This window comes from Lissotriton vulgaris, chromosome 3_1, assembly GCF_964263255.1.
Source record: "Lissotriton vulgaris chromosome 3_1, aLisVul1.2, whole genome shotgun sequence".
Taxonomy (NCBI): domain Eukaryota; kingdom Metazoa; phylum Chordata; class Amphibia; order Caudata; family Salamandridae; genus Lissotriton; species Lissotriton vulgaris.
This window is the reverse complement of record NC_141689.1, coordinates 926,178,854-926,322,868: the sequence shown is the minus strand read 5'-3', so window position 1 is coordinate 926,322,868 and position 144,015 is coordinate 926,178,854. Positions and strand designations below refer to the sequence as shown.

Here is a 144,015-nt window from a genome sequence, read left to right as displayed (position 1 = left end):
GGGTATTGCTTCCCCCACAAGGGATTCTGAACTCAAATTTGGTGAAAGGTCAGCTTGGGCCTTGAGGGAAGTATAAACCCACCTCCTGAGTTGCTGGATCCTTCAGAATCCCTCGGAGGTTGGGATCAGCAGACCTGTCCGCAGTGTTTAGGTGACTGTGAATGCAGTAGAGTGACTCCTTTACTCCAAGGGAGAATGTCTTTGGCTGCCCTTGATGCAACACAGGTCTTACAATCCCATGCTCTCCACACCACTGGAGTCAAGTTATCCGGGCTGAAGCCAGAAACCGATCCTAGGATGCTTGATTCCGGTCCAGTAATGACATGGCTTGGCAGTTTGGGCTGGACTGTTCCCATAAGGCACAGGGTCAAGGCTGATTTGCATATGGCCATGTCTGAACTGGGGTGGTGTAGAGTGCCAAAAAACGATGGATTTAGGCCCAGATCTCTGTACTGGGGTGAATGTATGACAATGTTCTGCATTCTGTCCATCAACTGTTGTTTTTGCAGTACAGCCAGGTAAGCCATTAAGTACCCACAGGAGAGGGTTGGAAAGATTCAGGGCACCCTCCCAGGGGCGGCTCTGAACAGTGGGGACGTTACTCCTATGTCCTTTGTCCAGTTTCACGCCAGAGCAGAAGCCAATGGCTCCCAGGAATGGTTTGAACTGGACTATGCACAAGAACAATAAATGTGCCCCTCTTGCATACTTTCGGTCACTGGAAGGCACACCCACCCAGCCCTAATACACTAAATCCTATCTGGGAGGTGCTCACACCTCCCTGTGACAGGATGCCTATTGTTCTGCCTTCCCCTGCTAGAGCTTGGCTCAGCAGCAGGAGAGTAGAAAGGTGTCTCTGGTCAGCAGCAATCATTTTGTGCTGTCCGGGACTAAAAGGCTGGTACTGGGAACACCAGGGACCCAACGAAGCTCGCTTCTGAGGGGTGGAATCATGCCTCCCACACCGGTTACTGGTGTGGGGCTATGATTTCAACATGTTTGACACCAAACACAATGGTTGTTTCAGCCATTTTAAAATTGGTCATCATGTGGTTGCATAATGCCCCTCCATATATCGTATATGGCTGTGTCACAGACAACCTGGGAGAATGGACTCCGTAGGCTGCAGGGGTGTCCTGCTCATGCAGGCGCACCCTCTCACTTAGAACCAAGCACCCTGCTCTCAGGATCAAAAAAGGCCTGCTTGAGGGGTGACTTATAGATTTTAAGTGCAGTGACCCTTAGATATAGTAAACCTATATCTTAAGTAAGTGGTGCAGTCACCAACTTACACAGATTGCAATAGCAGGCCTTTAGTTCCATATTGCATGACCTCTGATGGGTGGCATAATACATGCGCCAGCCCATGGGAGGCCTCTCGGGTACCTATGCCCTGGGTACATGGGTACCATATACTAGGGACTGACAAGGGTACCCCAGTATCCAATCTAGAATGTACCCAAGTACATTACATAACAGTTTAGGGAGAAAGCAGATAGACTGGGGTCCTGATTAGCAGGATTCTATTCAGTCTAGTCAAAAACAGTATTACTTTTAGCAAAAAGTGGGGGTAACCATAAGAAGCTGATCCTACTTTCCTAAAGCAACGTACTGGAATGGGCAGTATAAAGAACAGGAAACGTAGTATGAGAGAGATGAGACAGGGTATACAAGCTAGTAATTTGCATGGATAGCAAATCTACTATTAAAAAGAGAAAACAAGGAATGTTCAGAAACAGTAAAGTGCTCTAGCTCCATTATAATTCTGAACTCCATACAATTATCTCCACCACTTCAGGATATATGTACCAGGTTCCATTGAAAAGCAGGATTCTACCTCACAGAGTATCTAGCATAGAGGTGAGACAAACTTATAGGACGATTGATGGAACCAATTCAATTAAACAATCCAATATCTGTTATTACATCTTCATTCCACGTCAAACCAGAAAGCTTCTAAGCACGACTAGAGGTATTTGCAAAGTTTGTGGGAGGACCTGGACTCCTGCCTTTCCTCTTGTTGACTGTCCCTCAGAGTGGTGGTCCATGACCTTCCATCTCTTCAAAACCAACTATATCCAGTCCATTTGCAGTGTTTGTTCACCTGTTCCAGCTCACCCCTGTGGAGCCTAGTGCACAGACAGAATCAGTATGTATAGTTCAAGATGTAACTGTGGGGCCTTCCCAAAGGTGCTCAGGACAGCAACTAGATCCTCGAGTTCGCAGAGTTTCTCATTTCTACCATATTGTGGTCCCCGTAAAGAAAAAGAGTTTGGCAGCCATTATGATTTGTTGTCCTAGTTGATATCAGAGAAAGCTAAACAGAATGAGTCTCTGCATATTGTTATTTGTGCGGAGTCCAGTCGACACCTTATGAGATTTCACCCAATAGAGTAGGGCGAAATGTTCACAGAAAACTCATGATATCTGTGCCCTTGGCGTTTTCAGGATTGACGGAAATCTTTACTTTGCCCCTCTTCCACTTTTTTTCTTTTAAGTCCAGAAACTTTTCTGAGGAGTGCCTATCATTCCTGGTCCCAATCTGGTGGCCTATTAAGCCGGTCACATTGCTCTTTCATGGTGGCAGCGGCACTGCGAGCAATGGTCCAAACTGGGGTGGCATAGTGAGCAAAAAAGCGATGGATTAAACCCAGCTCTTTTGACTAGGAGCAAGTGGTTGAAAAGTTACATCACTTTGTCCATCATCTTGTTTGATATGTTTGCCCTTAGTGGCCAAGGGTATGCCCAGACGTGCATCCCTTGCTTGCAGAGCCACTGTATTCAAGTTAGCCGAGCTAATATGGGGTGATACCCCAAACCCGGTGCCAGGATGCTTGTTTCCAGGTCAGGGAGGGTCTGGCCTGGCAGCCTCGGCTCGACTGTTTCCGTGGGAAGCAGGGTCAAGACTGATTTGCATTAGGCTGGGTCAAAACTGGGGTGGCATAGTGAGCAAAAAAATAGATTAAACCCAGACCTTTTGACCAGTAGTGAGTGGTTGAAATGTTTCATCACTCCTATCCCCTTGTTGCGTTTGCCTTAAGTGGCCAATATTCTGCCCAGACATGGGTTCCTTGCTCACTGTGCCACTGGATTCAAGCTAGCTTTGAACATCATAAAAGTGTGCACAATGTTCCATCAATTAATCCATGTGCTTCAGAAATGTCAATTGCTGATTTAAATGTCACCCATTTGATTTCCACCTTAAATGAGGAAGATGAGAATGTAGATATCACTGAAACTGCTAGATCTTTGGAAATAGTCGAGGATGTCTCTCTTGACAGTGGCTTAAGGATACAGTCCAAGTTTTTACCATTAAGACCACAAGACACCTTTATCGATGGGTTTTATAACAAGGTTACTCAAGAAATTCATCAATTAGAGGATAAACATATGTTTCATTCACACTGTAAACATGATAATAATAGAACGAAAAAAGAGAGAGACATACTGAATAGACTACGAGAAGATCCAAAAATAGTTATACGAGAAGCAGACAAGGGGGGAAATATTGTAGTGATGAACAGAGTTGATTATCTAAATGAAATAGACAAACAACTTGGACAAAAAGATTGCTACATCAGATTAAAAGACAACCCTACCAGAAAAATTAAGCAAAACATCAATGCCGCTTTAAGAGACTGGCATGAGTCTTGTCTCTTGTCAGACACTGAATACAAATATCTACAAGCTCACGATTCTCGCTATCCATGCATATATATCCTCCCAAAGATCCATAAAAAACTGGACAGAGTATGTCATCGTTAAAGCATCTTATTATTAATTTGAAACTAAGGCATGGACAGATCTTCAGATGTCTTCCCAAACATCCACCTTGCACCAGAATCACTCCCTTCTTGAGGTGTTAACACTCAAAATTCAGATCCCTTCCCAAACCCACACTTAATTTCCAAAATATCTAGCAGTGGTTCTCTTCACAGTGCAAGTGCTACCAAAACAATTGATGTAAACACTGCAAAGTACAGTTTATTTTTATAAACAGTTAACACGTCATACTGTGTGATGATGAACACTGACATTGCAAACCCTGCACAGTACGAGCTTCACCCAAACATCCCACCAGCTTGCAATCCGCAGAATCAGAATTGGGAGTCAAACTCATGTTCAAAACGTGACTTCCGGTGATTGTCCAAAACAACCTGGGTAAAGTGGACAGAATTAAAGAGCACAAAAACGATATTTCCACATCTGCGCACCAGTGGCCCCGTGCAGGTGTGGCAAGAGTCATGACCCCCCCCCCCCCAAACTCAAGACTAGAAGCTGTAGTACTAAGCATCATTGAAATGGCTTCCTAAGTAAAACTCAATTCAAGTACAATAGCTCTGCAAGATGTCGATAAATACTAACAAACAAAACCCATTAAAAGTACCTTCGTTGGTGCCCTTGCGCAACTGCTTGTAGTTGGCAGCCTGTTGTACCAGGTCCAGAAGCGTCTTGGTGAGCTGGGCATCTCCTAAAGGATAGGCCTTGGGGTTCACTTCAGGTTCAGTCTTAAACAAAAGGAGATAGATACATCAGTAACAGTTACTGGCAATGATAGCACTCTACATTTGGGAATGACCGCACTCTAAATTTGATTAGAGAATGGACTAGGTTTCCTTTGATAGCCTTGGTCTTTAACTTCTGTAGTAAAGCAATACTATTAGCTTGTTTTTATTACTTTAATGTACCAGCGCACGGTACAAAACAACACCAGTGTGACACGCACAATAACTAGCGGGTGAAATGTTAGTAGAATACAGTGATGGGCGATTGTTAAGTAGGAGAATGAGTTTAAGGATTGCTGGGCCCATGTTAGTTAAACTCACAGAATACGCAAGGACGTCTTCGTTTAAGTCATTAGTTAATTAGCCTTTGGTAACAGAACAGCAGCACGGAAACACCTCCTCCCGCAATAGACCCCCTTCGCCTTTCTCCCATTTAACGGCGGTCTTGTGTGAATCCCTTCACCTCCGCACCCCTTTGCCGTGACCGTACATTTGTATTCTCTGCCCGCCTCACCACAAACTATTGTGTTGCGCTCCCATCATCTGCTTGCAGTTTCATCCAGTTACCAACTTGCTCTTTGAGCATTGCCCCGCCATCCCATCTATTGCCACAACAGTCTCTTCCTGCTCCCTGGTGTAAATCCTTCTTCACCTCCAATTTCTGATGCGTGAAGTCCAGTAGCCCATAGCTCCCTGCCTTTCTACCATCACTGCACACTCTTTCGCCCAAGAAACACTCTCCATGTTATCGTAACTTCCTCTTCAGCGATATCCCCGAGCTGAACCCACTACACCTTCACGCCCTCCCACCCAGAACCCTTGTATCCCTACTCACCATGACTGCAGCACGTCCCTCTCGGCCCGACTGGAGCTTCACGGAGGACTATCGTACAGAAGCGTGCTGAACAGTAGGGAAGTGATGTCACGCCCACGCGACTCCTGGCGAGTTACACGTGCGAAGCCGGAAGCGCTGTAAACTAAAGACAAGAATGGGACTCTTTTTATTATTTACTAGTTTTTGGGGAGTGGACTTCCGCGCGAGCCTGTAGGTGCTCGGAGAGACCGCTGCAAAATGGCGGCTGCAAGCTTCCGATTTTTTCGGAATTGGGGGCGTGGTTTTTGTGGTTCTGAGTGACAGACTACATCACTGTCTAAAGAACAGTAAAATTGACACCCCCAAATCCGAAAAAGACGGAGCCTATTCGGAGGGACGGCTCTCTCCTCCAATGGCTGGCCTCCGTTCAGGAAGCCAGCCAATGGGAGAGAGGCAAAAAAGAGGGGGTACAAATAGTCCACACTAAGCAACATTAAATCTCTGACTTCCGGTCTGCCTTCGGCAAACCGGATATTACCTCGACCTAAAAAGGAAAACGTTTTGGAAACTGTGCTTCTTCTGTGTTTCTAACGACTTTGCTCGCCTCAGTCAACCGAGAGATGCATTGGTAAAATATAATATCGCAACAAAAAATCCGAATAATCTTGAAATCGTAGCGTTGCCCGGTTGTTTCACAACACTTTATTTCCAATGTAGTCACCTCGTTTTTATTGTTTTTTAAGCGTTGGTTGATGAAGTCACATTTATCCCGTTCATTGGAGGGTATTACATTTGATATTGATAAATTAATTAAATGTCACAAATTTTCGCTGGAGCATTTTGGGTTTCTGGTTTTTTTGTTTTAGGTCACGCGTTTACCTAATCAGCAAATGCAGGGGGTCAAACACCCAGCGTATCTGAGCGGTTGCTAGAATTACTGATATCTGACGCTGTCGCATTTACATTGTAAGCAGGTTGTAGTATAGCAATGAAAGTCAGGTTTATTTTCATTACTGTGCTGAAGGATGCCGCATCCTTCTACCGCCAGGACGCAATTTTCTGGATAATTGTGCGCTTTGGAAATGCTTCTTCATTTATTATTTATTCATATTGAGAATATCCATAAGTATTTTAAGAATTGCCAGCGATGTGCCTACATTAATACTGTTGAATTACATGGTTTATTTTACAACTGAAAAATAAATGGTACACACATCTTGACACTTTTATAAACCACAACAAACAAGTATTAGTCAATGTGTTATTGTTATTATTATTATTATTTCCAGTAGCAAAGCCATTTTTACATTGAATGTGCGATTAAGGACCAGTTATGCGAATCGATTATTATTATTTTATTGTTATTATGATCATCCCCATCACACAGTTACATCGACGCACGTTCCATGAGGTTAATTGTTTACACCTGTACCGAGCGCTGAGTAGCTCAGTCATTATTCATGTGACATATTGGAGTATCTTATTGTAATTCATTCCCATTTCAGTGCTAATGAAGCCGTGCGGTGTTGCCTTTATTGACGTTTACTCACCTCTTTCGAGTACTGTCGAGTTTTGGGTGCCACGCTGTCTGCAGTCACATGAAAGATGCTAAATGTATCACAGTTTCTAGCCCTGCTTTTAGTGCCCACCACAAGGCGTGACTGCTTGTTTCCGCACAAGGCCACGCACTCTTCTAGATTGTGTAAGATTGCACTGAAGCATGTAGGTCTCAAAAGGAATCCTTACATACTTATACCCTGGCCATACAATAGACATTACAACAATTATAAAGAAGTTATTAAAACGATCCTGTTTCCGAAGCTAGAAAATAGTTGTAAAGTCCGAACATTAAATAAAGCGCTCTTGTTCTATACAGCGCTAATGATTCTCAGTGTCATTCAGTAGCAGACGAGCTTCCACATACCTACCTTGCCACCCCTGCCAGTCCGGCTCTAGCCCAGCGAGAGGAGACAGCAGGGCGGGGAGCGCGCCTGTGACAGCACGAGGCTCTCTGCTCACCACCTTCAGCACAAGAAGCGCGTGGATCTAACAAAAAGCCCCGCTCCCTTGTTGGAATGCATACCACTGGGGAAAGCGCGTGATTATGGTAATCCGCAGGATCGGCTCTCCGGACTCCGGGGCTAATGGTTGGTTTACAGATGCCAAGAAACTGACGGATCACTTAAGGTCCATGTGCGCGCTTTCCTAACACTGGGAGCGTGTGTGCTCGAGCGCTTACACTCATGACAGGTGCGTCGGCAGTTCCACACTGCGCAAGATGCATGAAAAATGGCTAGACACAAGGGGTGTTAGGGGCATCCTCCTGGGGGGCACCCTCCCGTCTGTACTCTCCGGGGGTCTACCTCCTACCTTGTGCACTCCTCTGCGACGTGCCACCAATATCAAAGATGTGCACATTATTCATAAATGCAAGAATGGGGACACAACGTGTTTCATTGAACATGCTAATGAAATCCCCTTTTTATCGATAGCTCCCACGGGGCTCCTATACCATATTTCCATTAAAATATCCCACACAATCTGCTTCTTCAGCATGTTGTGTCTGACGCATTGATTTGATGTTATTACCCCTACACTGTTTCACAAATTCACCTGTGCTTTGCAACGAGCTACACGAATTGTTTGTTTGAAAGTGATGCCGTGCGTGGATAGTTGGTCGGGGCAGCTGCCCCGGAGTGGCTTACCGGCCGTCGAATGGCTCACAGTGTTTACTCTCTCTCCTCAGGCTTAGTTACACCATGGAGGATGTCGGGCCTCAGAGGGGCACGTGGACCGGCGATGCTAAGGCGGTGCAGCAGTGCCTGATATGTTCACCAGAGTCTACACCACATGCGACATCCCCAAGAATGCCATCTTCGCCCTCCCACCCAGAATCCTCGGATCCCTACTCACCATGACTGCAGCACGTCCCTCTCGGCCCGACTGGAAGTTTTTGGGGAGCAGACTTCCGGGCGAGCCTGTAGGTGCTCAGAGAGACAGCTGCAAACTTCAGTTTTTTTCGGAATTGGGGGCGTGATTTTGCTGTTCTGAGTGACGGACGACGTCACTGTCTAAAGAACAGCAAAAATGACACCCCCAAATCCGAAAAAGACGGAGCCTATTCGGAGGGACGGCTCTCTCCTCCAATGGCTGGCCTCCGTTTAGGAAGCCAGCCAATGGAAGAGAGGCAAAAACTGAGGCAGGACAAATAGTCCCACTAAGAAACATTAATTCTCGGAATTCCGGTCTGCCTTCGGCAGACCGGATATTACCTAGACCTAAAAACTTGCCCTCCTACCTTAAGGATAGTGGGGACGTTTTATGCAAACTAGAGGACTTAGTTTGGGATAGTCCTGATCTACTCTGTCACTCTAGATGTAGAGAGTTTATATACGTGCATAAAAAGTGATTGTGGTATAGAAGCTGTCAAACATTTCTGGTATAAACGCAGCGCCACAAATCTTGAACATACTCTCATGTTATTAGAGATGACACGTATGATCCTTGACATGAACGCATTTCTTCATAACGGAGACTGGTTTTTGCAAAAACAGGGTACAGCGATGGGATCCAGGTTTGCTCCGTCGTATGCAGGCCTTTATATGGGCCTGTATGAGACTGAGCATGCCTGGGGCATCGGATCAAAACCATGGAATGATAACATCTTCTATGGTAGATATATCGATGATATTCTGATGTTGTAGAACGGAGAATTAACAGAATTAATGGCTTATTTCAATTATCTAAATGACAATCGGTTCAATGTAAAATTGACTATGAACTATTCCAGAGAATCTATTGATTTTTTGGATTTGAGACTATATGTCAATGGCCACAAAATCGAAAGTGACATTTTTAAGAAACCCACAGCGTGCAAAAGCATTTTACATGCTGATCGTGCACACCCAAGGGGAACAATAAATGCTATACCCTTTGGTGAGATGACAAGAGCCCGACGTAATTGCAGCCAAGAGAAGAATTTCAAAAAACATGTCAAATCAATGAAAAATGCCTTTAAAGAGAGAGGATACACAGATAAATGTCTGGATAAAGCAGAGTCAAGGATCAAAACTGTGAATCGTAGTACCATCCTACAGGGTAGTGCCAACAGAAATAAGAAAAAGGGAAAGATGAAATATTGTTTATAACCAAGTTTGATCTGTACAGCAATCATGTTTATAATATTCTACGTAAAAACTGGCACTTAATTGCATCTGGTAATATGGCACAGTAGCAACAAAACCCAAGGTGGTATACAAGAGGGGAGAAAATCTAAAAAAGATGTTATGCCCTAGCTATGTTAAAGGAGAAAAGGCTATGAGCAATACCGCATGGCTAACTAATAAACCAGCTGGTTTTTATGTCTGCGGCACTTGTACCACCTGTCAATATGGCCTCAATAAAAAGTTGAAATTTCAGTATAACACCAAAAAAGAATATGAAATTAGATCCTTCATCAACTGTAACACCACACATACTGTATATGATTTGGGTTGCGCATGCAACAAAGTATATAGGTAGCAGCATCAGAAGCCTAAAAATAAGAGTCCAAGAACATATCAGAGCAATAAGGAACAATGATGCTAGATACCCTGTGGCAATACATATACAAGAAAACCATCCAACCGAAAGGAATGTCTGGTTCCATGCTTTGGAACAAGTGCAGACCCCACTGAGAGGTGGAAACAGAGAATTATGCGTAAGGAAAGCTGAGGCAGGTTGGATCTGTAGATTGAGGACGACTACCCTGGGACTTAACACCAATACTGAATTGCATCATTTTTTATAATCTAGGACAACTCAGATTTCAATCCAGTATCTGTTCTTTAAAATCATTTAATTAGTGACCCAGCATTTGTCCTTGAGTTCTGTATAATCCATGATATTGATAAAGTACTTAAAAGTGTTTCTCTCTCAATTATGTGGATATCCTTTTGATAAAGAAGCATGTTCAATGTGATAAAAGATTACAAAACACGACACTTACAATAGGGTCTTAAAAAAATATCTCCTTGTTGAAAGCATGAGGATAAAACTGGTATAATTATGATGTTCTACATTGAAAATGTAATACTGCATATTTGTAGTTATATTGCACAGAGGGTGATTGGTTATAGCACAACTTAATTAATTTTGATATAATATCAAGGTACCAAAAATAATTTCATTACATCTTACTCAGAGAACTATTGCTGTGACATGCAACTCCAATATTAGAAACACCGTTATAATAGGGTATCTATAATTTGGATCTAGTCATTTAGAATAGAATTCTTCCAAATAATAAAAATGGAAAAGTAAAATTCACTTTTTCATCTCTTTACGCTATTAGTATTGGGAATAGCGTTTTCTAACCTGCTTCAGAGATACCTTTATCACATAATGTCCAAATCTAAACTTAGTCGCTGGGAATATTATTCCTCAACACGATAAAAATAAGGTCCGTCCAACCTGCATCTAAAAAAGTGTTTATACACTACAAGATGGCGCCCAAAATCCACCGCGAATCGAAATACCGAAACCAATCCAAAATGGCGGGTCCGATTGCCGAATATATTGTCCCATGTGATAGAACGAGTGGACTTTAGGATATATGGTCAGAAAATGCAGGGTTACTTGAAATGAAGATTAAATTGCGCGAAAAATAAAAAGCAGAAGATAGAGCCGCATTAATAATTAAATCTTAAATTAATGAATGCACCATAACATGAAAAATATTTGGAATTCTGTTCTTACTTTTTCTAACCAAACTTTGTAAAACATCAGGGCGTATGAGAAATAAATTTAATATTACACAAAGAGAACAAGGTTGGTGTGAGTTTAGAGTTATGACATGGCGATTTGGAACGATTAAGCTGGCGCCGACTTTACGCAGGGACTGCTCGACCTAAAGCCAAGACACATATATAATCACAGGTGCATGTAATTTAACAATTAACTAACGTATAAAAGCGGCGATGTTTTCTGTTTATACGCTACAACAGAAGACGCCATGCGATGGAGCCGGCCTAAACTAATCTTTCAAGTAAGTGAAATGCTGCTAGAATAATTACGTGATTTAAATGGGATAGACGTTCCTTCGATAGGAACACCTTCTACACTCTAAATTTGACCACAGTTTCTGTAATTTGGGCACTCGGTAAATAGTAACACTGCCAGTTTTTGGGATATTATTTTAGCCCCTGCCCTTAGCTATAAAAAGGGCTTGTGACCTTATAACATGGCTGCCCAATTATTAGAAAGAAATACCACATTGTGCTAGAGATGTTATTTTGCACAACCTGGTTTGTTATAAATAGCTTTAATACCGTGACTCAAACAGCAATTTTGTTGCTCTAAATTTCGATTGTCATACAGCCCTTAACACCTATGGTAGATAAAAATAAAAAATGATTTGACCAGCTTATAGTGATAGTATTCCTTTGCACTTTTCTCATTCAGATTCCTGCTACATTGGGCTATCGGACCCGAGTGATCCTCTTTTGTGAAATTGAAGTGTCTGTCACTTACCAAGAAAAGGTATGCTATTAGCTTGAATGTGACCATAATAACACCACTGTTTATATAATATGTTAAAAATTAATAAGGATTTAACTTTTCATTTTAGAAATTTAATTTAAAAAAACTGCCTCTAGACTGGATGGAAGAATACATGTATATTCAGTCCTAAGAAGAGTTCTTTCTATTTGGCAAGCCAACTTTCAGGCTTCATTTATTAATTGAGAGCTAAACTATACAGGCACAAAATTAACTAGTGCATACTAATATAAAATCTAAAACCCACCATGAAAAGTCGTAGATAACAAGGTTGTTAGGCCCACCTCTGTTAGTTTTCTTAGGCTTAATTATGATTCTCCTGCATAAAGTTACCCTATAGGAAAAGAAAGTAGCAGAGGTCCGTATAGGAAGATGCTATAGGACTCATCCTGACATAGAGGTGTTTTTTGTAAATATGTAAATGTATTGTGGAAATGGCATGCAATCAGATGTGCATAAGTTTCTAGAGACCATTATCTGGACTCTTTGTCGCTTCTTTTAATATGTCGAAATGAAATGTGTTTTAAATTGTAAAATAATGTATATATTGTACATATATTAATTATGTGTATATATATATATATATATATATATATATATATATATATATATATATATATATCAATACCAATTGCCCTGAAGCATTTGAGAGCGCACTCGACACCGCTCTGACCATCCGGCCTTCGTTAGCAACCTGCCATCCCGCTTCACTTTGATTCATGTGCCGACGCGTTTCGAGGTCTCCACCTCCTCCTCGGGCCTGCATGGGAAACTACGTGCCCCACAACACCCCGTGTTACCACCTAAACATGTGACAATGGAGGCGGGGCTGAGGTGAAATAAAAAAGCAATCACTTAATGCAGGCTCAGAGCTCGTTTGTTCACGCCCAGGAAGAAGGGGCCGTGAGCCCCGAAACGCGTCGGCGAAGGTGAATAGATTGCAGGGGAAGCAAGATGTAAGCAGCACAACAAGCCTGGAAGGCGGGAGGTGACGTGTGCCTTCTCAATGCTCAGGGCATTTGGTATCGAGATTAACGCACGGCGGCCCGGCCGTGGAGAAGAGCACCACCGGCAGCTGAAGGAAACGCCCCCCATCTACTGCACGGAGCTGCAGCTTGGAACTTATCCGAACTTTTGACAGCGTCATCCCCCTTGGTGCATAATGGGCTTACAACATACCTCCCCGAAACTCACTCAGAGTTATTAATGGACCTTTTAATTGAACTTGAAAACTCGAACTTAACCCTGCATGGGAAACTACGTGCCCCACAACACCCCGTGTTACCACCTAAACATGTGACAATGGAGGCGGGGCTGAGGTGAAATAAAAAAGCAATCACTTAATGCAGGCTCAGAGCTCGTTTGTTCACGCCCAGGAAGAAGGGGCCGTGAGCCCCGAAACGCGTCGGCGAAGGTGAATAGATTGCAGGGGAAGCAAGATGTAAGCAGCACAACAAGCCTGGAAGGCGGGAGGTGACGTGTGCCTTCTCAATGCTCAGGGCATTTGGTATCGAGATTAACGCACGGCGGCCCGGCCGTGGAGAAGAGCACCACCGGCAGCTGAAGGAAACGCCCCCCCATCTACTGCACGGAGCTGCAGCTTGGAACTTATCCGAACTTTTGACAGCGTCATCCCCCTTGGTGCATAATGGGCTTACAACATACCTCCCCGAAACTCACTCAGAGTTATTAATGGACCTTTTAATTGAACTTGAAAACTCGAACTTAACCCTGCATGGGAAACTACGTGCCCCACAACACCCCGTGTTACCACCTAAACATGTGACAATGGAGGCGGGGCTGAGGTGAAATAAAAAAGCAATCACTTAATGCAGGCTCAGAGCTCGTTTGTTCACGCCCAGGAAGAAGGGGCCGTGAGCCCCGAAACGCGTCGGCGAAGGTGAATAGATTGCAGGGGAAGCAAGATGTAAGCAGCACAACAAGCCTGGAAGGCGGGAGGTGACGTGTGCCTTCTCAATGCTCAGGGCATTTGGTATCGATATATATATATATATATTATTTGTAGCCCTGAAGAAGTCCCTGGAGGACGAAACGCGTTGGCTACATTTGTGAAGAACCAAATAAAGATTGAACTTCTAAAAAACATCCAAAGATTCTGCTAATGAATGATTTTCCATTGTGATTTATGAACTGTGGTTACTATTGTACAGATTTTCAAAATAATAGTTTGTGTGCTGGATCAGTACTGCTAAAAACTGGATTCAAGCTAGCTTAGCTGATGAGGGGGTGATACCATAAAACCAACCACAGGATGCTGGTTTCTGTTCGAGGGACGACACTGCCTGGCAGTTCGGACTGGACTGTTCCCATGAGGAGCAGAATAAAGACCGATTTGCATATGGCATGTACCGGCATGTAACCAGAAGAAGATGCAGGACTGGGTCCGCCTTCACCCCAGCTCTCCTCCCTCCTTCAACACCCCCTTTCCCTCCACCCACCCCTCAGCCTCCTCCCCTTGCTTCCTCCGTCCTACTTTCCTCTCTTCTTCAGCTGTATGCAGAAGATCCCGCTCCGGTTTACTTGTTCTGAAACTCTCCGGGTGCTACAAGGTCTCCAGCTCACCAAGAGAGCTTCAATCCAGGTTCTGTACTTGGCTCATAATGCTTCAAGTCACCTGCCAAGTAGTGAAGTCTTTCACCCCATCTGCTTGGTCACTTCATGGTTTTTGGTATATTTACTATAAACAAAGTAATGCATGTTTTATGTATGTAGGCTGGAGAGAACAAAATGAAGGAGGCGGAAGAGCTTCAAAGATATGCAGATGACATATACAGCAAAAGTCTCTTCGCAGGAAGCGAAGGATTCATATCAATGCATTTTCCCATTGCATCAGCATGATGTTTGCAGGCAAATGCTCACAAAAACTGCAAGACAGCACTGCACAGAGCCACATGCTTCTTTCATTCACATGTTTTGTACAGTCCACTCTCAGATTAAAGTTGTAGCTGCCAAACCCCAAATGAGTTTCAGCTGACAAGGCATTCTCATTAAAATGTGGCTAAGGGAAATACCCTAAATCAAAGGAACGGGTTTGTTTCCATAGAGACCAATATTTAAACATTAGGCAAGTATGTTCCGTTTCCTCCTTGTATAGGTTTAAGTCACAGGGGATCACTGAAGTTAGTCTGTTGGTACTTTTGTACAAACAAATAAACTTCTGTTGACCGATACGGTTGCCTAGCAGTATGCAAACGATGCTATCAAGTGTGAAGCTTTATACATTTATATGTTTCAGCATCTTTCTAATTATGTTATGCACAGTTAGTGCTAAAGAAAATAGAGATGAGAAAGTGCACTTAGGAACAGAATTACAAAGCCGCTTGCACGTTCAACTTACACTTCTAAAGTTTTAACAAGTGCAAAGTCATTTGATTCAGAAAACATGGGTTTCCATAAAAATAAAATAAAATGACTCATACATGCATACTCACTAATTGTCATTTTGTGGTTTTACCAAGAGCATAAAGGGCTTGCAGCCAGCCCCTGCTTACCACTGGGTTTGCTTTACAGTTACTCTCCTTTTCATGGTTCTTATTTAATGGCATAACCTTGTCCACTTTGTGTGTGTGCCTCCCCTGGTGCATTCCTAATTTACTTGCGTCATTCCATTCCTTACTTTTAGAGAAGTGTTTTTTTCTGGTCTTATGCACTCCATGAGAGTGCATATATTTTCAAGCTGGCTCCCTAGCAGGGGCGGCCCGTGCAGTTAGAGCGTTCGGGCGGGGTTGAGGGGAGTTGAGACTATGACGAGGGAAAATAAAAGCAAAAACATAACACTTAATTTGCGCTCTGCGAATCGCCGATGCAGCGAGCACAAGGTAAGTGGTAAAATATTTATTTCCCACGTCGTCCACCGACTCCCCTCCCCCCCCCCCCCCACGCCCCCCCTCCCCCCCTCCGCTTATACCTGCTTGGGCGGCTCTTGCCCCCTAGTGTGCTTCTCTTTAATCCTCGATGGTGCTCCGTCTGGCGCTTTTACCCGCCCCTCCTTCGTGATGCATTTAAAAAAAGAATTTTTTTGCTAATTTAGGAGGCCAGGTTTTTTAATCTGGCAGAATTCACCATCATAATCTTTGCAGTAATTTTGTGTATATATATAGGTCTGCCTTTTTCGTTTTTTTGACGGTCTGGAGGTGACTGTTGATACTGTGAAAGCAGTATCGAGCGAAGTAAGAAAGATATATATATATATATTCACTGGAAAACCATAGGTTTTTGGGGTGTGATAGTAAGCTGGACATTTCACTCATACAAAATCGTTGCAATTCCTCCGCTATAGTTAGTTGTACTAACTCGCGCGCCCCCAATCCACGGCTCATGATGTCACATATTACATCATTTATGACATGGTCAGTGACATCACTGATGACATCTTAAATGACAGAGTTTCCCTACGCAATCGCTATGCGACTGGTACGTGGCTTGTGGCGTATACGTGACATGTATTATTACGCTACAAGACGGTCATACGGTTGCGCGTGACATCATAAGCATGTTGGACGCGGTGTGTGCACTCGACTCCCGCAAACATTTTTGTCTAAAAACATATATATTTATTATGGCCAGAAACTAATCATTAAAATAATATTCTTTTTCTTTTAATAAAGTTGCATTACTTTTAAATGCAATTTCGCGCTGGGTGCGAGCTGGGTTGCGCACACCCCACGGGGACCCCATGTGACCAGAAAAAAGATTTGATTGGTTCATAACACTTCCTTTTCTAACTATTGAAGAACCCTACCGATTTCAATCACTCTTCTTAGACCTTCCTTGAGAGAAGAGCTGTCTTCAGAAGAACTTTACATTTTTTTTTGCATTGGAGACCTCAAATTGTTTTTTGGAAAGAAAAATGGCTCCACCTGTAGTAAAATCTACAGAGACTGAACATTCTGGGGCAGAAGAATTTGTTCCAGAACCTCCCCCTCCAGAGAAATATCCCTCCATTGTTAGGAAATGTTTTACTTTCCCGGTGGGGCAAAAAAAGTGTAAATGCAAAGAAGGTTACATGCGACATCTGCAAGGCGGTGCTCTCCAGAGGAGACCCAAACAAGAAGTAGTCATGTGGGACTGCGAGCATGAGAACACCTGCAGTCACTGCATCCAGTAAACTTTTCACGTGAGGAATGCAGAAGACTGCGTTCAAATGCTCCTGCACCTAGCACCTATGGGGCATCACCATCTACGTCAATACCAGATATACGTCCCCAATTTGGGAAAGTGAAGATTCATTGCATGCAATGCAATTGTTTAATCTGTTACGGGGAGCAGTCAGTGGACCTTGTTTGTCGTGCCATCGATTACCTTCGATGCTAGTTTCTTTTTTTTTTCTCCTCAAAGTTTTTGGTTTGTCCTGCTGACTTTTTCCGGTTAAAAAAAACAAAACAAAAAATCAAAAACAATATAAACCCACATAAAGAAAAAAAAAGTTTGTTTTCAGAACTAACTACTGTGGCTAAAAAAAAAAAAGCTAAATTTGTATGCTAGTGTGTGAAAGTTTACATGAACATATATCCAGTGGATAATTAAAAGAATGCATTTGTGGTGTATGGTGAATGTATAAGTGCAGAACTAAAAGGAAGTGCTGCAGCATGACACTGTAAAGTGTTTAGCTACAGCCTGCTGTGGTACTTCCGAAGCACAAGGATGTAACATATGTACATAAATATGTTGCAAGTTTGTGCTTCCCTCTGCACTGCTACTTAAACTGCAGCCATGAGGGGACACAGGCACCCTTTGACCATGGCGCAAGGATATCGGTCGTATAGAGTTTGTTTTTGCGCAAAAAGACATACCTTTCTGCACAAAAACTATTTGTGAAGGCATTTTTCTCATATGTATACTGTACATTTTAGCATACAATCAAAGAGAAAAAATGAGGAGAAATGAAAATAATTTTCCTTGTTGTGCAGTGCTACACCAATTGCAGGATGCTGCAGCATTCACACATCCAGATTTAGGATTTCAGATAAATCTGGAGATGTGTCTTCTAGGAGTGTTCTGTGCAAACACGCACAGCAACACCCATAGAAAGCCCTTTCAACGAAAGTGGTATGTATAATAAGGGTGCATATACATGGAGAAGAAAAGGTACACAGACTGCCTTTTCCTCTCTTTGTAAATATGAAACAGTGCCTTGCGCTTTAAACATGATGTACATGCATAGTATATAGAGAAATTAATTTGTGATAGGGTTAATGGCTAGGCCAATTCTTATTATAAGAGTAAGAAGTAGAAAAACTTCAGTACTACAAACAGAACAAGATAAATTTATAAGTACTTACGTTTTGGCAAACTTAAAGGACACGTTTATAGATTACTGAAGGGATGGGGCCTGATGTGACATGTGCAAACACACTCATTGATGGGTTTTAAGTTAAGGAATTTCGTCTTTTAGTCCTGAAATTCCCTGGGCCCTACTAGTCCACCATATCGCTCTATTGAATACCATACCATGTGTGTTGCAGACAGGTGCTCTGAAGCGGTGTCCTATTTGATACCCATCTGTAATGGAATTCTGGCACATATCTACTCCATCCATTTCCCCTTTTTTCACCTGTGTGCAAACACACGCCATTGTGCATTTTAAGACTTACTTAAACTTACCTCAACAGGAATACACCTAAAAAACGCTACACATGTTATTTAGTTTTTATAATTTAAATTGTGGTAAATTGTATATTTTAGAATTAGGATCTGTGAAAGAAAAGAATTGTTATAACATGTAATATATTTTTAACAGCACAGCATTATTTAAACATTTTACATACTATTTTCTTTGCCTTTTTTTGCTGTTCTCAGAATATATTGAATTTCACTAGAAACAGTGATTTCAATCGTACTCACTCGCCTAACAGCAGGCAAAAAAAAAAAAATATGGTTTAAGAAAAACCCAGAATCCAGCCTCAATAAAACACCATATAATACAAATCACACATATGAAATGCTTACTGTTAAGAAAATTTTATAACTTAAGTTTATCAACACTGTAAATGCTGTCGCTTAAAACACTACGTCGAGAATGTGCAAGAAAAAGTCAGTAATTCAAACATATACCTTTCCTTGAGGCCAAATGGTATTATTGCAATCCTTTATTTTAAATGGTCCAATAGTAATCCTATTAAATCATAATAATAAATTCCTCAGAGGTTGAATTATCTTCCTAAAACTGGCTTTAAAAATATTAGGTAGGAATTAGGTATTTCACTAGGCACACGTAATTTTCCAAACAAAGTGTCCAGCCTTTTTCACATTTTAGATAGGCAGTGTAATGCCGTGGAAGGACCATCATGGAAAATTATTGCTACTGCTACAAAAGTCCTTCCTGATATTTATAGTGGAGTTGCTACCATTTATTTTATTAAAGTGTCCAATTTTCTCCTATCAGTACTGGACCCTTGGAAGTGAGGCCTGAGGTGCTTGCTTCAGCAAAACCCAGACATTCTCTGTCAAAACAGCACATTGGGGCTGTTGTGTGGACCAGAACTGGCACATCACCCCTGCTGCTTGTTTCAGAACCATCACTTTGCTACGGTTGCATAACCAGAACAGACACATTGCCTCTGCTCAATGGAATAGCCTGACGAACCACTTTTGGAACCACCAGTGCATAAGGTCTCCACATCTCCTTCGATGGTGAATCTCTGCATCGCAGCTCTTCACTAATCGGAGCCAAAGCATTGTCAGACCGGTGCATTACTCCTACTGCATGGATCAACACCAGCGCATCACTTCAGCTGAGGTCCAGATCTTTGATGTCAATGCAGCCATGATCAAGGTACTTTTGGTCAGGTGTCCTCACTGGGTTCCTGTATCTGGCCTAGGTTTCATCACGGTCAGCCTGAACATTTGACTGTCGCTTTCTAGTGCAACCAGATATCCCAGGTAAGCCCTTATTTTAGTTTTTTCTTTAAAAATTAGTATCTCGAGTTCTACTTAAGGGATTTTTGTCTTGTTCTATTCGTTAATAAAGTTCTATTTTTCTAATCTGGTGTGGAATCTGTGTGGTGTTTTCACTGCTGCTTTACTGTTTGAAGTGTTGGAACAAATACTTTACACATTGCCTTTAAGTTAAGCATGACTGATCTGAGCCAAGTTACCACAGGGTGAGCACAGGTTAATTTAGTGTTTGGCCGCTTCTTACTTGGACTAGGATTGTGGATTTTGCTAGACTAGGGCTCATACCCCAGGGAGCCTACAACCCAATTTCTAATAGTCTGGAATGTTCCCTTTCTGGTGCGCGGCCTTGGAGAACAGGGAGTGCTGGGTATGCCTACTTTGGCAGCTCCTAATGATGAAACAATTGTGACAAGGAAGTGATGAAAAGGGCAAGCTTGGACTTCTTACCAGTAATGTCTTTTTTTCAATGTTTTTTTCTTCTCTCAATACTTCTGGTTGTGCATTCTCCAGACTGTGCATGGCTTTCGGACTGCTTTGGTACTTGACTTAGGAACAGTCTTGGAAGGCGTGGTGCTTTATAGTTTAAGCTGAATGAGAGGAGTTTTTTTTTAGGTGGGCAGACGTTGCCTGCTTTCAGGGTTTTTACACACCTCATGAGGGAAAGATTGGGTGGAGACCAAAATATTAGAGTAATGCAAATACCAGTACATCAAGTAATCATTACTCATGCTAAGGGCTTCCACAACACAGTCCTACACGGTTTTCTCTAATCTTTGCCGGTTTGCCCCTGAATGAGATTGTCATAGTTCAGGAGGTGTTCAGGGAAAGGGTGTTTATCAGAAGAAATGGACAGTGAACATAGACTGAGGGAGTCCTTGGTAGGTTTTTTTGTTCGTCGTGATCAGTTGTCATTTTCCATTCAGGAGCGTACCCTTAGAGAAAGGGCTGTATCCATGATGCTCATAGATATGACTACCAATAAGTAATTTATCCACCCCTTCCACTGAAGGGGGAGACCCGGTTTCAACTGAGGACCGATGTGACAGACTATCCATACAATTCCCTCCAGACTTGTACTTGAGCCCTGGGCGTCACTTTCGGCAATTGGTCTAGGGTGGCTCCCCCAGACCGAAGGGCAGTACTGTTGGCACTCTCCCTGAGCTGTCAGCGCCTAAGCACTCCACACGGGTGCTAATGTGTCCCTTCCACCATATCCCATTCCAGCTCACGCCTTTAACCAGCCTTACCTTCTACCATACTCCAGATACAAAAATAATCTTCCAATTACATTTCTGGTCACAAAATTAATTTGTGACCATAGTTTGCTTTGAAATGAACTGGTCTATTGGCCCAGTGGAGCTGGGCTATTGACTCTTGAACCATTCTTGCCACATCGTAGAAACCCCTTCACGCATTTCCAATGGCATATGCTGAATAGTTAAGCTGCAACTTAATTCTGAAGTGAAATCCAGGAATTTATGTACTGGTTTTAAATCTATTTTTTTTATTTTGGATATTGTAATCAGACTCCAAGCAATGCATCAGATACATAGGCATTAATCATTGGTCAAAAGGCCAAAATCTAGTTACTTGGATAGTAAGATGGGAGGGGTTCTGAGGTGTTCAGAAGACAGTGTAAGACAATCAGCAGCCAGAGAAGCAATGCAATTACTGCATCCACTGAAAAAGGGACTAAATGCCACGTTTTTCAACGGGCCTGTTAGAACAAAGTTCCCCAGCTTGTGCCAGTTGGCTCATTCCAACCATTATATATTTCCATTGATCTGAATTGCACCTGAATTCTTTATGGCTCTTTTTGAGGGATCACTAACTTGAGGGACCAGGCTGTATTATGTGGAGTGCTACCAAGGACACACTTGATGTGCCTGCAGAATGGTGTGACATTAAACTAATCTTACCACTGGTACCCCAGCGATGAAATACCACTATTTAACAAGGTTCTGGTTGCTGGCAGCTTTTTCCACCAGGATAGCTTGAATCCTGTGGCAACGCGACCCCAAGTCTGAGCATACCTATCCCACTTGGGTTAACAAATGGACAATGTTGAATAATTTTTAACACTCACCCCAGTCAGATCTGGGAACAAATCAAATTTTTTTGTGCTTACCATGCCATTCTAGTTTGGACCCAGCCGTATGCAAAGCCGTCCTAATCTTAATCCCCATGGAAACATTCCAGCCTGAGCTGCCTTCCCAGATCCTTGCTGGACCAGAATAGGCATCCTGCCATCAGTTACCAGGTTACAGAATGCTGAACAATGTCAGTCACCCCCATGATGAGGGGTGATACCTTGAAACTGGTCCCAGGATGCTTGCTATGGGTCCAGGGAGGACCTGGCATGGCAGTTCTGGCTGGACTGTTCCCATGGGAAGCAGTCAAGACTGATTTGCATATAGCTGGGTCCGAAGTGAGGCTGTGTGGTGAGCAAACATAAGATGGCTTAAACCGAGATCTGTGACTGAGGTTGAATGTTTTATTTGTTCAGCATTCTGTCCATTATCTGCTCTTTTAGCCCTCAGTGGAAGAGTATGTCCAAATATGGGTCCAGTGCTCACCGTGCCACTGGATTCAAACTAGCCTGGCTGATTAAACTGGTCCCAGGAGGCTTGTCCTGGTCCAGGGAAGACCTGGCCTGGAAGTTCCGGCTGGACTGTTCACATGAGGAGCAGGGTTAAGATGGATTTGAATACAGCTGAGTCCGAACTAGCTTGATTTGTTCAGCATTCCGTCCATCAACTGTTCTTTTTGATGTTGCTAGGGTAGTCTACACATGGTGGTCAGTGATAAATTCAAACAAGAAACCTACTCTACCTCTCCCTGCAGCTAAAAGAAACATTGCCATAGATCCATCTACATGTGGCATGCAGCTGAAAGGCGACACTGCCTCCTTCCCTGTGGGGATGGCTTCTAGCAACCGTTTTGGTACCCAGTTCACATGCTCCTTGCCTGGTGCTTACTAATCTCCATCTGGAGTGGCATGGAGCACCCAGTTGTCGGGCCCAAAGGAATTGTCCCCAGGGACAGACTTGGAACCCAAAGCAGCCCTGATAAATGTTGTTGCACCCGCTCTGGTACAGTGCATAGCGATCAAGCCTGACCATTACAATACGTGTTAGAGGAGGACTGAGGGGGGAGGGAGGGGGAAGGGGGTTTGGATCTACCAAAGTACATTTTTGAGGAAATATGGTGCATTCTACAACACATTTTACATTATATGTTTAAATGTATTCACTTTTAAAGCATAGTAAGTGCTGATCTTACAGTGCACCAGCATACAGCAATCCGGGTTGTGACCCTTCAATAATAACCAATATCACCCTCCAACAGGGCATCTCATCTCTCTAGAGTCCCTCACATGTTTTTAATTGGTTTAAAGTGCCTCTCATACCAGTGTAGGGTGTTGGAGCACATTACATCTCACTTACATATAGAGAGACTATGAAAAATGTGTGTAAATTAGCGTATGGAAAATTTTACATAAGATAAAGAGGGCTATATGTTGTAACATCCACAGATCATCCCTACTGGTAGGCTTTTTTTTTTTTTTTTTAGAGTGCTTGGTCTGCACAAGTACAAACTTGGGATTCACAATGCAACACAGTGGTTAGCGTTGGCTTTACTAATCAGAATTTATTTCTACCAAAACTAACCCTTTATAGCAACATTAGGATCATCGAAAACTGATGACAAACATAATTTCTTCACCTGTATCATGCATTTTGCTTGCAGCTCTTGGATGGCAGTACACAGCTTGTTGTGCTAGATTATGACAGACTTAACTGCAAAGTAACAATAGGATCTGTGACAACAGCAGTAAAACACTGAGCTATGCGCATAAAATATGGTTCTATGATTTGCACTGTAAAGGTTCTTGACATGAGGCATACTAACTCTGCACTACCTTAGATGAGCCAAAACTGCCACTATACTAAACTCTGATCTCTCTCCAGTAGGCTAATTAATCTTCAGAGTTACCTTGATACTTTTGATGCCTAAAATCTGATGTATACTAGTAACTCTGCAGCAGTTGCTTTAAAAGAAAAAACTGCTAAACCAGCCCCCAGTAACAAAATCGGCCTTCCCCTCCTTCCAGCTTCCTGAGGAAACACCTGATGTCCCATACAGCCAGTAAAACCTCGAGTGTTACCAACTTGGTGGTCTGAGCCTGCCATGTTGCACACACAGGCCCTGGAATCAGGCGGACCAGAGTGACAGCTGGTTCTGCAACCCGAAGATATTCTGCATGATCCTAGTCTGAATTATATGCCAGAGCTGGCCATCCTCCAATGTACTCTGTGGAGAAGACCATTGCCTGGCACGGTTTAATAACAAAGATTTGTCACTTGTGGACAGAGCCAAGGGCCATTGGTTGGGTGTGCAATAAACTTGAGGTGGGAGGAGTTCCATTGTCAATGTGCTGTCCAAAATTATTCTTAGTCTAAAAGGCAAAGTAGGTATTGAAGTTGAATGCATATTTGTGACAAGGTGAAGATGGCTGTAAAGCTTGAATTAATCTCAGCCACTGGCAAGCGCTCAGGCCACATTCCAGTCCTTAGTTTTTCACCCACCATGCCACCTCAGTTTGGACCCGGCCATATGCAAATCCGTCTGCTCCAATGAGTATTGTCCAGCCTGAACTGCCAGACCAGGTCCTCCCTGAACTAGAACACAGGACCCTAGGACCAGTTTCTCCTTAATTAGGGCTCATCTGCCAGATGGTTTCAGTGGCACAGGACCCACCTCTTGGAATAGTCATCACACTTAGGGTGTCAACTACACCAAAAACTTGATGGGTGGAATGCTTGAATTAATCTCAGCCACTGGCAATCACTCAGGGAATCCCAGTCTATCCTTTTTCCACTTACCTTGCCACCTCAGATTTGACACAGGCATTGCCTGCCACTTCATTTATGTGTGAAATTTTCTTGCTTTATTGAATTCTATAGTTCCTACTTGTTGGTTCAAACGTACTGTATATATCCTTTACCTTTAGTATTTTGATTTGAATAGAATTTTTAATAGTAAATCCTGGAACATGCTCTATGGTTACTAAAATGACAGTATCGAGTTTTGACCTTCACAACACTGCCTTTGAGCTAGGCATGGACTAGTGTACCAAGTTACCCAAGAGGGAGAGAAACTTGGGAGGCTAACTTTCTTTCACAGAAGAATATTTAGAGTCCTGTGTTGTCGAGAACACTCAGATATTTGATATTGCTAATCTGCTTCCTGAGACGGTCATATATTGGTACCATTATATACCTTTCAGACTTTGCCCTTGTAGATTTCAAACGGTCACATATTGTAACTATTGTATGAACAAATTAATCTACAGGTATATTGGAGCTACCTCTGTGGAAATGATACGGTTCCAATAAGAACCACTTCCTATTTGAATCGTTGAGACACCCAGACATTGTGGCTTTGAGCTCATTGCTAGACAATGCAAATACATCATCAAGCTGTCCAAAGTACTGAATGCCTTTGTTGCCGGTAAAAGCCATCTTTTTCATTATTAAAGGTGGAGGGGATTCAACGCCCCTTGTGCCTGCTAGAGTGGTGGCATAACAGGAGTCACTTGAGGATGGAAAGCATCTTTGGAAACTGAGCCGATTTAACTAAAGGCTACTTTTTAAATAGATAAACAATATTTTGGTGCGAGTGAGTTACCACAGATTGAAAGAAATACATGATTCCAAACTAGTTTTGCAGGGGTTTTATTTTTTTAGAAAAAATAGTTAAACAAGCATTATATAAATGAGGTCAATATAAGCACTTATGGTATACATGTTCCTTGGTGGTAAAAAGCGCTGTGAGGTGCTCCTAGCAGTAGCTGCATCATAAATCAAGCACGCGCTGCATCTCGCGCATGCATGCAATATTTCAAGTAAACTAAGCGTTTACATTGCAATTTAATTACAACTTCTAAATAGAATGCATGGCTTAGAACACAGAATCGGAGGCCGTTTTTGGATTACAGGCACGCGGGCCAACTCTGAGCAAAGAGTTAATGGAATAAATGCTGGGTTTTAATAGTTCGCTGAGCACCGCTGAAGCAAGCAGACAGCAAAAATCTTTGGTCAGCTAGAAGTCCACCAGCTGGAAGGAGGCCATCTAATTGTCAAAGCCACACAGAGCCACCAGAATAGTTTCGTAATCTCCTTTGGTTTCATCCTGTGAATGTAAGCATAAAACAAACGATTTAGAGTCTAGAGCCGCTAAACAAGCACAGCAAACAGAATGTGATGGCTAATGATGAGCAGAGACCAAACTTCAGAAATGCTTTTGGTTTGTGCAGTCTGAAAAATGCAATATAAAAGCAAATGAAAGGGAACAGCTTGTTTGACCCACAATATGGATATTAACTATTCTCCAGTTGTTTCCTTGCTTCAGGAATGCTTTTACCAGACTATTTCAATTCAGGATTATTTACCCGTGAAATAATACTATAAAATACATACACACTATATACATACACACTATATACATACATACGAGTCGACCCTCCTGAGTCTATACTAATTTTAGAATTCTAGATTAGAATTCACTTTCTGCTGCAATGTATGTGCTTTTATGTACACAAGCCACCTCCGCAATGGATCCTTATTCCCGAGGGCTTCGTCTCTCTAAGTATATTTTGCCTAAAACAAGTTCAATCCTATAAATCCTAGGGGCATTTCAATTAATCCCTTTATCACAAGCTTGCATGTCCTTATCCAGACATTGTCAAGTTTTGCAGTAAAAGTAAAACAAGTTTAAAATGGAGCAGCTTGTATCCATTGCTTTGAAGCAACTAGTCAATTTGCAGTTCTCTCATAAATTCCAGTTAGGACCCATCAGTAAGGTAAATATTTCCAGAAATTGAACTTTGACTGCAGAGAAAATTAAAGATAATCTGATATAAGCCCCTTTCATTTAAATTTGTGCATTTAATTGAATCACTCCGTATTCAATTGGACTACAGATACATGCATATACCACCATTTGCATAGTACAAAGCATCTTTGTCATGTCTTCAAAAATCTACTACCTTTGAGCCTCAATGGAGCGTGAATGACTTTAAACCCCTTTCATTGTAAACCATGTTCAATTATGCAACCGATTAATAGCCGTTTAGCACCTTAGGGATTTTCCCGGAGCCCCCTACTCCTCTGCATGGTATGCAAGTTTGATTACCAATCAATCCATATAATGCATGTGGCTCAGATAGGACACCCTTTCAGAATTCCTCCTTTTCCTTCAGCATACAAAATACATAAGGGTTAACCTCCGAAAATCAAAAATGCATATGCCCACAAGCTTGCAGTTAGGCAGGTTTGGTATAGTAGCAATGTTCCCGTACATGGATTGCAGGCAATGCAAACAACTCAATGCAACTTAACTGCATTACATTGTCTGTATGCTTCTATTAGGTTTGTCAGTAATGAGGAGCGACAAAATTAATTACCAAGATATTTACAATGGGGCAATATGTCTGTGCTTTGTATGAGCATTATAAAATGACTACCCGTGTCAATTCAATTCGTTATTCGGTTATTAAAACACACAATAACCATAAAAGTTCAGATAAAATCAGTTAATAAACATAACAAATTCATCCAGAGCACCAAAGTCAGTTCATCATAATTCAGGATACAATAGATTTCCATTATTTAAATACATTTTTTTTTTAACGAAGAAATTGATACAATAGTTAAAGTGTTGTCAAGTTTCTGTGCAGCTAAAAAGGCAGGGCGACAGCGATTTATTTCCATGGTCTTCAATAAAGGAACAACCCACCTTCGTCTGGGCATTGTGTAAAATTTACAGAAGAAAATGTATCCGATTGTTCTGACAAATCGTCACATGGACATTTAATCAAAATTTTCGACCAGTCATTCCTAGCGGGGAAACTAAGTGACCTAAATAAGAAATTAAATCTAAGAACAATTGTTACTTACCTGTAAACAGGTGGTTCTCCAGTATTGGTATCTTTCATAGATTCACATGCTTGAATATTTCCCGTCGTCGAAGTGGGAGTCCCACGGTACATAAAGATAGCAATAATGCTAATATATATAATAACATAATAAAAATAGAGAATACACACTGAAAAACCTCTACAATGGTTCCTCCATAGGAATGCATTATAAAGAGAAAAACTCATTTGTAACATAGTGTCATTATGTTAGTCCAAACTGCAGCCAATCAGGCTCAAGCACCCTCTAGAACCTTCTCCTCAGAAGCTCCAGTCCTCAGATTTTCGTAGCACCAAAGTGAAGTAGAGTGCATGAGGAGAAGAGAGCCTCTGAGGGGAGGACGGGTGGGTCGCATGTGAATCTATGAAAGACACCAATACTGGAGAACCACCTGTTTACAGGTAAGTAACAATTGTTCTTCCAGTATTAGGGGTGTCTTTCATAGATTCACATGCTTGCTTAGATAGCAAGAACCTCCTTAGAGCTGGGATTGCGAAATAAATTCTCCAAACTTGAAGACAATAACATACAGCTTAAAAGCATATAGCAATCACAGAAAGAAATGGAGGAGGGAACAGAGGCTCACCTTATTTAAAAAGATGACGAAGCACTGCTTGCCCCACTGCGGTATCCGCTTCGATGATGGCCTCCAAACAGTAATGTCTGGTAAAGGTGTGCCTGCTGGACCATGTCGCTGCTCGGCAAATCTGGTGTAGAGGCACCCCAGCAAACAAATCGGTGGAAGACGCCATCGCTCTCGTCGAATGTGCCTTCACTAAACACTGTAAAGGTTTGCCAGCTTGCTGGTGACAAAAGGATATGGCTGCTGAGAGCCATCTTGCAACTGTTTGTTTTGTCACCGAATATCCCCTCCGCATCCGTCCATATGCTACAAACAGTTGATCGGATTTACGGAAAGGGGTAGTCCTTGAAATGTAAAATTTTAGGCAACGTTTGATGTCTAAAGAATGTAATCGTTGTTCCGCCGGAGATCTTGGATCCGGGAAAAAGTCTTTAAGAAGACAGGTTCGTTCAAATGGAAATCAGTAGGTACTTTCGGCAAAAAAGGATTGGTACGAAGTGACACTCCATCGGGCTTAAATTGCAAATACGGAGGCTTGATCGTGAAAGCGTGAAGATCACTAACACGACGAGAAGATGTTAAGGCCAAAAGTAATGCAACCTTCCAGGTAAGATACTTGATGTCTGCTCTGTGAATTGGCTCAAAAGGAGGCTTCATAAGCTGTAACACCACCACGTTGAGGTGCCATACCGGAGGAGGGCGCCTAACAGGAGGAAACTTCCTGAAGAGACCTTTAAAGAACTGTCGGATTATTCTGGATGAACAGAGAGACGTTGAACCATCGTGTCGAAAGAGTGAAATAGCTGCTAGAAAAACTCTCAAGGTGGCATGAGAGAGACCAGACTGAGCGAGGCTCAGAAGGAAAGGCAAAAGCTGTTAGAGTGGAATTGATTGGATGGATATTGAATGCAGCACATCAATGACAAAAACGCTTCCATTTTAGCTTGTACGTTTTGATGGTTGATGCAGCTCTAGCAGATGCTAGAATTTCTCTGCATTCTTGGGGCATATCTAAATTTGCAAATTCAACGTATTCAGGTTCCATGCCGATAATTGAAGCGTTGATGGGTCTGGATGGCAAATTCGACCTTCGTCCATCGTCAGGAGGTCTGGACGTGAATGCAGATGAAGGGGTGTGCATTGGGATAACTGAAGCAGTTCTGAGAACCATGCCTGTCTGGGCCAACGAGGGGCAATCAGTATTAAGTGGCAGCGTTGCCTGCGCATTTTCCACAACGTCCTCGGCACCAACGGGATCGGTGGAAATGCATAAGCAAACAGCCCGTTCCAATCCATGAGGAGGGCATTTCTGCTGGACTCTGGGTGGGGATGCCAGCTTGCGAAGGATCGGCACTTTCGATTTACTGGGCTTGCAAAGAGGTCTATCATGGGACGACCCCAACGGCGGAACACTAGGTCTAGAGTCGGCTGATGTATCTCCCACTCGTGAGTGGATGACGTGGACCTGCTCAGAGAATCCGCCAGGATGTTGGGTACCCCCGGCAGATGGACCGCCGTCAAAGAAATTTGATGACGAAGAGCCCAATCCCAAATCCTTTGAGCCAGTCGAGACAGTGGCTGAGATCTTGTGCCGCCCTGTTTGTTCATGTAGTGCATGCTGGTGATGTTGTCTATCTGAACCAGCACCGACTCCCCCTGCACTACGGGCAAGAATGATCTGAGGGCTAGGAAGATCGCCATCAACTCCAGCCGGTTGATATGCCAGGTTAGTTTTGTCACCGTCCATTTGCCTTTGATGGAAAAATCCTGGAGATGAGCGCCCCAACCCTCCATGGACGCATCTGTAGTCAACGTCAGATCCGGAGACTGGGCTAGAAACGAAGTTCCTTCGTCCAGATTGGATAGTTGTTCCCACCAAAGCAAACTGTTCATGCGGGACGTTACCCTCACCAGGTCGTTGAAAGACCCCGACACCTGGCTCCATTGCAGGTCTAATTCTTCCTGTATAGGAAGAGTGCGCAACCTGCAATTTGGGATCAGTGCGTTACAGGACGATGCCATCCCCAGAAACGACTTTAACGTCCGCACAGAAACTGACTGCTTTGACCGAATGAGAGAGACCAGACAAACTATCTTTTGAAGACGTTCGAGGGAGATGAAGGCTTTTGACAGGTCCGTGTCTAGAATTGCCCCCAGGAAGTTTCTTCTTTGCAGCGGTGCAAAGAGTGACTTCTCCATATTGATGGTTAACCCCAGTGATTCGAACGTCTGCTGACATAGACGTGTGTCGTGAACCAGCTGTTGAGGAGATTGGGATTTTAGAAGACAATCGTCCAAATAAGGAAAAATCTGATCTCCCTGAAGACGCAGATGAGCCATGACCGGAGCCAAAACTTTCGTGAAGGCACAAGGTGCTGAACGTAGGCCAAAAGGTAGCACCTTGAACTGATAGTGTATTGGACCTAATTTGAATCTCAAGAACTGGCGATGCCGATGGAGTATTGGCACATGAAAATAGGAGTCTTGCAGGTCTATTGTTAGAAAATCTCCGCTGCAGAGAAGTCGCAAGACTTTCGATAACGTCCGCATGCGGAAAGATTGTTGTTTTAGGAAACAAATTGAGAGCTCTCAAATCCAGAATGGGCCGCCACTCTCCCGTCTTTTTGAGAATGAGGAAAAACCGTGAGTAGAAACATTTCCCTCGCTGAGATACAGGAACCACTTCGACTGCACCCTTTTCTATCAGAAGACGAACCTGATGTAGTTCCTCGAGATGGGGAGGTGGCGGGCCTGATGGTGGAGAATTTGGAGGAATCTCTGAACTCCAAGGCATGACCCCTGTGTACAATGTCTAATACCCATTGGTCTGATGTTATCATAGACCACTGGGAATAAAACTGCGAGATTCGCCCTCCAACTATGTGGAACTAGAAAGTCATTGACGTTTGTTGTTGGCACCCCTATAGTTAGATTTTCCTCTATAGGGCTTTGACTGCTGCTGACGATTGGACTGCTGGTTGGAGTAACACTGGTTTCCTTGATTGTACTGGGACTGCCCTCGAAAAGTGCTCGAAGATGTGCCTCATCCACGCGCACCACGAAAAGGCTGCTTTTTGAATTGTAAGGATCCAAGCGACTTTGCCGTATCGTTATCCTTTATCGATTCTAGTGCCTCATTGATGTGAGAGCTGAAGAGACTCACTGTCATACGGCATGTCCAGTATCTTCGACTGGACATCCAGTCGAAACAATGTGGATTTTAGCCAACCCTGACGCCGGAGAGCCGCAGCACTGGCAAGGATACGAAAACCAGTACCCGCAACGTCCACAGCACAGTCAATTATCTCTTCTGATGCCCTCATGCCATCTTGAAAGATCTGGTGCGCTTCCGCTCTGGATGCCTCCGGAATCAATGAGACTAGCGCAGAAATTTCTGACCACATTTGTCAGTCGAAACGACCTAAATGGCCAACGCATTTGCGACACGGACTGATGTAGACGCCATGGTTGAAAACTTCTTGCCAACTGCATCCAAACGTCGACCCTCTCTATCCGGTGGAGTAGTGATAGGAGTTGCAGGGTTACGTGCTCGTCGTTGTGCTGCCTGGGTCACCACTGAATCCGGCTTAGGATGCGAGATCAAGCAAGCGGGCGAACTAGTCGGGCCCTATATTTCTTTTGCTGACCTGCACACTGGTATCGTTTGACCTCCTGCTCTTCAGCTCCTAGCGCTGCACGGTCGCTTTATAGCGCTGCACTGTCGAATTTATTTATTTAATTGCGCTGCACTGTCAAATTCATTTATTTAATTGCGCTGCACTATCGCTTTTTATTTAAATAGTAGCGCGACGTCGCTGAGGCAGTAACTCTGATTTTAGATTGTGTGTGTAAGGCTCTTTTCCCTAAAACACGCTGTGCATTTGCTGCCCGTGGCTGTGCTCGCCTTTGACCCTCCATTTTGTGTTGTTTTCCCCTGGTCCGCCCTCCTCCCGCCACCGCCTCCCAGCTGCTGCCCCTCCCATCCACGATTAGTATCCTTCCTCGCTCCCGAGCTCTCTGTGACCGCCTGGACCCTCCTTCAGTCCGGTTGCTCCCCCACGCTCCAGCTGACCTGCACACTGGTATCGTTTGACCTCCTGCTCTTCAGCTCCTAGCGCTGCATGGACTCATTTATTTATTTAATTGCGCTGCACTGTCAAATTCATTTATTTAATTGCGCTGCACTATCGCTTTTTATTTAAATAGTAGCGCGACGTCGCTGAGGCAGTAACTCTGATTTTAGATACAATATAGCTGGTTGTGCGTGTAAGGCTCTTTTCCCTAAAACACGCTATGCATTTGCTGCCCCTGCTGTGCTCGCCTTTGACCCTCCATTTTGTGTTGTTGTTTTCCCCTGGTCCGCCCCTCCTCCCGCCACCGCCTCCCAGCTGCTGCCCCTCCCACGCTCCGCCCCCCTCCACCATCCATTTATGACCTATGACCTAACGCGCAGCGATTGCGCCCCAGTCGCGCCGAAGGTGCGCCAAAGGTAATCCCGTCTACGCCCGTCCGCGCCTGGACCGCGCCAGAGCCCCTGGTCCTCGTAATGTCCACCCCTCCCGCATTACTTACGATGCCACCACCCTCCTAGCCCTTAACCCCGGCCGTTCTTCCAACTGCGTCCAAGCCGCCCCTGGACACACCCATGGACCCTTTTCCTGCAACTCCTGCAAGTTCGACGGCACCAAGAACAACTCCTCATCTACGAACACACAACAGATATCCGACCCCAACCACCTACAATGCATCCTGCTCAACACCCGCTCGGTCCACAGGCACGCCATTGACCTCTGGAATCTACTAGACACCATCTCTCCGGACGTCACCTTCCTAACAGAAACATGGATGAACGCCACATCAGCCCCAGACATCACCATTGCCATCCCGGAAGGCTATAAGATAATTCGCAAGGACCGTACCGGCCACACAGGAGGAGACATCGCTATCGTCCATAAGAAATCCACCCACATCTCAACCAGCTCAGATGTCAATCTCGCCAACTCTGAACACCTTCATTTCCAGATCCACACCAACCCCAAGACCACACTCAGAGGCACCCTCCTTTACAGGCCACCAGGACCCTGCGCACAATTTAGTGAAGACATCACAGACTTCATCACTCCACACGCGCTCCCCTCCGAGGATTACATCTTTCTGGGAGACCTCAACTTTCACCTTGAAAAGAACAACGACCGCAACACCACCACCCTTTTGGACAACCTCGGACTTAAACAACTTGTCACTACCCCCACCCACATCGCAGGTCACACACTCGACCCTATCTTCACCTCCAGCAAACATGTCTCCTTCAGCCACACCACAGCTCTCCTTTGGACTGACCACAGCTGCGTTCACTTTACCTACAACAAGCCCACATCCAACAACCACCCCCAACCCACTCTGCAAAGAAACTGGAACAAAATCACCATCGACCAGATCTCCTCATCGCTTCTTCAAAACCCCCCAGCCCACTCCTCAAACACAGACCAAGCAGCCACCAACCTCACCCAATGGTTATCCAACAGCGCCGACATCCTAGCACCACTGAAAAAACGACAAATCAAACTAGGCAGCAAGAAGGCCTCCTGGTTCAACGATGATCTTAAGAAATCCAAGAAACTCTGTCGCTCCCTTGAAAAGGCCTGGAAAAAAGACCCAACCACCAGCACCAAGGACGTCTTCAAAAACGCCACCCGCATACACCACCAACTGATCCGGAATGCCAAGAAAGCCGCTTTCAAGGACCGACTAGATAACAACGCCCACAACAGCAAGGAATTATTCAACATCGTCAAGGAATTTACCAACCCCTCAGCCAACTCCAACGACATCACCCCCTCTCAAGCCCTCTGCGACTCCCTAGCCTCATTCTTCCACAACAAAATTACAGACATCCACAACAGCTTCGACAACCGACCCGAAGACCAACCCACCCAACCCCCTGCAGGACCCCCACCCCCCCTGAACATCCTCAATGACTGGAAGCCAATCTCCACTGAGGACACCATCTGTCTGATGAACTCTATCCACTCAGGATCCCCCACAGACCCATGCCCTCACCACATCTTCAACAAAGCAGACTCCATCATAGCACCACACCTTCGAGACGTCATCAACTGCTCCCTCAACTCCGCAACCTTCCCGGAAAGCTGGAAACATGCCGAACTCTGCGCCCTCCTGAAGAAACCCACAGCTGACCCCACCGAACTAAAAAACTACCGCCCTATCTCACTCCTTCCATTCCCGGCCAAAGTCATCGAGAAAGCGGTCAACAACCAGCTCGCCGCATTCCTCGAAACCAACAAATCCCTCGACTCCTCACAATCCGGCTTCCGAGCCAAGCACAGCACTGAAACCGCCCTCATCGCAGCAACAGACGACATTCAAACTCTACTAGACAATGGAGACAGTCGCCCTCAACCTCCTCGACCTCTCCGCAGCCTTCGACACGGTCTGTCATAGCACCCTTTTACAACACCTCAGAAACGTCGGAATCCAAGGAAAAGCACTGGAATGGATCACCTCGTTCCTCACCGGAAGAACCCAGAGAGTCCGCCTTCCACCATTCAAGTCAGAGGCCACTGAAGTCATCTGCGGCGTACCACAAGGATCTTCACTCAGCCCCACCCTTTCAACGTATACATGAGCCCCCTCGCGGTCATCGCACGCCAACACAACCTCAACATCATCTCCGACGACACTCAACTGATCCTATCACCCACCAGAGACCCTAACACTGCCAAAACCAACCTGCATGAAGGAATGAAAGAAGTAGCCGAATGGATGAAGCACAGCCGCCTGAAACTGAACTCAGACAAAACAGAAGTCCTCATCCTAGGCACCTCCCCCTCCGCCTGGGATGACTCTTGGTGGCCAGAGGCCCTAGGAAAAGCACCCATCCCGACGGACCACGCACGGAACCTGGGCGTCATCCTGGATTCCTCACTCTCGATGAACAGACAAGTCAACGCCGTTTCTTCATCTTGCTTCAACATTCTTCGCATGCTCAAAAAAACATTTCGCTGGATCCCCACCGAAACTAGAAAAACAGTCACCCACGCTCTGGTCACGAGCCGACTGGACTACGGAAACACCCTCTACGCCGGTACCACCGCAAAACTCCAGAAAAAACTCCAACGCATCCAGAACGCTTCAGCCAGGCTCATATTAGACATCCCGCGTAAAGAACACATCTCTGGTCACCTGAAAAGCCTCCACTGGCTCCCCGTCAATAAGAGGATTACTTTCCGGCTCCTAACCCACGCACACAAAGCACTCTACGAAATCGGACCCGAATGCCTCAACACACGACTGTCCTTCTACACCCCCTCCCGCCAGCTACGATCCTCCAACCAGGCCCTTGCCACTGTACCTCGCATCAACAAAACCACCATGGGAGGTAGATCCTTCTCCTACCTGGCAGCTAAAACCTGGAACTCACTTCCCACTCACCTTCACCTTACTCAGAACCACCTAGCATTCAGAAAGCAACTTAAAACGTGGATATTTGACAAGTAAGTCCCCACCCTTCTTCAAGCGCCTTGAGACCCTCTGGGTATGTAGCGCGCTATATAAATTTATTGACTTGACTTGCATGATTTTTATTCCCTCCTTCCACACAAATTCGATAATGGGTATGGTGTGGACCGGTTTGTAAGGCTGGTTCTTAAAGTCGTAGAGAAAGCAGTCTTCCTCTCGCTGCGCTCTTGGTAATTTGAAGCGGTCTGCCGCCTTATCCATCAATATATGGAAGCTAGCGATGTCAACTGGAGGTGAATCACCGGAGTCACCCGGCTGAGGAGAGGGCGTTTGCATTAGATAGTCATCGAATTCTGCCATATCCGGGTCTTGGTCATTATCCGTATCCTGGGGAACTTCTCCTTCCTCTTTCCGGCTCTGCCTCATCTACCACCTCTTGTTGAGAATTAGTGGGGATAGCTTGACGGCGCCTTTCTGGAAGAGCAGTCTGCTTTGAAGGCTGCTGCTGATATGGAGTAGGCTCCGTTATCTCAGATGTAGCATGGCTCGGAGTACCCTGAGGTGTTGGAGGAAATCTCCTATTGTAATCATCCAGCTTATGCTGGAGGTTGGAAAACAGATACTGGAAATGTTGCCATTGGAACCTGTACATATTGTTCCTCCTGCTGGTAATCGTCCTCCTCCTAGTAGTCTTCAGAACTTGTGTCCTGACACTTAATAATCAAGTCCGATGGACTGTGGGCATCACCAAAAACATTGTCGTCCGCAATGGACTCTGTTTCCTGGTCATTAGCCAACACCGGTGAGGGAGGCTGGAGAGTAGGAGGTGGCAACTGGAGTGAAGATTCCAGGGAATTGCCCATGGAAGGCTCTGTAATGACTTGAGTACTTGAAGTGTCCAAAGGCACTAGAGGCATAGTGGCGAAAGACATTGATCCTGAAGTGGATGCTGCGTCTTCCTGCTGCCCTCCAGAATGTAAAGGCAAAGCTGCCGACGACGTAGCCGTTGCTGACTTAGTCGACGTTTTACCTGGAGCAGCCGTCGACGATGACGTAGACACAGCTGCCGGAGACGGTGATTTTTTTAGATGTAGTAGTCGACGAGTGTCTTGCCACAGCAGTCAACGGAAGCTTAGTCGACGAATCCTTGGGTGTTATTTTCTTCGTCGACGAAGCAGTCGTCGACGAGCTGGTCGACGGAACTTTCATCGTCGACGGGACCTTCGTCGTTGAACTAGTCTACGGGACATGTAGTGTCGACGATTATTTTTTTCGTCGAAGGAAGCTTCTTCGCCAACGAGATAATAGGGATCGTCGACGAGATTGAGGAAATTGAGGCTCTTGTCAATGTGAAAGCAGTCGACGAGACAATCGTCACAGCAGCCAATTTAGTCGTCGGAATGGTCGTCGACGAGCCCATCGACGACCGCGCTGTCATAAGTGTAACACATAGAGGCTGGAAAAGACGCCTGAGAGCCAGGTCTCGTGGGCGTAGACGCAGAAGTTATAGTAGCAGTAGGTTTTACTTGGGCTACAGTCAAGGCCAGCTTTTTCTTCTTCAGAAAAGGAGATGGTAACTCCTGAGGCTCCTCGCTCCGTCCAACCCTCTTCAACGTCTACATGAGCCCCCTCGCAGCCATCGCACGCCAACACAACCTCAACATCTCCTACTCCGACGACACCCAGCTGATCCTCTCCCTCACCAACGACCCCGCCACCGCCAGAGCCAACCTACACGAAGGGATGACAGACGTAGCCAAGTGGATGGTGAGCAGCCGCCTGAAACTGAACTCGGACAAGACGGAAGTCCTCATCCTGGGATCTTCACCCTCTGCCTGGGACGACTCCTGGTGGCCCCCCGCCCTGTGCAGCGCACCCAAACAGACAGACCACGCACGCAACCTGGGCTTCATCCTGGACTCCTCCCTCTCCATGACCAGACAAGTCACCGCCGTCTCCTCGTCAGGCTTCAACATCCTGCGCATGCTACGTACGATCTTCCGGTGGATCCCCACCGAGACCAGGAAGACGGTCACCCAGTCCCTCGTCACCAGCCGTCTGGACTACGGCAACTCCCTCTACGCCGGAACCACCGCCAAACTCCAGAAGAGACTCCAGCAGATCCAGAACGCCTAAGCACTACTCATCCGGGACATCCCCTGTCGCAGCCACATCTCCGGACACCTGATAGATCTGCACTGGCTCCCGGTCAACAAGAGAATCACCTTCCGTCTCCTCACCCACGCACACAAGGCCCTTCACAACCAAGGCCCAGGATACCTCAACAGCCGCCTCAACTTCTACGCTCCCACACGCCCTTGCCGCCGTCCCCCGCATCCGAAGAGCCACCGCAGGAGGAAGGTCCTTCTCCTACCTGGCCGCCAAGACCTGGAACTCCCTCCCAACCCACCTCCGCCTGACCCAGGACCACCTCGCCTTCAGGAAGCAGCTCAAGACCTGGCTGTTCGAGCAGTAGCGGACCCCCCCCTCCCCCCCCCTAGCTCCTTGAGACCCTCCGGGTGAGTAGTGCGCTATATAATGCTGTGATTGATTGACTGAACACTGCCATGCTTGGAAGCAGCAGTTGAAGGACCTGACTGGAAACTCTCTGCGTCTGACAAAACTGCGTCTTTGTCCTGAAGGCGCTTCAACCACAGAAGAAGACGACCCTCCCGGTCTGAGAGTTTTAGCAGGAAAAGGTCTACAGAACTTGAAGTCAGCCACCTTGTGGTCTGGATATAAACAGTAAATACACTTTTGGTGGGGGTCTCTCAAACAAAGGCAGTTTCCCACAGGAAGAGCAAGGCCTAAACAAAGACTTCTTACTTGACATCTTGAGAAAACAACTGAAATAGAAGAGTTGAATGAAGAAAACTGAGCAGAGCTCAGGGAGACTCCCTTCACACGACGTGCGGTAGAAAATCTGAGGACTGGAGCTTCTGAGGAGAAGGTTCTAGAGGGTGTTTAAGCCTGATTGGCAGCAGTTTGGACTAACATAATGACACCGATATGTTACAAATGAGTTTCTCTTTATAATGAATTCCTATGGAGGAACCATTGTAGAGGTTTTTCAGTGTGCATTATCTCTATTTTTATTATGTATTATGTATGTATATATATATATATATATATATATATATATATATATATATATATATATATATTAGCATTATTGCCATCTTTATGTACCGTGGGACTTAGATTCACATGCTTGAATATTCCCCGTCGTCTATGAAAGACACCCCTAATACTGGAGAAAACTAGTTATTAAAAACCTCTCGTAGTCACCAATTTGTAATTTAACATATGGCTGCATATATATATATATATATATATATATATATTTTTTTTTTTTATTTTTTTTTTAGAGATCACAATTTACTTATGGGCAGCCACCGTTATTTTCATCATTTCTGTGGTGGTTCTGCGCTCATACAGATAGGTCAAGCATTTTTCCTTCAAGCTTTCCTGGAAATATTGCACAGAGAGGATGGCTCATTAAAATAATTTGCCAGACCCAAATCCGTGAAGAACTTCACGTAGCACAGCCATCCAATTTTACCACCCTTTTCTAGCCCAACCAAGTTATTCATGAACGGTTTAACCCACATTCATCCGTCGTCCAAAATTCTGTGCAATAGCAGTACCGGGGCTGTCTTTATAATATGTTCCAGATATGGTTTCCAAAGTTCTGCATGGCAGACGTATGTGGAAACACTTTTTGGAACGGCTAGAAAGTATTTCATGAAAAGGTTTTCCCTGTAGCTTTATACACTATTAACATTTCCCCAATAGGTTGCCTGCCAATTTTTTTTTTTTTAAGACCATTATAGATTTGCAGTACAATAACTTTCTAGTCTTAATTGTGGTGTTCCATAGACCCATATGATCGAACATAACTCTTAAATAAGAAAAAGTTGAAGTAAAATCAACTGGGGAAGAACCAATAAAAACTGCCTCTTTATGTGCACCCAAGCCACAGGTCATGGTGAAAGTCTTTGAACAGTTTATCCTCAAGTCCAAGCCTGTCATAAAATCTGCAAAGGAGGTAACTAAGCTTTGCATGGCCAGCGGAGTTCTGGCCATCAAGACTGCGCCATCGGCATACAACAATGCTGGGACTGATCTTCCCCCTCCATCGGCATATCCCTGCACTCCTTCAGTAATGTAATCTCCACATAATTAATATAGAGTGAAGAGAAACGGAGCCAAGATGCAGCCTTGTCGTACTCCCCTAGCGATACCAAAGGATTCTGTACATTCACCATATCTAACTCTAGCAGCTGCACCTAAATATAGTTCATGAAGGAAATTAATAATTGATATATCTAACCCCAGTTTTTCCATAACCAGCCAAAGTTTACTTTGTGGAATGCAGAAGTTAAGTCTATAAAAGTTAAAAACATTCGACCCTCCTTGGCTTTTGAATATTTTTCTATTAAAATATGCAAGTTCAAACACTGGTCAATTGTACTAAGCCCTTTCCTAAAACCATATTGTAAATCGCTGATTATCGTATTTGCATCAGCCCATGTTTGAAGCCTATTTAAAATTACCCGCCCAAAAACTTTAATGGTGGAGTTCAGAAGCGATATTGGGTGATCGCATGGACAGCTAGCCCCCTTTTTAAATATGGGAACTATCAACGATTCACACCAGGAAGATAAAAGGACATTTCGAAACGTAGCATTGAAAAGTCGGGTGGGAATTGGGGTCCAGAGATGTACGTTATTTTATATAGATCCACCGGGACACCCGTCAGGGCCGGGTGCCTTGCCCCCCAGGCTTGCATTAATACTAGCATTCACCTCTTCTACAGATATCAGGTACCAAATTATTCTTAAGATGGCAGTAAACTCCAATTATGTTTTTCTGTATTGGGCAATCTTCCTCTTGTCTCAGCAGAGTATAGTTCTGAAAAGTGCTTCACCCACTTTCAGTTATGGCTACTTCTATTCTAGCTGAAGCGTTATAATTCAAAAAGGGGCATTGACCGCTTTCCAAAAAGCTGCAGTATCTCTGCTTAATGATGCTTCGCATAAAATATCCCATGCTTCTTTTTAAAAAATATCTTCTCTTTTTTAGAGTCTGCTTATAAACATTTCTGCAGTCCTTGATTAAGATACTGTCTTTAACTGGGGCATTTAAGGCATATTTAAGGTTTGAATAGGCCTTGGTGCAGGCCGTGTCACACCAGCTCTTTTGAGTCTTTAACACCTTTTGATTCAACCCATAGTAGCTTCTTAATTTGTCATTTAATTTATAAGACGTTTTTTATAATATCAGCATCTTCAGTATTCACATCCGTGCAGGCGTAAAACTGGGGCTCAGTACTCCTTACTAATTTTTGAAGAAAATGTTCCGGGACAGTTTTTGTCCACTTTAAAGAGTAGCCATTTTTCCTAACCATAGAGAGGTTATCTACTCGTGTTTTAGGCATATCCTTTCCGCGTAGTGCCCTAGATCTGCCTTGAAAAACTAAACTAAGGGGCAAGTGGTCACTCAATGAATTTGAGGGTGTTAAATGCCTGAATCATACCCCAGTGTCTGGCAGTCATGATTATGTATTCAATCGTTGAATTTGCCCCTCTACCACTAAAGGTGGGGGGAAAATGGCATCTCAGGGCTGGCCAGTTTATTCGCAAAACCCATGTCACACCCGAAGAGGACTTCATTTAGGTGGTCCCCACACTTGGTGTACTCAAAATGGCTCAGACTGGTATCTTTATCCAGCATGACACCACGTGTTCCTCTCCCCTCTTGCACATAAAGAACAATTAAAGTCTCCTACCCATACAACACAGATCTCTCTAGATCTTCCTTCCACCATAGATTTTATATTGCCCCCTAAAGACTTAAAATATAGTCCACGTCCTCTCCCGGGACATTATAAAAATTTACCGAAACCACATGGTCAATAACAATCCTGATAATATGATAACACATGTTAAAACAAATTCTACTTTAGTGCATAATAACATATTGGATACGTAGGTGCACAAGCCACCTTTAGCCCTACCATGGACTGAGCTAATGGCTGGGGAGAAATAAGTTTTAAAATCATTGACATGATCAGGGGTCATAGTCCAGGTTTCTTGGAGACAAACATCGTAATTGTTCACAAAATTAACCCAGTTTTCATTTTCCAGTTTTGACCTTAGACCTGCGTTGTTCCAACTCACGAATGACCAAGTTTCCTTGTTCGTTTGGCTAACCACTGTGTCTGTGGTACACTTAAGCTCCAGATTAACCCCTAAGGATGGGTTTTCCTCTGAGATACTACCAGTGTCAAGCAAAATAGTTTCAGGATAACGTTTGTGTAAATTGATGGATTGACATTTAGGGCCCGATGTAGGCCACCAAATACCAGTCGGTAACTGCCGAATTCGGCCGTTACGACCGGTATTTGGTGATTGAGATGTAGGGGGCTATATTTTACAGAATCGGTAAATTTACCGATTCTGTAAAATACCGAATCAGTAATTTTACCGATTCGGAAAATTCCTGATGTAGGTAGCACTGTATCCAGTGCTACAGGCCTTCAGAATTTGGTATTTTACCACCCAATACAATTGGGTGGTACAATACCGAATTCAGGTGTACATGCACATCTGTGCATGTACCTGTGCCATGTGACACAGACATGCCCTTAGGGCATGTATGTGCCCCATGGCACACAAGCCCGTACTGGGGTGCTAGAGGGTGTCAAAGTGACACCCCCTGCACGATTCGGTATTTACTGATTCTGTAAATACCGAATCGGTATTGCCCATTGATTCCTATGGGCTTCAAGGCACATAGGAATCAATGGGCAATACCGATTCGGTATTTACAGAATCAGTAAATACCGAATCCTACCGATTCGGTCATTCTAAAATTGAGAATTACCTACATCTGCCCCCTTCCGATTTACCGACTCTTAAATACCGAATCGGTATAATTCAGTATTTAAGAGTCGGTAAATCGAATTTACCTACATCGGACCCTTCGTTTTGGTTGATGTGTTCCTAGCTGTAATTTATTTTGCTATGATAGAGGCACCTTAGAGTTTTACCTTTTAAATTCCAACTATTCATGTGATATACTTAAACAAGCTCTGATGTCTGAAAATTAAATTTGTAAAATATCTTTCTAAAGAAAATTCCTTTTATTTCAAGTAACAAAAATTTGCTAAGCTCGAATTTTTGTAAGGTTATGTTCTAGTTTAACTGTCGAAGGAACCCTTCTGTAGCTAACCCCGTACCCATCTTTGCATGCATTTTTCTATTTATGATTTTTTTAGTATATCAAGTCAACAATGCGGTCTTTAGGCCAGCCAAAAAAGCAAATACAATAACAAAAAATAAAAATCATACAAGACAAAGTAAGGTACATATCCTGAAATAACTAGTTAGTGGAAATCTATTTTCAGTTCAGATTTAGCCCATCAACAGCAAGTCTAAAACCAACAAAACCCTGACAACATTTGAAGGATCAGGTAATAAGAAATGGCAATTTTGTCTTCTCATTGATGTCATACAAGACTTGACGTACCATCGTCAGATTATGGATCCTGTATCATTAGGGTAGTTCTGCAGAACACTACCACTGACCGAAGGATAGACTTTAAGTGCTTATAGATCAGTACACTTAACCCATCTGGTTCTTGCCTGAAACACTAAAGTTTAACAATTCTGTCCAATTGGGTTTGGGCTAAACAGCCCCTTAGGATAGGTCTGTGGAGGACAGCAGGGAATGATGAACGAATGATGTGGATTGGCTTTCTGCTCCCCAAGCTTTTGACGCCTCAGTGAAACGAAACAAGGGTTTGATGTAGATGTATCATGGCACAGTCAACTGACCTAAGAACGCCCTGGTGCAGCGGCAATATTACTTGATTTTGTAAGGAAACCAACTCGTCATGTGCATTCTTTTGACAAAACACTTGCCTTGTTAGGGCTTGCACAAAGGTCAGTTCACTTGAGCGCTTATTACCTCAATTTGCAAGCATGGGGTATTGGCACTCTCAAGAAGTGTCATTTCTCCGAGCCCCCTCATACAGGTGTTCTACTGAAAATCCGTCAAAATTGAAGAGATTGTGTGTGCATCTCAAACAGACATTTAGTATGCTGGATTTAGGTAGTATAGCGCAAGTGCACCCAGCCGCCCCTGAATAAATTTTTTAGCTAGCAAATGCCTCCAAATGGTTTTCATGTCATGGATCGGCGAAACACAATTTCAAGTTGAATTCAATTTTGCATTAAAGCCATGCTGTGAGGGAAATAAACAAGAGTAGGACTTGCACATAACTTCGATTCCTAAATTGGCACTCAGACGGATATTAAATCTCATAGCATAACAGCAGATAGTTGGTGTAGTGTTCATCCAGGACGGGAAAGGAGTCTAATTGGTAAAGTATGATGAGAACCTGAAGCGAGCAAGCCGTGTGTATAGGTGTTGTCAGTTCAGGAGGGCATAACTTATTAGAAAATAGAAGTGGGTGTTGAGCAATGATATGGCATTTTGCAGAGACCGAGGTAGGTCGAGACCAGCTTGTAGGAGTAGTGTTAGTAAAAATATTTTACCTGCACTTAGTTCATGGCTATTTTGGGTTATGTTACAAAAGATTTGATTAATGGGAGAAGTGAAATATTGTAGACTAGTAATTACAAATTGTGAGCTATTATGAACAAGAAAATAATTATGGTTAACATACAATTCATGGACCGGATAATAACGCACCAAGAATTTGAGAGAGGCAAGTAAAAAAATAATGCAAAAAAGGAAATCTGTACTGGACATGTACCCTGCTACCTTTCATGTGTTAGGAGAAGTATGAGCATCAGGGACTAAGCTGTAGATCACTTATCGTTTGGGATATTCATAAAAACCGTTTTGCTTGACAGACAGCTCCAATGTAGAGAATAAACACAAAATACTTACCAAAATAGCCTGGCGGAGAAATATGCCATACTTCCGCTTGTAATGCACCTTGATCTCATCCATATCAATTCCAGATCGGGAAACCATGATTCGGATTAATTGCTTGTCACGAGTTCCAGATCCCTGTTTGGAGTGCAGGAATGCTTTGTTAGCTAGACCATATTAATGCATATTCTGGATATTATTCTTGTAGCATTCCCTCTCAAACATTGTGGACGAATCATTTCATTTTCATCTGTACTCAAACCCAATTTAGACCTGATTGGGGGACTCTAATCCAGCTAGGTTAGAACTTCGAAACCAACCTACCAGTCTGCTGCCACATCAGTAGGCAAATTTACCTCTTATTACAGGGGTGGAACTGGCAAAGGAAATACCCATAATTGCACGAGTCATCTATATGCCTCATAAGTATTACTAGAGTCCCCCTTACTCTCTCTCTCTCTCTCTCTCTCTCTCAACTCCAAACCTGCAGCGTGTGCAGCAGTTGGATGAAAACTCGCAGGATCTCCCCATGCCCTGGAAGGGGAAACCAGGCTATCACAACACAAGAGCTGGCAGGTCCTAACACGGCCCCATCCCCTGTTGTACTACAGATCATGAATACAGCAAGCAGCAGACCTTGTTCGCAACCTCCAAAAGAATTTGTCAAGGCCATGACCATCCTGAGCTGCGCAGAGAGAAGTAGGTACTTTTTGGAAGTAAATCATCATCTTCACTCTCGAGGGTGATGAAAAACGAAAAATTCTTAAGTGTGAAAATTTCCTTAAGAATCAGCTGAAATTAGGTTTTCACATACTTTAAAAATGTGTACTAAACATTTAAAAAGCCTCAAATGTTTTTAGCGGGACAATGTTTGTCCGTGTAGTAATCGCATATTAAACAAATATTAGTTCCGATGCTTGATGCGACTGTCCAGGAAATACAAGTAACTTAAGCAGCTTGTCATGTACTGGACAGAGCATGCGGAACACTGCCCCTTTTTGGGGTTGTAACTTAATGTTCCATTAATTATCTGCCACTTGCACGCCCCAGTGTTGAAACTAATGAAATGCAGGTGACCAGAAATGTCGAGAGTTCTTTTCAATACAAATTGAAAACCTCTAACAGGGAGATATAAAGTAGCCCCATGCTTCGAATAAGTTTTATAGAATTTGGGCAAAATAGTCAAGAGTCGGATTAGAACTAGATTTCCTTTGACAGTTAATACAACATCTTTACAGACAATGCAAAACAAGGTACTTTATCTTTCAATAGACACTCGTTATTTCTTTGGCAAGCAGCGGTTGGCGGATTTCTTAAATTTAGACAGAACTCCTCACTTATTTCATGGTTTATCCGGTAGGAACAGTCAAAATGTTAAAACAATAACACGGATAGAGCTGGAAAAAAAAATTCATGATGTATCTATGCCACTACAGCAATTACTTTGAGTTCTACATACAAATTGATTTTAAAAGCAGTGTATATTATACACTTGGTTTCCTGAAGTCATGCCCCAACACACATGATGAAGAAATTGGCTAAAGAAACACCCTTATAGAGCAAAGAGATCCACTTAATCTCCTGCTTACAGTACCAAAGTGAGATTTACTTTAACATGTTAGTATCCATTTCTTCATTCAATAATGAAATTATTCCCCATTGAGTTCTGTACTCACTAATAAACCGAAATATAAATCTCTTAATGATTTGAGATTCGTCATGTTTGTATTGGTTTAGTTTTTAATTCTCTACCTGTGTGGGACTGAAATAAAGATTTCAGTCCAGAAGTCCTCTTTCTGCATCCAGAAACGATTGAACTACATCCTGGGATAGTTACTATGTCCATATGAGCAGAATTATTCATCAAGTAACCTTGCACCTTGCACTTGGAAAGCTGTAGGCTGGATGGCATTCCTGGCATAGAATCTAACATTTTGAAGGTTCATAAAATATTGGCTTTTATTTTTATTTAGAGGGTCGATCATCTACTTTGAGTTATAATCTGCAAGCAGACAGAGGTTATAGGGTTAAGAGTAAAGTATATTACCTTCATAGACAAGTACAGTCGTTCAGCAAAGTAAGATGGCTTGCTTACTGCACATTGTGCTGCAAAATTAAAAAGATTAATACATGATTATACTTGTAAACATTCATAATACTGGTACAGTTCTATAACCTCTAATGACATTAAACACAAAAACTGTATTAAACAAAAAGGAATATTACAATTTTCAAATCAAACAATTATAATACGGATCATTGATAAGAAAATTCCTGCAAATACTTCGGTTGCCAGAAAACACATTTAAGGGGCTGATTTAAGGTTTGACTAATGGTACTCTGCAGAGGTATGGCCCTCTGCCACCCTGGCAGTCTTATTGGGCTACGCTCCATTAAGTTTAAAAGTGACCACATGCCCAGAAGTCATCTCCATATCCTGAAGGAAACTGCTTCCACAGTGGTTCCGTTTAATATTTGATGGATAGAATCTGTAGGTTGACAGCAGTTTTTCTTTTTAATTATTTCACTTTTAGATACCAACTCCTTAATAAATAAGAAAGTAATGACCTCCAAACCTGGATTTTTCACCCAAGGTGGGTAAAATGGTTTCCCCTAGTCCAACACTGCCAGTTTTCATGATGGTGACTGGTAGAAATGAAGATATTACACCTTCAAAGTTAAATAAGGCAAACAGTGTAAAATCCTTCCCATGGCCCCCGTACCCCATCAGAGAAAGCTTTCCATCCAACAAGACCTAACAAAGCACCACTCTTCAATTCTACCAGTTTCCAAGTCTGCAGCCATTTTCCAACAAACCTTCTACACAACATATATAAAAGAAGCAGTCAAGGTCGGTCATTAAAATATGGTAGCTAAGGAGTAATGTCTGATACGCAGTAACATCAGCCTTTCACTGTTTAATTGATTTGATGGATGCTATGTTGCATTCCAGAATAATATTCTTTTACATGGCAATTACCACGGTTTTGTTCTATAGTATAGCTATACCCACTGGGTGAAACTATTTAGCAACTTCATGGTACTCAATATCTAATTTCAGATGGAAAAATGCTGTGTTGGCTAGATCAGGAAAACAAAACTTCTGTTCTGCAAGTCACACGCAGATATTAAGTGCTTAATTTGCGACTTCCTAAATCAATATTGTAAATTTACAGTGCGGACAAAGTATAGGAACAATATTGAATTATGGCAAGTTAAAATGACATTCCAGCAATAAATGGATGAACAATACTTATATTCCATAGATGAGCACTGTATTGACACGATTCCTAGAAATAAAGAGCATTTGCAAAGTACTACTGCTCTTGTCAGAGAAACCTTGAAGCATGCATTAAAGTTGGAATAAAGGTACATACCAATAGCTGAAAGGCATTTTTCAATATCGCCCTTTAGCTCAAGATCCAGGGCCTTGTTCATGTCATGTTTACTGTAGCTGGTATACCTCTGAAAGACTAAGCAAATAGGAGTGGGTTAGTTCAAGAAAAAGGAGAATCCTTGAAGTACACTTGATGCAGGACCATCATTCTTGTAGACAGGAGGTGTTGATTACTTTTGATTCATTTGAAGAATGTATTAGCCGTATGCCTAATGGGTACTGAATTGTCCTTTCAAGATAGATTAGTATGCATTGCCTTAAGTATGACAAAGTGGTTTCACTTAAAAAAAATGAAGTGAAAGGATGAGAAACATCACCTACACATACCCACTGGTGAAAAGAATTAGCTTAGCAATAAGGAAGAATCATATTTCAAATCGAGACAACAGTGCTTTGTAGTTTCCATAGATTTTAGTGGGTTGCACACTTGGAGCTAAAATTCTTAAAGACAGTATCTGACTAGGAAAACAAAAAGATGTCAGGGTAGCTTTCTGTGGCAAAGGGCATATAGGCAAGGTTTGTAAATATTGCCAAAGTACTTGGAAACAGATGCCCGATAACAATGAAATCTCACTAAATTTGACAGGGAGTAGCCAAGTCTAGAAGTCAAAGCTTTCTCTTGAAGCATAGAGGTGGCAGAACATATACTGCAGGAGCACATGTATCACTCAATACATAAAGTGTCAAAGCACAGTTGTTTGCTTAAAAGAAATGCATTACTATTAAAAGGAAACTAATCTTCACTTTAGAACAAAGTGCAGCATCTACTTCTGCCTGTTCTTTTAGCACACACTCCAATACCTCACTTAATTTCTAGTAAAGTTCTATGGGATAGCTTCAAGGAAGCCTTGTGTACAGCAACACTGCTTAGCAGCAGTGATACAGTTAGAGTCAATCATTGGTCGGTTAGCCTATAGGCCTTAGTCATAGCCAACTAGGAAAAATGACCAACAACTACTGCAGTTATACAAGTGTATCCGCTATAACCAGTAATTTATAGGAGTGGGAGAACTGCTCTTTAGCAGCAGATGCAGGGTGTAAGGCACGGGTGCACATGATCAGATGCAAAACAGAAGAACAGCAGCCATGCAGGTTAAAGCATGGGAGCGGACATGATCATACTCACAGAAAAGTGAATACAGCAATGCAGGTGTAGCACATGGTCCCTGGCTGTAAACAACCCCGAGAATGCAGCGTGCAGTACATGAACTCACATTATCAGGCACAGCAGAAAATGCGGATTAAATGCACATTCAATATGCATCACTCAGCAATCAATGCACACCAAGCCTAGGAGAAGCAGCAGTTAATGAAGAAGTTACCACACAGTAAGAGCAGGATGAAGGATGCAAGCTTTTGAGATCACTCATGGGAAGAAGGCAGGTTGGGCATGAAAGTGGGTTCAAGTTCACAGTCTACTTAATAGCTCCAAAGTCCTCACAGAAGATTCTGAATGCTGAGCTGGAGCACAGACTATGAAGGACAGGTGCCCTACAGTACGCCTCCTGGGTTCTTAATCAGCCCTGGCTGTAGAGTCGTTACCCCTACCATGAGTCATAGAAGATTTCGGCTTCTGGTTCTCACCTTCTTCTGCACCAGCATGCATCACTTGTCCTCAAAAGAGGACACTGGAAATGCTGAAGATGTCACTCTTCGACCAGCTCAAGGGCTGAACGTGTCACTCTTCTACCAGCTCAAAGGATGCTGACCCAAGTCAAACCTTTGAATCAAAATAAAATTTTGCCTACAAACTCTAAGTGGAACCCAGTGCAATTAGAATGTATTTTTCTTTGAGTGAGTCAATCTGCATGGCAACTAGTTTCAGGAAAAAATGTTCTTCTCACTTTGTGTATTGCACTGGGGCAATATTTCTCTAGCAACACAGAGCACATTGGTGTGGGGTCAAGCTGCTCATTAAACACCTTCAGAAGCCTTGGTCTTGCTTTTTGGCGATTCCTTCCTTGTGTAGATGTGGCTTTGTCCAAGTCCCAGAATCACCAGAGGGAACGGTTTCGCCCTGGCCTAGTGAAAAGGTCTGCCCTTTTCACTAAAGGACGAGTATTTCAGTTTTTGGATTACAATATCTTAGTAGACAACAAAGTCTCAATCCTTCCCTCAGGCTATCGGGCATGATTACAATGCAAATCTATTCCAGTGTAGGTCAAAGAGGGTAATCAATGCCAAAAGGTTTGCCAATTAAGATAATCTGAGATTCCATGACACTACAGAGTGTAGGCTTTAACATGGGACGACAACTACCATCCACCCTTAAAGCCCCATAGGTTTGAACATATGTGTCTGATAATAAATAATTCAGGGCCCTGCTTTGGTTGTAACTTTTCATGAAACGCAGATCAGATCCATCACATTTGGCAAGTTTTAGAATTAAATCAACTAGTTATGTTGAAGAGCCACTGAAAGGAGATCAACTTAATTTAGGTCTATAGAGGGCATTCTCACAATGCAACCATCAGGCAAACCTAAAGCAACATTTACAAATGTGCAGTTACATCAAATTCTCCCTCACCTTGGCCAGCTCCTGCGACCAAGTCAATCTCCAAGCTTTCAAACTCCGCATCACAAACACCATCACCCTGGGAGCAGCTCTACTCTACCGGCCAGACAAAACAAAAAAACAACTTCAGAAATGCCATTGCAGACCTCATGGCCTTCTTTGCACTAAACTCCAGCTTCTTCACCCTCTTTGGCAATCTCATTTTCCACCTGGAGGACCCCACCGACCAGAACACCTTCAACCTCCTAGAAAACCTGAACATACTTGGACTTCCGAGTGAAAGATCCTACCTGCACTGCTGGACAGGTCTTTACCTTCACCAAGGTCTGACATGACGGAGGTTGAGTCCAAGTCCAACCACTCACCAGGGCAAACCACTCCCTCATCCAAATTGAGCTACACCAAACCTGCAATTTAAGAACCACTCTGACCAAAACCAGACGCAACTGGAACACAATCTTCAAGGTAACTTGCACCACAAAACTCCTAACTCCCTGCCCAAGCAAGGGGAGACCTCTATCAATCCATTGACAGCTTTAACAACTGGATAGCCTTTTGCGAACACTGACACATCAAAACCATTACCACCTCTCGGACCAGACCTCAAGCAAGCTGGTACGGTGACAACTTGCGGCTCTCCATACCCCACTGCTAGCACGGATGGAGACTCACCCACAACAGACAGATCTTCAAGTGTCCAGTCCGGACCAAACGGATTGACAACAGCACAGATAACAAAGGAAATTCTCCTCCAAGCAAAGGAATTCACTTCCCCTGCACCACCTCCACAACCATCCCCTCCTTGCAGAAGCTCTGCTACTAGCTCACACTATACTTTCATAACAAGATAAGCATAACATATGACGACTCTGCACCCCAAACTGACTTCTCATTTGTCTTGTGGGGATGCCAAAGTGGAGAACATACTAGAAACCACCAGAACCTGCTGGTGCACTACCACACCTACAGAAACCACTGCTCTATCCTCTCAGGAATTCCCTTGGACCCCTGCCCACACTGACTGCACCAAAAAACTTGAAATCAATCTGCCCCTCCATTTGGCTGATCTCAAACAACTCACCACCTCTACCTTCCCAGACACATATAAAAGCATCACCATCCTCCTGCTACTGAAAATAAACTATAGCTGATCTAAACACACCAGTAAACTGTAGACCCTGTTACCATACCCAGTGGGAGGTCTTCTAAAAGTCAATAAAAAGGGATGGGCAACAACTTCAACCTATTGGATCCATCTCGATCAGGATTTAGACCAAACCACAGCAACTGCTATACTCTCTCATGCCAGTAGTAATTGCCTTGACTCAGGGGTCGTTCTTCCCTTCTTCACCACACATCGGTTTTGAGATTCCCCCCCTTATTCACTGGTTAACATCACACAAGGCATAGGATGTTGTCAGATGCTCCACCCTGTTGTATATTGGTTAGCCTTGAAGCCCTGTCCTTTCCCCACACAGGGCTAATGGATTTACACATTGTTTGAGAACTTGGGCCCACGAAAGGTTCTGGATATAATCCCAGAATTGTGAAGCCACTGTGGGGCTTTGTTGGATCTGGCAAGCTTGAGCTAATCGTGGTTTCCACTCGATTGAATGACAGCAATCTTCATCCCAGAGTGTCCAGGTTGGCACCAGGATTAGGTTAGTGTCCCCTTGAGCACTTTCCTGACCTAGTTTCTCGTCACAGAGTGCCCGATTAACCCACGTTCTCCACCCCTAGGTTGCCTCCACACTGTCCTGAAGACTCGCAGCCGAGGTTCACAGTTGCCCTCCACAGGTTAGTCGAGTCAAAACGCCAACGCCCTCTACTCATACTAGACCTGTGCCTTTCCTTCCCCGCACTACATTCTGGAAATGCATTTGTTGCATGTATGAACCAACTGAAATATTTTGTAAACAAAATGTCACTTGCGGCCAGGTCTTACTGGTACTGGTACTCTGACCAGTAATTGTTTAAAAATATGATTTGTTTTCTCAACCTATGATCTTTTCCTCTCAAACCTCACACCATCACTTCCCTACTCCCCTTTCTTGCTTCCTTTAGGTAACCTCTGACCATTGCATATTAATGTGCTTAATGGGTCTATAAATAAATAGAAACACTTATGATACTTGTCACTGTGGTGCTTCTGTGTTGTTTTCCCCTTTGTTCTTAATTAGCATATGCATTCAGAAATATGTATGCAATTGTAAAATGATAGTGTCTCTCTTAAGGATTACAGACATGTGTTATAGTTTTTGACATAACACATGATTGATCAAGGACAGTATTGAGTACACGCCGAATGCATCTCGGACCAATTGTTTGTATTCCCATGTCAGTAAGTAGGCACGCGCATGTGAGCTATTGTATGCAAGCTTCATCATTTAGGCAATTATAGGATGCCATTTTATTTACCAATTCACAATGGATTGCTAAATTAAAAAACAAACATTTAGTACAAAAGTGTTTTTTTAAAGCAGAGGAAACAATGTGCTTTCTGCCCTCCCAAAAAATTGGAGCTGGTGGGAATAAATAAACCAAAAGTAGAGCTGAAGGAGGGAAAAGCAAAACGAGAGAGACAGCAACAAAGAGGACGGGGGTGAAGCACATAAAGGGGAGAGCCAACCAGAACATGGTGGAAGACAGCTGGCGAAAAGCATCTGAAAGAAAGTGAACAGAACATGAGGGAGAGAACAACTATAGTGTGGAGGGACAGAGGATTACATAAAGGACAGAGCTGGGGAAAAACATGCTCAGGAAGTGCTTAACAAAAAAGAAAAAAATGTAGTTCCCTAAAAGTGAGCAGTGGAAGGACACAAGCAAAAAGATGATACTATGCTCCAAGAGAGTGACAAACAGGAAGGCAAGCCAATGAAGAAGGAAGTCAGTGTTGCACTATAGCCAACTAATGGTAAGAAATGGACGGGGTCCAAGACCACTATTGTTGGCACACAATCTGACTTTTATAACCAGACAGCTTTTGCTGTCTGGGAGACAAGATCAAAAAGGTAATGGAAAAATCCTTCAAACCCCTCAGCTACTGGCAATCGCTTTGGGTTGCATTCCAGCCCATTGTGTTTTTTTGTTTTTTACAAGGGCAGATAGGAACCACCACATGCAAATCAGTCTTACTCCTGCCCCAATAGGAACATCAGGCTTACACTGCCAGGGCAGGTTCTCTCTGAATGATAACCCAAGCAACCCCAGATAAATTAGAGCTTTGTAGTGAGGACAAGCAGTCAAGTGTTAAAGGAGGTGGACTTGCATAGGAGTGAATAGTAGGGTCTTGGGGTTCCAAACAGTAGATACCGTTCAAAGTAGACACCTACATGTTTACTGGCATTCACAAACATTTGGCAAACCCATTTCTACTTAGACCATAAACGCAAGCATGAGATTACCACTTCCAAAATTGGTGGCGGCTGCAAAGAAAGGGGCTTCTTCCAAGAGCAAAACTTTCTCAGAGAATTGACACAAGTGTTTATGATAACTAATTTGTATTGATTTTTGTTTGCAACAAAGAAAACAGCACTGTTCAAAAATACATCATTAACGGCACGACTAAGGCACAACATATCATATTGGCATAACAGGGTAGACTTACATAGGGCCGATATCAGCATACCCACTCCCAATCTAAATAGCGTATCAGTCCAAATTAGTCTTCCATCACCCCAACCGACGAAATTTCTTAGGACAATCCCATGCCACATAAGAGCCTTTCCTGCAAGGCACACCAGTCCACCACTCTGTGCCAGCGCTCCAATGTAGGTGCAGTAGTGTTCAGCCAGTGAGCTGCAAAGCCCCTCTTGGCTACTGCTGTATTAAGGAAAAGCTTCTCAGCCCTGTTGCCATCCAACCCCTCGGTGATGCCCAGGAGAACGTGTTTAGGGTCAAGAGGAACCTCCCAGCCAAAGACCTACATGAACTTCCCAGTTACAGATTCCCAATAACCCTGTATCACAGGGCAAAACCATACCATATGATAAGACTACCTGGGAGGGAAGACAGCAGGGGCGAGGGCATCAGATCGAAGCCCCGGGCAGTGAAGACGCAGCAGTGTGAGATAGGCAGCATGTAGGAAGTATATTTGGACTAGTCTAAGCCTTGCTGAGACTGCAATTATTTAAGAGCCAGCAGGGAGTCTCTCTTCAGTCGGTGCATTCCAGAGTCCCGAGCCAACCGTCCCACTTGTTCGAGTTAAGAGGGAGTTGGGGAAGGGGGGTGTTTGTGAGGGAACGGGAAATACGCGAGATCCCTCCCCTTCCCAGGGAGAATTGCAACAAGTTCAAAAGCACAATTGCACTTCACTGTGATATATTTCTAGAAGGAAGGAATAAAAAATAAAAAATAAATTTAAAACCCTTTCAACACGCTTGAAATATATGCACAAAACATTGGCTCGCGCCATGGTTTTGAAGACTGTTTAGACTGTGTAAATACTCCATCTCTGTGCTAAGCATAAAGATCAACACAATGAAGTCATGTTGGTTATGCATGCTTAGTACTTATGCTATATTTTGAAGAGATTTAGAAATACTAAAGAATCTTTCATCATTTCAATGACATGTAAAAAATAAATCAGAACAATGTTTATTGGGGGAAATTGCTCATTGACACCTACCCTTACGAAGGTGTGCAAAGCTTCTTGTAGTAAGGATCTGGATGAACACCTTAACATCTGTTCCTTTTCTCCTTTCTCCTGCGTCATACAAGGCCTGGTGAAAATCACAGAAAGAAGAATAGTTAAGTTAGTTGAAAGAAAGCATTTTCGAAACTCATACTGTATATTCAATTTGTTCAACACTTCTTCCCAAATTGTGTAAAAAAAAAAAAAAGCAATCAAATGGTCCTATTTAGGAGAAAATGAGTACACGAAGTTTTCAAAGAATTTTCAGAGAATCAGAACATATGTTCAATTTATTTTTCCAGAGACAGTTTTCAAGCAACTGGACACTCATGTGGTTAATAGGCCACCATTGTGGTGATTGTTTGCATGGAGTTTTGAGGAGGATTTCATATGGCTTTAAAGACTGAGCACCGTTACCCCCTCCCCCTTCGCACTTCAGCACTTAAATTTCAGTGTAGGGAGTAGAGCAGTACAAGATTTACTAAGGAGGTGGTGTGGAGATAGAGATTCAAAACCCCAAAACTCATGAATTAACACCCAAAATAGTTGTTTAAATATTTATTTTGCGCAAACCAAGACCAAGGAGACATGAGAGCGTGGAATAACAGCTCCCTACTTGGCTAATTAGGTCATTTGAATTTGGCAACCCCATCAAAGTCTCCCAAGCCACAAAGGAGGGCTGAAAAACTTCCAGCTGAGAGTATAAGACAGTCATTTTAGTAGCCAGGATCACAGGGTCTCACCACAGATCCTTGCTATACTATTTTCACCCTGGGATATTAGCATGCAGTAGTCCCCTTTACGTTTGTGCAGCTTCGCCTCACCATGGGCAGCTACAACAGTAGGTAGCCAACACTGCCTTTTCTGGGGCAGATTCCTAATGGGACACCGCCAGCAGTACACTTAGTTTGCAAGACAGGCTTCTCAAAGTGTGATCCTCCACACCTCAACCAAGAAGTTGCAGACGTCCCAGCTAAGGTCACATCAGCTGACTTGGAAGGTGGCAGTCAATGTCAGATCTGCAGCTCAGAAGTTTCCCAATGTGCACCAGTTAACCAGATCTTATTACACAAACTTTGTGTCATCCACCCTCCAATACCACACTATCAGGCAGAGCTTTTTTAGGTCTCGTCCTACGCAATGCGCATGCGTTGCATAGGAGGGGACCTAAAGCTATCAGCAGAGCTTTTGCAGCAAAGTGCACGCGTTGCATTGCTTGCAATGCGTGCACATCTTGTCAATTTCCTTTCGGGAGCGCGCGGCGCCATTTGGTCGCACGCTCCCGAAAGGAAGTTGCCCATGCCCCCTACCCCTGCTGCCATTTGCCCCCGCGCCTTTCTTACTCGTGGACTCCGGTCCAGCTGCTAGAAGCAGCTCCCGTACATAAGTCTTTAATTCTCCTGCTTTTAAAATCTGCGCTCTCGCCGTCCGTACGTGTTTGCAATCCTCGCTTTATCCTTTTTAATCGCCTCAGTTTTATTCTGCATCCAGAGGAGCTTTGAATCCGAGGCGCTAGAGGCCTCTCCTCGCATTGTAGCGCTTTTATTTTGTATTTCCATCCTCCCCTGGTCTGCTTGAGGGCGTTTTTCACAAATGCAGGTTTTCTTCCGCCTTTGTTTTCGGCACGGAGGAAGTTTGGAAACGCTGACGCTGCAGCGACTAATCTGAAATAAATGGAAACAAAAACCCCCAAATTCCTTCGGATTGGGCCTTTATTTCTATTAAAAAAGATATTCTAAAAACGTGTCTGGGAGCGAAATGGTATCCATACTAATTGTGTTAGGTTTTTATTTTCTTCATGGGTTTCTTCTTTCAGATTTCTTTATATCCATCTTTCGCTGGGGCTCACTTCACACCCAGACAGGGGTCACCATTGTTTAGTTGTTGCAGGTTTGCAGCACTGGGAAAAGTATCTGAAAAACGCGATGTTTTAATTAAAAAGTGTGTGGGGAAACGTACCGAGGGACCGTGGTGGGCTGAAGGCCGCGAGCCCGTGTCCCAGACACCCCGGGCGTCTTTAGACCATAACACACTGCAAAAACCAACACAAATTAACCAGAGAGGGCACAGTTGATCAAGTTAAAAGAAACGAGAAAAACGAGAATAGAAAAGTCTGCGAAGCTAAACCGCTATTTTGGATGTATTACGGATTGGAAGTAATCAAGCATGAAGGCACCTTCTATTAAGTGTTAATGAGTGCCCTGTCACGGGCGACATCATTAGCCAAAAAAGCATTGCATTGTGTGACTTGTAGTTTAGATCATCCATATAGGGTGACCAACCGTCCGTAAATTTAAAAGACCGTCCGTAATGGGGACTTCACGTCTGTTGTCCGTGAGGATCCCTTTTACGGACGCCTTTTTGTCCATAATTTTGGCTATTACAGGGAGAAGCACTGCTCCCCTGTGAGAGGCCTAATCCCCCCCCCCCCCTTAATGAGGCCACCTCGCGCTCCTCCTGGAGCACAAGAGCAGCCTAACCCGCCCATTGAAATTCTGTATGCGGCGGATTGTCACATACAAAATGACAATGTGGCAGTCTGGGGGTGTTAAAGCATGTGGCAGCCTCCTCCTACCGTAGTGTACAGCAGGGCAATCTGTTAGACAAAAGGTAAAACGCCCATTCTGCAACGTGAAAAAAGCTGTTTATTTAAAGAAGCCTGAAAAACAAGTTAAAAAGAAGGGGTTATTGTTCTTTTACTGTCCCATCATTTTAGAGAGGTATTTTCTCTATTATATTCAACAAAGCCCTGGTTACTGCCGATGAAACTTATTGCCCAATAGACTTGGTGCTGCTGGTGTAAGTACATCAGAACATATGCCCTATTTAGGCAGGATGGTGTGATGAACTCTTTTCTGTTCAGGGCTGTCAGGGAAGGCCCGGATGTCCTGAACAGAAAAAAAAATTAATGACCTATATCTTGGCGGAAGGTTGCCAGGTGTCAAGGTCATTAGTCTTTGGTTTGCAAAACTCCTGCTTTGGAAGTGTGCTTTTCTTAAGCAAAAGTTTGCCTTTGAGGATGCATGAAACCAGGTGGACGCTGAGCAAACTTATTGCTTTCAGAGGATCCATCTCTATAAGGTGGCTGGTAGTAAGCCAGGAAAGCAGAGGTAATTAATCCCCCCCCCACCCGCACTGGCAGATGACCGGCCACCCGCCTAACTCTAAATGAGGGCCTAACTGTGCACTTGTAAAGGCGCCATGGTCTTCTGTCGTCCCACACCTCCCTCCTGTCAACCAAACAAGAGTAACAGCTGCAGTGAACAAAAGGCTGAACCTCACAAAAGAAAAGGCCCTCTGAAAAGGCACATCTGAAAAGGCCACCGTCGCAAGTCAATCTATTCCCATCTGGTCTCTAAACCACCTAATGCATCAGGAATAAAGATAGTCTGTGGTGCTACCTCCAACCAACCTCTAGTTTGTACACCTTCCTTGCATAAGAAATTCAAAATGAATTCCACTTTTCCCACTGCCATCCTTGACACTTCACAGATAGAAGGCAGATATATGGGCCTGCAGCAAAAAGTCTAATTTCAAAAGAATGAATAGACCATTCTTTTCCGACAAAGCCAATAGGCCAACCAGCAAAATAAAAGAACATTCAAAAAGTCCTGTTCTGCCGCTATAAATAAACATGCAGATACCACTAACCATCTAGGACAATTAATTTGAGTACAGTGTTCCTGTTCACTATGGAGAGCATGGATAGTGAACCCCTCCTGACCACAGAGGCGGGCTCTGGGTCTCAATACTCAGTTGTCTACACGGACTTCACAGCTCACTTATGGGAGACATGCATGCTTGAAAAGCCATTCCCATCCCAGTAACCTAATGAAGATAACAAAACATTACACAACACACGACCTTTCTTTGGGCTATAAAATTCCAGTGATGTTCTCCACTGAACGATATCCTTCATTTGTGGCATCAAAGTTCCAGCTCCCAGGTTCAATTAAATCCCCTATTACTTTAATATGGAGCTCTAAATATGAATGTAGTTTAATCCGTTGTAAAAACAATATTTAAAATAGACTAAATTATATACTCGAAAATTCGAATAAATACGTTCACCTCAATATTTAAAGTTTTTAGTTTCGGTGCTTCTGGTAAAACTGCATTAGTTAACATTGAAGTTTTGTACTTCTTGTTTTAAGTCCCCTCAAAGAAATCAAATTGGTCTCGTTAATGAAAGAGGCACAATATGCCAGCCTTCTCAAAGCCCATACGAAGGAACAAGCTTTCCAACTAGAAGTTGTGCACTACAAACTGGGCAAGCATGTTGCCAACTATGCCAGGAGGACAGCATCCTAAACAGGAAGGGGATTTTTTTTTGCCCTGCCACAAGATTTACAACGTGTAATTCACTGAACACCAAAAATATATAGAAGCGGATTAAGGCAGTGGAGAACATTTGATCTTCTCTTATGCTGCTCTGGAAACTAATCAAGTTGTGCCTTATGTTTTTAAAAGGTATTAGGCCTACAAGCTTAAAATCACTTTGGTTTGAGAGGTTACTGAAAAAGTGTGTATCTACTTACGTGAGCGGAGGTCTCAATGAGGTCCATAATGTTTGTAAGAAACAAAGCAAACCATTTTTGGGCCAATTTAAATTCAGCCCTTCCAACTAGTTGAGCACAAATTGTGATTGCTCCATTTTTTTGCTTTCATCTTCAGATATCACCAAAATGGAAAAGAATATTAAATTGGCCCAGTAATGGGTGCAACTAGAATTACTGTTAGCAGAACCTTTTGTAATGTGGCTCTAAATTGAGTTGGTAAATCCTAAACATAATCAACATTTTAATGTTAATCACATACCTACATACATATTTACAAAGCCATCATGACCAGCTCCTCTGATTTTGAGGACAAGCTCAAACATCTCTGGTGACTCAGCACATCTGCAGCCAAGACACCATCAAATTGTACACTTACTAGCATAAAAAGGAAATGAAATTAAAAAAATAAAAAAAACACAAGATAGCAGGTCTTTTCCATCTATGCATGGAGGATCTTAACAGCATCCTTGTACCTATAAGGACCACCCCAATGTAGCTCTAATTTAGGAAAGAGCTGAAGGCGTTTCGCTTTATAGAACATTACATCACAATGCAGTACCAATCTAATAGGCAACTACCTAGAGTAGTCTATGAACGAGTGCTTGTCTTTGACCCAGTAAAGAGCTCCGTTGCCTTTTTGGGTAAGTTTGCTCTATATGAGAGCATCCCTAATTGGACAACTTGCTTCATTGCAAAGGCTTTCCGGGACTTAAACACTATTTTCTATCAAAGAAAAAGGCGAACCCTTGATGAAGCACTACTATTTTAAAATGTGATTGAGGTTTGCCTAGCCGGAGACCAAGATAAAGAAACTTTGCACTGTAGAAAAAAAATGGGCAAATAGAGCTGTGCTTGTGCGGCTGCTTAATAGGAACCGGGAAATTGTGAGTTATGCCAATGTAAAGAACAGTCTCGGGACAAACTAACTGCATATTAGTTGTAATGTATTTTCAAAGTCTACTGCTTTCCCTAATACAGAAGTAAAAAAAAAATGTTTAAATGGAGCAACATTCCCAGGCACTTCGTTTAGTGAATAAAATGGTTAACAAAAAGAAATCCATGTGAAGTAGTGTGGCTCACTGGTTAGAGGCGGCAGACCCGAGAGCAGAGGACGGCCCGGGACCAGGGTTCGATTCCCGGCGCGGCAGGTTTCTGGACCAGGGTCAGCGGACTCGATAATTCTCTCGCCTCGGTGCCCACTCTGATCAGCGATCACACTCGGCAACTCTGGGCATTAGCTTGCCTCATCTTCACTAACGGCCCCACCAGACCGCCGGGGATGCCTGGTCTCACCCTGGAGATACCCATTAAGGGACCATCTCTCAGGGAAGCCAGGAAGGGTTTCGCAGCGGTCGAAGCGCCTTGGGACCCTACGCGTAAGTAGTGCGCTATATAAATGCCAATACAATACATGTGTAATATAGGATAGTGGTTTTACAAATCCGTGTGTCCATATTTGTGTTTTTGGGCGTGTCCAGACAAAGGCTCGGGTGCGTATATCTGTGGCATGAGAAAGTGTTGGAATATAAATTCACACGAGTGAACTGAAGAACAAAAATAAATGAGATCACAAAAAAATTGTATTAAATGGAATATTCATAGTGTAAATTGCAATAAAGGTTGAAAAATGTTCGTGATAATCACAATGAATGCTGTGCACCTGGTAATGGAAGGAAACTCCCCTCCATCTTTAATTATGTCCATGTTTTAATAGACATCTTTCCAGCAGAATCAAAATAGTTAGCGGTTTGTTGAGAAACATTGTTCTCATTTACTCTACACCTACTTCAAACATAGCCGAATGCTGCAGAATTCGTGGTGAAAAGGTTTTTTTTTTTAACCATTGAAAGGTTTCTGCATTAGTTATTTAATATCAATGGGAGAAATGCAAACCGACAAATTGTAATTAAGTCCTTACCCTTGCATCACTATCGACAAGGTCATCATTCACGCGATTATCTTCACTCCTTTCACCCTAAAATATAAAAACTATTTTTTAGAAGGCAAAAAAGGATTTAAACTTTTTTTTTTTTATTTAAGTATTGGCAAAAGCAAACCACGTCCAGATATTTTTATAAATAACTATGCATAAACACCAGACGTTTCTAGTGGTCAGATTCAAATGAAACTCATTTGTTATAAATCATTTAGCAGTTATTGCGGAAACCAAACCAAAAAGGCCAACAGGCGTACATTAACACGATCCTCAGGTGTGAGCCCTCTCAATGACTGAATTTAAATAAGCATTGCACACATCATTATGAAATGGAAGAGAAGCAGGTGACATTAACAGAGCTATTGTGGTTCATATTAAAAGAATTGAGCTTTGAAAGCTATACCTTGGCTAGTTCCAGCAGGACCTTCTGGAAATCTCCACTTGTATCACCAGCAAGATCTTTGGAGAGTTCACACTTATATGCTGCAAAAAGTAAAGGAGATTCAATTACGCTCTGGCAATAAACGGGGACTGCAATCCATTTCTAGGACCAAGGCTAAGAAAGTATCTGCAGGACAATCCAAACGATCAACCGGCTTCAAAGATCTCCGAATTGGGACTAAAATGGTGAAACCATTTTTACGTGGACATTTTCACTATGGCCAGTCTAGTCTGATCAAGAACAAAAATAAACAAAAATGCACATAACAGATTATCCTTAGCAAAGTAAGCCGAACGAGAAATAAGTCAATAATTGCTCAATAAGTCAATGCTCAGTGAGTGGTATATAAAAAAAAAAAAAAATTCTGGGCCTTTCCCTGCATAGATGGAGATTTGACAGCATACATATATGACTAATATACCAGTATGGCCTGGTCTACTGAATCACAGATTGCCAAAGTTCAAGACATTGTTTCTACCGGTATCAACACAGGTAGGTGTGCTTTGTTTATGGCATACATGGACATTGTTCGTGGAGTGTTGGGAATATTTTTTTGCGTTTGGTGGAGTTGATCCAACTGAATAGAACTGGTGGCTTTTCTTCCTTCGAGTACCCAACATAAATATAGCACTATCTAACTAAATGTTGTAGTAATATTTGGACACTCCGGGTGTGTGCACTATAATCCCAGCCAAAAATTGTGCACTTTTCTTCCCAAATACTCACTGGCACTGGTTTAGTGCTTGTGATGGAATGAATCCTGACTGGTGGTCACACAAGATTACGTTTCGCTCTACAATGGTCTTGTAACTTTACTTTTCCAAGCAAAACTTTGAATGCTGAACAATTCTTAATCTGTTCCCTTTTTAATCTGTATAGAAGGGGGTGATAAGCATGCTTTGGTGACTAGACAACTGTGCCTCTAAAAGCCATTACCAATACTCAATGTAATTTAGGAGTTTTGCGAGAAAGATTTTATGCCGCCAGATAGACTGGTTTCTAATGCAGGTTCAAGGCTTGGATTTCCATTGTAAAATTAGATACTCTGTGGTCATCTGAAAGAGGAGAATGATGAGTTGATATGTGGAGGACTAGTGAAATAAGAGGACTGCACATTGTTAAACAGAACCACAAATATATGAGATCTTAGCCTCAGAAGTATAGCCAGTCTTAAGAGTTACTGAGAAGTGCAGGGAATGTTCAGCGCTGGATATTCCTTGGAAGGTGAAGATTTCCATTATATATTTTAAGCCCTCGTTCTGCATCAGGCCAAATGAAACATTTTAGTGCACATGGATGCTTTATGGTATATCCTGCTATGAGATTAGCACTGTTTGACAGTGCTATGTCATTGGTATTCCACGTCCCAGCACTTTTTCATTATATCCAGGACATTGCTGTAAAATTTGTGGCTTGATTTAATCTCGACATTTTGTAGCATAAGCCGGCATGTTGAAAGCTCCTGTGCAGTTTTGAGATGAAAAAGTCCCTAGCATGGTAATGAGCGTTAACCCCTGCCCTGATGGCCCAGTTACAGGGAGATCTTAATCTTTAGTAACAAATGGTGGTCATGGGTGGACCCGGACCATGCCCCAGCTAAAGTGATCTCAACTTTGAAAAACAAATAGTTGTCATTGGTGGACACAAGCCATGACCATAGCCCATCTCACGGATTGTCTGATGGGACCGGTAGGGGCGCACAATGCCTTACACTCAGGGGTGAGAGGCTACAGGTCTTTCCAAGAGGTAAATAGCCCAAGCATAATGGTAGCAGCATATCTTTAAGCAGTTCTCAGTAGCGTTGCCTGGACGGTTTATTTGTACCACAGGTGGGCATTTGGCCCACTCAATTGAAGTTACATTGCTGTGGCTTAGCCTGCGCTTTGCCTCCCTCAGGGTGGATAGAGGGTCCGAAAAGCATATTCATTATACTGTGAGCTTTTAGGTATGTATGCCTGTGGTAGCAGAGCATGGAAGCCAGCATGTGGGTCTTTATACCGAGCTTTGTTGTGAGCCAACCCGTGACAGTAGTGCATGGAGTCTACCACAAAAAGAGGGGAACAAACTACCATACGTCCTCCACAGACAAGATCCATAAGACGTATGGTTTGAACATGGGCAATAGATCAATTCAAAATAAGCCAAAGTGTCCCAGCGAGAGCATCACAAAGAAATGGATGGAAAAGCCTCACCCGCTTTCTTGTGGCATTATTCAGAGGCAATTGTGTCCCACCTTAGTTAGATAGTAGGTGGTCTCAACCACCAACGGAAGGAGATCTTACAGCATCTTTATTCTGATAACTGGGGACGATATAAAGTAATAAAACTACCTCCGTGGAAACCATACAGAACTTCAAAGACACACAAAACTACATTTGTGTCTGGAATTGGATTAAAGCAAGGGGAGCTTGAGACGTCCAAAATTTCAAACTGAATTTGTGCTGAGCTTTTTCGTGCTGATGTACAACTTTAGCCTGCTTGGACCAGGACTTGGGACCAAGGGTCTCCCACTTTCCCATGCTGGATGACGACAGCAGCCAGGAGTGCCAATTTATGCCTAAACCAAGCCCAGAGGACCCTGTAAGGAGAAAGATTGCCAGGAGGGAGTGAGATCCAGTGGTGCTTCTACTGATTGGATGCCAGGACCAGAGCGTGGGATTCAGGTCCATCAAGACGGCGGCAGGAATCGGGCTGTCTGCCTTTGTGTGCTGGAGTGACCCCCATGGGCAAGGTGAATCCCGCAGTGTAGAATAGGTTTCATCACGACTGGTGCCGCTCGGATGAGAGCCGGACCATCATCCTCCATGACGATGTGACCTGTGGAAGTCCTTTCCCTTATTGGTACGGTTTCCAACCCCTGTATGGCAGGTGAGGGCTGTGCAAAAGATTGAGGGCTGTCGTCCTCGTGCATCGCTTTGACGAGAGGGCTGTCCCACTGCGCAGTGCCTTGATGAGGAGGATCATCCTCATGTGTGCCACCGTTTATGATCCCCAGTATGCCACGCTGGGAAGGGGGGACATGTTGAAGTTAAAGGGCCGTAGCACTGAGGCAGTGTACAGTCCCGAAGAAGTAGGCGCTGGCCTGTGGAAGAACAAATGACAACTACCCGAATCCAGGAGCACCCAAGACCTGCTGCTGGGTATGGAAAGACCTACAGTTTGACAAGAGGAGCACTATCAAAGCCTGCAGCCCCGATCACAGAATCAAGAGCTCTGTTCATTGCTGGGTTGCAAACACATTCCAGGCACTTTGCCTGCCACTCCAGCAAGAGCAGGTAGGACTGAATACCTGGCTGCCAGGCCTCGGTGGCAACTTGCTGACTTGGGCTCTATGAGGTGGGGACAGTTGACTTGCCAAGCCATGTGGGACTTCTGAGACTCAAACTCACTAATGGGGCTTCGCTTGGATGTCAGTTCGCATAACTGGGGAATACCAACGAATCTTAGACAGGTAGGTGAGACTTGAGAAGCCGGCCCGAGGACTACTAGTGAGCTGCATAGAAAAAGGCGGTGTGCATTATTTGTGGGGATACATATTATACTGTCTGTTTGTATATAAATGCGTCCTTTTATGTAAAAGTATTTGACCGGACAGTCAAATATTTGGGATTGCTGGAAGTACTTTGAATCACGAACATGTGTTCATGCTACACCTACCTCTGCCCCAAAAAGCCTTGGTCTGCTTGGCCTATGCTACTACGGATAGTCAAGCGCTGAGGGGGTAGTTGGCCCAAACGCCCAGATGTCATAGTAAGTCAGTCCCTGGGAAAACCAAGAGTAAAAAAGCCACAACCACCACATCTGGGCACAGCAGCTCCTGCTTGCCCCATGACAATTTGAAAAGGGTTTTGACAGAGTGAGTGAAATGCTATAGTAAATGGAATTTCAGGCTCCCTAGCTTGAAATATGTATGCAGTTTATGGGTTACTGATTGAACTGCTAAGACTCTTAAGGATTCTACTATTCAGTATCCTCGTTTGGATGAAGGTCATCTCTGAATTAGAGAGGAAGTGGCAGATAGTGGAAACTGGTGAGAAGTGATCAGACAATGATAAAGACTGTACAGTAAACACAATGTTGAATGCAAATACAAGGCCCAAGGTTCGACCAGCTGTCGGAGTAAGGCCATGTGCAGACTGCATGATTTACAAGGCATTCATGTAAATTGATCAATTGAGATGCTGGGTTTTGGTCTGCATTGTCAATCTGCAAGTGGAGGTCTCGAAAGAATTTTCTGAGCAATAACTTTGAGGTGCAAGGCCAGTTTTGTATTTTATCCAAGAATGGATTTCATCCCAGGTGGAGAAAGATTACAAGCTGTCATTTATTAGGACTCTGGGAGACATGGTTAAAAAACTGTCAGATTAGAATGGTACTCCAATCTTGATTGGCTGATGGAGTTATTGAGACTCAATTTTACAATATGGTTGTCCCTGGCATCTACAAACCCTGATCAGACATCAGTGTGGACATTAATTTGAAATGGCCAGGTTGTTTCAAATTTCTTGGGTGGGTACATGAAGTTGTTTCAACAAAGTGGGTGGGGGGGGGGTCCCATAGAATCTATTTTAAAGACCAGCGAGGAGAACTTCCCCTAATCATAATCAGTAACAATACAACCTCGGGTCTAGAAACTTGCACATAAATCCTGTATTAAGATAAAAGTGTGATGGACATACGGACTCTCTCAAAGGTGACATGCTACACCTTAATGCTCACATATGGGATTTTAGCATCTCAGACGATTAGTAAGCCTTTTTGAAAACATCCCGGAGATCCTTCCTCACAGTGAGGAAGTTGTAGCCCTCAGTAGAACTAGGATTTCCTACTGGGAGGAGGAACCAATATAATGAAGCATGTCACCTTTGGTGAGTGAGTGTTTTCTTCCTTCAGGGATAATGCCCCCCTTTTGATCTAAAAGAAATTGAGAGTCCGTATGTTCATCACACTTTTATCTTAATACAGGATTTATGTGCAAGTTTCTAGACAGAGGTTGTATTGTGTTACTGGACACCCGAAGTTCCATTGTGATGGACATATATGGGTTGTTGAATTACACAATGTCCCTATTTAAAGAACCCAAGTGCGGCTGAAACTCGTTTCATTTTGCCCAAAAGATCTGAAGGAGATTATATTTCATTTAGTTGAGGTCTTATGCTAAGGCGGTCCTGGGATGCCTTTTGTGTAGTTTGCATGAGGAGTGCGGTGTTGTAGTGACATTGTTGGACCAGGCCTTCGGGCCAGATTTATGAATGGACGGGTGGCAGTTTCTGCCAATGTATTTTGTTGTTAGGTGTAGAGCTGCTTCATGCAGAGGCAGCCCTGCATCAAACACTTCCTTTTTATCCCCCCCGCCCCCCCCAAAAAATGCTCACCTCACCATGGGAGCCATCTCCCACGGCGATGGAAGCATCAATATCAATTTACTGCTCCTCACAGCTAAGGTTTGCCTGGAAGTGACGGAGAGTAAAAATGTCCATGTCCGTCCATCCTGATTGGCTGGGTAGAGCTATATATCCCTTTCACCTTTGGGTTTGGTGGAGACTAAGTAGTCCTTGTCGCAGTCAAACTTAAGGGATGCACATACCAAAATCAAGCGAGCAGACCTTCATCTTGGCAGTACATACACTGAGTCGCTGTTGCGATGGGGTATCCATACTGCCAAAATATAAAATCATCCTCTTAACCATGATAAAGCTGGTTGATATGAAGTGTCTATGGTGGGGAGATTTTTCTACTTTTTCCTGACTTAATGCAAGAACCTTTTTTCATTTGTAACCCGTTAGACCAGACATCCTTGGTGTGGTTTTCCCTAAACTTTTTGCCTTCAACCCTCCTGTTTTAGTGGACTTAGTTTTTGCTGGCCTTAGGACTCTGGGCGAAGGTGACCCACTCAGTTAGTCTTTGCTGAAAAGGCTACCTTTTTGGCAAAAATGGCAACTGCTAGGCCACATAGGAAGCTTTTTCCAGGATGCACCTATCTGACATGGAGCTGTAATAGTGGAAATAGCCCTTGGGTATTTTCCTTATATTTTCGGTTTCCATTATACACGATATGGGGACAGTAACATTACAGACGGGTGCACTCTGAGTGAAAGATGTGACCTTAGGAATATTTGTGTATGTCAAAGATACAAGTTCCATGGTATTCAAGAACACTCTTGAGTCCAAGGTTAGAACTAGTCTTGATAGCCCTGAAACATCCAGACAAAACACCTGTCGACTGTATCGCTGTTCTTACGGAGATTTTACAACCAAGCACTATACTGGATACATAAGCAGTACATTGAAAAATAAATTAGACATGAAATATTTCGTCTTTGGTATTACTTGTACAGAAAAACACTGTTCAATCATTGTTCTGGTTACTGTGCTTTATATTTGGGTTTATTCCAAAGACACATTTATGGGAGGTCATGGATGTATTGCTCTATCTTTATTTAGTACTATAAAAGTCGTGTGAAGTTTTTCTATTACACATGTATAATATTCTTTGGTTGGGTGCTCTGGACATTTTGATTTTTGGATGTTTTTTGGGGTGTAGCTTTGGCTCCATATTATAAAGACCACTTTGCTGTTTAGGGCCTCGTGTAGGTATCCTTCCACTGCCACCATAGAAGTATCGAGTATGTAGTTTGAAGTATTGTAATTTAATTTTAAAACTGATTTTAAGCCACAAATCTGAAAATGTAACTTTTAGAATGTTGGCGTTTTTCCCCCCAAATATTTGGTGCTGCCATCCTGGGTCACATGACTAGGTATAGCTGGCAGTTTTTTGTGTATAGCTCCGAGACAGTGAGACAAAGGGGGAATATGTGTTGGCACGATGTGCAGCCTCCGACTTGATAATGAGGGGGTTGGGGGAAAGGGGAACAGAGTGGTCACATTATAAAGGCTCTCGCTTAGTACCCTTACAAATGCCCTGCCTCAGCAGACCCCCAATGGGGTTCACACGTATTTTGTGCCCCCAGACACGCTGGGTCAGGGTAGAAAGGCAGCAAATCCTAAACCACTCTTGGGTGGAAACCTCCAGACCCTTTCCCTACTTCAAAACTTGTACCGAGTCTAAATACTGGGCCCTCAGACCCAACCCTTCAGTAAACATCTAGGCCTGTGGAAGCCTCTGAAGGATACTCAGTGGCCTGATTGAGAAGAACTGTACATGCATCTTGAACGAAGGGCCACCAGAATAAATCCACGGGCTAGTTAGCTGGCCTCCTGATCAGAGTCTCAGGACAGGAAAAGTCTCTAACCACCTCAAACCCTGCACTTAGATTGCCTGCTGCGAGCCCTGTCCCTCAAGTGGGGCCACTCAGTCATGGACCCTTGAAAGTGGGCCGGACGGTGCTCTGCCATCCCAGCTGTAGTCTTTTGGGCAATTAATCCATGTCGCAGGACCCAGCAGCACTTCAGAACTGCCACTGAGACATATCCACGACACAGGACCTCACAGCTCTAAGAAGCAGCTGCATTATGCAGAACATAGCCTTGCAAATCCCCCGTACAGCTGCTATGAAACATATCTTCAATGTAATGCCTCACATCACAGGCCCCTGGATTCCCTTATGATTGATGTATCTTTGATGCAGGACCTGGCATCAAAGTGCGCTACTGCAAGCAACTGCCGCTGTGTGGCGCATCCTCAACTCAGAACCTCACAACAGTCTGCAACCAAGAATTAAGGTACTTTGTTGAGGGCCTAATTTGGTCCCTGTATTTGGCACACGCTGTGTTGTGGACGGCCTGAACGAGACTGTAGCAGGTCTGGCGTAACCAGATAACCACAGTTACCGCTTTGCATTTTTAAGCACACTTTTCACTTCAGTTGTACATCTCTGGTTGTACCAAATGGCTTTTTGTCAAATAATGAATTAAAAGATACTCTTATTTTTGTAAATTGGTGTGAGATTTCTATTGTGTTGTGTTTTCACATAACTACTGTTAGTGTGCTGCATAAACACTTTACACATTGCCACCAAGTTATGCCTGACTGCTTTTGTGCCAAGCTACCAGAGTTAAGCACATGTTAATTTGTGGTTTGTTTGCCTATGTTTCACCCTGACAAGAATTGTGGTTGTTTATGGAGTAGGATTTCATCCCCCTTAACCAGTATCCCAATCTCATACATATCCAGTATTTTTCTGCTTTAGTTAGCTTTTGAACACCTGCTTCACTAAATGTGTTTGAGTTCTTTTTTTTAAATAGTTAAAATTAGCGTGTTACAAAAAACATTACATTTTCTAGGCTGGCCTACCAAAGAGGACTACAGCCAGTTATCCCGATTGCAGTGTTAGAGGCACAGCTTATTTTTTAGACTGTTCTTTACATCACAATCTACATGCACTCTTTCCTAAAGCACTGTACATATCCAATAATAGTTTACACAATATACTTGTATACAAGATATTTTGCATTTTGTGGTGTGCAGCGCTTCTCAATCTTCCAAGTCCAGATATGAGCCACACCGACTACTAACAAGATTCACCCACACAGCCTGCAAACAAGTTCTCCAGCATAAGCAGAGTCAAAATGATTGAAATGGGTTTTGTTTCGGAACCATAAACTTGTAAGAGACTTCAAGATCTGTTGGGACTTCCAAATGGTTTATTTGTAATCAAGGGGAAGAAATGAATTAGGAATCTATTTAGAGGGAACACAGTTTCATTTGATTTCAGTACTAGCCAATGCGCTCGCTGAGAAAATAAGTACCTTTCAAGTAAATAGGAAATACAATGTAAATTCAAACAAGGGAAAGTTTTATTTTCACACAGGGCAGCCCTTCCAATAGCACAATTTAAGCAAGATTGATCAAGAGAGTGAACTTTGTCTGGTGGTTATTGGCTGAACATGTTCGAGGGTTCTTAGGTGGACCCCAGTGATCCACCTACTTCTGGTTCAGAACCTTTACACATTTTTGTGATTGTAACCACAGGTTGTACAGCACACACACTTGTAAACTAAAGAGTTTTTTTTTTTTTACTATTAGTGTTCAGTCCTCACTGATCTCATGGACCGTACAGAACTCTGCAGGACGTGTGCGGAACTAATGGTCTGCTCGGATAAAAATGTAAATTCTATGTTGTAATATTTCGAAGTAGCTGCACTATACAGATGCTCTTTGAGAACGAGTGCAGAGTCTGAAAATGCAGATTTGTACTTGTGTTTGGCTAATACGGATCCTGGTCTTACTAGCACAAGTGCATTATTTTGATGTTTCTCCTAGTTTTGTACTAACGCATTTGAGATAGTGTTAGTAAGCGTAAATTTACCATAACGACTTTGATTCTCTAGGGCAGCGTTTCCCAAACTGTGGTCCGCGGACCCCCAGGGGTCCGTGACACATTCCCAGGGGGTCCGTAGGCAACAGTTTTAAAAGCACAGAAACATTTCTTGTATAATTAGCAGCTTTCCAGCAACAATTAAAGTGTCAAGAGAATGCCAGTGATTAATGTACCTGCTGGAGAGCGAGGAGAGTTTTGTTCAGTGGCAGCTTTGATTTAACTAATGTAGCACAGAGGGTTAATGTGCCTACTGCAAAGAACATGTAACATGCATCTTAAAAAGCAGAATTGTATGTGCCTAGGTTCGTGGTTACTGCTTTTGTCACAGAGATTCCTTTATTACTGTGCACTTCATAAGTGACAATCGTAATCTAGCAGAGGGACCTATAAACTGTCAAAGAGCTGCTTGCAAATTGCATGGTACCAGTTAGTAACTTATATTTTGTCCCAGTTATTCATTATCCTGATGCTGCTAAAAAGATATATATGGGTGGAAATACATTTTAAATGTTAAAGTCAATGCTAGCCACTGTGTTATGCTCTGAATCCTGAGTTTGTGCTTTTCCCGACCAAGCACTCTTTAAACATTTTATATACACACCGATTTACATGTATGATTCAATGTCTCTATATGTGTGTGATGTAAAGTGCTCTGACATCCTACAATGGTATGAGAGATGCTACAAAACATGAAATACGTGTGACAGAGGGGCTATTACTTCAATATAAAATACTAAGGGCCAGATGTAGGATCTGTTTTTAAATGCGCGAACGGGTTCATGAACCCGTTAGCGCATGCAAAAACCTATTGGGCCATGTACATAGCCTATTTCGCGAGTCGCAATTTGTTTGCGACTCTAAATAGGTTTTGCAACTTGCTATTTGGAAGGGGCATTCCCTTCCAAATAGGGAGTCTCAAAACCATGTACAAATGTTTTGCGGTCGCAAAACAGTCACAATTACCACCTACTTCAAGTAGATGGTAATGCATTCGCAAATGGTAAAGGGTCCCCAGGGGACCCCTTCCCATTGCAAATGCATGCAAAATTATTTTTTAAGGTCAGGCAGTGGTCCCAGGGACCCCTGCCCTTAGAAAATGAAACGAAAACGTTTTTCTTTTTTTTTTTAAATGCATGGTAAACAGGCTGCAATTTTGTTTTTTAAAACTGCTTTGTTTAAAAGCAGTCCGAGACATGGTGGCCTGAAGAGCCCAGCAGGCCACCATCACTGGGAGGGCTGGCATTCCTAATGGGCTCGCAAATTGCAAGAGGCTCATTAGCAATTTGCGACCCCATTGGGAATCCCAAACAGTGTTAAACACACTTTTGTACATTTCATTTAGCGACTCGCAATTTGCTACTCGCAATGTGTCGCCAATTGCGAGGCGCTAAATGAAATGGTCGTACATCTGGCACCAAAATCCTTAGTACTTTGAGTTTTTGTTTTGTGTGCACACGTGTGTATTTTTTTCGAATTACTGTTTTAATGTTTGAAATGTAACTCATACAAATTGCTTGGGGGTCCCCGGCTTCCAGTGGTGACTCAATGGGGGTCCTCAGGAGTCAAAAGTTTGGGAACCACTGCTCTAGGGTAACTGCAGAGCAACCTTGCAGGAAGTGAATACCAATGTCCTAAAACAAGTATCACTTACAAAATGTGTTTTACGGTTTACCTTCTCTGTAACACCTATTGATCTCCCGGATCTCCTTGTTGGTCCTCGATGCGAGTATTTCAATTAGAGTGTCTTCATCTGTTCCAAGGCCCTATGTGGAAACAAAATTAAATTAACGGTTAGTACAATACCACAGCATCTGGCATTACAACAGGAAGAGCAGATCTGACAGTTACTTCCTTCCCCAAAAATGTAAAATACTGAAGCAGCACATTTATCACAAAATTTCAAAATGCATCTAGTCAGCCAAGTTTAAATTCGGAAGACTGTCAGAACTACAAAAAAAAACCAAAAAAACACCTTTCACCATAGGATATGGACGAAAAAACAAACAAAAAAAAAGCCCGTTTAGCTACCGGGCACGCCCTCAGCTACCAGAATTCTCCTTTCACTTAACATGTTTAATGTAAAATGAATACCTTGGAAATGTTCCCCAAAGAAAAAATGATATTGTACCAACAAGTCAGTGCACCAGTATACAAGGCATGTGTGGTAGAGGAGAGTGTATGTTGGTGTAATCTGTGTAGGTTCAAGTGGTAAGGTAGTAGTACCCCTTACTACTGGGTGATATGAACTTTTGGGTATTTCTAAAATGCAACTTTTATCAATGTCTTTGGGTTCGAATCACAGTAGGAACGTGGCAAATACCCTTAAATCTATGCAAGCTGTAAGTGTTTATGCATGCTTTCTCCCCTACGGCTGTTTTTGCACTGGTGTACACAAAAATATTTTGTGCATTACATGGAAAACATGGCTTGCGTGATGTACACTGTTTCCACCCGTTACTACTGCCGGTTCACCAGGATGGGTGCCTCCATTCACGAGGGAGGGCTCAAGTTGAATGGTTCTAACTTCCGAAGAAAACAACGGACACTCATGGAGTCCAAAATTCATTCCATTTTATTTAACCAAACAAGTTTTGACCACATGCCTTTCTCAATGTTTGCATCTAAATGAAGTGGACATGATTTTAGTAACTTAGACCTGCTCTAATTGGAGGATTACAAATAAACGTAGGAAGCGGACTGTAACACTCAAGTGCATTATTTTGCTTACCATTTTGAATGTAAAATTAATTTCCATGCAATTATTATATATGTGGGCTAGTCCAAGGTTTCCAACTTAATTTAATAGTCACTCATGACAAACACATTCTCCATATAAAGAGAACGTTATATACAAACATTTGCCTGCAATGCTAATGCTTCATTAAGAGAGAACATGGAGAAATGCTCATAGCCGAACCAGGTTTGTTTGATTAAATTAAAATCTAATTAATTTGACACAGCAGGTGCCCGTTGTTTTCTTCACAGGTTGTAACTATTCATCTTATCTTCACACACAAAAAAAACATTTTCTTTGCCACCCAAAAAAAATATATTTATACACGTTAAGTGGGATGGGGTTATACATGAGGATGGTAGTAATATTTTAATTTTCATAAAAACTCTAGATATTCACATGAAAAGCACTTCCATTTAAAAAGCAGGAAACCTAGGAAGTTTAGGAAGTATAGTTGCACAGCCATAGATTTCAGATGTCAGTGATATAAAGCGAGGTTATAAGCAGTGCAAGTTATACTTATGTCAGTTATGCATAACCTGCAAATTTGCCTGGTTTTAGAATGGTAGTGCAATGTCTGAATTTCTAAGCTTTAACATGAAATAATAGCTTAGGACAATCAATTTGCGGCCAACTACTCACAGCTTTTGGCCAAGCCTTGTGCCCAGCTCATTGGCCATGTGTAGCGGTGGTGGGTTGTTAGTCTTACAACTTTGGCTTTAAATAAAATTTAAAAAAGTAAACATTTTTTTAAAAAGATTTGCAAGTGTCCCATAGGAGCACAGGAGGCTGAGCTGGGTCCTGTGGCAGTGCAACATTTTTACTTATTTTTGGCCCCTTGAGTGGGTCCCCTGACAAATTGCCATGGTATGCCTACCAAGCCTCATTCTAAAGAGTTTAACATTATTAGGGCTCATGGGCAGAGTCCAGTAATGGTAGCCACGCCCTATTTCTTCAGGTTGAGTAAGTCAATCAAATTATTTGGTCCCTCAGGAGTGTTGCAGTCCAGACCAATCAGAATGCTCGTTTCCCCCCCCCCTCCCATCAGTCTGGAGGCAAAAGACATCTATATATTTTGAACCTTAGTTTATCTAAAACCGCTGAGTAGACTTGCACCAAATCACAAATAGCTCACTGAGTAAAGAGCCTACTTTCTGCCAAATTTGGTGCAATTCTTTTCAGCCGTGTTTCAGTTATTGTGGTCTAAGTTTTCCTATGAAAAATGTATCAGGGGAAAAAAGCTTTTGTTACTCTTTTCCCCTAGTCCATGACGGATCGCCCAGAAACTTCCCTAGTCCATGACGGTTCGCCCAGAAACTTTCCAGGAAAGACGATTTTTGGGGGATTTTTTTCTCTTTTGTGAAGATTTAATTGCACCAAAGTTCCTAGCAAAACAAAAAACTTTCTCCCTATGAAAACTCAGACTCACCTACAACTACACAGTAGCAACTTCCACTATGTTATATATAAACAAGTGTGCAAATTTCACATTAGACCAGAAGAAAAATGAAGTATTGAAGCACCACTTTTGTCCAAGGATTGGTTTGAGACATTAGTATGTAGTATTACCTTAGTGGCTAGTTTCAGTTCCTGTGCATCAAACTGAGCAGGGGTCTTCAGCAAGGCCAGAACAACTTCCTCATAGTGACCGGAACAAGCTTTCTTCAGGGCGTCTTCAAGTGACTGAGCAAAGGATAACAGATTTGCAAAGTCAGTAAATTAGCATGCAGCCGAATGCTGCATCTCACACATGACAAAACAAATATATAATAAAATAATTCTTCCAAGGTAGAGTTAATGTACAACTAACAATAGGATTCTGGAGTCACAAAGCCCTGCTTAAAAATGTCAGAACTCCATTGTTCAAGTTTTGGCATAGGAATGCAGAGAGTTCCAACTTTGATTAACAAGCCTTAGTAGGGGTTTCAGAAACCCAATGTTAGTTTTGCAGGAGTACACCGAGAGGCTGATATTAACAAGTCAAGAAGTCAGCTAGAAAAGTGCATTGCAATTTTTTCTATACAAAGTAAAGAATCTCTTTTTAGAGAGTTTTTCAGCCAGTCCCATGAAATTCTGTTCTGCTACCCTTTACCACCTTGGATACAGTTATCAGAAACAAAGCCAGCATGGGAAGAGGGTGTTCACACCCTATCCCTAAGGATGACCTGCGGACCAGCAGTCTAAGGCAGAGGAGTTTCAAAGAAGCCACCCCCTTGGAAATGCAAATCTGGCTACCCTCACAGGAGAGGATGCCAACCCCCTTTGTTCAGAGCCCTTTGGCACCTGGACAGGTGGGAAAAAAATAGTCTTCGAGCCTACCTGTTGGTTCAGCCAGATTGGTCTCCCAGTCAAAGCCTGTAGCCTCTTTATGCAAATACCGATCCCCATAAAGTAACATTGGGCAGCCTTCCCTAGTGCTGCTGCTGGCAGTGTAGACTTTAAATGCAAAAGTATTTCTACTGAAAAACGATAGCGATATATGCACCAGAACAAAGGTTTGATCAGGTAAGTAGATATGTGCTATTCTTATAAATTGGTGTTTTCTCCTTATTGACTCATGTGCATAATTTATTGAATATTGTGTATATTTGCAGATATTCAACACTCCTTTCCGGCAAGCCTAAGCTGCTTGACCACACTACCCCCCTAGTAGAACACCTTGTGATTGCTACTGCAAACAAATGCCCACTCATAAGGTAATTGCACTAAATCCCTTTTTTGATATATTATAGAAAGAGGCAGCTTACTACATATCTTCTTCCACAGAGGAAATTCATTGAGAATCTTCCCTCAGATCGTTACCAGGTAACTTGCTCTATTTTCATGGATTTATTTTCTTGTATTCAGTGGACGGCATTGTTTAATGCCATCAACTTTGTCACGGTATTATTCTTTAAAATGGGTTATCAGTGCCTCATTGTATATTTTTTTCCAGATGTTTATACAGTCTTAATTTATTTAGGTCATTAATTCGCTTTGGTATTTCATTTCCAAAACTAATCATTTTAGGTGTTATACTTTCTGCATTATACAGACAATTGATTGAGTTCTCATTTGCCGCACTGTGGATACCTAATAATAATAATAATGCACATTTGTAAAGCGCCCAATCACCCGTAAGGGTCTCTAGGCGCTGGGGGCCGTCGGGAAGATTAAGCAAGCTATTGCGCAGAGTCACATGGTGCTGGGCTAATCTGCCGCCGGGGCCGGGGATCAATCAGTGATCCACAGATTCCGGAGTCAGTCGCCCTAGCCGCGGCGCCACACCTTTTCCTAAAGTGCTGTTCTTATCAGGCGGGGGAGAAATAGCCTAGGGGATGAGGGCGCTCAAAAAGACTTCAGGCTTGCTCCTGGGTGGTACAACTCAGCCTTCCATTCTTCTGAGGTTTTGTTTCTCTGGGTCTGTTAACACCAATGACAGTCACAAGTAGGCCCTCTACACTCAGATTATAAATAAATGTCAAACATTACGGTGGGGGAGGACCTCGGGGAAATTTATAGACCAAGCTCCGAGTACAGTCCCCAGTACTCAGAGCTTGGTCTATAAATAAATGTCCTCATGCGGCTTTCAGCTCAGTAGGAGAAATATTACCATAGACTTGCACGGTCATGCTCATGAAGCAAGGCGTTGAGGAACTGAAACTGTAGTATAGTGGAGGTTTGTCCCAGCTCTGGTGAGGAGAGAACCTGGGTAAAGATGTCATGTGCTGGGCAAGGGTCACTTAGGAGTGCAGCGCCCCATCTTGGCACAAGTTTACAGTTCAGCCAGTATTAGGAGCGCCCATTTTTCAAAACTTGACCGTGCCAAAGTGCATTAATTTACTGGATATTCCTCCAAGTTAAAGCATGTGCTTCAGAAGGCACAGCTTCTAAACAGTTTTGGGTTTGCCTCTTTCGGTTCGGTCTGAAAATCATGCACAAGTTCCAAGAAATATCTTGTTAAATGAATGCAATTTAGAAAGCGCAGGCACATAAAACCAGGCGCTCAGCTCATCATAAAATTACCCCTATAGCTCTGGGCTGGTCTCATTAAAAGCGGTGTTAGCTAAGCGAAGAGCAGTGACCCTCTTCTCCTGTGAGATGTCTAAAGTTCATACACATTACTCAGACACTCTGAATTAATGTAGGAAATGCAGACAGAGCAGAGATGATCTCACTCCCCTTCTCACTGGTTTGAGTAAAGTTCATGCACAAACTGACATCCGAACTGTATACACACACACCACATGCAAAACAGATGCTCGACTGCACTGAGCCAGCAGAGCTCTTCATAATGTGCCTCCTTACCGGAGAGAATGATGGAGAAAACGCATGTGACTAGATCTACAGAAACAAAGCCTACCGAGCATGGTTGCTGCAGGCTTGCTTCGAAGATTTCAAATCTTCGCCCAGGGAACGTTGCAAGAGTTTACATAGGAGCAGGAGACCTGCCCCTCACACTGCAAGGCCCAACCTATGCAAAGCAGAGGTACTCACCGGTCAGGAGAGATGGTATTGTCAGAGCAGTAGACATGGTCTCTGGTCTTGGGCAAGTGGTCGACCAGGTTATGCTCCAGCAGCCCCCAGGCCTAAGGACATTTGTGTATCCATGTGACCTCATTGATGCACAAGGACAAACACACATTTCAATTCCACCCACCTGCATCGCTCTGGTGGTGAACTTTAACCAACCTGCTGCTGTTTATGGCTGAGCACTGCTGTGAGAACTCCTAAACAATCCCTTCTAATCCTCTTTGCCTCTCACACAACATCTGTCGGACATGGAGTGAATCACTCATTTGATACTTTTTGCCCCATACCAACGATCTGTAACCATTTGACTGGCTGGTCAGATCCGTTTGGGGAGAGTAAGAGCTGCACAGGCCATGAGGCAGACCACTACCCAGACACTGCCTTTGACAAGCCTCCCACCTCCAGTACTGTGCAGACATCTGGATCATAGGCTGTAGCTCGGGGTTAATTTTATTGGTCTTTATAAAAAGGAGTCTCCAATGTACCTCTGCTTTGTTTGTTGGGCAAATGCGAAACGCCATCTTTTTTTACCTTCTGCAATATTTATGGCCCCAAGCAGCCTGTAAAAGAATGCTGGTGGTGAAAATGGAAGAACCTGCTAAACATCACTGGGAGAAGGAAAGTATAGCAGCAATGGATTCCCATGAAACAGTCTGGCTTGGCGAGCAATGTCACAGCAGCAGCAATCCAGGAGGCCACAAAAAGTCTTCCAACATACACAATTTCTACTTTCATGTTTGTGAGCATCTGTGTCAGAATTGTAATAGTAGGAAGATAAGGCTTGGTTTTTGTAAAATCACTAATTTGCTGGAAGCCTGTAGGTAACTGTATATAAAACAAAATGCACAGAACTCAAAGGAAAAATAAATGCAACTTAAAGTCATCCAGGGGGAAGCATATTTTTCTGGTAGCATAGGTGATCGCATTAACCAACTGAACTCTTCTATCTATGGGTGTACTACTCGGACAATCCCGGATTTGAATGCCAGTCGATGTGCTGCGGAAATAGTGCTGGATATTTATAACGCGAATGGGTTCAAGCAGGCAACAGAAAGCAGTGAACTAAGTAATTAGTTTATGTATTACACAGAATAAGATAGGTTGCACACAGGCTATTGCAACATGTGCAAAAGAAATGTGTATTAATAGTCCTTTGTGTTTTTATTAACGGGCTGATGGTGCATAGTGCAAACGTTTATTGTTTCCTTTAAAATGGAAAAAAATCCAGATTGTATTAATTAAAACTTCTACTGGCTCCAAAGCAGACTTCAGATTTGCCAAATAACCGATTGCAAATATTTACATTTCTTTCTGGGTGCAGGCACCCTGGACAGAAGGCTATTTAATCTTTAGCTGAATCTCCTTTACCTCACTTCATGGTAAAAGTCACTTCACACCTTTTAAACCTGTGGCAACACAAACGTTCAGGAACAGTTGTTTTTCCAAACAGAATGTCTGGGAACTGTTAAGTTTAAATTGATAAAGCATGGGAGGGATTAGACTTCAACATTAAAACAGATCTGCGTTCAATGTTACTCGTTCCACAGGACGAGATCACAACAGCCATTCCATGCAATGGTTTGTGGAAATGGCCTTCTCTTGCCATGTCCAGACTGGATGGGACAACATCCGGACAGGTCTCCCAGAATCACGTGGGGCTTTGCGCACGCGGTTCAGTACACGGCCACCAGGTGGAGTATATAGCACTCACCACGGTGATCACATTACCTCACTTCAAAGGCTTCTTCACAAGCCCCATATCGAGCCCTTGTGTTCGTCCTACGGATTACCTGGCGCACAAAGCTACGTAGACGCTCAAGTACCCGTCTTGACGCACTACACGAGAACTGACAATCTGCCGCCAGCGCCAAGTAGAACAGAACAAGTGACAGGGCACTGGCGAGGGAAACCATTATGGACAAGTGAAAAATGGGTGTGTGTGCGTCGGTGGGTGTGGGGAAGGGCGGGGTGAAATGAGTTTTCAGCTTTGGATGCATCCGTGGGGAACTAAGTATGCAGACAGATGCATGGCCCAAAAAATAGTACCTCAATTACAGGAAAACAAGAAACTAACAGGCGCGTGCTACCAGTAAAAAGTACTCTGGAGAAGGTGGCTCAAAATAGTTTGTTTACATACTTCTGCCATAAACAATGCTTTTCATGCAGATAGATTGCCTGCTTTGCGGCAGATTACCTTATAGTAATAAAAAAAATGCTCCAGGCCGGGCTGCAATCCAGAACCTCGGGCACTCCCTACTTAAGAGGACCACTCCTCTCCAGCTGCACAATACGAGCCTGTGAATCCACGGCACTCCCCACTAGGCAGCTCTCCAAGGGCAGGCCTCTCCCTCCCAGTCAGACATGAAGGGAATTCAAATAATGTTGCTACCGCCCATGCACGCCCGCACACGGCTCTGCCACCATCGAGCGCCCTTGGTTAAGTTATAGGTGCGGTGCGCACAACCGGGGAACAGAGGCGCTGAAACAGCAGCTAAAGGGGGTTGGGCCGTTCGGTGGCTGTAGCAGATCCGATGGATAAATGGTGCTTGGCTGGGCACTGCCTCACTTTTAATTAACAATTTTAACATTTTCTGGGGAGAGGTGGAGGCGGTCAGGGAAAGAGAATTGGTATGCATAGGAAGCAACCACGGCGAAACAAAATACATCCTGAAGCCCAGAGTGGGCCCAATGTGCAGACCCCTCTATTGCTGCCTGCAACAGCTGTTTATCGACACATTAACTACTTCTTGAAGTATGCCCCATTGATGCAGATTTCTCTTTGGATACTGGTTTTACCAGAAGGGGTTTAAAGATCACTGCTTAGAGCCAATTATGTCCCTTTAAGCAGTATAATCGTTTATTGACAAGCTATGGCACCTGCATCCCGTACTTTGCTTTGTGTTTAGGAGGCCCGTTTCAAGCTTCATAAAACCAGATGGTCCATCAATAGGAACAACAATCCCTCCCGCTTACCGATCACTACTTTAGCCCATCACCGCCCCGAGGCACACAGACTGAACTGCATTCCACAAAGGAGAGCTCGAGTGCGGGTATGGACTTACGTGTCCACGGAACAGCGCAAATACAGGCAAAATACATGGCGGGAGCCTTTTTGGTGGGGGCGCAAACATTGGATCACCCATTTATAGAGAACAAGAGTATGCTTTCAATAACGTTACATTTTAAAGGGGAAATCCAAGCCATCCACTTACCTTTCCAGTGGCTTGCTGGTATGCAGCTTTAATCTGTTGCCGCTCTTCGTTGTTTCTCTTCGTCAAGACATCAGTGATGGTTGCTTCATCAACACCTGAAGAAAGTGTATAAAAACATTTGGGAAGTAAATGAGGTAAATCGTGTTATGGGTAAGCACATCTTTGCAACAGCCTATAATTTAAACAGCTATGAATACATTTATATTTCAAGGTCCAGTTTTGCCAAGTAGTGTACTACAGTGGTTCTGTAGCGATAAGATCACTCGGTGGTGTTATTTGTGTAGATTTCAACCTGTTCCGAGACCAAACCTATATCCCTCACCCCCCCCCCAACACTGCGTAGTATTCCTTCTAATATCTCTGTGGACACTCTGTGCAGGTTTTGAGTACTGCATAGTTGGATGGCAGGTGACCAGAAGAATAAGGCTTCAGTGTAGCTGGATTATTTGCCTTCTGCACCTTCATGAGGAGTTTCCCAAGCACCTTCATCTAATAGTGAAAAGAAATCTCAAAGTCCCAGAAAAGGACGCAATATTAGGTAAATGGGCGAGACTGGCTGTTGGCATCATAGGACAGGGGCACAACTGCTCGTATGTGCATAAGAAAGTCTGATGGCACAGGTCTGAAATGGTGCTCCAGCCGCAGTCCAACTGTGTGGAGATGCAATCAACCAGTGCTAGTTGGAGTACTAGGATGCCAACTGAGCTAAGGACATAGAACTAGTTGAACTAGGGGTCAGTCACGGAGACAGGAAGAGTTCTCCAACTTTAAGACAGTAGATTCATGGAAAGGGCTAATGCAAGAGTATTTTCCTGGGCACCTAGCTTTGATCTATTCTTATTGCACAAAAGAAATGGGGGTGGTTGCTACGAGCATTGTTCCCGGTCTGCCCTGCACAGCTCATCAGAAAAGGAGACTAATATTGGAGAGCCTGGACGACTTACTGGATTAAGGAGCTTGGGAATCGAAGGTGTGGCAATGCTATAAGACCTTCCATGCCAGGTGAGGAAACATTTACCTGAACAGGAGCTGCCACCATGAGCCTGCAGCTTCACCTGTTTTCACCTTTCTACTACTGCAAGAGAGCATGGAGGCAAAGGGAGATGTCAAGCGCATGCAATCGAATGTGGCGCAAGAGCGGGGAGGAGGGTTTTGTCTGAAAGAATTGCAAAAGGTGTTTGAGTCTCTCTGCATGTCTCACATAACAACTGCCCGGGGTTTACCAATAACGTGAATAGACCTTACACCTCCCCTGCCAGAGTTTTGTCCCTGTGCTTGAATGATGCAACATTGCACATGTGGTGCTCTGTGCTGTACCTGTTCAGCAGATCTTTGGAAAGCTTGCCCTAGAGCGGATTAGACGGATCTGTTCAGCCTAATTTAAAGTGGACCTACTGCTGCCCATGAGGAACCTGATCAACGTCAAAGGAAATGGTCCACCATTTGCTATACTGTACCCGATTTGCGTGGTTCGAGACAAACCCCAAGTACATTACGTCAATGCTTATGCATAGGTCAATGGAATAGAAGCTTGGATTTGAACTAATCATACAATACTTAATCCTTTATTGTTTTACACTTTTACAATATTGATGCCTTGTTAGAATTTAATTGTTACATGTTGACATTTCGAAGCTATAAAAATAGGCTACATGAGAGGCAAAGCAGCGAAGTTCCAGGTATAGAAATTGACGATTTTATCAGTTTGTTCAAAGGTTGTATTGCCGGTACCCGGATAAAAAGGTTATAAGGAATTATTCTGTTTATTAGATCTTCCTATTTCACAGACTATTTCTCCAGTTGACATTTTACTTTTTGCACGTCTATTTCAGACAAAAAAAAGGTGCAGATTTAACAAACAGTTTCTCCAACCTAGAGTCTTGGAATGTGGCTTGGATGCAAAAGAGAACTTGCCATTAGTTCATCTGGTTACCACAAGGGTGCGTGTCCAGCGGGCTTAGGTCCACTTCACTGGTAAATACATATTTAGTTATTTTTACTTCACTGAAGGTTCACATTCTTCCTTACGAGCCTGTCTAAAGGTTAATATATTCCTAAACAAGCCTTGTACAATTCACTAGTGTTGCAGCCCCATTTCCTTGAGAACAATGCTTGGCCAATCAAAAGCACCTCTCAAGTGCTTATGTTCAGTGTGCTGGGTTACACATGGGACAACACCACGGGGCAGCCTGAGGAATCATGCGCATGCCACTAGCATCTTACTCGGTCCTGGTTTGGTAGAAAGTAGAAGCCAGCAAGGAGTTCACAAATACCCAATTTTCAGCAGAACTTGTGATAGACTTCCATGGTTAAGAAATGCATAGTCCCCTTGGGTCAGAATCAGCATCATTCTCCATGGCATGAGCGTGCAGATCTACAATAACTGGCATCTCCCATGCAGGGTCTATAGCTCTTCAATAATATGTTTGGATGACAACAGGTATCGTTTACTTGAGCTTCTTACATAGTACTACTTTACACAGGGGGGCGGGAGGAATATGTGCTTTACAGGGACGGTTGGAAATGAGGAAAGTGTCCCAGCTGTAGATTCAACTGTAAGCAAACTAACAATCGTAACTTCGAAACCGGAGCAGAGAGAGATTAAGTCGGCAAGAGATGGGTAAAGAATAGTTGACAATTGAGGGGTGAGGCAGGTCAAGAGGAAACCAACATGGGTGCTAGTCTTTCCTCATTGGATTGAGATGACAAGGGAATTATACAGCTGAGTCTTAAAAGTAGGCATTTAGTTTTTTTTCTAAGAAAACAGCTAATATTTTGACATCTTAGATCTTCGGGGGAAAAGTTAGGTAATCATGGGGCGGCCCCAGAGAAGGACGGTGAAGTGGCAGAGTTATTGTTGAATATTTGGTCTCAAAAACCGGTTTCCTTACTTCGGAGACATTTTAGGGACGGGAGGAGTGTAGATAAGATGGTAGTTGTAGCATTATGATTTGTAAGTGAGGCATGCAATAGTCTTGGATTAATTTACTACTTCTGGTGGCTAAAGCAGCTCCCACAAGAGTGGTGTTATGCCATCAAATGTTTGCAGACCCATAGTCGGTCCTTCAGCCCAGTAAAGCAGGTCTTTTATAGGCACCAAGTAGTTTTAAGGAGTTTCCCGGAGTAAAGAGTTTCTGAAGTCTTCGTTAAAAATGACTAAAGTTTTGAGGATAAGCGATTCTGATTTAGTAGGAGTTTAAAGTCACATCAAAGTGAACGTCATAGCACTAGCACGTTACCATTCAATAAATGTGTGGTGTTATGGAGAGATCTGGGTCCCATCTAAAAATAGAGATTTCAATTAATTTAGATGAAAAACAGCCGTTTCAGTCTTTCAATGTAGCAAGTGTTTACTTTAAATTGGCCTCAAATTGAGCTGCTATAGTATTATGGTATTTGAAATACTGCATCCTTCACGGTCTCCAGGAGAATGCAAGTAAACAATACAATATATGTTAACTGTCTAAACACAAACAGTAACTTTGTAAAAAAAAATGGATATTAGAATTTTATTTTGCAATATATATTATATACATACCAAGATCAGAGGTCATGTGCATTTGATAGAGTTGGGGGGCGTGGCTTGGACGCCGATCGGGATGGCGGCGTGAGCGCGCAGCTCCGCGCGGAATCCCGCTAATTCTCCTGTTTTTCGGGACCCTAGGCGACCCGGAGACGACGTTCCTGCCCTCTGAAGTGTATGGGGACAGCTGGACGTACTCGGAGAGTCGCTGGGGGACTGCTGGCCCCGAGGAGATCGAGGAAGAGGCGGCCGAGGTGTAGTCCGGGGTGTGAAGAAAATGGCGGCGGGGAGGTCGGACGGTCCCGAACTTCAGCCCTGAGTCCGGCTGTCGCCAAGCAGCGAGGGACCCTACACCCGACTGCCCGACGCGCTGGGACTGGCGGCGCGATGCCCTGAGACCGGGGGACGTTGCCCGATTCACCCAGGAGATCAGGGGTTCTCGTCGGCCACCGCCCTAAGACTCATCCTCCCCCCACAGGCCCAGTGGGGGTGACGGAACGGAGCTCGTCCGCCTGGTCATTGCTCCTGAGACCATTGGCGGGGACATAGCACTGCCCGGTGCCCGGTGGCCGGCACGGACCCACGGGTGTACCCGTAGTACGGGTGGCCGGACTTGTGACGCAGCGCCCTGACATGGCGGCGATCGGAGGGCCGATGCCCGGGAGCCGCGAGGGGGGCTCGGCGACACCGACCCGGCTGAGTGAGAGTCCCTCCCCGGAGCTTGACCAGGAACAGCGGCTGAACCGGCGCTTGGATGCCATCCTTGAGGCGATCACCTCCACTAAGGAGGCATTGCACAATGACATTGCCCAAGTGGCCACGGGCCTGGGGCTGCTACGCGCGGATCACGCGAAGCTGGCGGATCGGGTCAAGGATCATGACCAACTGTTGCTGGACCTGAAGCCATCGGTGGTGACCGCGGCGCACAAGATCACGGACATTTTGGCCCGACTGGACACTCTAGAGCGGAGGGCGGAGGATGCCGAAGGCCGCAATAGGCGGAACAACGTGCGGGTCGTAGGCCTGCCGGAACGGATTGAGGGGGGGGATGCGGTGGCCTACATGGAGAACTGGTTCCGCACTGTGGTGGCGCCGGAGGGGCTTACTCCATTTTTCACTCTGGAGCGAGCTCACCGGGTGCCCGCTCGCCCGCCGGGGCTTGGCCGCCCCCCCCGACCGATGGTGGTGCGGCTCCTCCACTATAAGGACCGAGACCTCCTCATCCAGCGGGCCAGGATGTCGGGCCCTTATGAGATGGAGAACAGCAAGGTAACGATCTTTCCGGATTATACGCAGGCGGTCCAGAAGGACAGGGCATCGTTCCTTGCTGTGAAGAAGGAGTTCAGGGAGGAAGGCATCCAATACTCCTTGCTCTACCCGGCCAAGCTGCGGATTATCATGGATGGCACCACACACTTTTTCCAGACTCCGGACGAAGTCTGGCAATGGCTTGAGTCGTACAGAGCGGGGACGGACAGGACGCACCAAAGTCGGCGAGACCAGCCCAAGCAGCCCCGGGTGCGGCAGTCACAACGCATCAGGTCCCGCAACAGGCGCCAGCGGGAGAAACGGGAGGCTCAAATGGCGGCGGAGAAGAGGGATGCACTCGCGGCGACGGCGGCCATAACAGGGTCGCAACAGAACAGTGAACGGGCCGAAACGGACTCGGGAGGAGAAGGCAGCAGAACAGGAGAGGAACTTTCGGAGGCGGAGAGCCAGAAGGGGCCGAAAGTGACCCCACAGACTTCGGATGATATTTTCTGCGGCTGAGATAGACTTGGGGCTAGACCGGGACTTCATGGTAGGGTGATATCCTGTTGCTGGAGGGCGGGTTGCCGGGTGGGGGAGCTGAGTGTTTCGGAGGGGATGAAGGGCGGGACGCGGGCTCCGCTAGCTGGGGTCGGCGGCGACTCACCCCCCCTAGGCCCTTAAGGTCGACTGTGGTGGAGACCACAGGGTAAGTGTGCGAGGAGTTGGATCAAGGTTTGGATGGGGGCGGCCATTGGGTTCGTGTGCTCTGTCCTGGGGAGTGGGGTTTGGGGAAAGTTTCAGTTTTGGGATTGTTTGGGGGGGGCAACTGCATAGGGGGGGTCATGGACCGTTGTTGTTTGATTCGGACTGTACGGAACTGGAATGGGGACATTACCTAATTTGAAATGCCTAACGTGGAATGTCCGGGGGCTGCGGACTATGGTGAAACGTCACAAAGTACATGCATACCTGGTACGCAGGGGGGTTCAGATAGCTATGCTCCAGGAGACTCATCTCACCAAAAAAGAGTGCGCTGCCTTGCAGAAAAGATGGCGGGGCCAGGTCTTTGGCACCACTTACTCAGCGTATGCCAGGGGGGTCTTGATCTGGGTGAGGGCGGGGATACCCTTTCAAGTGCTGAATCAGGTGATAGATCCGGATGGCAGGTTTGTAGCGGTGGAGGGGAGATTGTATGGACGGGATGTGGTTTTCTGTTGTGTTTATGCACCGAACACTGACCAAGGCCGATACTTTGATGGCCTCTCGGGGTCCTTGGCCTCTTTCCTGGCGGGTCCGATAGTGCTAGGGGGGGACTTCAACTCGATTACGGATGTGGCGCTGGATAGGTCCCATCCCCCTAGTAGACTCTCCTGTGCGCAGGCTGGCCGCGCACAGGAAGGACTGGCAAGAACGATGGGGGTTGCTGGATGTCTGGAGGGAGAGGCACAGGGGAACAAGGGATTACTCCTTTTATTCCGCTCTCCATGATTTACATGTCAGGATCGATTCGGTGCTTTGCGGGAGCTCCCTAGCCCCATTGATTACCCATGCTGAGTACCTTGCTAGGACTATATCCGATCATAACCCCCTGTTGGTGCATATTCAGTGGCAGAGGGAGCGCTCAGTAATACCAACATGGCGGCTTCGGCCGGAGACGCTAGAGGATTCTGTGTTCGACGATGCGGTCCGGCAGGGCATTGATAGTTATTTCGGTGTGAATGACGGAACGGCGACGAGTAGATCTACTGAATGGGATGCAATGAAAGTGGTAGTGAGAGGGGTGTGCTTGGGCAGGTTCTCGAATGCTCAAACGACTGTGCTGAATGACTTAATGAAAGCGGAGGAAACTTTGAGGGACTTGGAGCGCCGCAGGCCAACTAGGCCAGGTCTACAGGCCCAGTTATTGGAGGCGAAGGAAGTGGTAGCCGCGGAGACGGAACGCTTGAGATGTTATGACTATAGGCAGTACATTATCAGGGCACACGCAGAAAGGGACAAGGTGGGTACCCTCTTGGCCAGACTAGCTAGCCCGGAACTTAGGGGTTGCCCGATCCTCAGCATTACTAATGCGCAGGGAGAGATGGTGTACTCCCAGGCAGCTGTATTGGACCGCTTCAGGGGATATTATGAGGACTTGTACCGGAGTCAGTTGGGAGTGGGGGTTCAGGACATCGTGGAGTACCTGGGGGAGAGGCCGCTTCCGGTCCTGGACGAGGACGACGCGAAGGACCTGGGTAGCCCGATCACACTTACGGAAATTCGAGTAGCTATCAAACATATGGCCCGTAACAAGACGCCCGGGGTGGACGGACTGCCAATCGAGTTCTATCAGCACTATGTGGACGCTCTGGCGCCCAGGCTGCTGGTGGTGTATACAGAGGCCTTCGAGAAGGGGGCATTGCCTGGCTCCATGCGGGAGGCCTTGATAGTACCACTTCTCAAGCCTGGTCGGGATGCCGCGGACGTGAGGTCTTATCGCCCGCTGTCCATGCTGACGGTGGACTATAAGATCCTGAGTCGCATCCTAGCCACTAGACTGGCCCCGCACATGACGGGCCTGGTGCACAGGGATCAGGCCGGGTTTATACCCACGAGGAGCACGGCGATGAATATCCGCCGCCTGGTGGGAATAATGGACGCCATCTTGGATGGGGAGGGAGCGCCGGCGGTTCTGTCCGTGGATATCGAGAAGGCCTTCGATAGTTTGGAATGGCCTTTCTTGGATGGAGTGCTGGAGCGGTTTGGCATGGGCGACGGGTTTCGAAGGTGGACGAGAGTCTTGTATAACTCGGCGACGGCGAGAGTTCGATTGGGCGGCCTGGTATCTGCCGCGTACCCAGTGGGCAGGGGAACACGACAGGGATGCTCTCTCTCCCCTCTGTTGTTTGCCCTGGCGATGGAACCCTTGGTGGTCCATGCGAGGTCAGGCGACCGATACGCGGGAATAGCGAGTGATGGGCAATGGCATTATATATCGCTCTATGCGGATGACCTGCTCCTGTACCTAGCTGACACCTCGGGGGCACTGGTTGGAGCGATGGATCTGCTGTCCGAGTTCGGCCGGCTGTCGGGCCTTAAGGTCAACTGGGCAAAGACCTGCGTGTTTCCGCTGAGAGCGGGATCGCCAGCCCCTAGCAGCGACTTGGGTGTGGCATGGGAACCCTCTTGCATCACCTACTTGGGTGTCCGCATTTACCACTCGGCTGCTGACCTTTTGGAGGGTAACATTGGCCGTTGTGTCCGGTCACTGCGGGGTAGCTTGTCTTTCTGGTCGACCCTCCCGCTGACAGTCCTGGGCAGGATAGCATTGTTGAAAATGGTGGCGCTCCCACGCTTCCTTTATTATTTCCGAACGCTACCTGTCTGGATTCCCCAGGGGGTGTTTAGGGAACTGCGGTCAATGATTACTGGCTTTCTGTGGGGGCACGGCCGTCGCAGAATAGCCCTGAGCACGCTACTTCGCCCCAAGCTGGAGGGGGGCATGGCCGTGCCCGACTTTGAGCTGTATTATTTAGCGGCGCAGTTGCAGGTCCTTACGCAGAACGTAGCTAGGGTGTTCCGGGGGCCGGAGGAAGACCGGGGTCGGGGGATACAGCGCCACGTGCTGTCATACATCATCTTGCAGCAACGGCTCGAGTTACGGGCCCTCACCATGGAGGAGCGGACGCTCCGGCTGTGCTGGCAGAGGAGCCTTCGGAGGGCGAGGGCACCGCGGCCTTATGCCCCGGAGATCCCGATCGGGATGTTGACGGCTTTGCCGCACGGAGGAGATTGGTCCCCGTTGTTGGATTGGGAGGAAGCGGGGTTGCAGGTGGTAGGTGACTTGTACATAGATGGGGCGTTGGCGCCGTTCGACGTGCTCCGGGACCAGTTCGGACTGCCTGAGGGGGGCTTCCTCCTACACGCGGCTGTAGTGGCTGCCATGCAAAAGCACTGGAAAGAGGGGCTCCTGGAACCCGCGACGACTATGGCGTGCCAATATGTGGTGATGGCGGCTGGTACATTCAAGGCTGTGACGTGCCTCCATAATAGGATGCTGAACGAAGGGCTGGAACCACTCCATGGGCTCAAGGCTAAATGGGAGGGGAGCGTTGGCCGGCCCATACCGGATACGGCATGGGGCCATATCCTGCGACGCACGTGGAAGGGCACCAGGAACGCGCGCTTTCAGCAGGTCCATTTCTATGTGCTCCATAGGGCCTATTTAACTCCAGAGAAACTACAGCGGCACTTTCGGGTGCCGGATGCCTGTTGCCCCCGGTGTTCGTCCCTTGGGGCGGACATGGACCACTTGTTTTGGGGGTGTCCACAACTGGGAACCTATTGGGCGGAGGTAGGGGGACTCCTGAATGAAGTGACTGACAGGGAGGTAGAATTCGACATGGCGGCGTGTCTATTGCTCTGGTTCCCGCATACTAAGCACACCAAGGTGACAAGTAAATTCATAGATCTGGGTCTGATATTGGCTCAAAGGGAAATATCGTGGCACTGGAAGGCCAGGGGTGGTCCCTCACTGCGTAGATGGAAGAATGAGTTGCTGCGATGGTCTGACTGCGAGAGCGTGCTCCGGATGAGGCAAGCAGTGAAGTTGGGGAATGAGAAGGCTCTGGATGCGGCGCGTGCATGGGAGTTAGTGGTACAGGCTCTGCGTGATGCTTTGGTTGAGGATGAGGACGGCGAGGACTAAGCCGCTGGACACCGCGGGGCGAACACAGAAGTATGCAACTACGCACTGTAGTGGAACCATCCAGTTCAATAGGGCGAAGTACACACCTTAGCAGTTGCCAGGGGGGGGGGGCTTTGGGGGGGGTTAGTTGCAGGGGGGTTTGGGGAGGGCCGGAAGCCATTGGAGGGTTGCTGGTTGAGGCCTTGGAACCACTGGGACAGAGGGTATTGAGTGGCGGGCAGACTGATTGGGTGGGACGGCCTGGCACGAAGGCCCGAATAGCTTAGAGCAGGCCCCGACAGGGGCAATCACGTTGATTTCCACGGAGATGGCTGACGGGAATGTTGTTGCGGGTGGGGGGGTAAAAGCAGATACATGAAACGACCTTCCGCCAGGGTCCCAATGGGACGTACACTGTGTTGTGTTCCTCTCGAGTGATTTGATATGCCGCCCGGCCTCCGGGATGCGGGCTGAATGGCTGTGTACAACTGTGAACTGTCATTGGACGGGGGGAGCCCACAAGTGCACTGGCTGTTTAATTTTATCCTGTGGTTTATAACTCTGCAATAAAAATATAATTTAAAAAAAAATGTGCATTTGATAGAGTTGGTTGTCTATTCAGGACATCTTCCCTTTGGTGGCAAGTACATGTATGGCAGTGTCCTACAAAGTGTCTGGAATGGAAGCACCCAGTGTAGGGCTTTGTAGGCTATGTTGCGTCTGCTTAACCAGATAGGCAGGTTACTTTACAATCAAAGAAGGAGTCATTGCAACCACAGACCACAAAAATGTCTTATGCGCCCATAGTGTATAATGACTGTACAGTTAATAATCAGTAAACTGAATTTACATTTATTATTTTTCATTATTAATTTAAATCCAAACTGACATTTATTTATAAAACTACTTTGAATTAATGTAAAACATAATTTATTCTTTTCCGTTATAATTTATGTTCCTCAAAAAAATGTCTGGTGTGGTATAAACCACACAGAAAGATGCAACCACCACAATGTATGTAGCCAAGTTCAGATGAAATTGTTGGAGGAAGAAGTACTTCCAAGTTTTGAAGCCTGTTAAGCAGGCATTCCAGTTGATGTACACCTTGTAATTGAACATTTCGCGAGCTAAGGTATGTTGCAGTCATGCCAGAGACACGTTGCCGCACTCTGTGCTTCTTGAGTATGCATCTAATGTGAGATCCAAGAGCTAGCACACCGTGCCATTAACCACATTCTTCAATTGCACTAAACCTACTCGATAGACAAGAACTTCATTTCACTTTGATAAACAACTGGATTTCTAGTTTAGGAGAAAATGCTCTGCTCAGGATTATGGTTGGTATGTTTTTGCATATACCCAATGGCAGCACAAACGTAATTGCTGAGTCAAAGTATATCAATATGTTGTATAGAACACATGAAAGTAAGATCATAGAATCTCACTGTCTAGAGTGAACCTTCTATCCCTATAACTTCAGTGACTTTGTCCCACAGTCAGAGCGCCTGATAACATTACAGGCAGGTTAGAGTTCCAAGGTGATAGAAATGTCGACCTATTCTTAATAGGGTACGAATGGACCAGAGGAAACACATGCTTTCCTGCTGCTCTGATCAGGGAATACTTCATACACTTCAGAAGTGATGGACATTTAAAGCACTTTTTGGTTGCAAAGTGCCTTACGGAGACACCGGTTCCAAGGACCCCATAAGGTGGTGGGTGGATACATGGGGTGAGGAATGAAGCCAGGAGGTGTATATAGAAGACTAGCAGAGGGAGACAAGCCTTAACCAGGTCATACCTAACAAAGGAAAATGCACAAGTCACAAAAAAAAGATGTGCCCTGGTTTTCCAGTGGTAGAAACGTATCTTTGAAGATTATCACAGCCACTCCAGTATGAGGCTACACAGCTGCTCTTGAATGGAAGGATGGGGAATATATGAAGAGACTCAGATGCTTACATTTGAAACTTGGCAAAGTAGCTAAGGGACTGCTTTTCAGATTCTCCAATATATCTTGGCATGGCTTTCATTCAAACGCCACAAAATGAGACATGATCCTAGGCTTTGTCACATCTGTGGATCTGCTCCATTTAAAAGCAACTGGCAGAAGCAGTTCATTGGGATATGTGCCTGCTGGGGGCATGTGTTGTACAAAGAAGTGCAGTGTAAAACCTCATATGAAAAAGGCTTTAGTGTGTGAAGTTGACTTCACTAGAGAGGTAGCTTAGTAAGACTACTGGAATTACTCTTTTCAGTACAAGTTGTGTGGTTTTTAACCCAATAATCTGCATTACCAATACTTTATTGTACACTACAAGTAGGTTTGTGCTTGGTCTGTAGTATGGTCTTTCCTCTGCCACAACTGGAGCACTAGTAATCCTCCATATCCACACTCTCGCGGTCGGTCCTTTTTGTTTGCTCTGTGGGTTCTGGTTCACCCAGTGAACTACAGCCCTCCCAGACGGTTCCTTCTCACTACTCTGCACTCATATTCAGATTGGCGCACTCTCCCAGCCTGTGACACCGGACCATGTTTTTGCTATTTGTGCCCTCTCTTCCCAATCTGTGTCCTCTCTCAGTGCAAGCCCAGTCTTCGTCTGTATCGGTTTGCTCATATTTCCCTCTATGTCGGTTCCTTTTCTCACAATCTATGCTCCCTTACTGCACGGTTACCACACTCTATTCTTTTTCACCCTGTACTCCCGCTCAGTTTATTTCAACTTTCTGCTACCTCGGTTTCCTTTTACCGTCAATGTCCACTCTTCCAGTCTATGGCTTTGTGACAGCTTTTTCCAGTCTACATGCTTCCTCTTAGCATCTGTCCTCTCACCATCTTTGTATTTGTCGCCCTGGGTAGTGGGAGCTCCAACTCCCATTCGGTGCTGCCCACTGCAGTCTGTACAGACCTATGCAAGTTCAAGGGCATTGGATATATTGCACCGGGACTGGTCTAGCCGTCTTCTAGTCTTGGCACCATCTTAGTCTATGTTCACTATCGAGTGTCACCTGTCTGTCGCTCTTGTATTATGCACATTTGCTGCTCCTTTTTCCCAGTCTGGCCCCTTCCCATTTGTACAGCCTAAATCAAACAAGGTCAACTCTTCGTAACTAGATTTCTCAGCATGCCGTGATCAGACGTGTGGAAAATTAATTGCTGGGAGTTGTAGATTAGTCATGTTTTATGTAGGAGCCCTTGCTCGATTTGCATTTTTAGCTGGAGGCAAACATTTGTCTACCATGAATTGCAGTTGGAGCACTTCAACTTGTGACCTCTTTTGAAGTCAAAATAAAGTAGTGACTGTGTCCAAGGGGGTGCACCGCCACTGCTGGTACATCCAAGCCATCAGCGGTCTGATAAGATTTATTAAAACCAAATTAGTACTGTATTTTACTTGCACTTGATATAGCACAAACTACTCACTCCTGATGGGATAGCTCTGCGCTCCACCGAATAAAGACAAGACAACCAATCAGAATAGCCAGGTCTACAGAAACGAATATGAAAGGGGAGCTTGTTCCAATGGTGAGAGGCAAGGTAGGAAAAAGACAGTCTGCGAAATCTCGAAATACAGATACAGCAGGGACTTTACAGTAATTTGCCCTTTGATTTAAGGTTTCTGCTAGGGCAGAACTGAGTGAGTTTCTCCCATAGGTAGGGCAGGCCCTTCACAACCAAGGATCTGTGAATGAGACAGAGAAGCTTCAACAAAGACTATTTTCTCACTGGAAGCCAGTGAAGAGTTTTAGTGTAGGGGGCGATGGGGAGCCAGGGAGAAGCTTACAGACGAGGCGTGCAGACATCACCTGCAGTTTGGAAAGGAGCAATTCATTAGCAGCTACCTGCAAGGAATCCCCATAGTTGAGGAGACTCATAAGGAGAGCCTGAATAAGAGTTCTCCTTGACCTCAACGGGAGCCACAGGAACACTTTAAGCAGGAGCAAAGTACCAAAACAGGTACCACAGATGTACATAACCTGCTCTCAGGGATTCTCGACCAAAACACCAAGATTTTTACCTGCCTTTCTTGGGCAAGGGGCAGAGCCTAGCTCTGAAGGCCACCAATCTGACTACTAGGCCTGCGACTTGACAAACAGCAGAATCTCGGTCTTGTCTATTGAGCTGTAAACAGTGGAGTCATTTGAGCAGTTTATGGATCTTGCCACAAGAGGATTATTTGCACGTGATATTATATCAAAGCCACAGGATTGAACTATCTGGGCAAGGGGCGCTACAGAGGTTCCAAAAATGTAGGGCTTAGGGAAGAGCCCGGAAGAGGAGGGAGGGTGACCACCTTGTCAAAGGACATGGTTCGAGATTTAAAAGGATCAACTGAGACCATCTGGGTCCTATTTGCCCCAAAATATCTTTAAGCCAGTCCATGGCCTTCCCATGGATAGCTATCTCAGAGTCTACAGACCAGGATAGAGTGAGAGACAGTATCATAAGCAGCTGACAGGTCGAGTAGAACCAGCATAGCCGAAGTGCTGGCATCGAATACAAGTCTGATAATTGGCTACAGTCACCAATGCAGTTCCTTTTCTGTGGAAAGCTCTAAAGCAAGATTGTATGGGGCCGAGTAAGAAAACTGGCATACCTACGCTTTTGCAGAGCGGAATAGTGCACAGCAAGTCTTTCTTCCACACACCAAAACCGAAAGTTGGCTAGGGGCATAGTATCCTCCTCGGTCATGGTGTGTTTCTAAGCTGGCTTCATGACTTACTATTATTTGTCTCCATTGGGAAAAGGGGGGATTAAACACTCCATTGGGAGAGGGGGGATTAAACGCTCTACCAGTCCCTTTATTTCATTATTGCAGGTTTAAAAAGCCACAGAACGTGCACTGTCCATCACCACCCCCTTTTGCACTGCTGTGTATGAGAGCATATCTTTGCTTTGGATTTCCATAGGATATTGTTCTTTGTCTACTCTAACATACTGCTGCATGCTGTTCCACCACCCAGCCCCTAACATGGACATTAATTTTTAATGAGCAAATGTGTTCAAGCTCATCATAACTGTTTCAATTAGTGAATAATTTGTCATACTATTTTGGTCATAATTACAACGTTCCCCATATTGGATTCACTTTTAACAGATAGGATAATTTTGCCCTAGAGAAAGAATTGTAGATTGTGGGTTTGTGATAAGTAATTTTCATCTGTATTTCTTCCTATGTGGTCCTCTTGCACCACTGTCACAAAATCGAGGTCTCAACCGAGATTACGAGACCAACCTAGAAACACTTGAAAAATCACAACACACAAAGATACCCTTATAGATCAAAGGGACACTGCTTCAAACTAGTAAATAGCCGATTAGAATCGAGAGGATATTCTTCCCCAAAAAGGTAGCCACCAAAAGGAATTTAAGAGGAGTAATGTAGTCAAATAACTAAAAAAAAATTAATATCAAAGAACTTTGTTCCACATAGGTGGCTTGTTGCAATGAGAAAGGAAAAAAGCAGGGTGTGGAATAGGAACCCGTTCTGTAACTATATAAGCCGTGTAGGCTAGAAAGCCATGGTTGAGGTTCTCATCGTTTATTATCAATGCATCCTTACAATCAGGCTAATCCCCTAAAATCAGAAAGGGGTCTAAGGGAAATTCTCTAAAAAAAAGTGCTTCTGCAACGAGTCCAGCTATGCGGAGCTCAATGGACTAGGTCTGTAGTCTGATTATCCAACAATCTAGGCAGAGACACTACATGGCTCAGCAAATTCAAGTTAATTTGAACATTCCCACATAATTGTTCAGATTAGAAAAAGTGTATTTCTTCTTATTATTGCAGCGCTTAGAGCTTAACTAAAGATGCCATGATCTTGCTTGTAGGAACAACTAGTCTCACGTTGACGTTAAATGAAATGGCATGGATAGTATGCAGAACTAAAGTGAATAACTGGTCAATAAGCGGAAACTGTATGGAACATTAAGTGTATTGCGAGTCAGTTACACATGAAGCACGTACAACTACGTTGGAGGGTTTGTGACCTTGTCTAAATAGTATTGAACAGCAGACTAGAGGCCCACGAAGCAAGAATTCCATATTAAAACATACAAATGATCTTTTATCTTCATTCAAATGTACCTTTAGTTTTTATTGCTTTGTCCAGAGTTGCAGCATCAGTAGCAGCACTGAAGCCAGGGGTTGTTTTAACTTTTGAGGCATCATCCTAAAAAAATAAAATAGTATAATTGAACTAACACTCGAGGTTTACTGGTCACTTTTCTTTCAAAAACACAGGTTAGGATTGTAATCTTCAAATAAAAAAACGAGAAGCTTCCATTGTGTCATTTGAAACGTTAAATAATTTATTATAAGTGTTCAGAGCGATCATCTTAAAAAAAACTTTTAATGTTGATTTACAGAGAGAAAATATATTTGATCAAGATCCATTCAGGTTGAATTGGAAAAACACTCGAGCATAGCAAACCAAGTAATCTTTGAATATCTATACAAAAGAGAAAATTGTAGCAAAGGGTACTCAATAAGAGGTGTACATTTTCATTTCACTAGTAGATGTGTAATTAGAGGTAGAAGCAGTCAAAAGAACGTGGAAAAAACAGATTAAGCTGGTCATATACCTTTAAATCACATGCACAACTGAGGACCATGTGAAGCAGAAGGGGATATGCACATATATTACAATTCATGAAGAAAACGTTTTCTGCGGTTGCCATTGGTTTCAATAGATCAAAAATTGAGTGAACATTTTTTAAAATAAACAGAAAAAAAAAATGTATTTACCTTCAAAAACTATTTTTTTACAAGAAATATTGTTCCTTCATATTCCTCAGCCTATGAATTCTCGTTCCAGGGTCAGATTGGTCCAGAAAATCTTTCCCTGCAACGACTCACCAGCACTGGTAGAAGGTGCCATGCTGCTTAGCCGCTTTCCAAACGCGACATCACTAGAGTATTCGGCACCAACATTTGTTACACATCCGTTCCGTTAACGTGCACAACCAAGGATTACAGAGGAGAAGAAAGCCACAACAGTGAAAACTACACAACACTACAAGTTTGCTTACTAGGGATCTCATTAATCAAAGCATTAGTTCATTGGGAAAGAAGGAGTTCTGAGGGATCAGTGGAAAAGTCATGTATTTACCAGAAACGGTTACTGAATGTAAGCAACTTTCTTCTGATGGATACATCTTTCTGCAGATTCCTGACTATTTTAAGGAGTTTCAAGTGAGTACCTCCCCGATACGTGATTAAATTGTGCCAATTAACTTAAACAGATCTTACATCAAAGCTCGGCCAAAGTACCAGCCTCGGTGTGCACAAGACATGAGGCAGTAGAGCTTTGCATAAGTAGGCAAAAATAACCACGTATACCTGCCCAGCAGCTGTCAGCACCTGAGTGGGCATTGGAAAGAGCCTTGTAAGCCACCACAGTCCTGGTCGGAAGAGCAGGGACGCTCTCCAGAGTATATGGGCCTATGCAGACATTCCTCGTTCTAGGCTGGAGGCAGGAAGAGAGACGGAAGAGTAAAAGACGGCTCTGTTTGAAGTACATAAACAACTTTGGACAAGGATTGGCTGGTGTGAAGGACCAACATATCTGGATAGAAAATTGAAGAGTGGACAAAGGTCAGAGGTATTCCAAACAGAAATAATCACTACGAGCAGAACTGTTTAGAGTAGGTCGTCAAACCGGTCACCTGTGCACGGACTTGCAAAGATATGGAATGAAGAAAAAAGGAACAATGAACTGATCTGGAAGAACAAAGTAAAGTAAACCCTTCAGAAAATTTGCCACTGGTGGCAACTTTAAAAGGGAAGGTTGGTCAGAAAGACAGAGGCAGGTGTGCTAGTTAAAAAATAGCCTTAACTATAGACACCGTCAGAGCCTGTTGTGCAAGGGGCACGGCAGACCTCAAGAAATTGGAGGTAAGATGCAGGATCACTAATGCCTTCCGTCACAAATGTTTGCACAATTCTGCTTCAACGGCCAGTGTACATAGATTGGAGCACGTTTCATTGTCCCACAATGACATCTGCAACTTAATCAGGAAGGCAAAATGATTCTAGGAGGCACTGTTCAATCACCGCATGTAGCCTTGACGTCTAGGTATTAGGGAGGAGGGCCCTTCCGTCCCATTGCGAGAGCAGGCTTGCTCCGAGTGGAATGTAAGAGAAGTGCCAAAGTATCAGCTTACTAGATCCACATTGTGAATGACCTCGACTGCACAATCAGTTTTGTGTAATTTTCCTTCACTTTTCACAAAGTCAGGACAGAAACAGGACAGGTGGAAATGCATGCAGCAGCCAGCTGCTCTTGAAGTGTTTCAAGGAGGTATCCGCCATCTCAAATAGACAATCTTCTAAAGAAAGGCATATCTCAAAACACTAGTGCAAACTTTCAAAGCACGACAACATGGTGGGACAATTGAACCTTTAGATCAAGAAAAAGCGTCTGCAGAGTCAAGGCTACACTTTCGATTGGTTTGGATACATCCTGGCCATCACTCCATGGGTGAAAAAAACCTTTCGTACAAGGCAGTGTAGGAAAGTAGGATCTTCTTTCATGGTTACCCACACTTTTTGCTTGGTGTCAGTATGGTTTTGACTAGTCGGACTGGGATCCTGCTAATCAGAACCCCAGTCACTGTGCCTTCTCCCTAAATTGACCATGGTTAAGTACATCTGTACATCCACAAATGCTACTTGGGTAACACATGTAAGGCCCCAGTATATGGTGCCAAGGTATCCAGGGCATAGGTAGACCAGGCGTTTCCCATGGGCTGCAGCATGTTTTGTGCCACCTATGAGAGACCACTCAAACGGACTACAGGCCAGCCATTGTTGCCTGTGATACTTTCCTTATATCTGAGCTCATCGCACTTAAAACCGATAAGTCACTCTTCTGGCAATCCCTTCAGTCCTTGCGGCAGGGTGCTCTGTTATAAGTGTGAGGGTGCCCCTAACATGAGCGGGACAACCCTACAAACCCAGAGTAGATTCTCTAAGCTTTGTGAGGTCAGTCATTAATACGCATAGTGGACAGCAGTCATTGCGAGATGTCCAACTGTATATTGGCTGCACCAAACCCAGTCATGTTTGGCATCAAATATGTTGGAATCATACCCAGAGATTCTAGTATTGGACGTATGATCCCATATATTTGGGGGCTTCTGTAGTGTACCCCCGTACAACCGGTACCAGCCTTTCAGGGTCTGACAGCAAGCTAGAGCTGCTGCATTTCAGAGACAATTCAATTCCGCCCTCCTGCTATAGAGCCAAGCTCGAGCAGGGTGAAGCCAGAACAAAAAGATTTCCTGTTGCAGGGAAATGTGACCACCTCCTTGCTGGACAGGACTTTGTAGTTGGCTGGGGTTGGGGCACTTGCCAGCACCACTAATGTGCTTTGAGGGGCAAATTTGCCCTCCTTGCATACTGGTTTTGAACTTGTTCAGGGGAGTCCTTGGCTACCGCTCTGGTGCACAACTAGACAAAGGCATGGGAGTATCATCCCTCTAGTGTCCCTTCCAGAGGAGGGGCTAGAACGTTGTTCCAAACTTCCCTTAGGGAACTTAAGGACTTACCTCTGGGTGAGTCCTCAGATTAGTCGTGGAACTGTTAAAAGTTCACTTCTACAATGTCCCTTGCTAACTGTGGCCTCGCAGTACACCCTTGTAATCCAGTTCACCTTAATCTCAGGGCATACACTGTTAGTACTTCAAAGATGGGGTGGCGGGGAATAGATACCTCCCGCCCCGCAATGCTCCCGCTCGGCTGCTTGATGCGGTGTATACAAGGGTGGCCCCACTGCGGTATGCTTTCTCCTGCGAGACCAGGCTTCAATCGCTACCAAAACCCTTTTGAAGTAGCACAGGTCCCCACTGTAGCACGGGACGTGCAGGCTTCCAAAAGTTACCCCAGAGGGGAAGATGCGGCCTGTACCACGGCTCCGTGCACATTGTCCCCACTCCCAGCGTTGGTTACCTTAGACTCAGCGGGGCAGGCGGGTCTTCTGGTCGGTCTCAGTCGGCTTTACTTTCTGGATGCTCTCCAGTCCTATGCGGCAGCCCTGCTTCCTAGGTGCGCGTAGGGAAGTCCTTGAGTCGGGGACCAATCCCAGCGTGTTCCCACAATGATGTGTAGGGAGTCCTGGCTGGCGGGAGCCAATCACTGCGCGGCCAGCCGATGACACGGCCGGAATCCCGAAGGTCAGGAACCAATCCCAGCGCGGGACACCGATGACTGTCGGGACCCGGGCCAGCAGGGGTGGTTTCCCCCCCAGATTTAGTTTCCCTTTGCGAACCCAGCCTGCTGCGGTGAACTCTGGCCGTACTGCCTGAGGAAAGGGAGGCCGGTGTGAGAAGTTAACCTGGTATATGATGTCCACTATTCTAGTGGGCACCCTGCACCAGGCTAAATAGTGGATTTAAAGTCAACCTTATAGACCAGCTATCCTAGTGGTAGCATGGACAAGCAGTCTTAGTCTAAAACTTCAGAGAGCATGTAAAGCCAGCTGTTTTACCAATTATAATCCCTTTAATATCAAATGAAAGGACGCCACACAAGGTGTATATATAATATATATATGTATTTATTACTAACAACCCCTCTGAACTCTTTGAGGTCAGAGATCGAGATACAGTACAAGTTACTCAATAAGCATACTTTGTTGCACACATACAATTCTGCCCTAGGGGCCTCACGAACCATATACTAAGTAAGTGGTATAAGAACCACTTCAGGAATAGTGACTAGGCATAGAGCCTAGGGAATCACTGGGGATACACTGAACCACCAAGGGATTGGAAGTAGGAGGCCCACGGGAGACTTGTGCAGTGTCTAGACACACATGCAAGTTACCATAGAGTTAGAATGGGAACGTAAAAGTTACAAAGTAGTTGATTCAGGACACTTCCGGATGGACTATAGTAAAACCCTTTTAAACTAGGACACTTGGATAGTTAACACCCACGGGAGCACGGGAGTACTAGAGTTACCTCACCCAGGTGCATAGGTGTCTTTTCGTGAAGGGTTTCGTTGCGCTTTCCTATGGAGAGCTGCAAAGAAGTGCAGCAGGCGACCAGAAGTAGTATCTGGGTGGATCGGAGTCTTGAAGAACCTGAAAGCAGAGGGGACAGAGTCTGGGTCACTAGCCAGTGACCAGGAAGGAACCAGGCGATGTCGAGATGCAATCAGGTTAAGAGGGGGAAGCTTGTCTCTGCAGCCACGAGGACCAGGGGGAGTCGACGACGACCAGGCGCTGGATTCGAGCTGTCCCACAAAGGATCCGCTGACTGCGGTGTCGGTATCCAGATTAAACCCAACAAGCCTTGACAAACGCAATCCACGCAGGATGGGAAGATTGGCTTCAGGTCAGACCAGCAAGGCCCGGGGAGCTTCTCCACAGGGAAGCTGGAGCAAGCCCGGAACAACCAGGCAAGTGGTGTAGTTTCAAAAGGAAGTCTTCGGAGGGCTAACTAACCAGCGGGCTAGCAACCAGGAAGACGAGTCGAGCTGAACTACAGACGCAGGCCCCACGCGGCACTCGTGGAGGGCTGAGCTTCGGTGCAAATGCTGCTCGGGTCGGAGGCTTCTCAAACCCCAATGCACAACTTCGAGGCTACCTCAGAAGCTGCATGGTTAGCAAAGAGCAGGTAGTCCAGGATGTCCGTTCCCACGTCTCGTGTCCGCCATGGGTCTCCAGTTTGCTGTGGATGTGGATAGGAGTCGGAGAAGTCTGGAAGTCCAGTTCCTGAGTCGCTGAGTCTTCGGGTTTCGGCGGGAGCGTCGACAAAGCAAACCGGCAAGTTACTGTTGGTGCCTGTTTGCACAGGGTGGTCACTCCTTGACCACAAGGGAGAAATCTTCAGTCTTCTAGTCAAAATAGAATGTCGAAGGTCCGAGAGTTTCGTTTCAGACCAGGATAATCTAATGTCTCTAGACACAGCTCCTATCTTTATACTAAACTAAGGGGCTGGATTACCCGCTAGGTCCCTCCTATGGGTGGAACCTGGGAAGGGGAGGTCTACACCCCTTTCCCTTTGTCCAGTTTCGCGTCAGAGCTGGGACTGGAGTGCCCCAGCAACTAGTTTGAACCGGGCTATGCCTGGAGCACCAAGTGTGCCCCAGGCAGTGTCTGAAAAAGCATCTTTCCATTGAGCCCACCCTGCCCCAATACACTACAGGCTGTCTGGGGAGGTGTAAGCATCTCCCTTGACAGGAAGTCGATTGTCCAGGCCTCCCTTGCCGGAGTTTCATCCAGCTGCAGGAGGTCAGAGTTGTGTCTGTGGCAACAGCATCCATTTTGTGATGCTGAGGCTGTTTAACTTTAACCGGGTAACTACATGTCTTCTCCCTCTAGAATGGCGGAATGCTACCCCCGCTGGGGGGGGTAGTATTCCAAAGTGTTTGACACCTTACGTGACATGTTTTGATAAAGCCAAACCAAAGTGAGCATTAGCCGCAAGGATTATAATGCACTTAAGAGTATATGGTATGGCTAGATCATAGAACAGCTATAAGGACATGGTTCCGAAAGCTGCAGAAGGGCTCAGCTCATGCTAGAGCACCCTCTCACATAAAACCAAGCACTCTGCCTTCAGGATTGTCAAGGCCTGCCATAGGAGTGACTTCTAGGCAGATGTCTATATATTAGGTTAGTTATAGGCATACTACATCTAAGCAAGGGGTGATGACACCACCTTGCCCAAGCTGAGTGATCAGCCTGTGGTGTCAAGTTTGGATGGCCATCCAGGGGTGGCATAATACATGCTGCAGCCCCTGGTAGGCCTTGGATGCACCTATGCCCTGGGTACCTATGGTACACTATACAGGGGCTCACAAAAGGTGACCAAATTCCCAATTATGTACCTAAAGTACATGGTATCAATTTAGAGAGAACAGCTTGGCTGTGGTTCTGATTAGCAGGCCCACAGCCCCACTAAAGTAAAGAAACAGGAGTATCACAGCAAAACGTGGGGGTGGCCATAGGAAACAGACCCTACTCTCCTACACACCTCCCCCCCCCCCCAAACGCAGCGACATTAAACTAACCTGGACCAGTTGAGTCTTCATGTTCTAAGTGGAAATATCTTGAGTCCATCTGCATTACCATGGTCAGTTCCAGGTCTATTTTCCACTGTAAAGTTCATCCCCTGTAGGAAAATGGACCACCAGAGTAGTTTGGGATTTTCACTACAAATCTGATTTAGCCACAAGAGGGGCTTATGGTCTGTCTGAATCTTGAAGCGAGTACCAAACAAGTATGGCCTCAGCTTCTTCAGGGCCCAAACCACAGCAAAGGCCTCCCTCTTAAAAGCTGACCAACGTTTCTCTCTAGGGGTCAGCCTTCTGCTAATAAAAGTAATGGGCTGGTCTTGACCATCTTTATTCAATTGTGAAAGAACAGCTCCCACACCCAACTCAGAAACATCTGTTTGGACAATGAATTCTTTGGAGTAATCTGGACTTCAGAATAGGTGCAGAGCACACGGTCTGCTTCAGGTCATCAAATGCCTTTTGACAGCTTACTGTCCACTGAACTTTCTTGCAGGTTAAGTCATTAAGTGGTGTCACAATGGACCCATAGTTCTTAACAAACTTTCTGTAATAACCAGACAGGTGCAAGAAAGCTCCGACCTGTGTCTGAGTGGTTGGAGGAGTCAAGTCCTTTATGGTCTGGATCTTGCTCTCCAGTGGTGGAACCTGACCTTCACCTACAAGGTGGCCCAGGTACACAACCTTACTCTGCCCTATCTGGAACTTAGTCGCCTTGATAGTTAGGTCTGCCTTCTGTAGGGCCTCCAAAACATTCTTCAGGTGATCCTCCAAAGTGGAGCTTAAGACAGCAATATCATCAAGATAAGCTGCACAATAGTCATCCACACCCGAGGAAAGTGGCAGGTGCATTCTTGAATGAATGGCGTTTTTATACTGCGCAAAACTTAGCCCCAAGGGGCATCAAGGCGCAATGCGAACAGACATAGAAAGTCCAGACTCCAGATAACTAGACCAGACGCCATTGGGAGAGCAAGAATCTAATATGCTTGAGAAAAAAGCCAGGTTTTGAGAAGTTTTTTGAAGATTGTCAAGGAGGATTGACTGGTAAGCTCAAGGGGAAGGGAGTTCCACAGTTTGGGAGCCAAGGTGGAAAAGGCTCTACCTCCCCATCTAACCTTAGAAAACCTAGGGACTACCAGCCTATTCATTGAAGATGAACGAAGCGTTCTAGTGGGGGTGTAGGCACACAGAAGAGATCTAATGCCTTCAGATCCTGAGCCATGGATAGCACCATGGGCCAGACAGAGAATTTTGAAGGAGATCCTAGAAGGAATTGGGAGCCAATGAAGGTCCCTTCTGGCCATTGTTGCAGACGTCCTCCTACAGAGGCTGAGAACCAATCTGGCTGCAGCATTTTGCACCATTTGGAGGCGATGGATAGAGCCTTTATTGATTCCACCGTAAAGGGCATTACAATAATCTAGCCTTGATAGTACTAGGCCAGTTATTGCTTGTTTCCTGTCTGCCAAGGACAGGTAAGGGGCAATTTTCTTTAAGATTCTAATGGTGCCACAACAAGTAGACACTGTCCTATTTACCTGAGGGTCGAAGGAAAGGGCGGGATCAATTTGTACTCCAAGGTTCTTAGCAATAGGAGTGGGAGTCGGGCAATCGCCCAGGGATGGAGGCCACCAGTCCTTTGACCAGAGATCTTGGCTCCCTCCGAAGACCATAACTTCGGTTTTTTCACCATTCAATTTTAGGAAGTTACATGTCATCCAATTGGAGACTGCCTCCATACAAGCTCTAAACTTGGAGGCGATCTCACAAACTGGCTGGGTGATGGATACCAAGATCTGTGTGTCGTCAGCATAGGACAGCACGTCCAGGCCAAAGGATCTTACTACCTGTGCAAGTGGGGTAACATAGATGTTAAACAGTAAAGGGCTCAATGAAGAGCCCTGGGGAACCCCACATTGCACCTTTTGGGGATCGGAGAGGAAGTTGCCCATTTTTACTCTCTGCTCCCTGTGATGGAGAAAGGAGGAGAGCAGACTGAGGGCAGAACCTCCTAATCCGATATCTTTGAGCCTGGAGATTCTTCAAGCCAAAGGGCATTACCACAAATTGGTAATGACCTCGTGGGGTCGAAAATGAGGTTTTAGCTTTTGCATCAGCTAGTCTAATCTGCCAGTAGCCAGCCGTCAAGTCAAATGTGCTCAAAAACTTGGCAGAAGCCAATCAGTCAATGAGCTCATCTGCCCTTGGTATTGGGTGGGCATCGGTCCTAGTGACAGCATTGAGACATCTGTAGTCCACACAAAACCTCATCTCTTACCACCTTGGGTGTGAGGTTTAGGCACTAGGAGAGCCCTTGGGCCAGTCCTGTAGTCCGAGGGCTCAATAACTCCCAACATCTTTTGGACCTCTGTCCTGATACAGTCCCTGACATGATCAGGTTACCTGTAGATTTTACTCTTCACAGGCAGACTGCCACCAGTGTCCACTTCAAGGGTGCACCAGTTTGTCTGACTTGGAGTCAGTGAAAACATAGGTCTATAGGACTGGAGAACTTGTCTGCTGTCCTGTTGCTGTTGGTCAGTGAGGCTACCTGCCAAGGCTACACCATCAACTGAGCCATCGTCAGGGTTCTGAGAAAGCAGGTCTGGGAGCGGGCCACTCCCCTCCTGTCTCATCTGTAGCCATGAGCAAGCCATGTCTGCCCTGTCAACATATGGTTTCAGCCTGTTGACATCAAGCACCCTGTGGGGCTCCTAGGTGTTCCCAGGTCAACCAGATAGGTTACCTCTCCTTTCTGCACAACAACAGTGTGGGGTCCAGGCCATTGGTCTTTGAGTGCTGCTGGGGCCACTGGCTCCAACACCCACACTTTCTGTCCTGGCTGGTACAGTCAGCACAGCCTTTTGGTCATGCCAGGTTTTTTGAAGTTCCTGGCTAGCCTAAAGGTTTTTAGATGCATTTTGCATGTACTCAGCCATCCTGAAGCGGAGACCAAGTACATAGTCCACAGTGTCCTGTTTAGGCTTTGAGAGATAACTCCCATCACTAGACAAAGGGGTCCTCTTACAGGATGCCCAAAAAGAAGTTCAAAAGGGCTGTAGCCAACCCTCTTCTGTGGGACCTCTGTAAGCAAACAAAAGGCAGGGCAGAAGGATGTCCCATCTTCGCCTAAGCTTTGCAAGTAAACCCTCTATCATGTCCTTTAAGGTCTTGTTAAATCTTTCAACCAGACCATTGCATTGTGGATGGTAGGGCGTGGTGAACTTGTAGTTCACTCCACATAGCAGTTAGGTACCCCGACAAAGTTTGCACCTCTGTCTGAGACAACCTCCTTCGGAAAACCCACTCTTGAGAAAACTCCCAGGAGGGCTCTTGCCACAACAGGTGCTGTTGTGGTCCTTAGGGGAATAGGTTCTGGGTATCTGGTGGCATAATCCACTACCACCAGAATAAACCTGTGCCCAGATGCGGTTTGGGGATCCATTGGTCAAAAATTGTCTATCCCAACTCTTTCAAAGGGAACCCCCACCACAGGTAGTGGTATTAGGGGGGCCTTTGTGGTGCCACCCGATTTGCCATTGGCTTGGCAGGTGACACAGGAGCGACAAAACTCCTTGGTATCTTTTGACATGTGGGGCCAGTGAAAGTGAGGGACAAGCCTGTCCCAAGTCTTGTTCTGGCCAAGATGTCCTGCTAAGGGAATATCATGGGCTAAGGTAAGAAGGAAGCCCATGAATGCCAAATGTATGACCAACCTCCTGGAAGCACCAGGCTTGGGGTCTCTAGCCTCTGAATAAAGGAGCCCTTCATCCCAATAAGTTCTATGGGTACCTGTAGCATTCCAAGCAGCAGCTTGCTGTCTGAGGGGTTCAAGAGAGGGGCAGTCCAATTGCGCCTGCCTCAGGTCTGCCCTTGAAGGTCCTCCTGTCCCAAGAAACTCAGCCTGATCAGGTTCAAGCTCTTCTAGGACAGTCTCACAGTCAGCTTCCTGGGAAGTCTGATCCAAAACATCTAAACCAGCAAAACAAAATCGAGCACAGTGTCCACAAAAATACAGGAGGCAGAGGCAAAAAGTCAGGGGAAACCACACCAAGGATGCCAGGTCTAACAACTCCTGTGCTTTTGGCCTGTGGGTCCTCTCCTGCTTCAGAGGGCTCCCCTGCTTGCTCGGGGGCTGCTCTTATGCACCTGCTTGTGTCAAGTTTCTTGGACTTGACAAGTTATTTGCTCTCTACGCCAGTTGCAGCTGCCAAGGCTTGGTGGTACTCCCACTGGACACCAACCCCCTGGTTCTCAACTTCTGACATGTGACAGCTCATGCACAGCTCGGTCTTACTCTGGTGCCTGGTAAGCACAGCTGCAGCGACAAGGTCACCGCCAACACTTCTGAACTGTCCAACATCGGTGAGCAATGCTCTTCCATGTCTCCTGGTCACCACTAAAATCGCCATAAGGGTTACCTGGATTGGTGCAAGGTTTTTCACTTAAATAAGTGTGCACCATAAACTGAGCCAGCCTCACACGTGTGGTAAGTGGATAATTAAGTTACCAGTTCCCGATTAGATTAGAGCAAATTCTGAAACTTTCCCTCACTAAAATGTGAGGCAAATGCATGTTCCTACCCAAAGTAGGATGTCTGCAGGGCATTTTGGGTAATGAAACAGAGGGATCCATAGAAGCCAACACCATGATGTGTAGATGCAATGTCATTAAAATGATTTTCCTCCCTAAGGTTCTATACCATAGGTCTTCAAACGTTCTGATGCAGAGACCCCCCTGTCAAAAACCTTTAGGCGTAAGGACCCCTTCCTGACGAAAATTTCTAGAACTTGAGCCTCCTCATTATTGCTAACTTTCGACAACCATAAAGGCCTCCAATTCCCCCAGCAAATCATTTATACATTGGGGAAATAAATTAAACCGTGTTTAGCAAACCAAAGGTCACTGTTTGGGGCGTGGTCAAAGGTGTGACTAAAAACAAAGGGCCTCATTTATGAGACACTGGCGTAGGGTGGCGCCGCAAGTCTTCTTGCAGCGCTGCCCAAGGCCAATGTGAAAGGGCAGGAAGGCACCTTATTTATGAAATGTCCCCCTATGTTGGCACACAAATTGCTGCCTAGCGCCAACGTAGGACGGATGGTTTTTGTGGAAGGGGCACCTTCATGCACAAAAACAATCCTGAGAGGGGTTTTCCCCTCTTTCCATGTGTGTTGCAGAATGCAGCACACATGGAAAGAGGAAAAAACGAGAAGAAATTAAAACATTTCCCCCCGGTCACGCCTGCTGTAGGGAGGCGTAAGGTTTGGCACTGCCCCAGGTTTACATGGTTTTGTAAATCTGGGGCAGCGTCAAAATCCATGGGCGTTGTGTGGGAACACCCTCCGCAATGCCTATGGAATGCCTACTTGACAGAGTAAGGCAACACAGCGACTTGCGCTGGTTTGTCTTACTCCATATCTATGAGGCCATGCAAAGCCATACAGGGTGACTTTGCCTCGCCTCAGATAGGATTTAGATGCTTGTGCCACAAAATGACGCTTCAGTGGCGCAAGCCTCTCATAAATCAGCCCCAATATATTTTGTTCATTTTTAGGTCTTTCACCATCAGGTAGCTACATACAAAATAATGGGTAGCTTAAATGAAAAATACGTTTAAAATGTTGTTACTCAATGGTAAATGCACTCACTATACAGTACACTATGTAACCTCTATTATTTAATGCACTGCATAGGTCAGTGTGTAACCAGAGAGCCACAGAATTAAAATTGGTTGGTGCAGTGGAAAAAAGTGACTTGTGTATTTTTAGTGCTTTGAGGTCACAGCCTGTGACAGAAAGCACTGTGAATTCATAAGTCATTATTTTTATACTTGCTTCCAAAATGTAGATTAGTGTAATATCAGACAGTAAGTAATGCATTTTTTTGCATATCTGTCCCTTCAGTACCTTTTCTGGGGTACTAAGCGCTGTGTAAATACAGTTTGTTAAAAGCACTCACTTCACATCCCAGTTGCTAACCACCACACAAAAAAACATTTGCAAGCAGAAACCATGGCATGGAGGCTTTGTTTAAGGATCGTTTTACCCGTCTGTTGGGCCTCTTAGTTTTACATCACATGACACTCCATTCACATCAGCTGAAGCATTTTAACTGCGCAGTTGTGTTTGTCCAAAAGGAAGAGCACATTTTGCATTCCAGGCAGAAGTTAGGCCTGGAAATGCGCGACCCCCTTCCCAGGACTCCAGGCCCCCCCTGGGGGTCGCAAACCACAGATTGAAGACCTCTGCTCTATACTGTTTCAGAGCTATCCCCTTGCTGATGGACCAAACCTGGTTTAAAAAGCTAGATCGGATTGGATCTTGGTTTCTATGGGCAGGGAAACGCCCGAGAAGGGCTCTTAAGTTTATGACTCTACCCAGACACAGGGGAGGGTGGGCAGTACCTAATTTTCAAATCTATTACTGGGCTATTGCATTAAAAAAAATAGGAGAATTATTGGATGGAGGAATTTGGGACGGTCCCGATAAGTCAATATATTATTTAATCTACGGGACAGAGGCTAGGGGACTTTTGTCATATAGACTTTCTTATTTTAAAAGGCTGAGTTTTAAGTTTTTGCTTAGTGCCTTTTGAGTCTGGACGGCGGTCCATAAATTGTTTGGAATCGGACGGTTTCACATATACTCTTTCGTAAGGAATACTCTTTCCAGAAATTGTGTGATGCGTATTTTAAAGAGAACAAACAATTTTTTAAATATTTACAGATTAGAGTTTCTTTGTAGAAGAACTATTACTTGGGCACATATTCCGTTCGAACAGCTGGATAGGTTTATGTTTGTATCTATCCTTGGTACCTTGTCTGGAGCCACCAGTGAAGGGTGGGGGTGGTATAATAATGAAAAGAGGACTTAAGGCATAGTGGTTAATTGTATTTTTTTCGTTTCATCCGTTTCTATGACCGACGTCCTAAAAAAAAAAAAAGATTTAAAAAAGGGGAGAAGGAAAAAAAAAAAAAAAAAAAAAAGAAGCCAACACCATGGATTTATCAGTCTCTAGGTTTCAGGAAGTCCAAGGGCCATAGGGTTCCCAGTTTGACAGCTGACCCAGAGCTTGATTAGTGCAACCATTCACCGGTGCAAGTGAGAAACTTTGGTTTTATCCCCTCTCTGCTAGCTCCTATGTCAAAACTACAAAAAAAAGGAATCCAGATTTCCCTGTTATGAGGCTTGAGATGCTCTAAGCCCCAGGGAGGAAATTACTGTTGGGCCTGTTTGGGAGTGCAAGGCATGACGTCTGGGTGGGTCACTCCAACCATTTTATTTCTGACCATTTCTCCCTGGAGTCTAGTAGGCTTTCAGCCTCTTGAGGAAGATCAAGAGTACACCTCCTCAATCTATCCCCAGGGTGGTCTGGGGGGGGGGGGTGTCAGGGGGGAACGCAGAAAGATTGTGGTCAGTTCTGGGACACAGTCAAAGCCAGATGCCCAGGTGGGCTGCCACACCACTTATTTCCATGCCACATATGGGGCTTACTTGGGAAGACAGATTGGGGGTAAAACCTCAATCAGGGAGATCCTGCTCTCTGGTGGCTAGTAGGCTTACTGCCCCACCACCTATCTAGGCAGAAAGACAGCGGTGTCCAATGGGAGTGGTGGGGGGGTGGTGGGACAGTTAACTCCAGAAGGGCTGTTTTGCTCCTAACAAACATTTTCCTGCAATCTAGTTAGTTAGATCTCTACTTGGTAATTAGCCCCTGGGTATTCCTGAGCAGGGATCCACTACTGTCCCCTAAGTGTTGCCTCTCCCATCTTTAAGAGTGCTTGGGAGCAGGTAGTTATGCCCCCTTCCTCCCCCCAGCACTGATCAAAATTAAACCACCTATGGACTGGTTCCACTTCTAATTTAAGGACATCGCAGTAGCTGGAAGAAAAAAAAATATAGAAGAATTATTTCAGGGCCCAAAGGAAGTCTATCCTCCGCATTATGATTTTGCTTTTCTTTTTTTTTTTAAGAGAAAATCCTTCTGGTGCAAGCAATAGATTCATTTTCTCAGGCAATACAGTGGACAAGACGTTCACATTCCAAGGGACATGTAAAAGGTTCATCTGGGCTACTTTTATTGATTTTTCTTACTAAACTTAGTGCGGGCCATTGACATTCATCGGAATCACTTGTTGAACAGTTGATCCTCGTCTCGCCACCCCCAGCCAGTCTAACTTAGTCTTGAGCTCTGCCCAGGTTAATGAGGTGAAGACAAGGATTCCCAAATCTCCTTTTTATATACATTAACTGTCCAGTCATTTTAGGAGCATGCCCATACCAAACATTAAGGCTTGGGGCCACTAACCTCTCACCTAGAGATAGGGTTCTTAGAAAAAGTGCATTGGTTATATTTTACAAATATTTGTTAATTTTCTGCCACTATAAATGAAGCAAATATTCTAGCTTTGATTTGCAATTAAAATATATATATTTTTTTTTTACAAGCTGTGCATGTCACCACATCTTTAGCACAATCCTGGTTGCATTTCATCACAATACATCACACACAAATTTCCCAATCAAGTTTATCTAAACGTGCAATTAAACAAAGCCATCCCTTTAATATGAAATATTGGGAGGGTTTGTGATCTGAATCTCACACATCCACATGAGACTGGCTCTATTTCGGTATAGGTCACTCACATTGCTTGACTATCGTGGGTCCAATACCCAATGTACGTGGTCTCCAAAGATCATAGTGTGACCATCAGTGTGGGAGGAGACCATCAGTGCCACAAGGGCTTGCAGTTAAAAATCACTGGACCAAACAACCATGCTGGCTACCACCACAAGAGGAGGAGTTTGGTGCACCATTTAAAGCAGATGGGGCTGTAGAGAACAGTCAGCCAACGTAAGGATTTAGGGTAGGGTCAAACCATCCACCAACCAATTGGAGCCTGGAGTAGAGGGGTGGTTCCTTCATTCCCCTATACAATACTCCATCCTTCAGGCAGAGTGGGACACAACCAACCTCTAATATCCATAATCACACTTGCACCTTCCCATTTAAAAGAAGAGTAGCAACCTTGGGAAATTGAAAGGTGGTTAGATAGAGGGCACAATGGAACTCAAACCCATAATCCACCTTCTCCCTTTACAGGCCACAAAAGTTAGGCAGAACCCTCATCCATTGAAAAATTAGATAAAAAGTACAAGGTTAGAACAGAAAATATTAAACTTATCAGATGAGAAGACTGGATTAATAGTTTAATTGTTTAGTTATGAACACTAAAAGCCATTGAAGACCTTTATGTGGGAAGAAGGTCGGACTATTAGATTCTACACTAAAGTCAGACTGAGAAATCCTAAACCCTGAACATCCTGAAACCCTGTGTGTCCTGTCATTTGTATACCCATTTCTTTCTGTAAAGAAAGACTCATAGTTCCTTGTAACTATGTCCCATTGCAATGCAAGTTCTGATCCAAACCAAACTTCGACAACTGGAGCTAGTATAAATGGCATGCATCAATTTATCAATGGGTATCAACGTTCCTGAATAATATTCTTTCCATGCGTAATATTTAATTTCACTACACCAAAACAAGGACTAAAAACAAACTTACGTAAACAGATGTAAATAATTATACTTACACGTTGAACTATGTCTGCATGGGTATCCAGAAAGCAAGCTTCCCGAAGAAAAGTAGATACAATGCTCATTTCTGTATGAAATAAAGTAAATACTCATGATGTAATATCACATTTCAAAACAGAACAAAATTCACGAACTAACCTTACATTTTAGCATTTAGTGGTGCCTTAGATGTCAGATTTTTTTTTTTTTTTTTTTAAAGTAATTTTTATTGTAGACATACTTTACACAGGCCAATAGTTGCACATATTCAGCATCATTCACAGTGCTACAGTCAGGTTCATCAACTTCTCGTGAACACAGCCTGCAGGCCCACATCCCGGGGGCCGGGCGGCGGCAGTAATTTCGCACCCCCATGCCTGGTTGCTCTTCCTCAGGAGTATGGACTCGGATTTGTGTGTGCCTACTTTTCCGTCCTCGCCTAATGAAACCCCGAACTCCCCCCCCCTAACTTGCCCCTCAGTCCCAAAAACCCCCTATCCCTCCCCCCCCTGTTCCCTCCTCCCCCCCCCCCCCATCATCCGCTCGGGAACCTCCCGTTGTGTAACTCTAACCTCGGGATCCAGGCTTTCTCCTCCACCGGTTCTCTTAACACCAGATTATTGTACTGTGCTGACCCCTGCCACGTCTAGGTCCTCCCCGTCATCCACTATCTCACTATCCCTGAGGCCTTGTACCATTACCTCCCAGGCCGTTGCTTGTTCTAGCGCCCTCTCATTAGCTGTTCTACGCGCCATCTGATACCTATGCGTGCTATCACAGGCCGCCCACTTCAGGAATTAGTTGTTCCACCGCCTATATGTCGGGCTCGCCCTTGCCTTCCAGTTTCTGGTTATCTCACGCTTGGCTACCATTAAACCCATATCTATGAACTTGCTCGAGAGCTTGTTTTTGGGGGTGTGTGGAAACCAATGCAGGATGCACGCCGCTGCATCAAAGTCAACAGTCCGGTCCGTCACCTCGTTCATGGATTCACCCACGGCTCGCCAATAGTCTGATAGGGCCGGGCATGACCAGAGCATATGCACCAGCTCGGCTCCATCTGCCGCGCAGCGGGGGCACCTCGCATCAGTCGCGCCAAAGTACCTCAGGATTCTCCCAGGGGTCATGTACGCCCTGTGCAGTATGTAATCATGGATAACTTGAAAACGAGCGTTCCTTGTGCTATTACGCGCCCTCCGCACCAGCTGCGCCCACGTCGTGTCCGGGATGGGCTTACCGAGGTCAGTTTCCCATTTGAGTTTTAGTGCATCGAGAGGCGGCAGGTGCTCGTGGAGCATTCTGTTGTATAAGCAAGATACCGCTTTCACCGTTCCCGCCGCCATCATGGTGTACTGGCACGCCATGGCCGTCTCCGCCTCCGCCAGTCCCAGTCCCCAGTGTTTCTGCATTGCTCTCGTCACAGCTGCATGAAGGAGATAGCCCCCGCGTGGGAGGTCAAAGCGTTCCTGGAGGGCCGAGTACGGGAGGAGCTCCCCGTTTTCGAAAAGGTCCCCTACCACCTGTATTCCTACCTCCTCCCACTGCTGCAGGCGGGACCAATCGCCTCCATGGGGCAATGCTGTCAGCATGCCCAGTGGCATCTCCGGGGCGTAGGGGTGCTGAATCCCTGCCCGCTTCTGTGCCCTGTTCCAGCAACGCCGAAATGTATCCTGTTCAAGGGACAGATCCCGGGTGGCGAGTTTCTGACCTAGCGCGATATAGGCTAGTATGTGTCGTGGCGTGCCCCGCAGTCGTTTATCTTCCGGGCCTCGGTAAACCCGAGCCACCTCTTGCGTGAAGATCTGCAATTGGGCAGCGAGATAATAGAGCTCGTAGTCTGGGAACGCCAAGCCGCCCTCATCTTTCGGGCGGGTGAGTGTCGCCAGCGCCACTCTACATCTGCCCGTCCCCCATAGGAATGAAGTGAGCTGGGAGCGAAGTCGGCGGAAAAAGGAGCTGGGGATCCAGATCGGAAGAAGTACAGCAGCCGCGGGAGGGCCACCATTTTTAGCAGCGCTATCCTACCAGCAATGGATAGCGGAAGTGTGGCCCAGAACGCCATGCTACCCTTCAGCCCCCTGACGCATCTCTCCACATTGCCCTCGAACAAAGCCGTCGCTGTGTGATAGACGTACACTCCAAGATAGTGGAGACAAGTCGGCTCCCAATGAAGCAGTGGCCTGTGTTCTGGGCGGGCCGCGTCCTCCTTCAGTGGAAAGAGGCTCGTCTTCGCCCAGTTAACTCTTAGGCCCGAGAGGTCGCCAAAACGTCCCAGCAGCTCCTCCGCCCCCTCGAGCTCAGTCGCGTCATTGTCCAGGAACAGCAGGAGATCGGCGTACAGCGAGATAAACTGTCGCCCGTCACCAGTGTGCACACCTGCGAAGTATCGCCCCCTGCGGGCTTCCACAGCCAGCGGTTCGATCGCTAAAGCGAACAGTAATGGGGACAGAGAGCAACCCTGCCGGGTGCCCCTCTCCACTGGGTATTGGTGGGTGCCTTAGATGTCAGATGTAACGCATCGATATAATATCGAAAAGGAACTTGTATTCATAAATGACAAAGTACTATTTCCTTCCTTTCTGGTCTTTTAGATAATATGCTAGCGATAGCAAATATCCACATTCCTGTGTCGCTATGTGCGACAATGTAAATTCACTCCTTATTTTTAAACAGCAAGCATTGTGGTTCTGACTACTTCGTTTGGAAGCAGCTCGGCGTGGGCTACTAATCAGCTGCTTGCAGCATTTAGTGTGAATTTACTATGCACGCTGTGAACCATGTTGGAATGGACCTAAAGCTTGTTCAGACCCTTTCTCTGTGGAGTCAGAAACCTAATGTACATAATTTACTTTGTCTGCTACTTGAGACAGAAAATCATGATTTTTATTGCTTCATTAAGGACAAACTTTCTCCCTCAAAAGGGAGATGGGGCAGGGCTATCTTAAGGCAGCCATGTGATCACAGCTAATCAAATTAATGGTAGTAACCCAAGAATGGTGAGAGCTGAATACACTGAATGGAATAATCACAGAGGTTCCGAAATGGGGTGGGGAGGGGCTACATTCCTGGAAAGTCTTCCTAAAGACATAGCCGCCGTTTTCTAAGATGAATCTGCACTGGTTATAAAATGAACTAATAACCAATTGATAAATAGAAAACAGGTTTTTTGATGGAATTGCCTGCAACCATAATGAATGTAGTAGGATTGGGGAAGCAGACAAATTCTATTATATGGAGTTTATTTTCACAGAGTATTAGTTCAAGAAAAGAAAAATGAAACCTAAAAAGAATGGGGATTGCTCTTAATAATATCGAGGGCGCTATTAACTCACTACTGCAGCACTTTATTTAGGGATATCGACAGCCTTAACACACAAGCCTCCGGTCACCAATTCGTCAAAAAGTGACCAGTAAATACAAAAATAGAATAGGCTACGGGAACAGCCCCTTACGGTCACCTGATTCAACGTATTTTTTTTTCACTGATTGACTAGGAGGTCCATCAAAAGTATGGTATATTGTAGATGGTCCCAATTGTGCTCTATTTGGTGATGAGGTACCAAATAGCCTACTTGTTAGACTGCAGATGTGACAGAATGTGTGTACTTTAGTTTATGTATTTACTATACCTACACAATTACATTTTAATTACTTTTATAGTTTATAGCTTTTTTGTTTTGGATGCATTTAGCAAAAGTATCTACTATGCAATAATGTGAGTGTTTGCCTTTTACATTCAAGACTTACAAAACAACTTTTGACTCCATTTTAGAATGCAGTTCGTCGAGGGCACAGCAACTATGCTAATTGAGACTGTTCAGCAAAGTGGAGCTACTCCAAGTGTCATAATAAGCTCATTTGAAACTCCTCAGACACACATATTCAAAACACTGCACAACGTAGGCCCCACCTACCTCAATAAAGTGATGTCCTTCCACCAACCACCCAGGCAATTTCACTTGACTCCTAATTACACAAATCCAACGCATAGACAAACAGATCAGGGTGGGAGTTCTTACATCACTTGTAAAGCGTGGAACATCCCACCGCACAGAGCTTCATCTTTTCTTGAATTCCGCAAGATGCTGAAGACCTGGCTTCTCAGTTAACCAAAGGACCCAAGGGAGGGCTTGCAACAGAAAGCTTCACAGCACCAGGATACCCCACGCTGGTGCATTTTACAAATACACATAACAGTACTGACCCTGCTCCTCATGGAATAATTCCACTCTGAACTGCCAGGAGCAACTCACTCCAGAAGAGAACACAAGCTATTTTCCACCTTGTTAGGATTCCTTTTTCAGGGTGGATTGAGGAAGGGGAAGAAATGGTTTGGTCGGAAAGAGTAGTATAGCTAAGGCTTCATTTTACAACACTGTTCGGAGGGAGGTGGTGATAAGATTAGGATAGGGACAGACCGTTTATTCCTTTCCAGTGTAGTACTGAGCAAAGCAAGCACTTAAGTAGCACCATTATTTGGAATCTAAAGAGGCTAAATGACTAATGTAAGATACATTGGTCTTTCATATAGGAGGCGAAATGGGGTGGAACTTACTCTCATACAACAGATGCACAGCTTTATTATTCTCAGCGACTGATAATATGAACTGCACAGGATGTCCCATTTTGGATGCATAGAGTACAGAGAAAAGGAAGACCAGAGTTTGTCAACAGGGTGTGGGGGGGAACTAAATTGCCATGAAATGGACCTCCTGAATATGTATGCATCCAACTGGATAGATGCGCTGTTCTTTCATAAAGCGCTGGAAGCTGTTTCCTGTACTTGTTGGTACATCTCCTGTGGGTGGGTGCTTTGAACTGTGTCCTGGACCCCTATCATAGCGCAGTGAAAGTCCCAGCCACAATTACAATATCTCAGTCATTAGGCGAGATGATGCAATAATGGAGTGGCCTATGTGCCAGGAGGAGACTACCCCCTGCTACGAGTGCATAGCTTGTGAAGAGCATGAATTGTGACTATCTGGACAGGACCCAGTCTGACCATTCTATCCCATGACTTGAATATTCACAGAGCAGACTCAAGTTGTGGATAAATGTGGCTTTTCTACAGCGAGGAACTGATGGATGATGGGTTAAGGTTAGACCAGCATGCAAATATTCCATCCTATGTTGCAACTAAGTGGGTTAAGTATCCTGTTAGTGTTGGGTGAATGGCATTCAACGCACACAACAGCAAGGAACTCTTCAACATCGTCAAAGAGCTATCCAACCCCAACGCCGGAAACAACGACCTCGCCCCTTCGCAAGACCTCTGCAACTCCCTCGCCTCCTACTTCCACAACAAGATCGCGGAAATACACAACAGCTTCAGCACTCAACCGACACACGCCACGACCGAACCACCGCCCCCCCCCCCCCACCACCACCCCCACCACCACCACCCACGCCTGGACCCCGATAGCACCGAAGACACCGTCCGCACGATGAACTCCATCCACTCCGGATCTCCAACCGACCCCCGACCTCACCACGTCTTCAACAAGGCAGACGCTGTCATCGCACCCCACCTACGGGACATCATCAACACCTCCTTCGGCACCGCCACCTTCCCGGAGAGCTGGAAGCACGCCGAACTCGGCGCTCTACTAAAGAAGCCATCAGCCGACCCCACTGACCTAAAGAACTACTGCCCCATCTCGCTGCTCCTGTTTCCTGCAAAAGTCATTGAGAAGACCGTCAAACAGCTGGCCGCCTTCCTCGAGACGAATGGATCCCTCGACACCTCGCAGTCTGGCTTCCGGGCCAACCACAGCACCGAGACCGCCCTGATCGCAGCAACCAATGGCATCCGAGCCCTGCTCGACAACGGAGAAACAGAGGCCCTCATCCTCCTGGACCTCTCCGCAGCCTTCGACACGGTCTGCCACCGTACCCTAGTGCAGCGCCTCAGCAACGTCGGAATCCAGGAGAAGGCACTGGAGTGGATCATCTCCTTCCCCGCAGGAAGAACACAGAGTCCGCCTCCCCCCGTTCAGATCAGAAGCCACCGAAGTCATCTGTGGCGTTCCTCAAGGCTCCTCGCTCAGCCCAACCCTCTTCAACGTCTACATGAGCCCCATCGCACACCATCACAACCTCAACATCTACGCCGATGACACCCAGCTGATCCTCTCCCTCACCAACGACTCCGCCACCGCCAGAGCCAACCTACACGATGGGATGAAAAAGGTAGCCGAATGGATGAAGAACAGCCACCTGAAACTGAACTCAGACAAGACGGAAGTCCTCATCCTGGGCTCCTCGCCCTCCGCCTGGGACGACTCCTGGTGGCCGCCCGCCCTGGGCACCGCACCCAAACCGACAGATCACGCACACAACCTGGGCTTCATCCTGGACTCCTCCCTCTCCATGACCAGACAAGTCAACGCTGTCTCCTCGTCGTGCTTCAACATCCTGCGCATGCTACGGAAGCTCTTCCGGTGGATCCCCACCGAGACCAGGAAGACTGTCACCCAGGCCCTCGTGACCAGCCGCCTGGACTACGGCAACTCCCTCTACGCCGGAACCACCGCCAAAATCCAGAAGAGACTCCAGCGGATCCAGAACGCCTCAGCACGACTCATCCTGGACATCCCCCGCCGCAACCACATCTCCGGCCACCTGAGACCTGCACTGGCTCCCGGTCAACAAGAGAATCACCTTCCGTCTCCTCACCCACGCACACAAAGCCCTACACAACCAAGGTCCAGGATACCTCAGCCGCCTCAACTTCTACACTCCCAAACGTCAGCTTCGACCGGCCACGCCCTCGCCGCCGTCCCCCGCATCCGAAGAGCCACCACAGGGGGAAGGTCCTTCTCCTACCTCGCCGCCAAGACTTGGCACTCCCTCCCGACCCACCTCCGCCTGACCCAGGACCACCTCGCCTTCAGGAAGCAGCTCAAGACCTGGCTGTTCGAGCAGTAGCAGACCCCCCCCCCCTCCACCAGCGCCTTGAGACCATCCGGGTGAGTAGTGCGCTATATAAATGCTTTGATTGAACGTTGTGATTCAAGGGTTTTGGATGGGTAAAATGTATGGCATGCAAAAAGCAGATAGGATCCTGAAAGATTCTGGACTGAAGTAAGGCACCTCGATGTGCATTTATAAAGTTAACCCGCTAGAGAAGCGTAGCCAATTCAGGAAACCTGGTTCCAGGAGCATATAATAGGCTAGATAGGTTCACCTATGCAGCATATAGGCCGTGCTTACAAATTGAGAGGATAATACCAGTAGACAGCTATCACGGCTACCCGAGAGTGAAACCTCTAGACAAATATTTAACATGTGCTGAATGCTAGCCGGGGAGATACGATAATGTAGGAAGATATACATCAAGTGCTTCACTGATACAGGTCATGTCTGTTCCCAGTGGTGAGGAAATTAAGATATTGGAGGGCTGCTTCACTATTACATTCTACTGAGAACTAAAGAGACGTTCGAGATTGTTATTTAGACAAGAGCTGTCCCATTATTTGAAATTTGATTAAACTCCTGTTACACTCTTCAGTGTGCCAGGGTTAGTATTAAATGCATTCCTCTGAGAAGTGGAAGCTAGAATGGGAAATATTGGCTGGGTGCCCACTTAATGAATAAGCAAGACATGAGAAAAAGGATTATTATAGAATAATGGAAGCATTGGCATTTCTAAAAAAGAGGCTGTTGCCACTGCGGTGGGGTATGAATGACACCCTGCCATCTTTTGTGTTTGGGTGCCCACTTCAGCCACATAGGATTTAGTAATAGAATCATTGATGGCTACACTCCATTTTATACTATGCACGAAGGGAGCATTAAGTTTGCAAATAGCACGCATGTCGTGGCATGGGGCATGTATTCAACTTAAGACAGCATTAGTTGGTGCTAGGTTTAAAAGTGCACAGTTTACATGGGTTAATACACCTAATGGTTCTCCAAAATACTCATCCCTCCAGGTGTTTGTTGAACGAGTCCTGCAAAATCTATACACATGATACACTCCTTAACTCTTGCAGTGAAATATTGGAAGTAGGTGGTTTTTGATGCGGAGTGTAGTTGGGTCTGCATAGAAAGCCCAGGAAAGAGAAAATAAGACATTCACACCTAATGCTGGGTACTGGCCAGTCATCGAATTCCAAAACACTGGATTGGAAATGTAGAACTACCAGTGTATAGATGGCACAGATATGTATTTGAATGGGCAGTAGCTGAAAGTATAGGATCAGAGTTAAACCGGATCCAAATTTAGGGGAGGATATGAACAAGTGGAGGGAACTGATGACCCTTGTTGCAATCTCAGGAAGATGTGCTTCTGCAAATAATGTGCCCATGTATACATGTTTTTAAAATGTACGAGTTAAGATAGGAAAGTGGTGCAGTAGTAAAAAAAAGAAATTAAAAAAAAAAGCATAGAGACAATTGTGAGAAACTGCCATCTTTCTTGCATGATATGTCCCCACTTTTTCCTGAATGGCTGATGTACTTTGACTGAGTGTGCCCTGGGTTCCTGCCAATCAGGTACCCAGGGCCTGTGTTCCTTCACTAAAACTGCATTGAAGCCTAAACACCATTGGCATGTCTGGCCACAGGTCAGCCCCTGGTAAATTGTACCCTAGGCACTGAGACCAGAGAAGGCCTCTAAGGGCTGTAGCACTTCATGTGCCACCCTTAGAGGCCCTGTACCCTGACACACACCCACTGCCTTTGCAGGCTGAGTGTCTTGGTGCAGAGTCAACATTGCACACATCCCTGTGCGCCCGGCCCACAAACAAACTGCCCTGGCATACCTCAGTTACCCCTCTAGATGGGTGCTCACTGCCAGTGGTGTGGGCACAGGTGCATGAGCCCTGTACCCAGGGCCATTCCTGGGCACTGTAAGTGCAGTGATGCCATTAGGAGTATATGGTGCTAGGAGGTTGTCATTACAAACTCCACAGCACCATAATGGCCACGCTGAAGACTGAGAAGATTGGTATCAAACTTCTCAGCACATTAAACCTGCACTAATGCCAGTGTGGGATGTAATGTAAAATGCTCTACAGACGGCATTTTAGAGATGCCCCCTGAAACCTAACCAACTCCCAGTGTCCTGCCTTCGTGGCTACAGAGGCTGCCACCACTAGACATGTTTCTGGACCCCTGGGTCGAGAGCTTGCCACTCTCAGGGGCCTGAAACAATGCACATGCGAGGTGCCAAGCCTCCTCAGAATGGGCAGGGGAAGCTTCAAAGGCATGCAGCCTTTTGTGAGCTTCTCCAGGCCACTTTGTGCTCAGAAACTGAACCGGGAAACCCCAAGTGAAGAAAGGGGGTGTGCCAACCTCTGCCAACACCACCCCTCAGGTGGGAGAGGCGAGGTGAAGCACAACTCTGGGCTCTCCCCATCTTTAGGATGGGGAGCCCTACCCAGAGACAGGCTCCTGCCCCCCTCCCACAGGAGAGGGACAGGATAGGAGGTGTACACACCACAGGGAAAAGACCCATTGGTCCCTAGCAGGGATGCTGCTAGTTGTGGTGCGCTTGTTCCAAATCTATACTCTGCTTGAAATGTCATCGCCCATTGTGTCTGCTGCTACAATAGCGTTTTTAACTTCAAATTGTTTTTAAAACTTGCACTTTGTTAATCACTCATTACCTGGCCTCCCTGGCCCTGGTCCGACGCGGCAAGTGCCGTTTGTTCAGAGGGCTTCCGGGAGCTGCAAACAACTTCCAGGGAGGTTAGCGCACTAGTCTTCACGCACTCACCAGTATTTAGGAGGACCCTGATTAGCATGCACAGCGGACGTGCCAAAGGCATGCCTGTATGCACCTGTCCGCGCCTGGCCCGGGCTTAGGGACAGAAACCCCGCCCGTGAAACTCTGAACTCAGTTACTCCCGAGAGTATCTAGTTAAATGGAGACAGAGGCATGCACCTTCATGGTCCTCCAGACTGGACCCTCTGAAGGAGCCAAAAGAGTGCGTGAAGTGTGAGTTGCAACTTTGATTCAAAACAATTAAAAACAATTAAGCAATTGTCACCATTACAGCTGGACACCGCCAAAGATAAAAGCCATGTTACTTAACGTATGCTTGTCAATTAAACACCGAAATTGCAGAGATGAGCGAGTCATTGGCTTGATTTGGTATTTGTAACTGAAACCTGGGCCGACGATACACCTGACCCAGATTTGGTGCAAGGACTCCCCACTGGATTTTATATCACTAGAGCAGATTGAACTCACAAGCAGGGTGGCGGGCTAGCCATTAGTGCCAAAGAAGGAGTATCCGTAACAGCGTCTCCTTCTGGTACCTCAAGACTGAAATGCTATCATTCCAGATATTACTCAATATGAATGACTCCCTAAATGGTTTACTAATATATCGACCAGATAAAGCCCAGACCCCTTGCTGGATAAAATAAGTCCCTTTCAGGAAGCCAGTATCAATTACACCAATTATTTTTCTAGGTGATTTTAATTACTATCTAGAGAATCTTAGATCACAAGAACATTGAACTCATCGATGTCATGTCAGGTTTCACTATGGAGCAATTAGTCAAAGAGGGCACTCACGTCGCAGGACATAGTCTTGATGGCATTTTTACCTCTAACTCCAGGCTTAAAATACATGAGGTCTTACCAGTTTCTTGGTCAGATCACAGAGCTGTTAAATTCATGATTAAGGCATCGTTCCAACCAACAGCAGTGATCAAACCACCCGTGACATATACATATCAAGACTGGGCAAACATTTATACTGACTGCCTTCAGACATCACTACTTGAAAGCAAGCCGAACATGGTGACAGATATGAACACGGCAGTGCATAATTTAACATCATGGATAACTAAGACTAAACACAGCGGCACCTCTAAAAACTACTTCCTCGAGAAGGAAAAAAAAGCCTTCCGAACCTTGGTTCTCGGATACTTTGAGAAACCAAAAACAGTTATATAAAAGAATAGAAAAACAGTGGAGTTCAAACTAAGACAGGGATCTGAAAAAGTATGCTCGGTCATTGGCCACATACAAAAAAACTAATTCGAGGAAAAGAGTAAATATTATACAGCCAAAATTTCAGTGGCAAAAAATTCTAGTAAAGAACTTTTTACTACCGTTAAAAAACTAGCTAAACTTCCAGCCAAATCCAAAACTGAACACAGTCCAGACTTCTGCAATGTGTTGTACCAGACTTTTGCCGATAAGGTGGAGACAGTATACAAAACTGTAACAGAAATCCTCCTCCCAACGAGTCCCCTTGCTTAGGGATAGATTTGTATCCGATGGTACCCAGGTTCCCCTTCTCCCCTTTAAGGGAACAGATTATCTAAACTAAAGGAAATTAAATCTGGGGCCCCTACAGATCGTTGCCCCCCTAAAATATTTCATCTTTTTCCCAAAATACTCAGCGAACTACTAAGCCAATTGTTCTGAGATTATAGATTCTGGGCAGTTCCCTGAAGTATACAAGTTAGCTTCGATGTTACCTTTGTTAAAAAAATTTTAAAAAATTAAAAACTAACACTTGGACCTTGACGAGCCTAACAACTATCGGCCAATCTCTAGAATTACTTTTTCTTCAAAGGTTCTGGAGAAGCTGCTTAACATCCAGCTCAAAGCCTTTATCTCCTCAAACAATCTGTTAGACCATTCCCAATACAGGTTCAGAGAGGGCCATGGAACATAAACTGCTTTAATCACAGCGAGTGAGGAACTCGGGAAATAATTGGACGAAGGATGGGTGGCCGCCTGGGTGGCCGCCTTAATATTGTTAGATCCATCGGCAGCCTTAGATACAGTCAACCATAAAATATTACTTGCCAGACTGACTGAGCTGGGTATACAGGAATCCGCCACCACTAACGTCACATCTCACAGAGAGATCCTTCAGAGTTGAAATGGCTTAAAATTGAACGGTGGAAAGACCGAAGTACTGTTGCTGGGTGCGAATCCTCCTGTCTGGTCTCCAAAATGGTGGCAGACGGATTTGGGTGAGTGTCCAACACCAGTGTCCAAGGCAATAAAAATAGGGGTGATCTTTAACAGTCGGCTGACATTCGACTGCCAGATCAACAGTCTTACTGCCAGTTTTTGGGGTATATTAAAAATTATCAGTTCCTTTATTCCCCCTGATGCTCTAAAAACATTAGGAACTGCTCTCGCCATCTCTAGGCTAGATTATGGCAACGCCTTTTACGTGGGGATTCAGACACAACACCTGAAATAACTCCCGTCTGCCGCATGCAGCAGCCAGACTGATTTTGAACATTCCCAAATATGGATCGGTATCCCAACAACGAAGAGTTCTGCACTGGCTGCCTGTAAGGAAAAAAATAATTTTCAAGTCATTGTGAATTACATTTAAGGCGCTCCAAGGCAGGGGCCCTTTATACCGGACGTCACGCATAAAATACCCTGTGCCTTTCAGGAGCCTGAGATCGCTCAGCAAAAACTGCTGCAAGTCCCCAGGTATAGACAGGCACATTGGGGAGGTAGGAGCTTTTTGCTAGGAACTGCAAAAACCTGGAATCTCCTTCGAACAACAATCAAAAGCAGCCCGAATCTCAAATTATTCAGGAAATCTCTAAAAATATTGCCATTTCTAACAGACCTATAAAACATGCTTTCAGCACATTCTTATGCACGTTCCTCTGAGTCCTCAGTGCCAAGAAGCCCTTGGCATTCGCTGCACTTTATAAATTTAAAAATCAAATACCTGTAACGCTCCTAAATCTAGTATTTAGGAGCACCCTGAACCTTCCTTCCTCAGATATAGATTTTGAAACAAGACCTGCCTTGCAGCTGCTAACAAGAGGACAACAGCAACTGACTTGGCCCAAGCCCTACAGGCCACTTGATCCTTGAACCTGCTAAACCCCGGCGTCTCCAGTGGTCAGCAACCTCGAAAACCACGGAGGACCCGACTGCCTTGCTCATCTAAAGACTGGGACTCACACCAGCAGTGATTCTGCTCAAACAGCACCAACCCCTGGTGCCAGCCAGGAACCGCGAATCCAGCACACTCTGCACTTGCAGAGTCCAGCCTGTGAATAAAGACCAAGAGGATGTCCTGGCGAGTGTGACCACAAATCTAGTGCCAGAAGACCCTCTTCGATGCTCCTGCAGCCGCCAGCAGACTCACAACAAAGGACCCCTCCAACCACGACCAGCTGAGGGTAAGAGTTCCTGACAACCAAAGAAAGCCCTGCACTTGGTGACCCATGGCCCCCTGTGCCCAACTCCTGGGTGTCTACCTAACCTACAGCTTCCCAACTTAGCTCTCGAAGTGGTGGTCACACCTGAAGAATCTCCATCCCCAAGTCTGCAGCCTTTGTTCGACATCCAGCTTTCCCTTTGAAATACACTGGGTGCTTGACAGCCCAAAAGCACCCTGCACCCAGCCGCCCGAGTGCCACGGGGAGTGCAGCATCTGTCCTATCCTACTTCCCCACTTGCTCTGTTAAGTGACCAGGAACTCAGCTTCCACAACTGCGTGGCCTGCCTGCTCGCCACCACGGACCGATGGCCCCCCATCCTTCAAAGGATCAAATTAGGCCAACTCACTCTGCACCCGGCTGCCCCTGTGCCGCTGAGGGTGTAACAACTGTGCTTTCGTAAACCCAGCATCTAACCCCAGAACCTTAACTCTGCCAGCTGAGTACTTAGCCTATGGAAAAAATCAAGTTATCGGTGTTTGGGTAACATTGGCTGGGTTTCACTCATAATTTCTTCTAAGTGTCAAGTTTTGCAACTTTAAAATATTCCTTAAATATATAATAGTCTGAACATCAAATACGAAATTACTCACCTGTGATCAGGAGAGACCCTAGTGCCCAGCACTGACCCTCAAAAGTAATTTACTGCTAACCCAATTTTCCTCCATAGGAAGACATTGCCTAGTTTCCAAGTGTCGATTTTCAAAACTTACAAATATTCCTTTAAAATCGCCTGTGTAACAAAAAAGATTTCTTTCAACTGTTGACAGGAAATGCACCAGGACTGAATCCAGGATCCAGCCAGAGTAAGAAAATAATTTGTAAAGTGATTTTATTGCATTTACTTAAAACTTCCCATTGAGCTCAATGTTATATTGTGTTTAACTTGTGTTGCTTATTGCAACAACTGTATCTATTGCATGTAAAAAAGTCTATTGCCACTTGAAAGTATTCAATTGCAACATCTCATTCTGAGAAAGTATTTATGATACCTACTTGTGGTTCTAAAACAAACAGCTATATATTTTTATATACAAAACAATTGGCCTAGAGTTCAGTTCTTGAGTGTGAGACCATTTGCTGACTGAGTGTGTACAACAAATGCTTTACACTGTCCTCCGATACTGCCCAAACAAGCTACCACTTTAGAGAGTACGGTTATATCTAACTTTAGCCTCTGCCAAACCTCTGGGGACTCTGCACACCGTACCCTACTTTGGTCCAGTATATAGAGACACTTTCTTACAACAATGGGTGCAGAAACGCATTTTGAACATTTATAATCATTGGTCTGAATCCGTGGCAGTTTCACGTTATTACATATTGGAGTAAAATTAAACCTACATTTACTTAGCTGGGGTGTTAATGGTAAAAGGTTCTTCAGGACTGAAACACAGAGGTTAAAACAGATAGGCGATAATTATGTAGTCCTTTACCAGCTATCAATGAAGTTGTAGCAAGTTCTTTCCATTCCATGATGTGTTGAACTCCAAGGACGCCAAAAACATTGGTCTGTACTTGACTACTACCAAGTTCGAAAGTCTATAAATGACAAATACTATAAAACACAAGTGGGTGTGCGCAACTTGTTCTCCATGCAGTGTGTGTGCCTTTATGAGGCAAAGCATGTAGAGGTTAAAGAGATGAGAGACCTATGTTATGTTAAAAGCATTTTTACTGCGCACGTTCACCAAGCGGTTTCATGGCGCTCCTGACAAATACGGAAACTTGGGCGGAGGTTTTACTCAAATGCTGAATGAAACAGGAAGGTTTTTAACAGTCTGCGAAAACAATCATAGCTGGACAGTGACGAAGTGCCTTTGGGAGTGAGTTCCAGGTGGTGGGGGCCATGACAAACTCAGACCTCCATGCTTTTTCGGTCTGGTTTTGGGGACGACAAGTAAATTAAGAGATGCGGAGCGGAGATCTCTGTGGGGAACATAACGTGTCAGGCAAGAGGAGATAAAGGCAGGGGCTAGATCTGATAAGGCCTTGAAGATAGTACATCCAAGCTTGAAGGTGCAGCGTTTGGTAACAGGGAGCCAAGGGAGGCTACGCAGAAGGGGAGTGACGTGCTGATGTTTCGACTGGTGGAAGATCAGGCGGGCTGCCTGATTCTGCACCAGTTGTAGCCTATGAAGATGGAATGCTGGAATCCCGACATACAGAGAGTTAGCATAGTCAAGTCTGGAGGTGATAAGAGCAAGGATGACAAGAATCAGGGCATCTCTGGTGAGGAACCTGCTGATTTTACGGATCCTCCTTAGATGGAAAAAGCAGGATGAGGTGACTGCATTGATTTGTGGCCTCATGGAGAGGTCGCCAGAGATGACCACCCCCAGACTCTTCACAGTGCTAACCGGACTGGGTGGCGCCCCCAGTGATGAAGGCCAGAAAGTGGGATTCCACGGGTTAGTAGGACCCCCCACCAGTACAAGCTGTTTTTTTGGGGTTCAGTTGGCTATGAAACATCCACTCTGCGATGCCAAGCATGGTAGACTGAAAGTTGGAACAGGAGGGAAGAGGATCAATGGGAAAAATTAACTGAAGATCGTCCGCATAGTTGAAAATAGTGACCGGGGTATTGCGGAGAGAGGCTAAAAGGGGCTATAGATACAAATTAAACAATAGGGGTGATAGCGCGGAGCCCTGAGGGACCCCGCAGGATAAAGACTAGTATGGTGCAGAGAAAGTAGACCGGTGCAACGCCTGAGTCCGGTGGTCCAAGAAGGATCTGAGCCAATCGAGGGCCACCCCCTGGATGCCGGCATTGTTGACACGGTCGATCAAAATTGCATGATCGACCGTGTCAAAGGCCGCCAACAGGTCCAGAAGGACAAGGGCCTGTGAGATGTTATTATCGGCACCTTTCCTAAGGGCATCCATGATGGCCACAATGGCCTAAAGTAGGAATTAGATTTTTCTTATTTCAGAGTGTGACCTTTAATTACATGTTCATGTTAAGAATCTGCAATTAGATGTTCAGCATTCGTGAGTGGAGGCGGACAGCAACTTAATTCCATTTGCCAGCTTTCCTCCATTCATCAGGTTTATGGTGCACCCAACACTGGGATAGAGCCTTAAGTAACATGTAGTTGGTCTCCAATAGTTTTGGGAACTAGCCATCAAGCAAAAGACCTCAAGATTCAGGTTCTATCAGGACATCTACCCATCAGGTAGATAAGATGAGGCTTTGACATGAATATTATACCTCATGTTAAGCAAATCACAACACCAAGATTTCAATAAGATAAGTACATCTCGAGTTACTCAGAAGTGGGAACAATGCTTTGAAATGGGACAAAAAAGCATGGTTGTCTAACCAAGTTTCCCCATGGTGCGATCTTTTCACTGAAAACCACAATATAGGTAGGCTCTACCTGTGAGTAGGCTAGATGTAGATGTGGGGCAACCGGATGTTCAGAACGAGCATTTCTACCATCCGTTCTAGCACCCAAGTCATGCTATTCCAAGTCTTGTGCCCTGGAATTAAGGAAAAACAAGAGAACCTGCAGTAACGGTCCAAATCCACATGCGACTCAATTCTGTGGTCAAAATGAAATGGGTGCATGTGCTAGGTAGCAGTAGGGAAGGTGTCAAAGGATGCAAATGGCAGGCAGGGGATGAATGCCATGGTCCCTTTTTTCATAGGAAGGGTTCAGCAGGGTCTGGGCTGCACTTGCAGGCCAATCAGCATGTGATTTTGATGGCCTATTTTTCCTTCCGGTGAAATGGAGCCTGGCCTTCTAGCATTAGGGCCATCTGGGTACAGCAACACCTGGCTATGTATTCAATTGGAGTAGTATGCACTGCAGAGGACAAATTCTCTTATCCATGGTAAGCAAATCCAAACTTCAGGCATTTCTGCTTGGTTCCCAATTTGCCTGCCACAAATTTAACAAGCATTGGCATAGCCAATAGGTCTTGCTTTTGGGACTTTACAAGTATTTAGGTATGCAGCACAATATCCTTGGTGCAACAACACCTACTGTTGCATAGCTAAACACTTACATGATCCCAAAGGCGAGACCTATTGGCTATGCCAATGCTTATTTATACTTGATCAATTCATCTCAGGAGGATGGAAGCGGAGTCTGCCTGGTCATGAGTTGAATACACGATTTACAAAGCATTGCATTTTTCTGCGGTGACTAATCTCGCTAAACCATCCTCTAGGCTCCTTTAAAGTGAGATATTACAAAGGAGTCACATGGGCGGGGAGTGGGCATACTTGGGAGGACTTGCCCAGAAATGTTTCAACACATCCACAGACCTATGGTTTTGTCACCCCATCCCCATGACGAAACGTTTGCGATGTACCCCTGCTAATGGCAGGGTAAGTCAATTTCAATAGGAGAGGAAACACCCCCAAAGTTGTTTGAAGGTGTAGGCAGGAGGATTTCTTAGCAGAGAAAACTTCAGGATGTAGAAACCTGAAGAAAAACAAAATGTGCAAGTTAAGGGGTTCTCGTTAACAATGTTCGTATGAGCAATTGTGCACCACTATAAATGCACGAGTGTATGGAATTCCCAAAAGAATTCCAGGACTCTGCCTAGGATAGCTGGCAGCCGCAGCTTCCTGAGAGTCATCGTTATTTGAAAATATCCCAAAAATCAGGAATTTACTCCAGACACGTGTGGAAGTATTTTTTCCGCTTTGTATGTAAATAAGGCTTTCTGCACTACAGGCTCTGTCCAAAGTCCTTCTTTTACTTAAATTTATTGTTATAAATGGACAGGAGTCATTAGCAGGACTGTACTAATTGTTAATTGTGTGGCGGGGGTTCTCAGACTGCTTGCATTTATCAAGGTTCAGGCTAAGCATTCACAGATTTGTCAGTTTACAGGAATGCATCGCTGTACCTATGTACTGATTCACCTGTGCCCAGTAATATTTTTATTTAAGTTGTTTAATGAGGCACTAGCCATCAAGGAGTCCACTATTGGCGCTTGAAAGCTTTGTGCATGTGCATCATGTACATCAAAGCCTAGCAGGGCTGTGACTCGAGCCTGTCAACCAGATGTGCTCAGATGCGCTACTGATTATTAGAATGCGAGGAAGGTGATTCTGGAGAAATAGCAGACACCAGGCCCCGCCTGTCAGATCACGTTTCCAACTGCTGCCGCAACAAATGACTGCGTATAGTGCCCATTTCACAAAGAGCGGTTGAAATCAGAATTATTATACTTGGAACAAATTTAAGACACTTAAGGAATTTTCAATGAATTCCGGAGTACACATGGAAACATATGGCATCCATAAGACTTACATGGATAAGAGGCTTCTAAAATATGTAGCAGGTAGAGGAAATCTGCCATTGTAAGCAGGTAGAGGAAATCTGCCATTGTAAGCGCGCTAACATTAAACAAGTGCTCCGCGGCAGAGTACTCGTGCATTCAGAGCGTTTGCCTTGCAGGAGCGAGCAGCAGTAGGCGTGAAAATTGCAAATAGATGACGCCGCTGCTCGCTCTCGCAAGGCAAAAGCTCTTCATGCACGAGTATTCACTGGAAACATTGCAAAACATGCATGAGTTTCCAAAAAGTACAGTGCAATGGCAAGAGGTCCCTCAAGCAGCGCTTGCGCTCTGCGTAGGCAAGATCTGCAAAGGGCGAAATACTGGTAAAATGCTCTGTAGCACAAACATTTCTCACTCCTTGCAGGAAGGAGTGGATGGAGTGACAAATGCATGTGTCATGCAGCATTACCAGGGTCTGGACAACGCAATTAACAAAGTGGTAAATGCATTAAGTGACGTACATTATTTAGCCCCTGGCCATGCCTCAAAGCAGGCTCCCCAGCTAATGAGCCTGTGTGCGGTGCCTTGATCACAGAGTGCCAGGAAGATCCTGCACACAAGCTTCCCTGCTTCTAACAACTGTGTTGTGCTTTCTCTTTTCCACCTGCGCAGCAACACGGATTTTACATTAATTTTGTGTTATAAATTTTAGTTCACTCAAATGTAAATCTTTGAATTGGTTTAGGATATTTGACATTATTGCTTTTATTTTATTCCTCAGATGGTGGAGGCTTCATCTGCAGAAGTAGGTTTTTCTCCGACAGGGCCTGGCACAAGATGGACTCCTCTGAATAGGTCAGTGACCGGCCACCTGGTCGTGTCAAATGCCTAAAACCACGTGTGAAATTGTTCCCCTTTCACACGGGGAGGGAGTCCGAGAACAGCGTGACCTCAGTCTGCACTTAATGAAATGATGGGTTAGTTCTTTAAGACAGATTAACGACCATTTTTAAAACCTTCTCCATGCGAGTGATTGGGTCCCTGTTAATATTTCACATTTTCCATTTCATGCATATTTGCTGTTGCGTTTCAATAGCATATATGAGTTGCGTAGTGCATACTGTGAATTGAGTCACCTCTAGTTATGTGGGCGAGTAGGGCTGTTCATTGGCAGGCAGAGTTGAGTGCTCAGGAGTTGACGCTGCAGGCTCATGTCAATGGGTCATAATTGTATTCAGTTTTGAAGCCTATGAAATCATTAGTGTCTCCTCAAGAGTACCCAGGGTATTGGTCACATATGTGACCATTAATATAAATAACTTTTTATATGAATGTTGGTGCCAAGTGTGTACATAAACATGGACAGTGCAAAAAGAAAAACTAATACTGCATTAACAGGTATGGACAGAGAATGGGTATGTTGAAAAAGGTGACAAGGAAGTACAGAGATGTACAAGAAGGGGGGAATGTTTGAGGTGTTAAGATAGAGTATAATATTATTTAACTCGTTTTGTATTTTAAGCTAAGTTACTGGCTCAGTATACATTCAAATGCTCCAGTAATGGGTTCTCTTTTATATTCCTTAGGGGGGGGGGGGGCAGGTGTAATAGAGAGTTGAAAAACAGTATGGTTGAGCCCAGATAGAGATTCTAAAAGCAGTCTTTAACTGGAGCACCCCATACCTTTCCTACTAGTATACTAGCTGGATAGATGTGAAGTCAGAGGAAAGTAAAGTGGATGCAATCACCCATTCCCAAATGAATTGCAGGGTATGTGTACGCTCTTCACTATGACTAAAGACCAAGAATGCAAGGTCTCATTAGAAGGTAGTTTAAAATCAAAGAAAATAAAAATGGGTTCTTGGCATGGCCACAGGACGACCCACTAGATTCAACATTACTAAACATGTGTTACGTTAGCTTTTAATACAGGTCTTAAAATGGATAGATATGGTCAGAGCCTCTACAGAAGATTTAAAAAAAATATTTTGGCGATTTTGCTCTGATCCCGCGTGTATCTTCATGGCACGCCCAGGCTGCACAGCCCAGATGCAGATTCAAGAGCCAATCCGGAGGGCCCCCTCATTGTGAGTTACGCCACGTCAAACTGCTAAAAACGAGTTCCTGTGATGGTGGTTCCTCCTATAAAGTTTATATGAACCAGTGAACAGAGACTTGCGCCTTTTTTTGGTCCTTCCCGCGTCGCCTACTGCTGCTGCAGGTCTCGGTTTGCTGTGCATGTGAAATCCCGTTTTGTAGACACTGTCAAGAAGCCAAAAATCACGTAATGCTTTGTCGCACTCAGTGAACTTGAAACACCAGTCCCGAAGGACTGAGAAACAGGAGAAGCTTAAAAAGCCACACCCCTCTTCAAAATGTTTCTGGAGCCCATGACCGTGAGCTTCGATCACTGTCATTATATAACGGACTGCTCGGGAAGAGGCGTGGACTGAGGTGAGGCGAGGACGAAGGTGTGCGGCTCCGCAGAGCAGCGGCGTCCCGTACCGCAGAGCGGTTTGCATGCCAACGGCTTTGCAACGCTGGCAATCACCAACATACACTAAACTCCGAGAGCTCATTGGAGGGCGGTCTTCCACCACCACGCTCTCAATTAAGTACACAGTCGGCCATTTTATTTCTTTTATCGAAATGAAACAGTCATTTCCTGTGACTCATTGTCAGAGCAGCAGTTTCCCGAATGTTTGCATCCTTTATAAAAAAAAATACTTTGTAGCTTTTTCCGCTTTATAATAAGAGCCTTTTGAATCGAAAATAACAGTTCGAGTACTTCACGATGAACAAACCATGTTAAGAAAATGTAACAAGTGTGAAGCCCACTTCTTTACGCCCAGGGTGTTCACCGGCACTCACTCGCCCCCGCCCACGAAACTGAAAAGTGTTTAAACTCAAACAACATGCTCCGATTTCTAATCGGTAAACCAAACTAGGCAGAAAAATGATAAACTTACTTGCTGCGTTTCTGAGGGATAGCTTCTCACTGCAAGGTCTGAGTCAGAAGAGAGGAGCCTCGCCTTCGGTCGTTTATGTAGCCAGGCAAAACCACACCTAGCGACGGAAGAATATTCCTGTGCATCAGTGATTGGTCCTTCATGTCTCAGGCAGCCTCCTCTCCGCCCCAAGAAACGAACGGTCCTTGAAATTCTCCTTTAGCAATACTTTTGTTTCAAGAATGATACATATAGAAACATAATTAAGAAAAAGGTTGCGGCTATTTAACTGGTAACCCGGTAAATGGTGATTTTTCTTTACTATTTATCCGTCCTCCTGGCTAAACAGAAGAGTGTATGTATTCATTCAATTCAATAAACCTCTATTCGATTTTTGTGTAAAATCATATGAGCACAATACAATTCATTACAGGAATAAAATACAATAAAACAGTTGATAAAACTTAAAACGATTATACAATAAAGGAGCGCTCTGATAAAGTGCATTCGCTCAGCAGTGAGGAGCCGACACTCCTGTGCAGACAGCGGTTCCCAGAACTATGCTCATAATCTATAATTATCCTTCCATCGATTTCCTACTACCTAGAGTAATTTTTAGGAAACAATCAACGGTGTAACAAACATCGGGACTGCCTAACATATGAAGATACGTTAAGGCATCCCTGCATTTCTTAAAGGCAAACAGTGGCGGCTCTTTGCAATGTCAGAGGAGCCTCACCCCACTGCCTGGCTCAGAGCCAGCAAATGTAAGATAAAATAATGTTCCTGCATTGTTTTATTTGACAATTGCCAGCTCTTAGCCAGGGCTGTTGGGAGGGACAGGGCCGAGGCATGGGAGGGGGAGGAGGAGTGATATGTGCAGTCCACTCCCTAAGTGCTCATGTTTGTTTGGCTAGCTGTCTCCGCTGTCCAAAACACACATGTGCATTTAGGTTTTCTCCAGCCCAGCTGCATTGAGCAGCCGGGCTGGGGAAGCCCCACAGACTCCCTGGTCCGAGCAGGGCGTCTTTCCTGCCTGCTCAGACCAATCAGTGCGGGGATTGGACAGGGAGTCTGTCCCAGGGGCTGCTGTGGCGAGCAGGAAGAGGAGAGGCGGTGTGAGAAGACGCAATGCTGGAGGCAGACGGCAGCCAAAGTTGTTCATTTTAATTTAATAAAAAATATTGTATTCCCTCCCCCGTGCAACGCCTCCTGCGCAACCCCAACGGCTCCATCACTCTTTGTTCATGGCGGCCGCCGCTGAAGGAAAATGGTTTCAGAATATGCTTAAAACAGCATAAAACTAATTATTGGTAACATTTACAAAATAACATAAAATGTAACAGAGATTGCTCAGCCAAATGGGTCTTGAAATTCTCTTTTAACAACACTTGTGTTCCCACAATGATACAGTGTATTTTCTCTTTAAACAATGGCCTTGCAAACAGCAGTGACACGTTACCATTGACCCCACCGCTGGCTACATTGTAGAAATTCTGCACAATTTGGCAGGCAGCTGTGCAAATAGAAATAAAACTGCTGTCTTTACCAGGATATAGAGCACAGATTATGTACTGCCAAAGAAACTTTACTATTTACCCCGCCTGTGGCTAAGTAGCATACGTTATGCTCTGTTTGGCCATTAGTCGAGCAAATAGCAGATCGTTTTTAGGTCTGGCCTATGCAGCGCGCATGCGCTGCATAGGAGAGGACCTCATGTCATCGATCAGCTTTCCTCCACAAAAACGTACACGCGATGCATTACTTTCTATTGCAACGCGTGCACGTTTGGCGATTTCCTTGCAGGAGCGAGCGGCTGGCGCCATATGTTATCAATTATCGTGGTGCCAGCCCCTTGCTCCTGCAAGTGAATTGCGCCCTCAGGGCGAGGTGCGCGCACTCCTCTCCTGCTGCCGGCGGCCTGCTGCGCTTGTTTATCTTGAAAAAGCCCCTCCCTTTTATATTTTTGTAGTGTATTTTTCTTCTGTTGGCTTTTTAAAAAAAACATTTTTTTTAACTTTGAGCTGTGGTAACTCGCACGGCTGTTTCAGGTGGTGCACAGCTGTGTTTTCTTTGATCAACACAGCGCATGGCTCGCTTCCAATTTTACCATGGCGGCCGCACTTTTCTTGCCAGCTCCCTCGCTGGCACTCCCTTCCCTGTCTCATCTCTCCGGCCTACACCTGGTGATTGCCATTGAGGACTCTGGTATGCTAACCCCCCCCTTTCATATGTGTTTGTTTGTAGTGTATTTTTGTTCTGTTGGCTTGTTTTTTTTTTTTTAACTTTGAGCTTTGGTAATCCGCATGGCGAGGCATGCCGGCCGCTTCAGGTGGTGCACAGCTGTGTTTTCTTTGATCAACACAGCGCATGACTCGCTTCCTATTTTACCATGGCGGCCGCACTTTTTTTTATTAGCATACTATTTGCCAGCTCCCTCGCCGGCCCTCCCTTCCCTGTCTCATCTCATCGGCCTATACCTGGTGATCGGCATCAAGGACTCTGGTATGTTAAGCCCCTCTCTTTAACATGTGTTTGTTTGTAGTGTATTATATATTTATTGGTCTGTTGGCTGAAAGGCTATGGGAGCTGCACACAAGCCAGTCTAGTTTTTTCTGGAATGCTTAGTGATTCAAGATGGGTGAAAACACAATTTAAAATCAAATTAATTTGATTAGATCTAGGGAGGTAATGTGTGTTGCTCCAGTAATTGGCGTTTCTCCAATAATGTGCATGGCGCTGTTTCAAATCTGTGTTTTTTTTAGACGTGTGCTGTGTTTAGGGCACCTTCCACTCCTCAGCTATACATTACTGTTTGAAAATGCACATCCCTGTGTCGCACGAACAGGAGACAATTCTGCAGCACCGTAAAAGTCACTAATGTTTTCTGCCACATGTGAACAGCTCTCCGTTACTGGTAAGATGGGTCTGTTTAGTCACTGCAATATATGTTGTGTGATTTTTGGCCCAAGAAATATTAGCTGTCTTGCTCCCACTTCAACATTCATTAAAGCCAAAACCGCCTCCTTCCTTTCCATTACCACCCACCCCTACTTCGTCATTTAGCGTTGTTGGAACTTGTGACTGGGGTCGGGGACTGTGCATGAGGCAGGTAGCTATATTGTGGCTACCTAGATCTGTAGAGCTCCTCAAGGAGCTTGGGGCTCGACAACAATGCCCAGCTGGCTGTCCATGTCTGCTTGTTCCGTACCAGCTGCACAAGGACGCGGGAAAGAAACATCGAAGCTCTGCAAATGTAGACTGGCCTGAAACCAAATACAGCTCCATCACTTGTTCTTCTGCAGTGAGACGCTCTGGGAGTCAGTCAACCGAGCCTGCCAGTCAGTTCCCTGTGGTAGCATCCCAGAGCGCCATCTGTCTCCTGGCAGCAGTGAACATCTTCTGCAGCTCTCTTGTAACGCCACCCCTGCAGCCCCACCACTCCACCGCAGCACAGGCATCCGCGCATTTCTTCTCCACCTGCAGCTGAATTACATTCCACATGGAGAATAAGAAGCAGGTTCTGAATTTTGGGGCAGGGCCTGCCAAGTTGCCAGCGTCTAGAGGCCAACGACTGGATGGACTCTGAATCTGCTTACCTGTCGGGACGCTGAACCTCGGTCCCTTGTTGCTGCTTGTGTGCCCTCTTCCAGCGCTGCATCCTTGAAGACAGCACCATAGCCGACAGGTCGGGAGTCGACAGAATAGGAGTTACTGATGGGGAGGACGAGCCCATAGGCTGTACTATAACAAAAATTATTAAAACACTACTCGCTCCCTTAGAAGCTAGGCTTCATGGTATTGAAAAACTGCTTCATGATATACACAAGGACATATGGTTTCAGGATAGCCTTTATGCCAATAGGGCAACTCTTGCAACCGCTCTAGCTAGCAAACCCCGGCCTGTGAGTAAAAGCTCAGTAGTGGTTAAAAATAAGACACCCAAGAATCCGTTGCCGAATCTCCCTAACCCTGTGAGCAATAAAGAGAGTACTCAAACCCCTATATTAAATAAGCCCACTGACCAAGGTAATCCAAAAGGACCTGTTACCTTTACCCCAAAGCCCGACTCAGCCCCCCTTGAAAAAATCATGACACGGCGAAACATTCACCTACCGCCGGATGCCTGTCCCTATGTGATCATTTTGACAGGGGTCACGGAACTAGCCCCTCCAAATTCAGAAACTTTCCAGGCACTTAAAAATAAGGTATGCCACTGGCTAGCTAATAACTATCCCTTACCTTCCAATTTTTGTGGCAATATCTTAATGGTTGAGAGAACGCCTTGGGTGGGACATAATAGGAAAAGAATACAGGGGGACTGTATAGTAGTGACTTTTGAAGATTCCCGAATTGTGGAATATATTTGCCGGGGGAATCCTCGAAATAATGGTACCTTAGTCACGGCCAGGCCTTTGTCCTATTTTTATATGCCTATTGAGCAACGGGACAATAGATGGAGTTGGCTAAAGGACCCCAATCATCACAGGGGAGGGAGGAGGCAAGAGGTGCCTAGGGACATGAATCCCTATAGTTGGGGTGGGGGCAGGGAGGAGGGGTGGAATCTAGTTCAGAGAAGAGGAGGAAGGCATAACCATGGCAATAGACACCGTGCAGATAGTTTTAGGGGTAACGGTATGATTATTGGTCACTCAAATAATTATACCCAAGTTCCCCATGTACTAGATAATCTCTGCAATATCCCAATGGCAAACCAGTATGACTGCCTGTCTGACTTAGGTTGGGTGGATTGACAACTGGTGAGCATAGTGTCAGGAAATGCTAAAGGAAACAGGATCATACCCGTTTCACCTGCAAAAGTGGCCCCGGAGATTGGGGCCCCTAGTGTGGATACCAGGGTATCAGCTCCAGTTGCTCAGGAGCTCGGTGAGGGCAGGGATCTAGTAATTAGTATTAATAGTCGATTGAGTGGTAGGGAAGCCACCAGAGGCAACAGACATAAAGGTGGTAACTTGGAATATGGCTGGGCCAAGGAACAAAGTTGCTGATCATATTTGGAGGGAATTTATAGGTACTGCAGACATCATTGGCCTACAGGAGACTTGGGACACAAAGAATATACTTACTTTGAATGGCTATATCACCTACTCTCTCCCAGCAGTTACTACCACTAGAGGAAGAGCGGGGGGGGGGGGGGTTACCCTAGTGGCAGCTAATATTCTTGGAACACATACGGTGATTGCCACAGGTTCCCCTTACTGTTTGGCAGTCCAAATTGCCTGCAAAGGGGCATATAATGTTTTAATTGTAAATTTGTATAACTCTTTTGATAGAGCCACCTCAAATAGCAACCTGACAGCGTTAAATTCCTTCTTAGCAGAATATAAGGAGTTGACTGAGTCTCAATGCTTTATAATATTACTGGGGGACTTTAATATTCATGGATGCCCAGATAAATGTTTGTCCACTGACCTATTTGCCCCCATTGAACAAGGTGATATTCATTTTGAGCATACGGATCAGGGGATCCTATTAGAAAACATCTTGGCTGAAAATTGTTTAATGATACCCACAGGGATGCGGTGGATATACCCACTTTTAAGGGAAATGGCAGCGGGTCAACTATAGATTTTATCTTTATAAGCTTAACCCTGGGGAGTAACATAGCAGGCTATTCTCCTGTCTAGCGATCATAACCCTGTCTTTCTATGTGTTAGAGGTGTCCTTAGCCCATCTGAGAGCTCATTGAACATGGTTGATAAACAAGATATAGGGGCACAGACCAGGCACGTAGGATCAAATGGTGTAAAATTGTCCCTGAGGACTTCTTAAGTATTCTCTCCAACATTAGAGGGGAAGAGTTGTGTATATGTATGGATGAGGAAGCTGGGGACAAAGAGGTAATGGAGGCATATCAAAAGGTCTGTCGCCAGGTTATGTCTGATTTGATGCGTTCCGGTAAAGCTAAAGATTCGGGGACAGTCGGCTGGTTTGACCATAACTGTTCAGTAGCCAATCGTAAACTGAAGGAGGCTCTGAAATGCAAGCCAGTCGACAGACAATGTGTGGCCCTCTTAAGGAAAGCATATAAAGCAGCAGTAGAACAGAGGAGACGGGAGATCAGGGAAGATGCCTGGGCAGAATTGACCTCCATAGATGTGATAAAAAATAGTGCCAAATTCTGGGCAGTGGTCAATCAACCTTACTTTGTTGACTCCAGCAACAATGTCCTAGACTATGGCATTCAGGAAGACAAGTGGCTCACCCATTTTAAGTCAGTTTACGAACAGGTGACTACAGGGGTTGATGTCTCAACCTCGCTGAATAGTCATCCTTATACTTTAGTGGTGAATGAGGTTGAGGTGGCTGAAGCCATCAGTAAAATGACAAGCAATAAGGCCCCTGGCCCTGATGGCGTACCAGCCGATCTTTTTATATCCAATATAGCAATATGGTCTAAAGTCTTATCTAATGTATTTGATAGAATTTGTAAATTCGGTATCCCAACGACCTGGTTGCAATCGGTCATTGTACCTATCTTTAAAAAAGGTAACAGAGGTGACCCGGGTAATTACCGCCCAATTTCCCTTATAGATTTTGCAGTGAAGGTCCTAGGCAGAGTGGTTCTGTGTAAATTAACTGATAGACTTGAGGAAACGAAGTCTCTATCAGCATTACAGTATGGGTTTAGAAAGGGGCGCAGTACGATAGACCAAAGCCTCAACCTCCAATTGCTGATTGGGAAGTATACCATAGCGAAGCAAGGTTGCTTGTATATAGCATTTATGGACCTGTCCTCGGCCTTTGACCGAGTGAACAGGTCCAAGCTATGGGGTTTGCTCCTAAAGATGGGCATCGATGAAAATATAGTATATTTTTTAGCCGATCTCCATAGGGACCTCACAGCCACAGTGAGATACGATCGTAAGGGGAATTGTACGGGTAAGATAGGTATAACCAACGGGGTCAGTCAAGGCTGTATTTTAGCCCCCTTATTATTTACTTTATACATCAACGAGTTGGCCAGTGTGTTAGGAGCAGCTTGTAAGGATATCCCGAGGGCAGGCAAGTTCCCCATTCCCGTATTATTATATGCGGATGATGCCGCCCTTTTAGCGCGCACGTCAGTAGGGCTACAAAGTCTTTTAAATTCATTTTATGAGTTTATATCCTCCTTGGATCTTAGCGTTAATTATACCAAATCTCATGTCATGGCCGTGGGTACAAAGGGCAGGCATAGGAAGCTGATGACACTCCACTGTAATGGGAACAAGTTATCGAGGGTAACTAGATTCCCATATCTGGGGGTGGTTTTGATGAAAGTTCCACCTGGCTTCCCCAATTGTCTGAGAAAAGAAATGCTTTTGTCCGGTCTATTTTTGCAGTTCTGGGTTTTTCCCGTAAATTGGGGGTAAAACAGTTACAGGCAGGCCGCTAAATGTGTTTCCATAGCCATGTATGGCGCAGATCTATGGGGTTTTAAGAACGTTAAGTTGTTACAGGTGGCAGAGGACAAGTTTTTGAAGTCCATTCTATCAGTACCACAATCGACCTCAGGTTTCATAGTGCATCAAGAATGTGGGGTGGATATCTAGAAGACCGGATTGCCATTGCACCCCTATTAAAGTGGATTGCGGTTTGGATGAACCCGGAATTGGAGGTGAACCATGAGATCCTGAGGGACTGTCTTACTTTAGAACATTGGGAATCCATTCCATGGCTAAAATATGTTAAAAAACTTGCAGCCTTACTAGGTCGCCCAGAATTGTTTGATGAGCCGTCCAAACTAGTTAAGGGAGATACGAAATGGGTCAAGAACACATTTAGGCTGCATAAAGGGATGGATAGAGTAGGCTATGAGTTGACTAAGTCAACCGTGAGAGCACATCAGTTAGTAGTAACAACAGACCATGACCTAGAACCATATCTAAAAGTTGTTAATAATGCTAATCACAGATATTTACTAACCAAGTTTAGGCTGAATAAATTTCATCTCCTTCTCTCTGGGCGCCCATGTTGGACCAAGGCATCAGAATTAGAATTGTGTACCTGTGATGGATTCTCGATAATGGACACTGCTCACTTCATGTTCTTTTGTGGTTATTTCACGGACATTCGGAAAAAATTCATTGTACCCCTACTAAAGGACAAAGGGTTTAAACAATTGAAACTGGCCCTATTGTATCTTCAGCTACTGTCCAATACGTGGGAAATCATTCATTTTGCTACATTTTTAACCATAGCCATGAGACTAAGGAAAAAACGAGATAGTTTTAGATAAAAGTCTCGCAGGGTCTGTTTTTAGAGTTTATAAATAATGAATTTTAAGCAAACTGGATTATCTGTGTATGCTTTTTAAATTTGCACATGAATTTGGTATATATTCTGTATAGTTTTTATCTTTTTAAGATATATTTTTTGCTGTCTGTTAACCATATTGTAATTTGGTATCTCGGCCCTTCTTTTCTTTGGGACTTTGTATACTTTTGTGGTTTTTGTTATGAACCGAATAAAGTATTTCTAGCTGGTTCCGTACCATCTTGCCTTTCGCCCTTCACCACCGTAGATCATCTATGTTGAAAAGTAGTATTAGCATGTTTTGGTGTAAAATGTTCATAATGCAGCACACTATGCACGCTTTTGGGAGAATTTGTGGTGTGCACCAACACCAGCCACGACCTACATACTTGAAGATCCGAAACCCAAAGGGCTT

The 144,015-nt window shown here is 44.9% G+C and overlaps 1 protein-coding gene across 1 annotated transcript; it reads right to left on the bottom strand.

Annotated features, from left to right (window-relative positions):
• Window positions 1-25,495: 25,495 nt before the first annotated feature.
• LOC147727224 (annexin A1-like) lies at window positions 25,496-135,494 on the bottom strand. Its single transcript, XM_086961274.1, has 13 exons — window positions 135,363-135,494; window positions 114,004-114,074; window positions 97,471-97,555; window positions 81,943-82,037; window positions 75,788-75,901; window positions 73,157-73,247; window positions 62,165-62,244; window positions 61,744-61,800; window positions 55,261-55,354; window positions 48,099-48,194; window positions 46,769-46,827; window positions 44,737-44,859; window positions 25,496-25,968 (listed from the first exon to the last, which is right to left on the bottom strand). The coding sequence occupies exons 2-13, from the start codon at window positions 114,070-114,072 to the stop codon at window positions 25,909-25,911; spliced, it is 1,023 nt and encodes a 340-aa protein (XP_086817400.1). The 5' UTR covers window positions 114,073-114,074; window positions 135,363-135,494; the 3' UTR covers window positions 25,496-25,908.
• Window positions 135,495-144,015: the final 8,521 nt, after the last annotated feature.

Excerpts from the sequence above, each read along its gene's own strand:
- LOC147727224 (XM_086961274.1), bottom strand. The coding sequence starts at position 114,072 with ATGAGCATTGTATCTACTTTTCTTCGGGAAGCTTGCTTTCTGGATACC. Across the intron at positions 61,801-62,164 it reads TCCTGCTGGAACTAGCCAAG|GGTGAAAGGAGTGAAGATAA; the intron begins GTATAGCTTTCA and ends TTTATATTTTAG. Across the intron at positions 25,969-44,736 it reads TTCTCCGCCAGGCTATTTTG|GATGAAACCAAAGGAGATTA; the intron begins GTAAGTATTTTG and ends TTACATTCACAG.